The 114,268-nt window shown below is 45.5% G+C and overlaps 3 protein-coding genes across 7 annotated transcripts; 1 reads left to right on the forward strand and 2 right to left on the reverse strand.

Annotated features, from left to right (window-relative positions):
* The first annotated feature begins 29,245 nt into the window (after positions 1 to 29,245).
* On the forward strand, positions 29,246 to 38,364 carry PPP1R1A (protein phosphatase 1 regulatory inhibitor subunit 1A). The gene is made up of 7 exons (XM_024575760.4): positions 29,246 to 29,509; positions 33,078 to 33,138; positions 34,143 to 34,180; positions 34,507 to 34,570; positions 36,659 to 36,814; positions 37,618 to 37,724; positions 38,231 to 38,364. Exons 1-7 carry the CDS (start codon positions 29,426 to 29,428, stop codon positions 38,234 to 38,236), a joined length of 516 nt encoding a protein of 171 aa, XP_024431528.2. The 5' UTR covers positions 29,246 to 29,425; the 3' UTR covers positions 38,237 to 38,364.
* Positions 38,365 to 38,675: 311 nt separating this feature from the next.
* On the reverse strand, positions 38,676 to 66,143 carry PDE1B (phosphodiesterase 1B). Of its 5 annotated transcripts, none has more exons than XM_071221024.1 (16): positions 65,977 to 66,143; positions 65,767 to 65,889; positions 49,541 to 49,654; positions 48,462 to 48,644; positions 48,242 to 48,308; positions 47,768 to 47,884; positions 45,412 to 45,552; positions 44,922 to 45,022; positions 44,699 to 44,824; positions 44,473 to 44,574; positions 43,356 to 43,476; positions 42,948 to 43,029; positions 42,489 to 42,597; positions 41,849 to 41,885; positions 41,252 to 41,368; positions 38,676 to 40,721 (listed from the first exon to the last, which is right to left on the reverse strand). In XM_071221024.1, exons 2-16 carry the CDS (start codon positions 65,874 to 65,876, stop codon positions 40,539 to 40,541), a joined length of 1,710 nt encoding a protein of 569 aa, XP_071077125.1. In that variant the 5' UTR covers positions 65,877 to 65,889; positions 65,977 to 66,143; the 3' UTR covers positions 38,676 to 40,538. The 5 variants fall into 5 exon arrangements, with proteins under 5 accessions (XP_071077125.1, XP_024431381.2, XP_071077127.1 ...); XM_024575613.4 differs by having other exon boundaries at positions 41,849 to 41,979; XM_071221026.1 differs by lacking the exons at positions 65,767 to 65,889; positions 65,977 to 66,143 and adding exons at positions 53,343 to 53,447; positions 54,169 to 54,306.
* Positions 66,144 to 70,580: 4,437 nt separating this feature from the next.
* NCKAP1L (NCK associated protein 1 like) lies at positions 70,581 to 111,676 on the reverse strand. Its single transcript, XM_024575578.4, has 31 exons — positions 111,529 to 111,676; positions 110,366 to 110,476; positions 109,585 to 109,677; positions 105,315 to 105,371; positions 104,552 to 104,694; positions 103,208 to 103,298; positions 102,980 to 103,117; positions 101,707 to 101,755; positions 101,453 to 101,609; positions 97,161 to 97,217; positions 96,780 to 96,876; positions 96,150 to 96,259; positions 95,845 to 95,977; positions 95,004 to 95,085; positions 94,749 to 94,807; positions 94,383 to 94,528; positions 93,256 to 93,388; positions 92,617 to 92,736; positions 90,341 to 90,486; positions 89,894 to 90,025; positions 86,943 to 87,161; positions 85,339 to 85,469; positions 82,294 to 82,391; positions 82,069 to 82,162; positions 81,834 to 81,916; positions 81,440 to 81,520; positions 78,887 to 78,980; positions 77,863 to 77,979; positions 77,206 to 77,315; positions 75,891 to 75,980; positions 70,581 to 72,078 (listed from the first exon to the last, which is right to left on the reverse strand). Exons 1-31 carry the CDS (start codon positions 111,628 to 111,630, stop codon positions 71,947 to 71,949), a joined length of 3,405 nt encoding a protein of 1,134 aa, XP_024431346.2. The 5' UTR covers positions 111,631 to 111,676; the 3' UTR covers positions 70,581 to 71,946.
* Positions 111,677 to 114,268: the final 2,592 nt, after the last annotated feature.

The following is a 114,268-nucleotide window of genomic DNA, read 5'->3' on the forward strand; positions in this document are numbered from 1 at the left end:
TTGTGCTACATCTCTACCAGGTAGATAACTCTTCAGAAGTAAGTCCACCCTGGCTGGTGTGGCTCAGTGGATTGAGTGCTAGCCTGTGAACCAAGGGTCACTGGTTCAATTCCCAGTCAGGGCACATGCCTGGGTTGCAGGTCAGGTCCCCAGAAGGGGGCGTGTGAGAGGCAACCACACATTGATGTTTCTCTCCCTCTCCTTCTCCCACCCTTCCCTTCTGTCTAAAAATAAATAAATAAAATCAAAAAAAAAAAAAAAAAAAAAAAACAAGCTAGTCCATCTCGGTATCCTTATTACTCAGTGGAAATAGAGGCTTAAAAAATGGCCTGTGCATTGATATTGAACAATGGAGATTCATGTAGGCACTGTTCACTCAGGCCTGTCTGTAATTGCTCAGAAGACTTCTCCCACCCTCCCCACAGACAGAACCCACTCAGGCTCTGCTGATACCTGCCTGCCAGCACCCCAACACACCCCAGGTTCTTCCCCCACAAAGGAGGGAAAACTTTAGCGATCTCACATTCAAACCTCAGTGCTTTCAAAGCTGCAGTGATCATGACAAAGTCTGATGAGGGGAAACAGCTTTCCCAGGCACTGTGTCAGGGGAAGCCCCAAGCCCAGTGAAATCCCTTTCATCCCCACAGACAATCGCCACAGTCCAAAGGACCTATACCGTCTAAGAAGAAAAAAGGCACACACAGCTCCTCTGTGTGGTAGAGGTCTGTCCACTCCAACATGCTACTTTTGTTGGGAGGGTGGGGAGCAGAGAGTGGTTTCAGTGGAACAAACCACTCGAGACACATGCAGATACATCTATGTCCAGACGGAAGGCCAAACACGGCTTTCTACCTCCCTTCCCACCCCAAATGTCATGAAGTGACACACAATAATTATTCAATTAAAAAAGGATTATTTCTGTGTTTGCAATTGTTTTCCTGATTTTTGAGGTTATCTAAGTTTACTGTTCAGATATGAATGATATTCTAAATCAGCAATTTTCAACTGGTGTGCTACAAAAACCTTTTAAACATACAATACCTGACTATTTAGTAGGGGCGCTGACCTCTTTTCCCTTAGATTGTCAAATTTTTTTTTTTTAAAGACAACCTCCAACACAACAATAGCCGTCCAGTGTGATTGAATCAAAATTATACCAATTTTTTTGTCAGACAGCAAAAAATATGTTTTTTGGTATGCTGCTGAATTTTAGTAATTAGTTTATGTGTGCCATGAACTTACAAAGGTGGAAAATCACTGTTCTAATTAAATCAATACAAATTAATGGGGAAAAACATTCAATGACACAATTCCAAATGTAAGGAAGAGGACTAAAGATACATCTACCTATGTCTTATCTCTGAAACCAGTTGAATTGATTTACCACAAGGAAAATAATACAGATATCTAAATTCCATTTGAATGAAAAAGTACTTACAACCCCAAATAACCCTTTCCAGGAAGAACGTCTGCAACATCCAGTGCAGGGAACCAAATTGAGAGAGGATGTTGACAGTGCCCCGTACTGACGACAGATCATGGGCAGGGCGGCAAAACAACTTCTCTAAAGTGCACGACACAATCAGAGGAACAAAATCAAAGACGCCATGTTTGTAGCTAGATCCACCTTATGTATAATGACTGCTCCTGGAAAAGAGCACTGAACTCATAGAAAAGAAAAACATAATTGAAGACAGTGTTCCTTAAAGACAAAAGAAAATTTTCACCCTGGCCAGTGTGGCTCAGTTGGCTTGAACCCACAGCCTTTTGAACCTCCCAAGGGCTGTGGGTTCAATTCCCGGTCAGAACACATACCTAGATTGCAGGTTCTGGGCTGATGGATGTTTCTCTCCCTTTCTCTCTGTTCCTTCCCCTCCCTCCAAAATCAATAAGTATGTCTTTGGATGAGAATCAAAAACAAAAACAAAAAAAAAATAAAAGAAAAAGAAAAGTTGAATCTTGCTGGGGGAGGGGGGAATAGGCAGTTGTTTAGTAGATGTAGAGTTTCAGTTTTGCGAGATGAAAAAGTTCTGGGGACTGGTTGTGCAGCAACATACATGTACTTAACCCTACTGAACTGCATACTTAGAAGTGATTTAGATGGTGAATTCGATGTTATGTGTACTTTACCACGATTAAAAACTAAAGTTAATAATAATGTGAATCTACATATTGAAAGGAAAAACAGATTTAAAATGACCAATGCTGAGAACGGGCTTGATAAAATTTTTCACCTTCAAGGTAAAGAAAGGTTGATTGGAAAAGGGGAGAAGGGAATTAAGTACAAACTTCCAGTTGTACAATAAGTCACAGCATGTAATGTACAGCATAGGGACCACAGACAGGAATATCAGAAAACTATGGATGCTGATAGACGGGCACTAGATTTATTGTGGCCATCCCTTTGTAAGGCATGTAAATGTTGAATCACTATGTTGTACACCTGGAATTAATATAATATTGTATTTCAGCTATAATTTAAAATAAAATTTTTTTAATGAAAATAATCATTGGACATTCAGGCAAAACTATCATCATTCCTACTGAGGAACTGAGGGGGAAATTATATATATATACATATATATTCAGGCTGGCTTCAAACTTTAACACCAAAGGAGTGGAGAAATCCTTACAAAGTCCTCTGAGAGAAGAAAAATGAGATCCAAGCATTTTGTAATTCCTCAAATTATTTTATCAGGCTAAAGGCAATAGATAAATATTTCCAGCATGCAAGAATTCAAGAAATTTCGTCCTTATGAGCCCTTTAAAAATATATTAAATGATAATCTCTAACCAGCCCAGAGATAAACAGAGAAAATGAGGTAAAGGGACTAGCTGTGAGTGCTAAATTCACTTTATTACAGGACAAAAGCCAAAATCGCTGAGGAGTAATTGTTATCAAGCAGAAGGTAAATGTTATAAATTATGAGAATGTAACCAAAGATCAGAATAGGGATGGTGGGGATAGAGAGAGAGAGGGAGTTAATAAAAGTAGGCTGACTTCAACAACTTTTATAGTTAGAGTATCAAAAAACTGTTTTCTTTTTTAAAGATTTTACATTTTTTGTTTGTGTGTTTGTTTGTTTATTTATTTATTTTAGAGAGAGGGGAAGTGAGGGAGAAAAAGAGGGAGAGAAACATTGATTGGGTGCCTCTCCAGGGACAGGCACGTGTGACAACTGGGAATCAAACCAGCAACCTCTCAGTTGCAGGAGGACGTCCAACCCACTGAGCACACCAGTCAGGGCTCAAAAACTTTTTTCACCTGCTGAGACCAGTAATAAGGGTATAAAGGAAATCACTAGAAGAGTTAATACTTCAATCCATGAAAATCAGATGGTGAAGAGTAGGAGACAAAGGAGAGAACAGAAAAGCTATTTTAATCATTGCTTGTAGAGGGAATCAACTCTAAATAGTGAAGAACTGAGTACATCACTTGAAGTTATGGTTAAACGATAATCAGTAGGACTATTAAAAATTATACATCTTTTATATTATCAGAAGAACCACACACACACACACAAAAAGATACATAGATCTTAGAGCAAAACATAAATAATAAAAAACTGTTAAAATTGAAGGATTGCATTAAGAAGATAAAATTAGTACCAAACACACCTTTCATGTGAATAAATAAAAATAGCACAAATTCATGCATTAAAAGCAAATGTTTTCAGCCCAGGCTGGTGTAGCTCAGTGAACTGAGTGGTGGCCTGTGAACCAAAAGGTTGCTGGTTCAATTCCCAGTCAGGGCACATGCCTGGGTTGCAGGCCAGGTCCCCTGTTGGGGGTGTGAGAGAGGCAACCGATTGATGTATCTCTTACACATTGATGTTTCTCGCCCTCTCTTTCTCCCTCCCTTCCCCTCTCTCTCTAAAAATAATTAAAAATAAATAAAGTCTTTTTTAAAAGTCACAAAAGAAAGTAAACATTCTCAGATTGAGTCACAAAGCAAACAAAACTATAAACAATTAAAAGATATACCAGTAATAACATAACTGCTTCATTTTGTCTTCCTTTCTGTTTGTCTACATTCCTGCTTTCTTCCCTTAATAATTCAGTACAAAAACCAGTAGAAAGAGCCAGCAAGGAAGGCCTCTGCAAGGCCAGGGGGTGGGCACTGCTGGAAAGCTGGAGCACGGTGTTGGATCTGGAAAGAGATGAGGAGGGAGTCTGCCCAGCAGTACAGGAAGTGGGGGCAAGTAGTGGTATGGCATGGGGTGTCAGATTGCAAGCAGGGTGAGAAGGGGGTCTACATGATGTAGGGTGACTGAGCCAGAATTCTGTGGTGCCAAAATTTATATATATAAATACAGGGTATGGCAGAAGTAATGCCTGCATGAATGTGGTTGGTAGGGTAATAATATAGGTGTAATAATTTATAGTTTTAATTTGAACATTTCACCTAAAATGTCACATGCTATCCTTGAGTGTGATATTGTTATGTTACAGAATTACACACTTATGATTTTGTAATTTAAAAAAAGGGTCATTATTTGTGCCAGACCCTGTACATATAGAAATACATCTAGGTGTAAATGTGCATGTATGATTTATTTGTATGAACATAGATACATTCATGCAAACATATATTCCCTGGCTTCAACCAATGGGAGGGCCTGGAAGCAATGACATTCCAACTACAATGAGCAAACCTCCTGTATCTTCATTTCTAAGTACCATTAAAAGAACACAGATCTTTGGAGAAATGGCTAATTCCAGAGCTAGGGCAAAGAACTGCATTTTGAGCTTGGAATTCCTGGTTGTGCTAGAGAATTATAAAGTGCTCAAAGAATGATGGATTCCTGTCAAAAGAATACAAAAGCTAACCAGAAAGCTAGCTTGTCCCAGACTAACCAAGTTCAATAGGAAAGAAAAAAATCACAAAATAGTATAGTAATAATAATAATAATAAATAATGATGGCAACAGGATTGTAATTTATTGACTAACTAAAAAGTCATGAGTCCATGTAAATATATCCCTAAATGAGGAAGTGAGAAAGGCTTTCCTTACGGTAGAATGGCAGCTAACGAATGTAGAAGGAATCATTGAACTAGAAAGTCACTATCTGGCAACAATCACAGGATAAATAATTCATCCAAGAAACATCAATCCATGCTAAAACTAACTGGTAAAAGTTTGATGAGGAACAGGATATTTACACAGTCTCAGAGTAACTTCCTACAATGTGTTTATTAATTACAAAGGGGAAAAAAGAGTAACTCCACAGTGGAGAAACCTGGCAGACATCAGATTAACCAGCGATCAAAGTTAACATCACAAAAATGGGGCAAGTAGAAATTGGGTGCCACCTGATAAAATGTAATGTGAAGAATACAGTGTTGCTTCTTGCTATTCCTGTCAAAAATACAGAACCTGAATCTAATCATAAAGAAACATTAGACAAACCCAAATCAGCAAACGTCCTACACAACTGGCCTGTAATCTTTAAAAGTGGAATTCGTGAGAATCAAGGTGAGTCTGAGGAACTGTGAAAACTAAATGCTAGTCTTGGAATGGCTTCTTTTGTCATAGGGGACATTATTGTGACAATTGACAACATTCAAATGGGGCCTGTGGTTTAAATGGTAATAAGGTATCAATAGTGTATCAAATGTTAATTTTCCGATTTTAGTGTTGGCATTAAGGTTATGATGAAGATGTTCTCCTTTGTAGGAATTACATAAAATTAAATAGAAAAGAAGAGTAACGCAGAAAAATAGGAAGTCAAAGGATGGGCAAAAACACATATGCAAATTTTAGAAAGTAGAATATTGATCTTAATATCAGATAACACTGATTTTAGCACAAACACATTAAATGAGACAAGGAAGACTATACAAGTATAAATAAAGTTTGCAATTCACAACAAAAATTTTAACAGGGACAAATATTTCTTCTCCTTGTAAAAGAGCACCAGAACTTTAGGAAACGCAAGATTAGTAGTTGAATTCGCCTTCCTTCCCTAAAGGCCAGGTAGACCAGAAAACTATGGCTATGGAGTACATGTGTAACTTACTTAAACAGTAAGATAGAGCTAATTCGATACTCTTGGAAAGAGAGAATATTCCTTCACTTCAAAACTGATTAAAAATGCATCAAAATTTTATAATGACAAGCAACCACAATAATAATGGCTAACACTTCCATAAAACTTAAAAATGTGCCAAGCGCTATTCGAAACGCCTTAAAGATTTTAATTTTTGTAGTCGACATAACAGCCCCATGATGAAAATCGAGACACAGAGAAGTTCAATAAAGTCATGTAGCTAAGGATCTGAACTGAGGCAGCCTGGCCCAGAGTCATACTCTTAACCAATGTGTCAATAAACTCTAAAATGTAGAAATAATGCAAATGGACATCCTCTGATCATAAAACAATAAAACTAGAAATTAAGAACAGAACTAGATAACGCCCCCCAAAAATCACATCAATATGGAAATTTGTAACCCTCTTAAATGACTGGATTTAAAGAAGAAATAAAACCAAAATTATTAAATATCTAGAATTTAAACATAATGAAAATACTACATATCAAAATTTGAGATAAAGCTAAAATAGTACACATAGGAAATTTCAGTCTTAAATATTAACATTAGTCAAAATAAAAGTTAATAATAAATCAATTAATCAACCAACTCAAAAACTTAAAGAACAAACTAAATCCAATGAAAGCAGAAAGGTGAACTTAATAAAAGTAAAATCAGAACTTAATTAAATGAAAAAGAGAAAATTATAGAACCTAAACTTCAAAAAATCTTATAGCTGATTATTTAAGAAAAATGTAGATAAATAGATATCTAACTCTTGACAGCAACAACAACGCAAAAAAAAGGTGAGGTTTGGGGGTGAGAGAAACCAAAATAAGAAATAAGAATGGGGACATAACAAAGATAAAAAGGAAACTCAAATAATTAAAAGATTATTTTTGCTTCAATCTGCAAACTAATTGGTTAAACCTGAGTAACGTGGATGATTTTTCTAGAAAAATATACAAGAAACTGACCCCAGAAGAGCTAAACTACATAAACAGATGAATTATTTAAAAAAGAAATAGAAACTATCAAGAGCTTTCACACAAAACAGCACCAGGCCCAGAGGACTTCACAAGTGAAGTCTACTGTCCCTTGAAGGAGCCCAGCTTCATTGATACCGCTCCAGAGCACAGAGAGAGGAGAAAACCTCACAAGCACAAAAACAAAGCCAGCCAAACACTGATTTCAAAACCCAAAAGAGTGCCCATAACATTTTTTTAAAAACAAACCAATCTCTCACTTGAAAACATTGAGACAAAATCCTAAGATATTAGCAATAGAATCTAGCAGTAAGCGCAGTCCACACCAGGAGCAAAAGAATGGCTCAGTAGTAGGAAATATACGAATATAATTATATGTACCAGTCATAGATGAAGTTTAAGCAGATGGTTATATCCAAAAAATTCTGCAAAGGAATATGACAATAATTCAACATTCAGGGTTCTTAAAGATGATTTTATCATTTAAACGATACTGGTAATAAAACCACACTCAGAAGGTTTGCCACAAAAGCTTCCACTTAATTATGGAAGGAGTATTCAAATAGTTCGATCCAGTACTATGTTGAATAGGAGTGGTGAAAGCAGACATCCTTGTCTTGTTCCTGATCTTAGTGGAAAAGCTTTTAGTTTTTGCCCATTGAGTATGATGTTGGCTGTAGGTCTCTCATATATGGCCTTTATCATGTTGAGGAATGCTCCCTCTACTCCCACTTTGCTGAGCGTTTTTATCATAAGTTGGTGCTGTCCCTTATCAAATGCTTTTTCCACATCTATTGATATGATCGTGTGGTTTTGTCTTTCCTTTTGTTTGTGTGATGTATTACATTTATTGATTTGCAAACATTGTACCATCCTTGTATCCCTGGGATGAATCCCATTTGATCATGGTGTATGATCTTTTTAATGTGTTGCTGGATGCGATCTGCCAATATTTTGTTGAGGATTTTAGCGTCTATGTCCCTCAGCAATATTGGCCTAGAGTTTTCTTTCTTTGTTATGTCTTTATCTGGTGTTGGGATTAGGCTGATGCCAGCTTCATAAAAAAAAGTTTGGGAGTCTTCCCTCTTCTTGTATTTTTTTAATAGTCTGAGAAGGATAGGGGTTCCCTCTTCCTTAAATGTTTTGTAAAATTCTCCTGTGAAACCATCCAGTCCAGGGCTTTTGTGTGCAGGGAGTTTTTTGATGACTGCTTCAATTTCATCTGCTGTTATTGGTCTGTTCAGGCTTTCTACTTCTTCTTCATTCAGTTTTGGGAAATTATATTTTTCTAGAAATTTGTCCATTTCACCCTGGTTTTCAAATTTCTTGGCATATAGTTGTTCATATTAATTTCTTACAATCCTTAGTATCTCTGTGGTATCAGCTGTAATCTCTTCATTCTGTAACCTCTTTCATTTCTGATTTTGTTTATTTGGGCCCTCTTTCTTCTTCTTTTTTTTTTTTTTTTGATGTGTCTGCTTAAAGGCTTGTCAATTTTGTTTATCTTTTCAAAGAACCAGCTCCTGGTCTTATTGATCCTTTGAATTGTTGTTTTAGTCTCTATGTTATTTAATTCTGCTCTGATCTTGGCTATTTCCTTCCTTCTACTTGCTCTGGGCTTCGTTTGTTGTTGTTCCTCCAGTTCTTGTAGATATAGGGTTCGGTTATTTATTTGAAATGTTGTTATCTTTTTTAGGTAGGCCTGTGTCGCTATGAACTTCCCTCTCAGGACTGCCTTTGCTGTGTTCCATAAGTTTTGGACTGTTGTGTGTTCATTTTCATTTGTTTCCAGAAACTTTTTGATTTCTTCCTTTATCTTATGCTATTCAATCTCCATGAATTTGAGTGTTTTGAGTTTTTTCCTTGAGGTTGGTTGCCACTTCCAGGCCCTTGTGGTCCAAGAAAATGCCTGATGTGATTTCAATTTTCTTGAATTTGATGAGGCTGGTTTTGTGCCCTATTATGTGGTCTATCAGAAGGAAAGAAGGAGCAGCTGCCCTTAGTGACAGCATCGATAGAACTGGAGAGCATTATGCTAAGTGAAATAAGCCAGGCAGTGAAGGACAAATATCATATGATCTCACCAATCAGTGAAACATAATCAACAAAACAAACAAGCAAGCAAAATACAACCAGAGACATTGAAATGAAGAACAAACTCACAGTAACCAGAGAGGATGGGGGAGAGGATAATGGGGGATAATAGGGGAAGGGCCATCAAGGAATATGTATAAAGGACACATGGACAAAGTCAAGGGGGATAGGTTCGAGGGTGAGAGGCAGTGATGGGTGGGCCAGGGGGATGTGGTGGGGTAAAAATGGAGACAACTCTACTTGAACAACAATAAAAAAATAAAATAAAATTTATGGATAAAAAAATAGTTCAATCTAGGAAAATGTATCAGGAGATAGGTAAAATGAAAATCATTAAACAATTGTCTGAAGGACTAAGGAAAATAAAAAAGAATATCATAGAACTAAACCTATAATACCATAGAAGTAAGATTCTAGACAATATCAGCATGATGGGATGTGGAGAGGGAAACCACAGGGACATAGCAGCATGAAATGCTTGTTTTATTAGAATGAAAATATAGATCTTGAGCATCACATGTCTTCTCACCAACATGTCTGCAATTTTCCCCAATCTCTTTCTCTGCTAGAGTTGAAGGAAGAAGTCAGAGCTTGGAGATATACTACACTTAGGCAGAGAGAAGAGACAGAGAAAGTGAGCACTGGATAGGATATATTAAAATTTTAAATTGGACTTAACTATGGGCTATTCCTGAGATATTATTAAGGAACCAAAAGTGGATGTTGTACATAGCATTTTTAAGGCAGTGATTAAAAAAACTAAAGCCATTTCACATCTGAACTCTATCTAATTCAGACTGTTCATTACATGCTCTTGGTTTCCTATACAAAATTTAAAAGCCCTTCTTCCTTCACTGACAGATCATTTTATTCCCCCTCTGCCCTCTCATCATGGCCGTGTGTTTCAGGAAGCAGACTCCATCCAGGGATGAATCGTAATTTGTCAAAGCCAATCAAAGTGGTCCCATTCTTCTTGCCAAAGACTGGTTCAAGCACTGACATGTGTTGCAGTTCCGGCTAGTGAGACATAAGGAAGATTTTGCCATGGAGACTTCTGAGAAAGGTTTTTCTTCATTAAATTTACTGAGGTGACATTGGTTAATAGGATCACATGGTTTTCAAGTGTACATTACTATGATACATGATCTACATAAAAAAATGACACATGGACATTCAGTCAAGATGGCAGTGTAGGCAAACATGACTCACCTCTTCACACAATCACGTCAAAATTACAACTAAAATATAGAACACCATCACTCAGAACCTCCAGAAATCGAGTTGAATGGGACTGACAACTACGGAATTAAAGAAAGCACATCTATCCAGACTGGTAGGAGGGGTGCAGATGTGGAATAAGCTGGTCCCTCACCCACATGTGGTGAATAAAACTTAGGAGGGAAACTCAGGAGCAAGGAGTCCCAGCCCCACACCAGGCCACCCAGCACAGAGTTCCAGTGCAAGAAAGATAAGTCCCCACAACTTCCAACTGCAAAAACCAGTGGGGATTGAGTTAGTGGAAGAAACTTCTGTAGCCCCAAGCAGTCCCTCTTAAAGAACCCACACACACACTTACGTACTCAGACACACTCCCTCTGAGCTCTAGCGCCAGGGTGGCAGCTTGAAGGGCAGCAGTGGCATACTGGGAGAGGCTGAATTGTCTGGCATCCAGGCAAGCAGATGCCACTGTCCCTTTTCTGAGCCCTCCCCCTGCATGAAACCTCCCCTTTACCCTACCCCGTGAGGGAATTAATGAGCATAGAAGTACCCCTAACACATAGATGTGACCATAATGTTCCATAACCACTACCTGCTAGGGTCTTTTCCTCATTTGGAGTCCTCACTGAAGGTCCACAAGTCACATGATTACTTCCAAATTGAAAATCCCATCATTTTATGTTCACCCCAAGAACAACCTCCATCTCTTCCACTGTGCACTCTACCATTTTTATTTCAGCTCCCAATGCAGGAAGGCTAGATCCCCTGGCCTCCAAGGCGTCCAACCTCCACCCATCCTGATTTGTTGTAGCCCCTTCCCACAGCTTGCAAGCCTCTCACTGGAATAGAACCCCACGGATCAAAGCTGAGGAGTGGTAGTGACACAAAACATCCAAGTGTAGTATTGTGTGTGTGGTTTGAGGGGTGGTTCATGTGGGCTTTAAGAGAAGAGGGGAAAAGCCTGCCTGACATCCCAGGGGTAGGTGAGTGGTCCTGAGGCATCCTGGTAACTGCAAGCTTTCAGTGTAGTTGGCACATCAGCTGTCACACCAATGCCACTCCCAGAGCAGCCAGCCCATGTGGGCAACATTCTCAGGGTCCCATCCCCCAGATGGAGAGTCTTTTCCACAGACTACCCAGGCACAGCCAAGTCTGCCTCAGGCCTTCCTTCAGAGAAACTGGATGTGGCTGGAGTGGACTTCTCAGCACTGGACCCTGAGGAAGCGAACTAGAGACTCACTCAGAAAGAACGGCTAAAGACTGACTTAGAAGCAGGACAGAAAATGCTCTCCCTCCCCACCTGCTCCAGGGTTGAGTGAAGGTAGACTCCTTCTGCCCTTATCTGCCCCTTGCTGACCCCCTCCTGACCCCTTCCACTCCCCAGCTCCAATGTGGACCTGCTCCATCTGGCTCTCTTACCCTCTGAGCTTCCTTATCAATGGCCTTATTTCCCTCTCCATTGTGGTAACAGACTCCCCTACTGACCCTGAGGATGAATACAGCCTGGGAAGTGTTTACAGGCAGAAATACTGATTTTCAAGGATAGTCCATGGATGTGTGGGAAACACACAGCATATGTGAAATGAAGCCCTGCTGGGGAGCCAAGCGTTTATGGTTGCTCTACTGTGGCATGGACTCCGGTGATGCTTGAGTAGGGGATGAGGAGGGCATTATGCAAAGAGCATGGGCCTCAGAGCCAGACAGATACGGGTTCACATCCCAGATGTGCCAGTTGACATCTATGTACTTAAATTTTTTTACTTAACCTCTCTGCACCTCAGTCTTACCAATCTGTCAAAGGCCATCAATAAATACTACCCTGCAGATTATTATGAGCATTAAATCACCAATGTATCTGGCTCAAGGTCAGATCTCATAGAACTTTAGTCTCCTTCTCTTCCTCCTCTCCAACACCCAATGCCCAGGCCAGCAGCCACACACATACACAGACACACACACTCAAAACAATAGACTCTCTGCCTCCCAAATTCCTTACCAGAAAAAGTTTGAGCTTTTGCTTAGAAGCCATTCCATGAGCAGAAGGGAGTGTGATCCTCACAATCTCCACATCAGAATTGTCCTGGATGCTGATTTTAAAATGCAGATCTCTGGGCTGCATTTCAAACCCACTAGATGGAGAAGGAGAGAGTTTCCCTGGCTGATTCTGGTGTGCACGGAAGTTCCAGGCTCACCAGCCTAGATGCTGTTATCCTTCCTGGAATGGCAGTGTCCAAAGAAGTTTCTACCCCCAGCCCAAGGGGATGTCAGATCCTGGAAGAGACATCCTAGGCACCTTCAGACAGCCCTCTGGACCCTTCTTCTCCTTGCTGAGAAGGAGGATGAGGCCCAGGGAGAAGTGGCTGGTCAAAGTGGCTGGTCAAAGGCCACACAGTAAGATAACAGCAGATTGACACTTTGCTGCATGTGTCCTGACTAAAAGCTAATGCTTTTTTTTTGTAAAATAGGCTTTTTCAAGTTTATAAGACTCACTCAGGGTTCATCAAATGACAGAGGGAAGGACAGATGGCCAGGAAAGCATCTCAGTAGCCTCATGGAGTGCTGTTCAGGGAACAGCCATGGCTGTGAGCCCCTCCAGCTGCTCTGGTGACAGTCATCTTGCTATAACTTTAGACCCAGGAGCTACTCCATTCATAGGTATTGACCTCCCTCTGTCCTTTTAGCCTCTTTCTGCTACTGTTTTTATACCTCAGTGAGTTTTTCTTCAGTCTCACATTCATAATTCACTGAAGGGGATCTTGCTGACTTGGTTAGGAACCTTCCAATATAGAGCACCAGAAATGGATGTGTCTCTCATCCAGACTTCCTCAGAAGCCACTGGTCTTCTATGTGCAGCCTGTTGAGGGATGTCTCTGGATAAGACCCAGACTTCCCCACCAAATAGGAATGGCCAGAGTAATGGGGTCATCTGATCCAAAGTCTGGAACTTGCGTGCAAAGGACTGCTGTGACCTCTTTTCTCAGAAGGGAACTGCAGGTGTGGCACTTGCACACCTCTTTAGTCCATCTTTCTCCTACACAGTGGGGAGCTGAGCACACAGGTGGAGGCTGGGCTCTTGGAGGAACAGCTGGTGCAGGGAGGGCAGAGGCTGATCTGGAGCCCTGGGGTAGGATTAGCAAAGACAACACAGAACACCCAGTTAATATGAATCTCGGGTAAACAATAAACAACCTTTTAGTATATATATGTCCCCTATTGCAGACATACTTATACAAGAAAAATTTATTTGCTGCTTATCTGAAATTCACATTTTACTAGGCAACTTAACCCGACAACCCTACCTGGAAGAGCAGGGACCAGGTCTGTTTTGCTCAGTGTTGAAGTTCCAGCAACCATATCATGCTTCTCTACCCACCAGGAGTAAACGTATCCCCCAGGGCCCAGCTTTGAACCAGCAAACTGACTCATTCAATTTACCAGAGCACTTTATAAGTGTTAAGATCTGTGCTAAATAAATTGGGAAACAGTGATAAATAAATTATGGCTCTTGTTCTCAAAATAGTAATTGACCAGTAGGAGCAGTAGATCTACACAGAGAATTACAATAGAGTGTGATAAATGGTAGCCACTAAATGCCATAAGGCCAAGGCCAGGCAATTTTGCATACTATTGTATCCCCAAAACTTGCAAAATGGTAAGCACTTAATAAGTAGTAGTGAAATGTAAAAATGAAAAGATGAAGATGTAAACGATGTATCACGGGACCACAAAGGTGAGGTGACAAACAAAGGGAGATGTGATCATGAAAAGTTGGATTCGCTCCGGGGAGCAGGCAACATCTGATGTGGAACACGGCGGCAGACGGAGAGGGAAGCTCACTCCTGAGAGAGACACAGCATGCATACAGATCTAACACTGCAGTGAGCAGGGAATAATTCACAGAGGAAGGAACGAGGTCTGAGAGATGAAGGGCCTTGAACACATGGCCAAGGAGTTTACAACTTATCCAATAGGTAATGGATGGTCATTACAGACTTTTGAGTAGAGACGTGACATGAATGAACTTCAGGAGATTCATCAGGCAAGGAAGAGGGACTGAAACAACCTAGTCTGGAAATAATGGAGGCCTAAACTTGTGGATTATTAGGGGTATCAGGAAATAAGCCTGGAGGGCTCAGGACTCTCTATGAAGGTCCTCCTCTGTCCTTGCCCTGTTCCTAAGTGCCCTGGGCTGTGGGAGGGGAGGATCCTGCTGAGAGGTGGAAATCTTGGAGGAAGGGGCATAGGCCATGCCTCCCCCCAATCCCGCAATAATTGTCCCTTTCAAACTTACCTAACAACATTGCAGTGTTCACCACTAAACCTCCTGATCTTTTTTCCCCTCATGCTAAACAAGTCACTGACTATTCTAGTTTTCTGCCTCTACGCTCCCTCTAGTGGCCTCACTCGGCTTTACAGTGTTTTAAATCTCTAGATCCCACTCATCCTCCCTGATTCAGAAATGAGTACAATAGTCTGCTCTTTTCTTGTTCTGTCCGTAAAAGCATTTAGGTGTAGAAACATTTCCTTCCTCTTAATATATCTCAAGCGTGGCCTCTAAGAAGTCAACGTTTCTCCCATGAAAATCATCTCTTTCCCCAGCTCAATCAACAGAACTTCCTTTTTCTTTCTTTCCCTCTTTTGCTCACTTTTCTCACTACAAAAGTAAGACTTGCATCTCACATGGACCCCGTGTCTCCTTGACTCCCTGAATACATCTGATATCTTGAGGCAGAGTGTTCCAGGTACAAGACATGTTTGTGTCTCTTTTATCCTTCAAGTTTGTAATAATTCCACTTCACTTTCACCACACGGGCCTTTCCTCCTAGAAGGGGTCCTGTCCTTTTGATCTGTATGAAGTCCACCACAGAGGGCATCAGAACTCCACCACCCCTGTCAGAGCTTTAATAAATGTACAACCTGGAGCCAACTTGAGACTGTGTGGTAGGAAATAATAATTCTTGAAGCCTGTGCACAAGCCATAAATAAACTCCTTCCATCACTCCTTCTGCAGCCCTAAATGCAGTTCAAAACAAAGTAGACAGTCAGGATCTGGAACAGCCAACCTAGCATCACTTACTAAAGATTAGCACAAATATTCTGAATCCAAAATTTAGTATTTTTTTATTCTTTACCCCATGGAATTGAAGTAACTTCATTCCAGCTTCAATTGCACCTATGATGCTGCAGATTAGAATTCTCTTGCAAACCTTTTAAAATCCTGTTAAATGCCTGTTAAAATCCATGGTACTGGAGTCCCCCCAGGCCAGTCCTTGATTTTAGCAGCAAGGCTCCAGGGAGGCCCACCAGCACATCATCCCTTCCCCCCCACTGAATCCAGCCAAAGGAGAAGACACCCCGAGCACAGGGCAAAAGGGGAGACCAGAGCATTAATTTTATTAATGGCCAAGCAAGTGCCAGACAACTCACAACACTCTGACCTCTCTGGCAAACTCGGCTGGAGAATGCAATCAAGACACAAATCCAAAGGAGCTTCCTCTGCTTCCTCCCTGCGAGAGCCACTAAACAGAGGGACATAGCAAACATCCCCCAGGGGAGCGGTGGGGCTGTGGGCAGGAAGCCCTGTCCAAGTGTGTGCATTTGCATCAGCAAGGACAGCAGAAAAAGAGACAATGCTAGTCTGTTAAATTCCCATTAGGGCATTAACTGCACTCCCGGTGAAACATGTCCAGTACTCCTTGTCTCTCCAGTTGCCATAGCATCTCACCCTGCAGGAGGGACCAGTCACCCAGAAGAGAAGAGCCTCTCACCTTGTATTAGTTTTCCAATTACAATTTCTAATTACAAATTACCCCAAATGTACTGGCTCAAAACAAACAAATGCATTATCTTATAATCCTGGAGGTCAGAGTCAAGACGGCTCTCACTAGGCTAAAATCAAGGTGTCAGCAAGGCCACAATCCTTTCTGGAGGCTCGAGGGGATAATTCATTTCTGTGCCCTTGCCTGCTTCTAGAGGCCACCCACATGCCTTGGCTCATGGCCACATTCTTCCATTTTAAAGCCAGCAACGTCCAGCCAAGTTATTCTCCCTTTGCCATCAATCTGGTTCTCTCTTCTGAATACCTTTTCCACATTTAAGGACCCTTGGGATTACATTGGATCCACCTGGGTAATCTAGGATAGTCTCCCTGTTTTAAAGCCAGCTGATTAGCAACTTTAATTCCATCTGCAACCTTATTTCCCCTTTGCCAGGTAATCTAATCTATTCATGAGTTCTGGAGAACATGGACATCTTTGGGGGCCATTATTCTGCTACCACACATCTCCTGCTCCCATGGGATCAGTCACCACCCACACCCCCTTAGTCCTTGGTACCACAGGAATTAGTTGCCAGAGGCCCCAAACTATCCAGCTAGGTACTGAGGTCTATAATCTGTCTCAACTGCTCTTAGAGAAAGGTGGGCAACCAAGTTCCTCTTGTCACTCCAGTTCTGTTTTCCTCAATCATTGCCAGGACCAAGCCAAAGCCTCCAGGACTCTGTTAAAGAGATTCCCAACTTCCTGCAGCTCTGTCCATCCCTAACCCAACCCAGTCCTCTGCCCAGCCTCTCTCTCCCAAGCCTTCTCACTGTGCCCTCTAGCATTCCTGATCTGTGATCAGCAAACTCTCTCACATTGCCAGTATCTTGTTTTGAATGTTCTCCCTATTGCCTATTCTTAAATGGTATTCTTAAATTTCTTAAGAACTTCACAGCCTCTATAGGGCTCTCAAGTGGAAACTCCTTTCTCCCTTACTATCAATTACCTCAGAGCCAGAAACTTGGAGGAGGAATCCTACTTGTTCCCCATTGCTGCATCTACACCACTGCCCCTCCTTCCGACTTCAAAAGCTCCCCTCCTTTGAAGCTCAGAAGGGAGGCTGTCCCTCCTCCCAGTGCCCCTCCCCCATTCACTCATGACCTCGGCTCCTGGCCTCCCTCTCCCTGCTTGCTCCTGTCATCATTCTTTTTTTGTTTGGTTGGTTTTTTGTTTTTTTTTTTCTGTAAAAATCTATATTGAAGAGTTATGTTTATTTTTGATTATTGCTATTAATTGTTAAAATTAATGAACTTAGTGAGAACCGGCACTGTTATTAAGAACGAGTTGACAACGCTTTCACTCAGTAGATGTGAACATTTATGTTCCTGAATCGGTAATTAGCTGAGCGATTTCTTTCTTTCTTTCTTTCTTTTTTAATTCTACCGACAAGGTTTTTTGTTTTGTTTTGTTTTGTAGTTTTTGTTATATTTTTATTTTTATTCAGTTACAATTGTCTGCATTTTCTCCCCTTCCCTCCACCCCACCCCAGCCAATCCCATCTACACAGATGACGTTTCCTACCCTCTGGCTTCTTGGTCCTTGACCTTCGTACCTCAGTCTTTGTTTTACACTTTGTTGCAGTAACCTCCCAAATCTTCAGTTCAAGAATCTCATCCTCTGTCTACAACCTCCTGACCTTCCATCACCTTTACTTTAAAAGTCCAGTTGTAACAACTCTTTGACCTTATCCAGACTTCCAATCTACTGATTCTGCCATTTTTTCCATGAAGCTAGTGATTGCATTTCCTAGGCTTTCTTGCAGAAACATGGGGCCGGGTGACTAGGTTGTGGTCAGTAGGATGTGAGCAAATGTGACAAGGGCAAATTCTCGGTGGTGTTCTTCACAGAAAAGGAGTATGTTCTGCACTTCTCTTTTCTCCCTTCCCCACTGACCGGAATGACAGGAAGAGCCGGGAGCTGGAGCACCATCCTAGGCCACTGAACAGAACCACATACTGAAAAAGAAAGAGTGACAAGATAAAAAAACCCCGGGTCTTGAATGTTGTGGGGCCTCCATATTGCCCCCGTCTAACTTCTGCTCATGTCCTAGTATGATGGCCTTGCTGCCGCACCTGAATTTGCATCTTAATATACGTATCTATATCATCTTCTCATCTCATTAAATATAACTTCCGTACACTCGATTATTCAAGCCAAAGCCCTATGAGTGCATCTTGATTCCTGCCTTTCCCTCAACCCCCACATCAACATGTCTTAGACTCTGTGTCCGAACTGCATCTTGACTTCATCCCTCCCCATCTGCACTGCCATCAGCCCAGTTCCACCACGAGGACTTACCCCTCAGACTCTGCAAGGGCTTTCTGACTCACCGCTCTGCCTCCACTCTGACCCCTTCCAACTGACCCTCCATTCAGCATTTGAACAAAACGATCTTTTGAAAGTATATAGTAAATTATGTGAGTCAGTGTGCTGCTCCTTAAAACCATTAGGTGTTTTCCAATTGCGCTTCAAATGAAATCCAAACTCTTTACCAGGGCCTGTAGGCCCTGCACAGTCTGGCTCCCTCCTATCCCTTCAGCCCCACCCCCCTCTCCAAACCTCATCTTATTCCACTCTCCTGCTCGATACAGCACGGGCATGCTGGCATCCTGCACGGTCCCGGGACACACAGCATCTTCCCCAGCTCAGGGTTTTCACCCTTGCTGCTCCCCCTGCTTTGAACCCTGTCCTTCTTGCTCTTTGCATAGCTGACTCCTCCTTCTCCTTCAGGTCTCAGCTCATGTGTCTCTTCTCAGAGAGCGTTTCCCTGGTTACCCGTCTGCCCTCCCACCTGTCACTTCTGTCACCTCACCTGGTTACTCTCACTGCATTTACCATGCTTTGAAATTATCTTGTTTATATACTTGTTTAGGTGTTTATATACTTTCTGCCTCACAAAAATGTAAGCTGCATGAAACCAGGGAACTTAGTGATCATTATTATTCACCATTTTCTTTCTAATACCTTGAACAGTAATTATTAGGCAAACAATTAGAGTTCAATGAATGAGTCTGAATTGAATTCATGAGTAAATTGAATGAATGAATGAATGAATGAAAGGAATGGTAAAATTAGCTACTCCTTTCCTAGGAAGGAGCAGGTAAGGGACAGAGAAACTAGGGGGTTCACACTGACACTCATGGCGTGGTGAAGAAGGGAGCAGAGCCCTCTCCTCTAAGAGAAAGGGGCACAGGCCAGGGCCTCCCTCCCTCGAAGTGTTTGGAAAGAAAAGATTCTGGGAAGGACTGAGAAGCCTTTACTCAAAGTCCCAGTGCTCTTCCCCAGCCTCTACAGAATTAATGCAGAGGTGAGGAGAAGACCACATTCCCAGAGAACACAGTACAGTATCAGAGGCCCAGACACTGCAGTGGGGAGCTCTGAGGTTACGTCTCAGGAAGGGCTCCTCAACCCATGGACAAGCAGGAGGACCCCAGAATGGGGACTTTCTTTTATTGGGTGTGAGGGAAAGGGCTTAAAGAATACCCCTCACCAGTCCCAAACTTCCTACAGAGGATATGGAGGTTATCACACGGAGGCAGGAGGAGGGACAGGATAGCTTCCTCAGAGCCTCCTGCACACTCTGCCCTCACCCAAAGAGACTGGATAGCGAAAGCCATGGGTGATTTGGCCCTGGACCAGGAGAGACACTGATTCTTTTTCTTTTCTGTCTTTTTTAAATTTTATTTTTATTGTTGACACTATTAGAGATGTCCCCATTTTCTCCCCCTTTCCCACCCCACGCAGCCTCTCTCCTCTGGTCAACACCACCTTGTTGTCTGGTGACACCGATTCTTTCCACTGCCAGCACCCTCTGCCCCGGGGCCCCTCTTCTCCAAGGGCAATCACAGAATCTCCCATTCATAGACTCCAACGCCAGCTTCAGAACAACCCAAAGGATCCCAAAGTGTGACTTAGGAAGGGCCCTCAAAGGTCCAGCTTGGGGGCCAATGCGAGCATCCTCCAGAGAGCTTCCCGGGCACTTCCAGTGACAGAGATCTATGAACACACAATGCAGCCCCTTCCAGGCTTCGGGGGCTCTGGTTGTAAGAGCATTCTGCCCCCCAGCCAGACCAAACCTATCTCCCTCTCACTTGCCTCACTAGTTCAGCCTGGTGGAGCAGAACAGATACGTTGGTGGTTTCCATGTGACAACCTTTGAAACATCTGAAGGCAATTATCATTCTAATAATAAATCGTACCACTTAACAAATGCTTACCAGACACTGTGCTAATCATTTTATGTATATTGTCTCATTCAATACTTGCAACATCTCTAGCATGTAGGAATTATTATTCCCAATCTGTAGATTGGGAAATAAGCTTGAGAATAAAGCAATCAGCCTAGGCTCACTCGGGTATTGGAAGAATCAGGATTTGTTCCAAGGTCGGTCTGACTCCATGCCCTCCCATCCCCTGTTATGTCAAGGTCACCCCACCCCTGATGGAGTCTTCTTCAATGCTAAATAACATCAAAGCCTTCCAGCGTTTCCTCCCTGGGAAGCTCAAGGCTCCCATCTCCCCATTTTCTCCAATAACTTCTAATTTCAGTAAAATCTTCAGTCATCCAGCCTCAGCCCCTCTTCCTGGAGACCGAGGAGTTGAAAAGGAAGCTCTGCTTCTGCTAATAGCAGGAAACAGAGTCTTCCCAAAGTTCCCCCACTAGGCCCCAGGCCCCCCTGACAACCCACCACTTTCTGCTACTCTCCACCTTCCTCGTCATCTGTCAACTTTCTTGTTCCCCGGGAATTGTCAATCTACCTCCCCCTTATTCTCACACCTCTTCTTCCCCAAAATCCTACTCATCCTTTAAAAAAACTCACCAATTCTCCATCCTCCAGGAAGCCTTCTCCAGTTCCTGCTCCTTCCTCACTCTTCCCAAAGCCCTTATTTCTTTCTTTTTCAGCTTTATCAAGATATAGTTGACATATAACATTGTATAAGTTTAAGGTGTGCAACATGATGATTGGATATATGCATGTATTGTGAAATGATTAACAAAATTAGTTTAGTTAGTACATCCATCACCTCACAGTTACAAATTTGGGGGTGGGGGGATGAGAACCTTTAAGATCAACTCTCTTAGAAACTTTCAAATATACAAGATAACCTTGTTGACTATAGTCACGGGCTGTACATTAGGTCCCCAGGACTTATTGCACTTTTGACTGCAAGTTTGTATCTTTTGAACACCTTCACCCATTGCCCCCACCCTGCACCCCTGGCAACCATCAGCCTGCTTTCTGTTTCTAATACAAAGGGTTCAGTACAAAGCCCTTAGTTCTGCCTCTTCCACAGCTGTTGCTATTTTGCATTCATTGTGTCTGTTCACACACCTCCCTCCCTGGCTGCGCTTGTCCAGCACAGAAAGTGTAGCTTTAATTGCCAGGCCCATTACAATGTAGGTGTTTAGTACAATAAGTGGCTGTTACTGTCAAATGCAGACTGACATTTTTGATACTGCAAATGGAAGAACAGTGGTTAGACTGCAGAAAGTCAGAAAGCAGGGCCAACATTAGAGAGCCAGGTGATATAACAGGAGAGCTGAGGCCCTCCCCGTGGCCCAGCACCTGGGCACCAGCTGGTCTCTGCATAATTTAGTTCCAATGAGTCCAAGGAAGGAAACCATTCGAAGCAGGATCTGCTGCCCTCTGGTGACCATTCCGCCTCAGGGCCCTTTGCTTGGTGTCCTGACAGAGAAGTCGACCATATGGATTTAGAGCCTGATGCCCCTCTTTCCTGGCACAGTTTTAACTGTCCCAGATGCTTACATAGCAGAATACTAAAATTAGAATTTCAACTAAGCACCAAGGTACGACAGATGAAATTTCAAAGTAAGGTGCCAAATCATCCTATGAAGCATTTCTAAGGAAATTCTTAACAACTAGTTTCTAACCCCCTCAGCCAGATTGAGGATATAAAAAAGGCAGCATAGTATGGAGAGAAGGGAGACTTTATGAGGAGGAAATGTATGGATGCAGCTGTGCTGTGAGCCCCATCCCCTTTCTCCCAAGAAAGGGGAGAGGGCACGACCCCCTTATAGCAAACCTACTGGATGCTTGTATGGGCCCTTAGAGTCAGGGGCAGAGTGGCCTGGAGCCTGGGTGCCACCCTAAGTTTAGAAGGAGGGAGAAGGACCAAGGAAGGGCTGTGTGGGCAGGCTGGCAGAGCCGGTACTCTGGAACGCCCTGGGCTGCCAGCATTTGCCTGGCAACGAAAGAACTAGCTATATGTCCTGGGAGAGAAACGAGTGTGTCCCCATGTATCCATGGTGGGTGTTTTGCAGTCGGGCTATCTCAAGACAAAGGGACCCCAGCAGCCGAAGGAGGAGGCTCGGGTTTCTGGGACAAGGAAACACAGGTGAATGGGGCTAACAGCAAAGCTCTGAGGGTCCAGGAAGGGGCCTGTGAGAGAGTAGTCACCAGAGGACATCAGAGAGGAAGGAAGGAGGATACTGCTAGTTGAGGGAGTAGGAGGCTGAGTGCCAACCGATGTAAAAACTCACCAACGCCTCCTGTCTGCTCTACACCACCCAGTCAATCTCCCCCGCAACATGCCTCCCTCAGAAGCAGCACCTAAGGGGAGTGGGTGAAGGTTAGGGCTGGGGAGCAGGGGGGAGGGAGGACACCACGCCCCTTTCCACAGCTCCAACTGCAGCAGGAGCCCGCAGGCTGTGGGAGAGTGACATTGAATAGTTTGTTTTGATTCATGTATTGACCTGGTCATTCTAATTACTGAGTTGAGTCGGTCTTTCACCTGACAGTGAGCTGAATAGTTAAAAGGTTTTCCTGGATTTTTACCCAGAAGCAAGGGAAAAAATTACCCCTGATCGATGGCCCAACAAAATATAAAGGATTGTCTCATAACACCAAAAGTCATATAACCAAAATGCAACCTAATTTTTTTATTATATGGCAAATTGTGGTTGTCATATAGTATATAATATACAATATAAAACATATACAATAGTAGATGCAATATATAATATAGTGCAGGTTATACTTCCCCTCCAACTGAACTAAATAAATCACAAGGACCCAGGATTTCCCTTTCCAAGTTCCCTCGGCCTTCTTTCCCCCAACCTAGAACACCCTTGGTCCCATTCCTTCGTCTCTTTACCATCAGTAGCCTCTCTTTAGAGGCCTCCAGAGACCCAGCCCCACCCACCCAGGGTCCTGAGCACTGCCTCCACTTCTTGGGGGAGGGGAGACACACCCCTGGCCTCACGGGCCAGCCCCTGTGCTCACCCTCTCCCAGCCCTCTCAGGCACTCTCACTGTCTGTAGTGGGTCCAATGGTCTCTCCAGACAATTCATGTCCGCCCAGGACCTCAAAACATGACCTTATTTGGAAATAGGGTCTTCGTCAATGTACTTAATTAAGCATCTTGCGCTGAAATTATCCTGGATTTAGGGTGGGTCCTAAATCCAATGACCGACATCTTATCAGAAGAGGAGAGGACACCTGTGAAGGCAGAGGCAGAGACCGGAGTTATTGGGCCACAAACCAAAGAACACTGGGGGCCACCGGGGCTGAGAGAGGCAAAGCAGATTCCCTCCCTAGAGCCTTCAGAAAGAGCACGGCCCTGCTGACACCTTAACCTCAGACTCCTAGCCTCCAGAACCGTGAGAGATAGCAAAGCTCTGTGGGGCCAGAAAGGTGCCCGGGAGATAATAAATTCCTGTTACTGAAGCCACCCAGTTGAGACACTTCATTACAGCAGCCAGAGGAAACTGATACACCTTCTCACCCCCGTCCTTCCAGCCCCAGCAGCAGTCAGTGGCTGACCCCTGGCAAGAGGAACACCAAGGTTTGGGCTGGGGCCCAGCGCCCTCTGCCAAGCCTGGGAGGAGGGTGGGCTGTAACTTTGAAATGACCCCCCTCCACCCACACTCCCCTGCTAAGCAGCCTGGGGAGAAAACCTGGCATCTGCTCCCCCAGCTGCCTACCATCAACAACACGTCCAGAGCTCAGGGGGGCCCTTTGCTCCTACTCCCGGTAACCTACCCTCATCCTGTCCTGTGGCTAGGGAATTTTCCATCCCACCCCCAAGTCAAAGTCATTACATTTAATCATTAACAGGGCGGGTGTTAATTAGCAGGGCAGGGTGATCATCCATGTTGATGAGGATACAGCTGGACATCGAGAACAGCTGCTCAGACAAGGGTGGGGAGGAGCAGAATCTGGCTGAGAAGGGGCAGGGGTGTCTGCCCCCAATTCTGAAAGCTTTGAAATCCCCATTTCTTCATCCCTGATTTTTCCAGAGTCAAAAGAAACATTTGTTAAGATTAATTCTTCCCTATTGATGTCCGTTTTTCAAGTGTTTAATGGGTGCTAGGCCCTGAGCTAGAACCTAGGTTCTTTATGGACATTACCTCATCCCACCCCTCACTGTAATGATAGATAGGCCTGTCATTTACAGGTGAGGAAACTGAGGCTCAGAGAGGTTAAGTGACATCCCCAAGGTCACAGAGCTACTCAGTCGCAGAGTTGGGATTTGAACCCAGGCAGACGGCTCCAGAGCCTGGGTATTTAATCACCCTCCTGGAAGGAGCTAGATGTGGGGGGCAGTGCGCATCTGACCTGTCAGAGGTCCTTCCTTCCTCCTTCTCTGATGTGCCTCATTCTTATAGTACTTCTACTTTTTAAATAATTTATAATTACCTAGACATCGTTTATAATTACTTAATCACCCTATTCCACACTGACCCCTGCTAGGCTATAAGATGCTAGTGGACAGAGGCTGTACCTGTTCTGTGTGCCACTGTATCCCCAATGCTTAACCTGATGCCTGGCACGTGTGACTACCCCATAAGTACTGGTTGGAAGAGTAAATTCAACCTCTTAAAGCGTTGGAGGTGGAAGGAGCTAGCTAGAGGCTGCCAGGGATTGGGTGCCCTAGACCCGTGATGATCGTAAGGTTAAAAACGCATCTCAAGAGGTCATCTGGCCCATGCATCTGCTTCAGTTCAGCCATTGCCCTGCCTTAGGCACCAAATCTGGTGGGAAAGTGTTAACATGGGTTCTAGTCCTTGGGAGAGCTGCTTTCTCTCTCTTCAACTCAGTTTCCCCTCTTGAAGGGGGTGGATTGACTGATTTTTATGTCTCTTCCAACTCTACCAGTTTATGGTTCAAAAAGAGGCGAAGCACTTTGGAAATGAGCATCCCCCCTGTTTGAATCACCAGCTCTGGACCCATTCCCGAGAGTGCCAGATGCAGGGGCGTGCGCACCCAAGCCTGGCAGGATTGCCACGATGGGCTTTTTCATAGGCAAACCAGGCCGTTCACGGTTGGAGGAGGCTGGGCCTTCCAAGTCAGCCCCTGAGAGGCCAGACATCTACTCTAACGGTGCTGCCAGGGCTCACAAGACTTTCTGGAAACTTCTCTTGCAGGGAGAACTTCTAGATGGGCTTTGGAGCCCCAGGGGACATAGACCCTCACCACAGGGTACCCACACCTCCCACACCTGTGTTCCAGATCAAGTTCCACTCCTCACCCGGCCTCCTTCCTTCTTCACTCAGCATGACCCCTACAGATTCTCACTCATTTCCAGAAGAACCAAGCCACTCTGAAGGACAAGTTTCACTTCCCCATGAGGGCTCTCAGAGCAAATGCCACAAGCTCTGCGATGACTCCAAACGAGTTTCCAGGAATGTTGGGTACACTGCAGCAAACTGGTATGAGCATATGGCTTCCCAGGGGGACCACTTGGATGGGCCACTGCTTCTTTGGGTGTGTAAAATCAGTCTTTAGCCTCCCCTCCTTGGAGCTGTGTATGCAGAAAAATGTGCATGCGTGTTGTAGTCAACAAGCAGGAGTTCACCCCTGCCACGTGGGCCAGGCAGGTAGAAATGCAAAGGTAGAGATAAGGGACCAGTCCCCTGGGGTTCTCAGACTTCCTGCCTATGTCGCTGGAGCATCCCAACTCAGAATGACAATATATTAGAACAGGAAGAAACCTATGCAGTCACCTCCCCTCTTTTTACAGATGAGGAAACTGAGACCAGTGTGTGTGCGTTGGGGATGAGAGGGAGTGATTGCCTCAGAGGGGCCCAGACAGTCGGTAGCAGAGGGAGAAATTGAACTCTGGCCTCCCAAATCCCAATCCAGGCAGTGCATCCCAGCATCACCTCTCTACAGGACTTTGCCCTTGAAAAGCAAAAGAAAGATCATACCACCTGCCCTCCTTCCTGGTCGGTTGTAAAGATTAGTGATAACGCAAGAGAAGGCAGGAGAAGGTTCGTAGGGGTGAAGAGGATAGATAAATAAAAGTGGAGAGTGCTGAGAGCAACAGAGAGTCCAGCTCTGAGAGTAGGGGCAGGTGGGAGCCCTTAAGTGACTGCATCACTAAGTCACATTTCTGTAACCTTAAATATTTCATCAACCCAGAAGTGTGCCATGTGGAACAGCTACTGCTCCTCCAGCAGGGGCTGTGACTGCCCTTGCACTGGTGAGCACACCTTGTACAGACAAAAGCAGGCTGGGGGAGGGGCCTGGGACAGGTGGGCTCCAATTCTCACTTGGTCTAGGGATGGCTCCGACAAGAGGCATGAGGTGCTCCGCCCCCCAGCCCTGTCGGTGAGCCACCCACACCTTTTTCCACCCACAAGCCCAACAGACACTCAATCACTCACCCAGCTCTGGGCATAAAAAAGTCAAAACGTCACCCTCACACCTTCACATGACAGCTCACGTGGAGACCCCGGCACCAAAGGCTGCAAGCCAGTCATACACCACCTCCCCGCTACCCATAAACACTTCGCCCCCCACCCCCAGCCTCCTCCAGAAGCCAGCACCAGGAGCTGTCTCTCCTCCCTCGCCCTGCTCTCTCCTCCTCTGCTTCCACCCCAGCACCAGCTGCTCCCAGACCCCTCTTTGCACGCAGGCCCCTATCAGCCATCTTTCCAAGGCCTGAGCTCTCTGGAACCCTCTTCTGACCTACAGCTTTCAGGCCAAAGGGTCTGAGACTCCGGGCTTGAGAAAACAACATGAAGAGTGGTGTGAGACTTTGGGAGGAATTTCCATGACCAGACAGAATTTGAGAGGAAAAAGGGACTATGACAGAGGCCTAGGCAAACTGGATGACAGGGGTAGGGGGCGGGGGGAGGTAGATGGTCTTATGAGAGACTGGTGAGGTCATTCTCCTAATTCTGCTGCCCCTTGAGGAGATAACAAGACAAGGAAAGCAGTACTTATCCACTCATTGAGGTCTCTTTGTGTCAGATACCTTACCTTATACCATACTCAACCCATCAGGTAGGGACTCTTCTGCCCATCGCACAAGTGAGGAAACCGAGACTCAGTAAAGAGAGTCTGAGACCCCAGAGATAGGGGTGTGGGAATTCTGGCTTTACGTTCCAGGGCCCTGATGGAAAGGGGTGGGAGAGAGACAAGTCGGCTATTTAAAGGGCACTTTGGACCCTGCTCTGTGTATGTGTGTTTAGGAGGTGGGTGAGTGGAGGGGTCAGAGCAAATACCTGGGCCCTGTTGGGCCCTTGTATCCCCCACCCCATCCTTTTCTTGGCATCTGGCCCTCACACCCTTCCCTCTGCTGTCACATCTAGGGGGTGGGTAGCAAATGACCAGAAGAAGGGCTAAGAACCCTGATCAGCTGTTTCCCAAGCTGGCCCTGCCACATCAAAGAGAGAGCAAGGGAACCCTGCAAATACAGCCTGGGTGCAGGGGGCCCTGGAGTCCAAATGACATCCAAGCACGGCCAGTTAACAGCAAATGGAGGTCTGGCCAGCCCACTGGGTCCCTATAACTCCAGCATTGCCCTGAGAAAACTGAGATGGGCCTGGCATGTGTAAAGTGATATGGCTGGTGGGGGCAGAGCAGAGGAGGTTATTTTGGGAGGTAACAGGGGAAGGGACCATGTGAAATCCAGGCCAAGGAAGGGCTGCCTGGGAGAGGAGGCAACTGAGGGTTGAGGCTGACCCTTTACAGGAGAGGATGACCAGAGAAGCAGGCATTGGGCTGTATGGAACTTTCCAGGTGCTCGGTTTAAAGCAAAAGAAACAGATATCTGGCCCAGGTCCCTACTGGGCCCCTCCCTCAGAACTCCCTGTCCTTTGTCCCCTCTCCCCGCAGTCCTCTTCCCCCTAGAATGTCCAGCCTGCCCCTCCCCAGGGCCTCAGCACCTCTCTATCTATCCAATGGCCCCCCAGCCCCTGCCACAGTGCCCACAGCTCCTATGAATATTCTATCTCCTTTACTTTCTAGTATTGATTGACATCTTGGTCCTACACCAAAGCAGTAAGTTCTTCTCACAGTCTAACTTCCATTCCTTCAGTTACAGTAGATCATTTCATTATTCTGCCAGTAGTGACAGTGGAAACCCAGGCCATCTGTAAAAAAAAAAGCCACCCCACCAAAGGAGTTCTTCTCTTCATTCCCTAGCATCCTCTTCTTTCACCTGCCTTCCCATCCCATAATTTAGCAAGCAGAAAAAGAAATCTATTTCACAAGCATTATTGGCTCACCATCCCCATTACGCCTTCTGCTGAGTCCCAGATGGTCCTCTCTCTCTGAGTCCTCCGCCCACCGCCAGCAGCACTTTAAGAAGAGGCTTTGGCCTCAGGAGTCCCTCTAAGGTCTTCGGTTCCTCTCCCTGCCGCCCAAGGAACAGCGATCTGGTGCCCAGACCTCACAGCTCCCCTCCAAGTTGCCATCTCCGCTCTCGTGTGTTCTTCTCAAGGGAAAGTCCTTCTTCCTGTCTAGCCTTAATCCTTCCTGCTGCATGCCTAAATCCCCTTTCCTTCTTTTCTCTATGAGACAACTCCCTTTAATATCATAAATTAAATCTTCCTTTCACGTTTGTTGCCTCCCTTCTTGCCGTGCCCCTCCACACTCCCAGCCCTTAAAACCTGTCCAGGCTTGGAGAAGTTCTTGGTAGCCGCTCCCCCACACCCCTCCCTGCCCTGAACTCCGAGGACACCTGCATGCCCGCGGAGCTGTCCACCGCGACCGGCCCCGGCCACACCCCGATGCCCGCCAGCGGGGTGCAGACCCGGGCAGCGGGCGGCGCAGCCACGACGGGGTTAAGGCTCAGGGCTGGGGGAGGGAGGGGGGCCTGAGGGGCGGGTGGGGAGCCAATAGGCGGCCTCAGAGTCCCGGGGGCCGCGAGCTGGGAGCGCGGAGCCGGGAGCCCGGAGCTCAGCGCGCTGGGCTGGGGCCGGGGACCGAACGGAGCGGAGCGGAGAGGCAGCGCGGCCGCCCCAGCCCCGAGTCCCGCCGCCTTCCCGCCAGCTGCAGCGCGGGCCAGCGGCCGCCGCCCAGCTATGGAGCCGGACAACAGCCCCCGGAAAATCCAGTTCACTGTCCCGCTGCTCGAGCCGCACCTTGACCCTGAGGCGGCGGAGCAGGTGCGGAGCAGGGCGGGGCGGCGGGTGACTTGCGGGGCCAAGGACGAGGGATCCCTGGACTGTAGGATCCGAGATCCCCGCTTGGTCCTCCCCTAGCAGTGCGCCACTGAAGGCGGACGCGCCCAGTTTGGGGGTCTGCTATTCCCTCCCCCACCGTCGGAGCCACATGCCCCTGTCTGTGCTTCTCCGACACGGACGGAAGGACGAGCGCCTCCACTCGAAGCTTGTCCCCGCGAGAGTCGCTCCCTGCCTCCCAGCCCTGGGGGAGGGGGCTGCCTAAGGACACGACCCCTCCCTCCTTCGCCACTCCTGCATCCTCCATCCAAATCCCCGACAGAGTTTCAGCGCTTCGTGGGGGAGCAGAAGGGTACTCGCAGCAGCGCGGGAGGGGTGAGCCGAGAGGGCAGGAAATGGAGGGATCCTGGTGGAAAGAAGAGAAATCGCCCTCCTGGGCCTCTCCTAACCAGGGGCGACCCTGCTGGATCCCAGAGAGTGAGGACAAGCAGGGGCTGGGGAATACTGCGAGGCCTGGCTGGGGCTTTGGGAGGAGAGGTGGTCCAGCCAGTCTGCAGGCTGAGGCTCCCCTTTCTGCAAGTCTGGACACGTGGGTCCTTTTTCCCAACTACTGCCTTTTGGAGCAGGGAGTGGGGGTGGCATAAAGAGGATGACACTGGGAAGGCACAGGCGGGGGCTGTAAGGGGCTGGGGTTCAAGTTGAGCAATCGTCAGGGGAGAAGCCCTGTGTTGGCCTTGGCTCAAGGGGTGGGAGTCCAGGGCTGGGGGCCCAGCCTCCTGGCCTAGACTATTTTTAGCTCAGAGCAGCCTGGCAGAGGTGGCAGCAGCGTGTGAGAGTGTGTGAGCAAGTGTGTGTCTCAGGGAGAGTGAGTGTGAGTGGAGAGGGTGACCACCTTGGTCACTACTACAGCCTGTTTGCCAAATATTTGCTGGTTTCCCCATCTCCTTTGTGTCTCCGTCTCTTTGCCTAGATATCCCTCTTCCTAAAGAATATCCATTCCCACAAGGTCAGTTCTTTACTTCCCCCAACTGGCTGCCAGGGCTCTGCTGGGCCTCCCCACCTGAAAAAACACTGTGGCCTCTCAGGAAGGGCTGAGACAATGTTCTTTCTGTTGATCCAACTGTTTGATAGAATCAGGTCTAGATGGGAAGGGAAAGAGAAGGTGCACACTCTCTCTCCCTGTAACTTCAGCTTCCCATGTGGGTAGGGGTTAGGTACCTGCCTCTCCATCCTCTCCCTGGCCTGGGAGAACCACATCTCCAGACCTCCGAGGTGGGATGGTAGAGGGATTGTGGTGAGACTTCAGAGCTCCTGAGGATGAGGAGAGTGGAGAATAAAGAGCACGGGGAGACATCCCTGGGCTCAGGAGAAATGCCTGCAGGCAGGGGACTGGCAAAGGTAACCTCAGACCCAGGAAAAGGGCCCAAGAGTGTGGGCTGCGAAGGCTAGGGATGAGGTTTCAAGCAGAACTGCCTTCCATTGGCACAAACAGGTCTCACTACCTGACACCTGCATCTGTTTGGTGTTAGAGGAGGCAGGTGTAGGTGTGTGCTGGGGGAGGGCAGCTGGTTCAGGGTCTGGGGCAGAGGAGAGGGATGAGGCAGTGCTAAGGAGCCAGAGGGACAAAGAGAACTGGGACTTGAGCCTGCTTTTCTCTAATCTTCAGAAATCCATCTACCAAGCCTGAAATTTTAGCTGCAGTCTAACCTCAGCCCCTCCTGCTGTTACCCAAGTGTGCAGGCAAAAAGCTCCAGTGTGGCAGGAGCTAACAACCCAGACTGACATGAGAGGGCAAAAACCGGTCAGAAGATCCGATCTGGGGAGCACGGAGTGTCAGGAGGTCGGGGTGGGGGGGTCACAACTACCAGGTCCTTGGCATGATTGGTTTGGAAATAAATAAGATGCAAAGGCCCCAGGTGTCCTTGAGAGCTAGGATTTGGGATAAGTGCAAGAAAGAAAAGAGAGCATCTACTCATTTCCTAGTAGTTCAGGTGCCTGGGCCGTGCTTCAGGAAGTCTTACTTTGTTCCCTCACAATTCTCAAGGACACTGAGTGCTTAGAAATCTTGTCCAAGCCTAGGAGATTGGCTAAGGAAGGGACCTGGGCAAGATCACAGAGCCCTGCTGTCCTTTCAAAGGCCCTTTCTGTCACACTTGGAGTCTCCTTCTCAGGCTCCCAAATCCCACTAATCTGTACCCCACCCTCTCCCTGTCTCTTCCACAGCCAGTCCCCACCCCCAGGGCAGGAAAGAAACAGAGAGGAGTTCCCTCCTAAGAGGATGGCCCCCACCCACACACGTGGAGCGCCCATGCTCCCCTGCTGGCACCTGGCACATTTGCACCAGGAATAGCCAGAGACAGACACGGCTAGTGTTTGTGCAGTGCATGTGTGTACGTGTGCACACATACACAGGACTGTTAGTGCCAGGGACTTTGATATGTCACTAAAAACAGATGCCACTGGATTCTCCTGATAAAACATTGCCCTACCTCAACAAACCCCCATCCTATGCAACCCGTTCTTCTTTGAGGAGAATCCTCCTCTGGCTGACACCCCCTCTTGCTATGGCTGGTACCCATTTCCCAGGCATAGAGAAGGGCAGGCATCTTACCACCCTCACCCCCTGTGGTAATAATGCCCCCTGCAGCCCCTTTCAAGTCCCATTAGCCTTCCCTCCCTTCTGCTGCCCTGGAGGGAGCTGCTGAGACTCCAACCCATCTTTCCCCTTACTTCGGAGCCCCTAAACCCTCCAAATAAAGAGCAAAAACTACATGTCCCAAGAGTCTTTGGACCAACTTCAACAACAATCAACTTTATTGGCAGCATGACAAAAGAACAGCAACAGGAAAAGGGTCTCAGAAGCCCAGCAAGTAGCTCTCATATGTTAATTTCTTAAAAGGGGACCCAAAGCCCAGGATAAGATTTTTCTGCTTAGCTTCAAGCGCTGACCAGGCTCCAGCTCATTCACGTTTACCATGACAAGGATTTCCACAGACCATATTTCCTGACAAATCAGAAAGGCAATGTGTCTACGGTTAGGAAGGACATTAGAGAGTGAGGGGCACAGGCCAGGGGAGTGAACATTCAGACCTACCGTCTCTGTGCTGTCTTCCCAGGCTGGGTGGAGGATGGAGGGGTACTCTGCAAGTGCCTGCCCACAAAGGGTTAATGTTTGTTTGGGGGGTGGGCTGGGAGACTGAAGGAAGAGCCTGGTGCCCTCTCAGGTTATTTCTGACCATTGATCCAGGATGGACGGAAGGACAGCGGGCCAGAGATCGATGTGCTAGAGCATATATAGCTGCTGAGTTGGAGACCTGGGGCCAGGACTTGGGGAGAGATGCAGAGACAGAAAGGGGGTAGGAGATGCAGAAAGTGGGGGAGGGCTTTTGGGTCCCAAGCAGAGAGGGGTGGGCCCAAGAAAGTCCACCCTGGGCTAGCGGATTCAGTGTAACATGACATTTTTTGAAGTGTAACTGGCTGACCTGGATTATACTGCTGAGTGGTGTCAGGTGGGGCTTTGATGCTTCCACATGTACTTGACCTCTTTCCTCAGATTCGGAGGCGTCGCCCCACCCCTGCCACCCTCGTGCTGACCAGTGACCAGTCATCCCCAGGTAACCTTTGGGATGGCCTGCTGAGGGGAGTGGGGGCTACTGAGGACGGCTGGGTCTGGTGAGAGAAGGTGCACTTGGTAGAAGAAGCGCAGATCTAAGAGGTCAGAGATCTCAACCCTGGAGGCAGAAAAGTGGTGGCTAGATTAGCAGGAGGATTTCCTTTGCTCTGGGAAGAAGAGCAGTGCTGGGAAGGGGAGGGAGACCGCCCGGTTCCTAAGCCCCCCAGGAACTGGGGTGGTCAAGTGAGTGCTGGTTGCTTCGCAACAGCCTTCCAGGTTTCTCCCGGATGCTGCAGCCCCCACCCCCAGAGGCAGTGACAGCTGTGGGGGAGGGACAGCCTCCATCAGCTATCTTCACAGCCCCCAGAGGGGGATGGGAAGGTTAGAAAAAGCTCAGGGAGCAGCTGGCATTCTGGTGACCAGTGTCCCCATCAAGGTCTGGGGAGGACCAAGGTCTCAGAGAATGTCATGGGGAGCGTGACGGGAGAGTGGAAGCAAGGTGGTCATGCTAATAAGCTAGATGGGAGTTCAGGATGCCCGTATCTCCAGCTTTCCTCCAACTACTGAAAACGATTGTACCTTTCTGGCCCCTGCACAGGATAAATTTGGTATTGTTTTTCCAATGTTCCCTCCTTGCAGGGTTCAGATCTGGACCTGGGGTGGGGGAATTGGATGGAAGGAGAAAGAGATATGGATACTTCAGAGGGAAGTGCAAAGGGACCACAGATCCTGGAACCTCCAGGTCTGAGGCAAGGATGTAGACACAGACAAACCTGCAGAGCCAAGGGCCAAATTAGATGCAGGGGTAAAGCCAGCCAGGAGAACAGGAGGAAGCTGGAAGGAGTAGGTCTGGGGCAGCCACCAGGGCTAACTTCCTAGAGGCAGGTGTGAGGGACAGGTCAGGAAGGAGCTGATTGCAGAGGCTCCTCCCCTTGGAATTCAGCTTTGTGGGGACCCTCTGGGTTCCCTATCCTCATCACTTTCTCCTTTCCTTGTTCCCCTCAGAGATAGATGAAGACCGGATCCCCAACCCCCTACTCAAGGTGAGCTGGCCCCTCCCACTCATCCCAGCCCAGGGAATCCACAGACTCATTGGGGGATTAGTCCTCAGAACCCTCCATCTGCAGAACCTTTGACTCCCTCTTCCCTGCACCCTCAAACATGCATGAGTGGACATACATGCATGTTTCCCCCAACATTCCCCACACTCATTCTCCTTGCTCACCATTGCAGGGGGGTTGGAGAAGCAGAAATATTCTTCCCCTGCTTTCCAAACTCCACGCCTACCCCCGACTGCAATCCAAAAGCATGACAAGGCAGAGGAGGCAGGTGAGAGGGCTAGCACCCACTTGTGTTCTGTCCTTCACAGTCCACTTTGGCCATGTCTCCACGGCAACGGAAGAAAGTGACGAGGACCACTCCTACAATGAAAGGTTTGGAAGATCCTTCCCATCTCTTCCCCTCTATGCCTGAGGTTGAGCATTTGACCTAATGACCCCTTTGGAAGGAACCCTTGGGAAGTCGTTGTCTGTCTGTATTACAGTGGGATTGTTGCTGGACAAACTGGAGCTGGATTCCAGCTCTGCCTCCTGACTAGCTGGGCAGCCTTGGGGAACCTGCTTAGCCTACAAAGCCCCAAATACTACCCCACTATGGCAGTTAAGTTAAAGAACATATATGAACTCACCCATTATAGTGTGTAGCACAGAAAAAGTATTCAAATTTTTTTTCAATTACAGTTGACATGCAATATTGGCTTCAGGTGTACAGCATAGTGGTTAAACATTTCTGTAATTTACAAAGCGATCCCCTTGATAAGCCCAGTACCCCTGGCACCACAATATTATTTAGTTATCACAATATTATTGACTGTATTCCCTATGCTGCACTTCACATCCTGGGGACTGTTTTGTAACTACCAGTTTGTACTTCTTGATCTTCACCTTTTTCACCCATCCCTCAACCCCCCTCCCATCTGGCAACCATCAGTGTGTTCTCTATAAGTCTATTTCTATTTTGTTTGTTTATTTGTTCTTTAGATTCTGCATATAAGTGAAATCATGTGGTATTTGTCTTTATCTGTCTGACTTACTTCACCTAGCATAATACCCTTTAGGTCCATCCATGTTGTCACAAATGGTAAGATTTCATTCTTTTTCGTGGCCAAGCAATATTCCATTGTGTATTTGTACCACATCTTCTTTATCCAATCATCTATTGCTGGGCACTTAAGTTACATCCATATCTTGGTGATTGTAAATAATGCTGCAATGAACAAAGGGGTATGTATCTCTTTTCAAATTAGTGTTTTGGATTTCTTCAGATAAAGAGCCAGAAGTGAAATCTCTGGATCATAAGCCAGTTTCATTTTTAATTCTTTGAAGACCTTCCATACCGTTTCCCACAGTGGCTACACCACTCCGCATTCCCACCAACAGTGCACAAAGGTTCCCTTTTACCCACATCCTTGCCAACACTCACTGTTGATTTATTGATGGCAGCCATTCTGACAGGTGCGAGGTGATATCTCATTGTGGTATTAATTTACATTTCTCGGATGATTAGTGACATTGAGCATCTTTTCATGTGTCTGTTGGCCACCTGCATGTCCTCTTTGGAGAAGTGTCTATTCAGGTCCTCTGCCCATTTTTTAATTGGATTGTTTGAGGAGGGTGTTTAGTTGTATGAGCTCTTTATAAATTTTGGTTATTAACCCTTTATTGGATGTATTATTGGTGACTATCTTCCTCTATCCAGTAGGTTGTCTTTTCATTCTGTTGATGTTTTCCTTTGCTGTGCAAAAACTTTTGAGTTTGATGTAGTCCCATTTGTTTATTTTTTCTTTTGTTTCTCTTGCCCAAGGAGATATTATTAAGAGCAATATCCGAGAGTGTACTGCCTTTGTTGTCTTCTAGTTTTATGGTTTTGGGTCTTACATTTAAGTCCGTAATCCATTTGAGTTTATTCTTGTGTGTGGTGTAAGAAGGTGGTCTAGTGTCCTTTTGTTTTGTGTACATCTGTCCAGTTTCCCCAACATCATTTGTGAAATAGACTGTCTTTCCCCACTGTATGTTCTTGCCTCCTTTGTCATATATTATTTGGCCATATAGATGTGGGTTTATTTCTGGGCTCTCCATTTTGTTCCATTGGTCTGTGTGTCTGCTTTTATGGCAGCACCATGCTGTTTTGATTTCCAATATTTCCTGACTCTAACCTGAGTCTTTTCTCCTGCCCCCAAAGGAGACCAAGTATCCCAGCAAGTTAGGATGATCTTTTGTTCTAAAAGGCTCTTCCCTGCACCTTTTTTTTACCTTTGAAGGAAATATGTTTTATTGTCTAGCTTTAGTCCCTCCTAATTGCCTAGCAAATGTCCCTCCTTGTTGAAGTCTCAGGGGATGGGAAAGTCAAACCACACTGGCAGTGTGTGATGGCCATTTGCTGGGGCTGTGGAAGTTGAGGGTCCACAGAGGATGCTCTGGGCAACCATGTCCACTGTTCCCTCCCTTTCTCTGTGCCCCCAGAGCTCCAGATGATGGTTGAACATCACCTGGGGCAACAGCAGCAGGGAGAGGAGCCTGAGGGAGCCGCTGAGAGCACAGGGACCCAGGAGACCTGCCCATCTGGGATCACAGACACAGAAGCGGAGTCCAGGCTGGGCGCCTCTGAGAAAGCACAAAGTACGTTCAGGCTGGGGAGGGGCCAGCCCAGGAGAAGGCAAGCCCTACTATTGTGGGGAGGGGTCTAGTAGCAGCCAGGAACTGTCTTCAGAATATGGATATATCTGCATGGATTGCATATATTGGCATCTCTTCACCTTTCCTTACTGAATGACCCCAACCCCTCCCAACTGGGCTTCAGAGCTCCCTGATGGGAACAGCACTCACAGGCTGGAAGCCCCGCTCTGCCCCTTTCCCAGCCCAGAGGCCTTGAGCAACTTACTGAACCTCACTCTATAAAATCATAATGACGGTGCCTATTTCATTGGGTTGTTTGTGAAAATTAAATGAGACTGCGCAATAGCTGACACATACAAAGCATGTAATAAATGGAAACTGCTGGGGTGCTGTTAATACACGTCCACAGTCCCTTGTCCCAATTATTCCAGAAGTCAGAATTTTTCCAATTTTATGAAGATGATACAGTATGTATAGTGTATATTACATCATGCCCCCGCAGAGCACCCTGTAATCAAACACATTAATATTTCTACAGTGAAATGAATTGTCCCACTAAGTGGGATAAATAGACTATAAATAGCTTCCTATCAGTTCAGGTTAGATTTAGCCACATGTTGAGATTGTACCCAAATTTTAAAATCAGAGAAAACCCTGTTGGTCTTGCCCCATTGCCCCAGATAGGTCTTGGCTCCTCTCAGGGGTCATTGGAGTATGGGATGGGGATGAGCAGACGCACTGCCCTCTCTACAAGCCCTCATGAATATCCCCTCTCCCTCCCACCCACCCCCATTTTCCCTCCTTAGAGCCTGCAGAATCCACCCCAAAAACACGGAAGAGGGACAGTGAGAAACCCAGCACAGAGGAACCCTCAACCCATATACCACCATTGGATTCCCAGGGAGCCAAGTCGGTAAGCCACCAGGGCTGCACTGCAGGTCTGCTGGGGAGCAGGCTGTGTGGATAAAGGCGAGGGCTAAGATCTGGAGTCAGGGAAAGGAGAACAAAATACCAGCCTTGGTCACTGAAGAGCTATTCTCTATTGCAAGAGGATGTAAAAAAGAGAAGCTACAGCAGGAGGGACTGAGGTTAGACTCTGTGTTAGGACTTCTGGCTCCTGGAATAGACCATGGGTTTTCTGATAAAGGGCATTTGCAACCCATAGGAATCCTCACCTGTCCAGGCAAGAGTAAGCAGCGGTTTTGTCTGGAGTAGAAGCATTGATAAAACAACCTTACGAGCTTTGATTTTACAGTCTTCCCTTCCTGTGTAGACTGGACAAGGGGTGGGAACTGGTGTCAGACAACAGAAGTCAGATGCTTGACTAACAGGCTAGTTGGGCAGACCAGCAAGGGAGGGGACAACAGGCCCTCTGGCCTCTCACTCACCCTCTCTTTTCTGTCTCCTTTCCCACAACAGGTCTGAGAGTGAAGGGGATATCCTGGATTCAAGACTGCAGTTGGAAGTGTGTGGACACTGGATTTGTTTCTTATTTCTCCACTTTTAGGGGAAAATCTCTTGTTTTTAAAAAGTGATAAATTTGGTGTTAGGTCCTTGGCATTTTCCTTCTTTCCCGACTTGGAGAATTATTTCTCCCTCCTTTCTTGTCCTGCCCTCTCTACAGCCCTGTACCCTTCTGCCTAGCTGCCTCTGGAAGGGAGAAAATAGGGAAGCTGCACAGACTTGAGAACAGGGTTCTTCTACAACCCTGCCCTTACTTGCTGCAGAAAGGGAGATGGGAGTCAGATAGATGGAAGGACTAACTTCCAAGGTACCAAGAAGAAAGAATGGCCCCAGGTTCTCTTTTCCTGTTGAAGAAGATATCACCACCTGGCAGGGCTGCCCTGCAGCTGTGAAACCCAGAGCTGTAAGGCTGGTCCAACTGTGACTTTGCTCTGAGCACCATCTGCTGGACAAAAAGGGGAACTGCACCCTGGCACAGCCCATGGGAAGGAGGGGGTGTTGTGTTTTGGGGATGCCTCTTTGTCTGCCCTCCAAGCTTCAGTGATTCCCAGACTTCAGGATGTGTTCTCTCCTCCGCTTGTGAAGAGACTGCCACCCCTATTCCAACCCATTAGCAAAGATGTATTGAGAACATGGTAGCTATTAACTAAGAGGCCCCTACTGGGAACTGGGAAGGTCACCTCTCCCCCTTGTCCTAGAGAAGGGGCCAGGGTAAAAGACAGAAGCTGAGCATAGGTGAAAGAACTTCCTCAAACACCATAGCCAGGCTTCTCCTGCCCACTGCTTTTGATTTTTCCAGGTGGTGACAGGGAGAGGGAAGGAAGGAAGGAAGGAGGAAGCAGTTTCCCCCCCCCTCTTTACTTAAGCATTTTGATGGAGAAAAGAAAGGACCTCAGAAGTTTAAGGTCCCACATCTGCCCTCCCTACTGTATGCCCTCAGGCAAGACCTCACCTCTGGACCTAAGCTTGTCCACTATCTATATAACAGGGAGAACACTGACCACACCAGGGTTTTATCGAGCTTAAAAGAGACAGTGTATGTGAAGATACGCGGTGGACTTCCAACCAGTGGACACTAAACACAGCCATGCATGGTCTCCCTTCTTTATTGATCTCTGACTGTAGCAGGGTTCTGGGAGACCAAGGGCAGGGGTAAGTCACATGCATCTCTGCCCCACTCAGGGTAGAGTAGGAGGGACAGGTAGCAGGTCTAAGAGACCATGGATATGGACTTCACACGAACAGGACCCACTGTACAAATGCATGGTTAGTATTTACAAGAAAGGAGAAGGGAAGTCACCTGGTCTTGGGCCTTTCCTGGGACAAGGTGGGGTGAGAGGAGCCTGAGGAGAGGAAGGGGCAGGGGTCCTGGCTGGGCTTTTCAAATGACATGACAGCAGCAGCCCTGAGCCCCTCCCCATCTGCCTTCTACCAGCCACTCCCCACTTGTCCTACAGGAGGGACCTCTTAGTACCTGCAGCTGGGCCAGTGATGGAGGGTGAGAGAGGGGAGGGATCCTCCCCCACCACTCACCCTTGACCCTGACCCAGCCACTCTCTCCTGCCTGTGCTCATAAGATGCATCCTGAAGGTGCTTTGTTGGGGAGCCTCAAAGCACTTTACAGACATTGGTCGGATGGGAGCCTCCCAGCCCCAGGGGAGAGGAAGAAGTCAAAGGGCTCAGGCATCAGCCATGGCATATGGCAAGCCCCAGGGGCCTAGACCAGTCCCAAGCTCTTGAGCACCCCAGGAAAGACCTCCTCTCAGCCCCTGGTCCTTGTCTCCAGCTGCCATTACAGAATGGGAGAGAGGCAAGACTGCAAGGAGTCGAGCTGGGGATGGGGCTGAAGCAGCACAGGTCTAGGGTAAAGAGGCTATCCCCTTCATTCCCAGACCCTAGAAAGATACCATGCCCTGAAGGAGCCCACTTCCCTCCCCATACATAGGGCTCTAAAAACCCCCAGCTTTCTATCCTATTCCAGCCCTTCCCAGGGGAGGAAAAGGGGGACCCAGACCTTCCAGCTAAGATCTGGGGTGGGGGGCTGAGGGAACCCCCAAAATGTATTGCTTAGAAACTTGGAGGCAAAAAGGATGGGGGAGGGCCCAGGGGCTGGCATCTCTGACCCTCCCCCCGGGCCCTGGGAAGCCTCTAGGAAGCTCCCCTTTCCCACACAGCCATCTGGCCACAGGGGGAGTCCAGAGGCAGGGACATGGGCACAGTGACCATCTGGAGCCTGAAGTGCCCCAGTCTTGCTGCCGGGAGATTAAAGTGCGACCCAGTGGGTATCGGGTGGGGAGGGGCCCTTCCCCCAACCCCACAATCTCTGGCATTTGGCCTTCGGGTGGGTTGTCTGTTCCTCGACCTCCATGCTCCCTTGGAGCAGATGGGGGAGCAAGTCCCAATGGATGGTGCTGATGACATCAAACATTTTGGACTCAATGAGGACCTGGGGAAAGAAAGAGGGGTCTCAGTGCTTTGATCCTTGTCTTTATCTCCAGCCTGACTTACCTCATCCAAATCCCACCCAGGTCCCTATTCATGCCACATACAGGTGTGCAAAAAAAAAAAACCCTGCAAAAGGCTGCCCAGCCAAGGTGTAGGCAGGAGCTGCAATCGAAGTCATGCCAACTGACCTAACAGAGCCTCGTACCCTGGCTAGTTCCTTTTCCCAAATCCTCACAAAGATGCTACACAGGATGGCTGTACCCTTGCTCAGGACCCACCTTGCTCTTACGAGCCACCTGCTTTCCAACTGCAGGGGCTGGCACAGAGGGCTGGAAGTATTTCCCTGCTTCCCACTCATGCCCTGACTCAGTTCTATGTGTTCACTCCTCTACTTCGTTGCCTGGAAGGAGGTCGGGAGAACCTCACATCCATTGAACTCCAGAGACTCTTCAAAATGCCATGTTGGGCACCCAGGTCTCCCTACTTCCCCCCAATATCAAGACCCTCCCCACTCCACCATGACAGGCTCACCTGGGCCAGCCCCAGGCTAGTCCAGATTCCCATTCTGATTGTGTTCATCTTCAGCCGGGGAGGGCGGAGCCTCCTCACAGGGAGACAGCTCATCAATGGACATCTGGTTGGTGATGCCTGCAGAGGGGTATGAAGGAAGTTGGGACCAGACCAAAAAGTAGTTTTCCACACAACCCAAGGAATGTGTGGAAAAAAGGGATTCTCATGCATCCTCCTACTTTCAAGCTGAGCTATATTCAACCCCTGCCCACTTGGGGAGAGCCTCTCCAGCCTTGCTAAAATTCACAATCCTCAACTCCCACACGAAAGAAGAGATCTCCCAGCCAGAGCCACCAACTGACCCAAATCTACAGGAGCACCCTTTACAGACCATAATGTGCATAGCTCCCCTGAGCTGTGAAACATGGCTGTCCCTGTTCTTTCTCCAGTCCTCATTCTAGAACAGTCCAAGCCAATCAGCTAGTCAGTCTTTCCTGTGATCTAACTTTAGATCCTCCTGTGATCAGCTCCATTCCCAACTCTAGGAGTCCAAGGGCTGCTCCAGGAGCTACTACTTCCTTAGCCTCCCAAGGCTTCATCCCCCACAATGGTACCCACCACTCGCTGCCTGCTCCTTCCATTTCTGCTTGTTCTCCTGAATGTATTTGATCCAGGTAGAGCGGAAGCTGATCACATCAGGGTTGGGGTCTCCTGCTTCCACATCCAGAGAAGGCTGGCGCCACTGGAAGCTAGAAGCAGCACCCCCCCCACACACACACACACAACTCCAGAGGTGAGACCCAGCCCACTCCAGAACCGCCTTCACAGCCCTCAGAGTGGAGGGGATGGAAGAGCAGGAGGGGGCTTAGGGAGCCTCTTCCTTCTCTTTTCCCTCTGCTAGGTACCCTCCAAGTCCCTATCCCTCTCCTCTCAGATTTCACCCCTCCCTCTCCAGACCTTCCCTCTTACTAGAAGGAAAATAAAAACAAGATTAGCGGAAAGGCAATAAAGGCAGAGCTAATGGAAGAGACAAAAATATGGTGAAGGGAAACACAGGTGCAAGTCACATGCTTCTGGTCCCTTGATCCCTTTCTTCCTCCCCGTGTGTGACACGCAGCAGAGGGGCTCCCATGTTTGGGGTGGCCCGCTTCTCCACCCTCCCCCATGGCTGTACCTCCTCCTTGTGAGTCTGCCCTCTCTCTGAGTCCAACTTTCCTTCCCCAGAACCAGGAGACACGGCTATGCCAGTCATCCTCACCTGGGCTGATTTTTAGACTTGGAGTCCTCATCCGCCAGGGGCTGGACACTCTTCTCAGCCACATCAGTCAGCACAGAGAACGTGGGCTCCACGATGAAGTCGATAAAACCTGCAGTGAAGAGGGTAACACCATGAATATGTCTTACCTGGAGGGCCGAATAGTGGATATGGCTGGCATGGCACTGACCCTTGTCTGCGTATGAAGCAGAGTAACCAGCAGCTGAATAGTTCCCAATGGAGGCAGCCTTTGCAGTGATGTCTTTGTGACCCCAGAGAACTCCTCCTCACCATGCGCCCCCCTGGACTTCCACCCCAGGGCCCCATGCTCTAGCACAGCAGCCTAGCCTCTACAGGAAGAATAGTTCTGAAGGCTGGAGACTTGGGGAAGTCCTGACCTGGGCCTGGACAGCATTTTCTTCTCTTCCCAATCCTCTCCTCCCTGCAGGAAAGGATACTCACCAATCTGGGACTGTGCCACGAGAGTAGAAGTGCGGTCACACAGTGGAGAAAAGGGCAGACCTAGCTCTGCCTCCTTGTCACCCTGGGGGAGAAGACAGGTGGGGAAGCTGGAGAGGATACCTCAGAATACCAGATCCAGGGCAAAGCTGGGGGTGGTAGAGGGTTGTTGTGAGAGAAAAGGAATTTCTTTGCCTGACACCTGGAAATGAGTGATATGCAAATAAGATGCCCCTGTCGTCAACTACTGTTCAGCTTTTAGGCTGATGACACTTTAGCCCATAGGTTTGGGGGTCAAGTGAGAAGCTGCAGGGAACTGAATGAAGATCTGGAGTAGAAATATGGAAAACTTGGGAAACTAAGGGGAGAGAAGGCCCCCTGGGTAGGGGCTGGGCAAAGATGCCATGGTACCTGGCGGAAGAATTCCTCCATGAGAGCCTTGGTCCAGCGGCTATGAACTGACCACTGCTTGGTTGGGTGGCTGATATCTGCAGCATGGAGCAGCAGAGACAGGGCCTTGGACTTGTCAATCCTGGTCAAGGCAGATTGCAAGAGAAGGGAGACTGATCTTTAAGGAAAGGAAACCTGGACCATTTCTAATTTCCCATCACATGCCCTCTCTCAGATCCCTCTCAGGTAACTTCAAACACCCTCTGGGGCTACACACACATGCACTCACATATGTACAGCAAGCAGCCCAGGCTCTAGAATCAGAGGTCTGGGCTCAATCCCCACTATCCCTATCACACCCTAGTTGTGTGACACAAAGCAAGTTACTTAAATTTGCCATATTTCATTTTCCTCAATCCTAAGTGGAAATAATAGCAGAGTCTGCCATGTAGAATTGTTCTGAAAATTAAATGACATACCACACTGAAGTACTTAGAAGAGCGTCTGACACATAATAAGTGCTCAGTAGATGTTATCTATAATTATTATCATAATTATTATTTTCTGGCAATGATATGCTCTGACACTGCACACTCTCTCACACATAGACACATTAACACACACCTTCAGGACACACACATGGTCCGTTCTCTCTTACACACATTTAGATACTCCCACTTTTAAGCAATATTAGATATAATTATGGCATTTGTTCTGTGCTTTTGTCTTTAACCTCACATGACTCTCTCAACAGCCTTCTTAGAGTACGAACTGGTGGCAAGATGTTGAGGAAGGAGGCACACCATTTTCACATTTCACAGAGAAGGGGATGGTTCCAGAGGGGTTGAATGATTTTCCCAACATTCCATAGTGAACCTGTCCTGAAGCTGAGAGGGCAATGCCTACTGCAGACTCCCAGCCCACAGTGCTCCCCAGCAGCCCAGCTGCCTGGGCTGTACACAAACCCAGGGCCACGCACACACATGTCACACACACAGATACACTCAGCTATCTGGAGCCAGGAGGGCTTGTACATCCAGATAGAGACTTGGTACACCAACTACCCATGTGTGTGCCCCCCCCAATTTACACAACCCTCACTCTGGCCTAGCCCCAGCCACACCCCACCAGATGCCACCTCTCTAGCTGCTGCAAGGCTGTCTTCATGGATTTCACTTGCTGGAAATGGCAGGACATGTCTGTGGCCAACACCATCTCAATGACCAGGGCCCGTAACTCTCTGAATAAATGGAAGCAGAAAGTGGTCAGCCCCACGGCACTGCTGGCAGGAAGTCCAGGAGGTAGAAAGAGAGGGTTGGGGGGAGAGGTTCTCTTAGGGATGCCCACTCCTGGCTTCTGCTCACACAAACTCATCCCTGGTGAGGTTGATGAAAATGTTCATCTCGTCATCCTGCATAATTCGGAAAACAGCGCTGATGTGGTGATTCTCCAGCACTGAGCGGTCATTGTACAGGATGGCACATTCTGACCTGCAAAGCCAAAGGTCATTGTGCTCAGCATCCTGTAAGTGGAAATTCTGGCAACCTCCCCACATCCACTCCTGCCCTGCCACAGCCCGCCCCTCACTTGGTCTGGATGTGGAAGCTGTTGGTAGTGCCCGTGTGCTCATAGTCGTGGATGGCTGCTGCAAAGATGATGGCCAAGGTCTCGATCTCTGACAGGCAGTGCTGGGAGAAAGAGACAAAGGATGAGAGGGGGCCAACACCCTGTGGGTCACTGCCCAAAGACCTCCACATACAGGCTAGGCCACTCAGGGCCTCCCTTCCATTCTTCGAGGCCAGCTCTTGGGCTAATGCAAGGTTTCTCAGCTCCCAGGTTGGCCAAAGACCCTCCTCCATCCCCGCCTGCAACATTCCCACTGCATCCTGGCACACATCCCGTGAAATTATGGTACACCCAGGAATTCTCTAGAGTAAGTCCAGTTTGACTGAAGACTGTGGGATGCCAAAGGAGAGGAACCAAAGAGAGAAGAATGGAAATTGGAGGATAGCCTAGATGTCCTAGTTATGCAGCCATAAACCCTGAATCACAGAAGAGTTATCTCCAGGGCACCTACCACCATCCCTGTGCGAAGCAAGAAGCAATGAACTGTCTGGGTAACGTCAGCTGCGTGGATCTGGTTGTGGTAAGGGTTCTTGTACTTCCCATAGCCTGTCTCCAAAGCATCCAGGAAAGTCATCAAAAACACCGTGGGAATCTGCAGTAGGAGGGAGGAAATAGAGCTACACGGAGTCTCTGCAGGAATGGCAGGAGGCCCAGGCCTGAGCTCAGCAATGCCATCTTTCTTTAGAAGGCAGCATGGCATAAGGAGAGAGCACTGGCTCAGCAGTCAGGTGAACCTAGGCTCACATCCTGGTTCTACCACCTGCTGGCTGTGTGACCTTGGGCAAGTCACATGCCTCCCTGTGCCTCAGATACTTAATTGCAGAATAAAGATACCACCTCCTACCTTGAATTTAATGAGATAAGTACAAGGCACTTAGTAAGTGCTCTCTAAAGAGCAACTATAATTATTATTATTTTCCTAGAGATTTTTAAGAAAAGGAAAGACAGTTTTCCTCCTACCTTCTAACCACCCTACCCCAACCCAATCCAACATCACGGAGAAGGGCTCAGAAGCTTGGAAAACCTAAGATGATGTAGGGAGGACCCTTCCTTCTCTGGGAAGCCTCCTCCCCACCCCACCACACACACACACACACACAAGCACCAGGAGCCAGTGCTCTGTCTAGCTGCTCAATTTTGTCTCTGTCCTGCATATGCTCTTAGGGTATGTGTGCCTCCTTCAAAGGCTCAAGGCTCCTGGAGGGCAGGGCTGGTGTCTGCACCTGTCCCTGGATCTCCTGAGGCTGGGAGGAGAGTAGGTTCAGGACCCAGAGAAGCTTCCGTAGAGATGAGCGATAGTGATGAGACACAGAAGATGTGCCACTCATCAGTCAGACCCTAACATCCCCCACCCCCACCCCTGGAGGGCTGTGCCCCAAATTCAGGGAATTTTAGAGGACTGTTTCCATGACAACTGCCCTCACTTTTGTGTTGCCATGGCATCCCTAGAGGGGAGGGGAGGGGAGGGGAGGGGAGGGGAGGGGAGGGGAGGGGAGGGGAGGGGAGGGGAGGGGAGGGGAGGGACAGAGCAGGAGAGGAGAAGGAGAGGAACTTGGTGCCCAGGAAGGGAATGTGGAGTTTGAGAAGGATGGCTCCAACTGGGGGCTCTACCATGAGTGAACACTAAAGCAATAAACACTCTCTCTTTCTGTCTTGGAGCAAGGTGGACTGGGGCTGGGCCAATCCTAACCTGATGCAATTACTCCTAGGGTCCTCCCCAAACCAGTCCTTCCAGGTAAGAAGTGGAGTTTAAGAGAAGCCGGTGCCTGGAGTAGGTCTGAGAACCAGTTTGAAGAAACATGAGCTGGGGAAAGTCTTAGGAAAAAGAGGACCCTGTTGTTTTCTGTCCAGAGAAAATCCCAACTGAGCATCTTGGGAAAGATGTGGAAACCCCCTTGGGAGTTATTGTAAAAGGAGGAGTCAGGGCAGAGGAAAGGCTTACATGCATCAATGGTCTGTTACAGTGAAACGGAGATACAGGAGGCGGGGGGGGGCCCTTCAACTGGACTCCTTTGATGCCCCCCCAGCTGCCATGGACCCCTCAGGACACACAGTTCCCTCTGCTCTAACATCTAATGCCCACCCACCCCTACCTAAGTCCCCACTGCAACTCTTCAACCTCCCTCACCCTCTACTTCCAACTGTGGTTTTTCCACATGGAAATGTTTTTCCAGCCTTAATTTCCAAAAGACATTCCCTCCTAGCACAGGATCTGGAGAGGACTTTAAACCTATATTCTTCCTGGCCAGCCAAGCTGAAGAGCAAATGGAGTTCACATACCCTTCCTCCCCTTGTACAGTCCTCCTACCCAGCCCTGCCAAGAGCTGATCCTGTCCATAAATTTCCTTAGACAGACACTAGCACTGTGGGGGAGGGGTGATGGCCAATTTTATTCCCTTCTCCCCCATCCCAAACACACAGAGAGACTCTGGTCCCAAAGGGCTGACAGCATCTGGACTCTAGGCCTCCAGTGTCCACAGGCAGGAGACAGGACAGCTGAAATGGGGAGGTGAACATCGAACCAGCCTGCTGAGGTCGAGTTAGGGGAAAAAGTAAAGGGGAAGAGAACAGAATCCTAGACTAGATGGTTGCAGACCTAGAATCTTTGCCTAGGAAGCAAATTCAGATCAGAGGCTGGGACTGCAGCAAGTGAAAGGAAGGCTAGACTGGGGTGGCCATGAGGAAACTACCCTGATGGTGAGACTAAGGGAGGGAGCCTGTGGAATCTACTTGTTGGAAATCTTCTAGAACAGGAGTGTTGGGAGTGGAGAATCATGTCCAAAGGCAGGGATAGGATGCTGCCCAACCTTAAAGCGGCTGATGAGGTTATGCCGAGTCAGTAACTCAAAAACAATCGTCCTCAGAGCATGGTCATCTGCTACCCGGTTCAAGGAAAAGACATCAAAGCACCAGAGGTCCAGGTTCTGTAAAGAAACAACAGTCTAGGCAGAGAGATTCCCAAGGGGAGCATCCCAGCAGCAGCAAGGGTTGCAGTTAGACTTCAAGGAGGACTTCCCAATGATTAAAGAGTCTTGGGAAGCTGGTAAACAAAGAGGTGGTGAAGTGGACTTCCTTTTTCCTGGATATTGCTCAGTATCAGACAGACAAAAAGGCAGCAGTTTGCCTCTGGAGTGGGCAAAAGTTGTTTTGAGGAACATGAGAACAGCGGTTAACAGGGAAGGCAAAAATCACCCCATAAACAGGGTCCAAAAGTCTCAATGGCTATTTTCACCCCCAACCTTTTCTTTCCCCGCCCCCCCCCCCATAAACCCAGGAATCACCTTGAGGCAGTTGAGGACCGCAGTGGAATAGGTGGGACCCACAGAGGTGTATGTTCTCCGGAACATCCTAAGGGAAAATAGTAAAAAGAAGCCCAGGTAGGGAGGTCTGCAGAGTGGACATGTAGGGCCAATACCACTGGTGGGGCCTGGAAGACCAGGGTAGCTGGGGAACAGGGATGGGAGTAGAGGCAGAGGGAGGCTGAGCGTGGGAGAGCCTCACCGTTCCACGAAGATCCCAGCCTGCACAGCGTGCACGATGCTGCGGAACTTGGGCTTCTCCTCTGCTCGGCGGCCTTTGGCTCGGGCCTGCTGGGTGAAGGTGGAGGCCAGCCAGTCCCGCACCTCTGAAGGCACAGCGTCTGACCGAAGCTCCTGAAGTTCGTCCTCTGTGTCCAAGATTTGCCTGAGGCCCCAGAAGGGGTGGTACAGAGGAAAGACATCAAGTGCTTCCACAACCTCCAGCCCCTGGGCCCAGGCACCCCCCACACCTCAGTAACTCTCCGGCCAGCTCTCTCCCTTCTCGGTCCCTCCCGAGCCTTTCTCTCTCCCTGTCTTTTTATTTCCGTTCCTCTGTCTCATGTCCCCCATCATAAAACAGGTCACTACATGAGGTAGTGAGCACCCAACCCTGGAAGTGTTCAAGCAAACACTGGAACACTACCTGTCAGGGATGCTAGAGACCAGCAGCAGCATCCAGCAGAGAAAAAATGCAAGCCACATATAAGTAACTTTAAATTTTCCAGCAGCCACATTAAAAAGGGAAAAAGAAATGGGTGAAATTCATTTCAATGATAAATTTTCTTTAACCTAATCCACCCAAAATATTATTTCAATGTGGAATTGATATAAAATGTATCTATGAGATATTTTATATTCTTTTTTTCTAAGGCTTGGAAATCCAGCAAAAATATATAAATACCTACACATCTCCATTCTCAGTTGCCACCTTCCAAGCCCTGACAGCCACATGACACCAGTGGCCCCTGCAGGGCAGTGCAGGTCTGCAGCGACCCCACATCGGGAGGAAGGTCGGGACTAGGTGAGCTTTAAGGTAACGGTCTTCTCTCTCTTTCTTGACACCTGTGTTTGCCTTTGTCTTTACAACTGTGTCTGTCCCTCTACCTCTTTGTCTCTGCGGATGCCCATCCCACTCCTTCCTGTTCTGGCCCGTCGCGGGTCTCAGTCTCTGACTTTCTGTGTGACTCCCAGTCCCTGGGTTACTGGGTCTGTCTGGCATCTTTCTCCTCTGTGCGTAGGTCTCTCCCCGCTGTCCAGCGTTGCCGCTGTCACCACTCTTACCGAGTCTCGTCTATATAGACGGCCTCCAGCAGGGAAGCTGTGTACTCCAGGTTTTTCTTCAGCTCCTCAATGTTGACCTCCCCATTCTCCAACTGCTTCACCATGTAGCGTAGCCTGGGAAAAGGTGCGGGGGACAGAGACGTCTGGTTTGGGCACTGCGACCCTGTCACAAGGACAGGATACCTTCTCACAGAGTGCGTTTTAAAGAAATAGCTTCAGTCTTCCATAAATCATTAATCACTCTAACAGTAAGACTAACAGCAGTCAATGTTTTTCACCTCAGGCTACTGTCACTGCTTATATTAAATTTATCTACCCCCTGGCCAAGTTTAACCCCAGGCTTTTCCTAACTCCACTGTCCCCACCCACCACTGACCTCTTGACTCTCCCCTTTAGTTAGTGTTTCCTGAACATTCTTGTTTAGACTGCCTGGGGCTCAGCAGAATTAGGCAGGTACAGGCCCCTGGGGTGATGTTTTGGGGATGGTCTGCTTCATAGTCTGAATAACCAAGAGCGGAAACTGCTTATTTCCCCCATGAGAGAGGACTCTGGCATCAACAGCAGTCAAAATCAGTACCCAAGATTCTTTCATTATGTCTCTCAGTCATGGTGGGGAGGGAGGTGCAGGTCCACAGCCCCTCTGTCCCTGGCAGAGATGGCAAAGACACAGAACAAAGAGCAATCTGAATGCTTTCGCCTGGCCTCACTCCATCCAGGCAGAGCTAATGGATTATGATTCCAGAATCCATCAACCAGGACAAAGCAGGATTAACCCCTGCCTGCCCAGTACTAGAGAGAACCTCTGGCAAAGGGTGACTGTACCCATCCCCTACCTCAGCCCTGCAGCAGCTTTCCCCCAGAGCCGGCGGGGGGGGGGGGGGGGGGGGGGGCAGGACAAGGGTCTCACTTATTGAATGTGTTGCCTGAAAAGACAATCCCCCATAGTTTGCACTCATGAATTCTGGGGGTTGGTGATTAACTGGGAGGCTTCTTAGAAGTCTGGTGAGTCCAGCCCAGGCAGTCAAAAAGCAAAGCATTCTGACTTTAGATGGCGATTTTAAAGAAAACAATTAACATTCCCCTCTAACTCTTTCCCCTAGCCATGCCCCCCCCACCACACCTAGATGGGGGTCAGGTGGTGGCCATCACAATTCCCCACTGAGAGGGGCTGCAGAAACCCAAGGTCACCCTCTGAGTCAGGGAGGAGAAGAGAATGAGTCAGGAACCAGAGGCTGAAATTAGCATCAGTTCCCAGGGATGCCAGGGGAGAAGAACAATGGCATTCCTGAACAGAAGCAGCTCTAGAATCCCAGGGTCCCAGCAGCTTTGGAATAGGGGTACCCAAAATAGCCAGCTCCAGGAAGCATCACAGGCCAACTCTCACCTCAGGGACCAGCAGTCCTGGCCAAAGACATGTCTGAATACACATGGAGCAGAAGGCAAAGGGGGGAAGTAGGAGGGTGACACTGCAGCCTCCTTAGTGGGCTATCTTCAAACCCCACTTCCAGCCTTCCTGCTGCACCCACTCCATGTGCAGACAGTGGGATCAGTAAAGCTCAGAGGCGGCTGGGCCTTCAGTAGGTAGATAGGGAGAATAGAGGCTAGACAACAGAAAAGGCTTTTCCAGCCAATGAACTAGAAAGGAGGGTCTGAGCCAGTATCTCCCAGAGTGCCGCACCAGCCCTGGCAGAACAAAGAGGTGCATTCTGCCTTTGGAGCCCAGGCTCTAACCAGGCTTCCCTCTCCTGGTCAGTCCCCACGGCCAGGGGCCATCAAATCCAGAGACACATAACCTAGGAAGAAAGACATCATGTCCCACATACTCCCAGACTCCTGTATTAGCCCTAATCTTCCACTTTGGTCAGCCGTTTTTACAACCAAAAACTCTGCCTCTAGGGGTCAATGCCCTGTATCAAAGTTTTTTTCCTCGACCAACTTCTTGAAGCACACATCCCAGCTCTCTAAGTGAACAGTCAAGCCCACGGGTGCTCATTTGCATGTATTCGCATAATCACTAACAATGCTGCCAGCTCTACATTTTTAAAGTGCTTTCTCCTGCATGATCTCACTTTATTCTCACAATGGGCCTGGGAGGAGGGAGGGAGGCGGGAAGGAATTGCTATCCCTATTTCCAAAGCACAAACCAAGGCTCCAGGTCTGGGAGGCAGCAATTTTGGATTCAAACCTATCACTTCCTGGCCTTGAGCCCTTGAGCAAGTCACTACTTTTTTTTTTTTTTTAAGATTTTGTTTACATTTTTTTTAGAGAGAGGGGTAGGAAGGGAGAAACATCTATTGGTTGCCTCTCGCACACCTCCCACCGGGGATCCAGGTCTGCAACCCAGTCAGGTGCCCTGGTGGGGAATTAAACCAGCAACCTTTTGGTTTGAGGGTTGATGCCCAACCCATTGCGCCACACTAGTCAGGGCAAGTCACTAATTCCTAATCAGTATCTACCAAAATGTGGCCTATAGACTAACTACTGGCATCAGAATCACCTGGGATACTTGTGAAAAATTTAGATTCTAGGTCTCACTACATACTTATGAACCAGAATATCTGAAGGTATGGTCCAGGGATCTGCATTTAACAAACATCCTAGATGATTTTCACGCACATTAATATTTGAGTCCCTTTTAGAGCCTCAATTCCTTCATCTGTAAAATAGAGAGGATGATAAAAGAAAAAAAAACACCTGTGAAGGGCTGTTACTAAGAGGATTCAGTGAAATAATGTATGCAAAAGGCCTGGCACATATAATGGTTCTGTATAAATGTGATCTGAATTGGAATTAACTGACCAGCATCATGCTGGCCCTCCTCAGCTCATAGCTCACTCCCTTCAAATCCAGCGGCACCTGCCTTCTCTATCCCAAGTCCAGAAGAATGAGTCTAGCCCGGATGGAGACTGGTAATTAGGAAGTCCTCTAACAGAGGAAACAGGGAAATGAAAATTGTCCTTATCTCTCCTTTACAATTGCAGACCTCATTGGAGATTCACAATCACCTGCTGAGGGAGGCGGAGTGACTTGTTCAAGGTCACACAACTTGTCAATGTCAGCCAGATCAGCAAGCCTACAACTCACTACTGGAGCTTTAACTGTGCCCCAAACACCAAAGGTGTCGGACAAAGGGAGCTCAGTCATGGAATTAGCGTGGAGAGAGGCAAATTGCACTTCACCACAGCTTCTTCAATCTCAGTCGTCCACCCATCATGAAGTGTTGGTGTCCACTGATGCGTCATAGCCTGTGACTGTCTTGATAGCACTGACAGTGACTTGTTTATCCTGGTTGCTGTGTGCAAAGCACACGGTACATGCTCAGTAAATGTTCATTAAACAAATAAATGGCAAAGAAAGCAGGTTAATTAGGTGAGGAGCTATCTGCAAAAGCTCACAATTGAGAACTCTGAGCCAGGGGTTCTCTCTAATGGAGAGCCTGGGGAGAAGAGTGAGACCATGGGCTGGCTTTCAACACAACGCTCCCTCCAAGTTCCTCCTGCTTCCATCTCTAGATCTTGTCCAGGAGCTCTTTAATAGCTCCTGTGGAAATCTGAACCCAACACAATCCAGACACCACAAGGAGAGAGGGAAAGATTAAAGAATATATTTATTCTTTATTGAGATTGACAAATGGGGGGGTCCAAGGGAACCTGGCCTCAGGCAGCTGGAAGGATCCAAGTGCTGAACTTCACCTTCCTGAAGTTATATACCCCCACGTGCCACTTACTGGTCTAGCAAGAGCCTCTCTGATTCTAAAATCTTCAGAATTAAGATCTCCCCTGACCCCACCCAAAGTCCTCACCTCAACATTCTTCTGCAGGAAATCCTACTCCCTATTCCCACATCAATTTTAATCCAATCCCTCTGATTCCATCCTCAGAAAGTCAGGCGGGAATGGTCCCTTAACCTGCAAAACAGGATAAGGAAAACTGGATGCTTCCCCCTCACCTCCTTCCACATCCACCCCTAGCCCTGTTTCACCACCATCACTTGTTTCTCCGTTAACTTCAGTCCCAGCCCCATGGGCAATGCCTCAGATCTTGACCTTGGAAGGCCCCTGTGACTTCCAGCTCTGGGCAGCCAGCTAGAAGAGAAGGATCCAGGCAGTAATAATCCCAATACCCCAGAAAGAGCTCAGCTTCCTCAGTCCCCACCAGGTTTGGGGGTTTTTTTGGATTACCATATGGCTGATGATCTAGCCTTTTCCAAATACCCCTGCCACTACTTCCAAAACCCACACTTCCAAAAAGATCACTGTAAGTAGAGGGCTCAGCACAGGGCAGCCTTAAACCAAGGGGCTGAGAGTTGTGAGAAGAATCCTATTTCCCTTTTGGGTTCTTAAGACCAGATGAGATTTCAGAGGAATGTGAGGTCCTGGGGGTCAGGAAGGAGAGAAAAGGGGGAAACTCTGCTACGTCATCTACTGTAGTCAAGAAGAAGTGATAAAAAGGAAAGGGAGATGAATAAGAAAGAGAATAAGGTGAAGGGCAAGATGGAAGGTTAAGGTGGAGAAGTACACACACATTCAACCACAAGATGTGATCCCTCCCCTCCACCAAATTACACTGGTGGACACACAGTAACCCCTCATCCTCTTTCCCTCTCCCTTCCTCATCCCTGGTGCCTACCGAAGGATGGGGCCCTGGAGGTGGCTCCTCAGCACAGGAACAGGGTTTGCCATGGGAATCCACGTTTCCTAATTCCAGGCATCAATATTCTGCCCCCAGGGCCTCAGGGCACCAGACAGGAATGAATCCCTCTTGGGCCTCTGACTTAGTCCTCTGGGTCTCAGCAGAATTGAGTGACCCACCAGAGGGAACTTTGGGTAGGAGAACAGGAGGAGCCTGGCTGGAAGAAGAAGGGAGTGATGAGGAAGAGACCTAGCCCACAGCAACTGGGTGAGAGGCCAAGGGAAAAGTTTCACATCTGAATCAGACTGAAAACAAGAATCTGTTCTCAGAAGAATCCCAGAAAGGACAGAAATAGCACAGGCCAGCCCCCTGCTCTGAGGAGGTGGGGCTCCTCTTTGAGGAGAAGGGGTTAGTAGAAGGCTTAAGGGTGCAGGGACAGGGAATCATCTTGAATCTGTCCTAATGAGAAAGTCTGTAGTGGGAGGGGAAGAGACCCTGCAAAAGCCCACAGGAGGGGTCAAAATTCAGCTCCCTCCCAGGGTCTTTTTCTGTGGCCATTCTTCGAATTGATCTTTAACCCATCTGAAAAAAAAAAAAAACGGAAGCAAGACAGGAAGAGAATTAGAAACTGCAGGGGAGAGGCTTGCTGAAGCAAGGGATCAGCGGATCCTTACCCAGTGACCCTTTCAACCAGGAAGGAAGACCCCATAACCTACCCCCACCCCCACGCAGTGAAGGAAAATCAGGGCGACTTGCTCACAGAAACCAAGAGGCTGGGCAATTTACGTTAATACTCCCAGTCCCAGTTTTCTCATCTGTAAAACAGGGATTGGGGGATAACTCTGAACTAACTGGAGAGGGAGAAGAGAGGTGACTGGATGACCAGTGAGACCTGGGAACTGGGACCCCCTCTTCCGCCTCCAGACTTTGCTCTTGCTCAAGTTGGGGAAGAGAACCTGGCCTCTGCAGGGTGAAGTGGATATGTGCACACAGCCCCAGCCCGCCTCTGGATTGGCTAAGAGATGACGTCACACTACAAGTACATTGGGGCTGCGATTGGTCAGCTGAGGGGCTGGGCGGGGCTAAGGGTGAGAGCTGGAGGTGAATCCCAGCACAGTCAGGGAAGAGTTCTGCGCTACAACAATCTCCTTCCTTAATCTAGGGTCTAGGACTAGGGTAACGTGGAAATGAGGAGAGGGAACTACTTGGGGTAAATATTACAGGAAAAAGGGAAAAGAGAACAGGCCAAGAGCTAGGATTTTGTGACAGGAAGTCTTCCCCCGACACCTCCCAAAAGCAGGGAGAAATTAAAATACCTTCTCACTGTGCCAAAGCCTTGAAGGTTTATAAACAAATGAAGTTTGGGAACCTGCTGTTTCTCAGCCCCACTGAGTACTGGGACAAGTGAAAGTGGGCCTCAACCGCAAGGAGAGAAATAGAGGTTAAACATCTACAAGTTGTTTGCTAGTGAACTCCTGGTAGCTATGAGGTGGGGCTGCTTCAGAGTTTGGAAAAACTGAAACCCACAACCTCTGTGTCCATCTCATTCTCTCTGTGCCCCTCAACACACACGCACGCGCACACAAGCTGGTTAGTGTTTTGGGGAGGAAAGGACTAGGCCCAGAGTCAGAGACCCAGAACTGTCACCCAGGAAATGAGGGACAAGTCATTTGGCCTGTTCTGTGGACATGCTTGCTTGGAGGGATAGGGATGGAGGTGGGAATGGGGGCAGCTGCACACCACCCGGTGCAGCAACAAACACCAGGCCAAGCCAGCTCACCTCCCTCCCCTGACTCCAGGCCCTCACTCCAGTATAGGCACTAACCTCAACCCTCCTACTAAAAGGTAGAGATTTCTTAGACTAGCAAAACTTTAGAGGGGATATCCATCCCTCTACTCTCTTGCCCAGTAGAACCAAAGCTGGTTGGACAAATGACTTTACCAGCTCACCCCCACATACATACATGCTGCATCACTCATCCCAGCCTATTATTACTGTTGTTGTTATTAATTGTTCCTGATAAGGATATCAGTAAACTACCATCTCTTTCTTGCAAAAAAATATTTTTTTTTCACACATATCCACTCACCCACACATACACATACACACTACACTCTACCTCTGTCCAAGCTAAGGAGACTGTCCCCGGGCATAGATGTGATGACTCCAACAAAGATGGATTTTTGTTTAGCCCTTAAAGTTAGTTTTTAAAATAGCAAGGAGCCCAGTGATAATGCCTCCCTCCTGGCCCATCCCCAGCTGTCCCCACTTGCACTGGAGGATAGGATTTGGGATGGGATGAACAAAGGATAGGAGACACTGCTTCTGGTCAGACAAGAGGGGTGTCGGTGAGGGCTGGGGGAGTTGGAGAGGTGGGGGTCGGGTGGGGGTGGCAGTTATAGGGGAGGGGTTAACTGGCTGACCTAAAGGCTCCAGAATCTGAGAAATTGAAAGAACCAAGGAAATTATCTGAATCCAATAGAAAGAGGACATGAATTAAAATCAGGAGCCTTTTGCCTACATTTTATCACTATGTGTGACCTTGAGCAAGACACTTTGAGCTCCAGCTTCCTGCTCTGTAAAATGGGTAAGTAAAACATGCTTCACAGAATTCTCACAAGGATCAAATGAGCTCATACAAGAGCACCTTGGGAAGTATAAAATGATGCATGAATACAAAAGGTTATTTAGTCCAATCCTTTATTTAGTTAGTTCAGCAAATGTTTATTAAGAGTCCTCCATGACCAAAGTCCCCTCGGCCCACTCCTGTACCCAGAACCCCTGATGTGTAAAAGCTCTGCTACTACCACTCCAAATGTCTGGGACTTCTCCCTGGCTCCTTATTCCACAGGGCCCAGGAGGCAGTGGAAGCAGAAGCTGGGAAATATGCAGAGCATGGAGCTCCAGAAGCCAAGAACAACCAGATCTCTACCTTATCCAAGCACTGGCTCTCCCCTCGCTCCCCTGGCTTCCCATTGCTGTATAAGCAGCCCCAATTCTTGCAGCTGGCTGGGCACATTGGCGGGGGTGGCTCCAGAAATAAAAATAGCCCCCTAGTGGCAGAGCTGGGGTGCCATCCTGGGAGGTGGCAGGCTTCAGGTTGACATGGCAGCAGTCTCTAGGCACTGGCCCGAGGAGCTGGGTGGAGGGAGGGTGGGAGGAGAATGGGGTAGAGCCTATGGAAGACTGGGGATTAGTGGGGGAAGGACAGAAACCAGGTGAGTGGAGGGAGGTGAGGGAGAGGAGCAGGAGTTACTAAGGGTCATGGAGGGAAGGAAGGGAAATTTGAGAGGTGCTGTAGAAAAGAGTCTGAGAAACACTGAAGAGGGAAAAGAGTCAGCTCACCCTCTGCCTGTGTCTGAAGGCAAGGCCCCCTCTGCCTCCTGACCAGCAGCCCTTTCTAACAGGTGTTCCTGGCAACAGCCCAGCATAGCTCAGGTCAAATGAGGAAGAGGGCAAGCTAAGCAGCTTGAGCCTTGGTCCAGACCAATAAGGATCCAATATCCCAGCTCCCAGACCAGCACACAAATGAGTCTCTTCTCCCTCAGGCTTCAGCCCTTGAGAGTGGGAGGAACTGGGTGGGGTGGGCAAGAAAATCAGAGGAAAGCAAATCAGAGAGGAGGCTCCCAGGACCCAGTCCAAAAGAACTCTTTCTCTGGTTTAGTTGTCCATCCCTCTTCTTTTCTGCACTATTTAATTCTGCTCATTAACAACCTCTAGAGAACCTCCCCATCAGCCCTCCAGACCACATCCCAACAGATGCCCAGCTTCCAGGGACCTAACAGATGTTAAAGGCAGCCTGGGCTGGAAATGTGAGTTGGAAACTTGGCAAGGGACTAACTGCAGGTGTGGTAGGAACAGCACTAAACTGTGCATCAGTGGCATTTGGGTCTGATCCCAGCCCTGCCCCTCACCTTACCAACTATCTCTGGGCATCAGTTTCCTCCTCTGTAACAGTGTCTGGGTTGGAGACACTAGGAAAGTAGGATGCCTGGGTCTCAATTCATCCTGGTTCAAGTTCATCAATGCTTCTCCCAACTCATCCATAACCTGATTCTTAAAGGACAGTGGCTTTTTTTTATCATAGAAAGATCACATTCTAACCTCCATGACCTTTCCAGGAAGTTCTCTTGCATATCTATCTTTAATCCATCTTGCTGCAATCAAAACAACAGCAAGTTTTCTTGGCATTTCAAAGAAAAACAGAAAGGAAGAGAACAGGCAGGACAAAGAAGTTTAGGGAGGTGAGTCTGGTGCAATTTGATTCATTTTATTTCTTTCAGATTGGAATTTCTAAAGCAACTGCTTGAGAGAGAAACAACCTGGACAACACGTTGGCACGAGTGCTCACTCTGTCCAGTCCCCAGTAAGTTTCCAAACAGGGTGGACATAGAGGAAAAAACTAGGGAGATGGTGACAGGTTAGATACACAAGAGTTGATTAAAAAAGGGGATCAAGGAAGCCAAGGAATAGGAATGAAAGGAGAAGCTTCTCTAGCCCCCAGGTCCTGCCTGCCAGAGAATCACTAAGCCCTCTAGAAGCCAAGCTCCCTTCCCAACCTAAATGGTGCCAACACCAGCTGGCAACCTAATCATCCCACTGCAGCCACCATAATTATTTGCAAATCTAACATTTCATTGCAGCTGCAGAACCAACTGACCTGGGATCCTGGCTGTTACCCAACAGCACCACCTGAAGCCCCCCTTTCCAGCTCTTCTCCCAACCTATGTCCCAAGGCCTCCCCCTGCATATGCCCTGGCCCTTTGCCCACCAAGCTTGCTTCTCCACCAAAACCCCAGTCTCTCTCCCTCAGTAGATTTCTCCCAGGCTGTGATGCCAAAGTAGAAGGCTAACCTGGTGTTTTCTTCCCAGACAGGGATAAGCTCCATAGATGTAGCAGGAGCTGAGGGAAGAGGAGAAGCTGTAGGACTGGACTAGGGGAAGAGGTAGGTGCAGGGGGTGGGGGGGCTGCTGTTAGAGACAGAGGGGCAAGAGCACTGGCATTAGGCACCTTCCTGTATAGAATGGATAACATCTCAGTTTTCTCCTTTTCCCCCCTCAGTAGCCTTTCTTCCCCCTCAGTTCCAATCTTTGCCCCACTCAGTATTCCCAGGATCCTCTCCCACTTCTCTCGGACTATTATGTTTTACTCCCTCAGGGAACAATCTCATTATCTAACAACTTCCAGTTTCCCAGCTGTCTCACCTGCACCCCACCTGATGCCCTGGTTTTGTCCCTCTTTCTCTGCTGCTGTCCTGAAGAGAGTTGGAAAATAGCTCAACTTCGGTACCTGAGAAAAATCAGCCCCCTGAGATCCAAAGGCAATTACTTGGCTTCCTCCCCAGAGGCGCTGGGAGGATGAGGTCACTGAGAAGGCAAAAGAAAGGACTTGCAGAATACAGGGGTTGAGGCTGGACTGCTAAGGTGGCCCCAAAGGGTGCCTGCAGCAAACTTACCCTTCACCATCACCACAACACCACCTGGTGAGGGGGGAGCCCCAGGGGTTTTCTGAGTCCTAGCCAAGGTGAGGGAGGAGCAGGAGCACAAAAGCTGAGAGTGAGAGGCTAAGTCTTAGGGAATAGGAAGAGAGAAGGTGAGACCAGAGAGAGAACAAAATGGAGCCTAGCAGAGAAAAAGGGACCAGAGAAAGATGTGGAACAAAGCAGGGATAGACAGAGGAAAGGATGCAGGAAGAATCAAAGAGAACGAAAACAGAGGGAGCAGAGAAGGTAGAAACAAATCCTCGATGACTCCTTTAAAGATTCAAGAGAGGAAAGGCTTCTTGGCTCCTCCATCGCAGACTGATGAGTGGCCCAAAAGAGAGGGAAAGACAGAAGAAAAGAACTCACTTCGTTGAACTCACTGGGCAGTGGGCAGGTGGAAAGGATCTGGAGACATGCAGGCTGCTCTTCTACTGACTCTCTCACCTGGCCTTCCAGTCCCATAGCATCCCCAACCTACTTCACCCCTCTTCTGGCAAAGGTGATAAATGCAACCTCAAGTGTTGGATCTCCTCTCAGTTTTTCCAACCAGCTTCCTGGGGCTCCTGAGCAGGCAGAGTGGTGTTGGGTTGTGAGGGACTTTAGTGATTCTCTAAAACAGAATGTGGCATACCTGGTCATATCATACCCAGGCCTAGCAACTGAGGGTAAATGCCAGAGGACAACTCCTCCAGTGCTCACAGAACTCACCAGTAGCAGTCCTTGGGCTCCCCACACCCACCATGTCTTACAACTGCAATTGCTCCATCCATTTCTAGTTTTTCCACTGGGAAAAGAGGTGATAAGAAGTTAGTCACTCTCTTTCTTTTGACCTCAGTGGCCCACACTCTTTCTAGGGTAGCCTTTCTCCAACCCCACCCAGCCTTCTATCCTCTAAGCTCAGATATCTGCCTCACTGGCTCCAGACAACCATTCATCAACATGACTCTTCCAAATTATATCCCAGACACCAGGACTCAAACCTCCTAAGTAATTCATATCCCCGCCTCTTGAATCTTTATTTTTTCCCTATTGAAGCCAATGGTTTTTGTTCCTTTTCCCCTGCTTCTTAGCAAAGCACGCTCTCCCATGCTAAAAGAACTCCAAACTGTATCATTTAAAAGCCACTTTCGTATGGTTGATAACAAATAAAGAACTGAGATTCAGAGAGGTCGTGTGACTTCAAGATCATGCAGCATGGAAACATGAATTCTGACTCAAGTCTCTCAATATTCAAAATGATCTATGACCACTACCATGCCTCCCTGCTTCCCTCCAGCCACCTACTCTGACCAGAAGTTTGTGGAGTTCTTTCTTTGGTCTCAATTTGATTTCCCCTATTTTTGAACCTCCTCTCAGCTTACTGCAGAAATTTTCCACCCTCTACCATCCGTGATGCCTCATTCAAGGCAAAGCTGATGGGGAAAATAGAGAAATGGAAGCCATCTGATAGGAGAGGGGCATATAAACCCAAGGAGGAGAGAGTCTCTTTGCTGTGAAGAGAAATAAAGAAAGAAGGGCTGATCAGGGAAGGAAGGCACTAAAAATTATCCCTGCCAAGGCCTGGGAGAAATGATGCTCCTTTTTCTCCCAAGGTCCAGGGAGCTCTGCAATCTTCACAGCAGCTTCACAGCCATATGCAGAGAAAGGATGGCAGCACAGTTTCCAAAACTGGTAATAGCCACAGAAGATCACTCATGGGAATACACAAAATAAAGACAAATGGTGGGATAAATCAGTGAGACACCCAGTCCAGTCCCTCAGTTTCCTCCTCCTAACGATTTGATCTCCCCAGAACTGTTAAAAAAAATCTGAGTGTCACAAACACATACACAAGATCACACATACATATTATCCCATTGCCTACACATACACTCATACATCTCATTCATAGATGGAACAATTTCGAATATTCAGCAATACGAATTCAGCATACCTTCCCCACATATTTATTATCAGTCTGCCAGTCACAAACACAAAAACAAAGAGGCATCGTCATAGAGTTCTGACTCCACACACTGTCCCTGGCATGTACATCAACCTTTCCCCAAACACATATGTATACATGTCAGGCATTCACAATCATTCTGATACATCTCGTTCATACAGCCAGATAATGTCGTTTATGTATCCTCTCTGTAACTCCTTCAGTCCCGGGCTCGGTTCCAGGTACTCAAACCCCACACCTCGTAAACATCACCTTCTCAAAAACAACAACAACGTCTCCCTTCCTTCCACCCCCATTTCCTATTCTCCCCTCTGCACACAGGAACACACGCACCACAGAATCAAGAGACAGGACAGGGCTCCATGACGTATACACATATAATCATTAATTCATTTGTTCATTCTTCTATTTATTGAGTGCCTATTATGTTTTAGTTTCCACACTAGCCTCTGACAAAACAAAGATAGGCAAAAATAATCCCCAACTGATCCTTGCTCCAGCTCAGCTGTAATGACCTTGAACCACAGCTTAGGACATTGAGCATAGACCTTGAAAGTCCTGAGTGTATACCATGTGAAGAAAGAAGAAGGGAAAGGGATTTTTGTCTGTACTATTCCAAAGGAAGAGGAAAGTTCTGTCTGTAAAATTCCAGGACACACTGGAGCAAAGAGAAGAGAGTGATGCTGGTGGTGCTTGTACTGTCCTGGGAAAGAGAGGGAAAAAAGTATATATTTATAAAAAGTATATATATATACTTTTTTCCCTCTCTTTCCCAGAATAGTACAAGCATACATACACATGCATACAGGTTTTTGTGTGTAACCTCCAAAGGAAAAGATTAAGCAGAAACCAGAGTGGTAGATGGTAGAATTTTACCACTTGGGAGGGTGTAGTAAAATGAGGACCAGGGTGTTTCCTCCACTTGATGGAATTGAACCAATTAAAATCTCGTTAGGAGCAGAGACTATGTTCATCTTGTCCAGCACTATATCCCCAGCATCCAGCACATCACATGGCCCACTGGAGACAATTAATAGTTGTTGAATAAACAAATGAGTTAAGGATAGCAAACTAATCTCTGCTCATGGTTTTTCTTGATTCCCAAAAGACAAGGGAAACCCCTTCTATTCCTAATGACCCCCCACACACACACACTCCTGAAAGCTCTCTGGTCTCAGAGAAGTGGGGACAGACAAGTGCACTCCTTCATCTAATGTGAAAGGTGATGAAAGTCATCCTGGTCAACCCTTCATCTCCAGACTGCCTGCCCCAGCCTCTCTCCTATCTCAGCTTGAGTCTGCTTAGTTTGGAAAATTTTCCTACTAGGTAGAGGTGAAATCCCACAGTTAGAGACTCTCCAGCTCATATGCTCCTGAATTTGTCTTTGGCAAAGTGCTAGTGTAAGAAACAGAATTCCTGAATGCCCTTCCCAAAAGGAAATTGCCCTGTACAATTATATTATATGGCTTTTTAATCAGAGGCAAAAACACCAGGCCTGGCCTCCCTAAAGAGAGTCTAGATGTCCTAGATTAGAAATGAAGAATATGGGGGTGGGGGTTGTTAAGTAGGGGAACCAAGGCTTTTATACACTTATAAATATATATATTTATATATTATATATATATATTGTTTTCCATCTGCCTTCATTTCTGTTCAGTACTCAGTACTGAGATAATTATGTTCACTCCCCCCCACCACCATTTCTAGCCTAAACAACCCCTTCCCACTCAAACCCATTTGGGAACAGGTGGTGATTGGGGTTGGGAGGAGTGTTCTATTTCCATTTAAAAGAGAGAATGCCTTTTCTGTTCACCTCCTTCAGACACTACTCGATCCTGAGTTCCCCTCTTCTACCCAGCAAAAGTCCTAACTCCTTTTATCTCTCTTCATCTGATTGGCAAAGCCTCCCAATATTCAAACAGGGCCAAACCCAGTAAGCCATCAACTTGAGATCTTCCTTGATACAAAGATCTTTCTCTGCTTTGGGAAAGTGAGATTTGGGATCTATCTTGGTGATTAACAATGAGGAGATGGTACTTTTCTGGTTAAGTTACTGCACACAAGTAGCGCTTTTAAGGTTCAGATTGGTAAAGTGAGTGAAGACCAGAATAATCTAATCAATATGATTAGTGATCCTTGTTCACTATCATTTCCTGCAAGGACTTGTCAACTAACAAATTATAGGGGCAGCCGCCTCTGCTCCCTTCCTTCCCCAGGTTTCAGTGCCTCCTCTGGGGATCCTCTTCTCTCTCCATTTAGAATCTCTCACACCAAAGGGAGAAATAACAATTTGCTCCTAGGAAAGACTAGAGTAGCCAAAGAACACATATGCATGACCCATGGACGTGGACAATGGTGTGGAGGGTGGAGGGGGCAAACGAAGAAAAATTGGGACAACTGTAATAGCATAATCAATAAAAGATAATTAAAAAAAGAAAAAGAAAGGTATGGGAGGTGGTAAAACCTGCTCTTTTGCGGGACCTGTTACCTGGAATAGAGGCAGGGGAAATATACGAAGACCACTAAAGCTAAGGAGGAGTTATCCCAGGATCCCTTTTATTCTCCCACTTATAAATCCTGAGGCCCCTTCTCTGCCTTTCAATCACTTTCTTACCTGCCCCTCTTCCCAGTTTAGTTACCATTAACAGAGCATCAGTTTTCTATCAAGAATCAACCAGTGCTCCTCCCAACAAAAATCAATTCAATCCGGTTTTCCAGTTCTTCATCCCAGAACTCATTCCAAGGCTGCGCTTCATAGATCCCACAAACTGCATTGGCTGGAGGCAGCAAAGGGGGTGAACTGCGAAGCACATTTGGATTCCAAGCCTTGTTACCACTATGCCTCAGTTCTCCCTCAGGCCTCTCTAAGCAGCTGGTACGTAAATCAGACCCACCAACCCAGTAAAAAGGCATCATCTTATCGCTGCAAGTGAAGTATTTTTTAGAACAGCACAATCACAAGCATCTATCTTCCTCTTACCTCATACCTCTCTCTCTCCCTCTCTCTCTCTCTCTCTGCCCCCCCCATCCTTCTCTGCCCAGAGCCCAGAAACAGAAAGCTTTGGTGCTCACTCTTGGGGATACTGGGGAGGAACTGGGTGTAGGGGCTATGTTTCCTGTACTTCCTCAGTAAACATCTACAGCATCTTTGCTGTGTCCATGGGGAGTCATTTCAGGAACAGGAGCACCTTCCCTTGTTCTCTGCTTAAGAATCAACAGACTGCAGAGATTCCCCACTGGCAGCTGACTGGGAGATAAACATGGTGCATAGCTTGTATTTGACCAGATCCTCTCCTCTGACGATCAGGAAGAAAAGTTCCTTTCTTCCCTCAGAACTGTAGTATGGGATGCCTGAGTCCTTCCTTTCCTCATTTATTCCTCCCAACATGCCCTCATCCTGCAACAATAAGAAAAGATGCCTAAATGTGCTTGGAGATCCTTGGAAGAACCTATAGCAACAAAAAGGCTATGACGGTTACCTTGCCCCTGTCGATCTTTCTTTACCACTCAGTTTCCAGGAAGGGGCTCTACCCCCTTCCGCCAGATCCCAGGTAGGGGTTTCACCACTTCTCCAGATCCCAGGAGGGTGCCCCATCATTAATAGGCAGAGTGGGGCTCCAGGCCCCAAGAGAGATGAGCCGCTCAGGTATGGGACTCCCCCCCACCCCCATCCCATGCAGGATGCAGGAGGCAAAAACTACCAATCCCAGCAGAGGTATATATAACCCACAGGTTGGCACAAGTATCCGCAAGCACTACATCTGCAGCTGTGTTCAATCATTCTACTAACATCTCTGTGACCCACAGACACTCAGGCACACACATGGATATGTGTGAGTCAGCCTGGCACCTCCTGAATGCTGCCCATCTGCAGCCCTGCCACACTGCACCGCACATTCCGCGCCGCCTCTCCACGCTGTGTGTCACCGGGGGTCCACAGGCACATCGTTAGCTTTGCAACTCCTAAACCCGCTCTAGACGGCCGCTTGCTCCGCACATGCCTTGCACATGTGGCCTGGCCACCCGTGTCAGAGCAGCTTATTTGCTCTCACCTGCCAACATGTGTGCCAGAGAAAATCCACCAGCCCGACTCCAGCCTTCACCGCCCTCCCCCCTTTTCAGGCTCCCTAAGATCCCTTCCCCCCACTCCAGGCCCGGGGACTCACAGCGACCGAAGCTTAATCCACATTTTCTTGCTGGGGGCTGACTTCAGCTCCAGGGGTGACGGACAATCCGACTCCAGCATCTCTGGAGGGCTGTGAGGGGACAGCTCCATGCTCAGCCTCTATCTGTGGAACAGAGGGAGGAGACAGCACCACGGCTCAGACTTAGCCCCTAACCGAAAGACCCTCACCCCCATTGCAGCCCCTTCCCACCTGCGGCTGGCGCGGACCAGCCAGGCCGACGTCTCTAGGCTTGGCCCGAGCTGGCAGAGCTGCAGTTCCTGTGGCTCCTCCTCTCCCGCTGCCCAGCCGAGCTCTGGGCTCCCAGTCCGAGCTCTCCGCGCCGCCGCTGCCGCCGCGCTGCCAGAGCCGCCTCCTGTCTCTCCTCCTCCTCCTCGGCCGGTTCCCCCTCCCTCTGCTCCCCCTCCCTCCTCCTCTGCCTGCCGGCTCGTCTCTCACTCCTGGCAGCCACTCCGCCCCCTCCCAGAGGAACGATTGGAAGCCGGGGGCACACCCAGACCGAAGCGCCCAAAAGCGGGCACAGGCACCCAGGCTCCCGGGATGAGTGGCTGTGTGTGCCCAGCGCGGTGGATGTGAGTGCGTGTTTACAAAGTGCAGCGCAGGCGGTGGCGACGGCAGGACTTCGGTGTGGGTGTTGCGTGGGTTCTCTTGGTGTGTGTTTTTAAGTTTCTTTGTACGTGCGAGTGGTCTCCTATATTCACATCTGCCTAGCGTCCCGTGTGAGAGAGAGGGGTAGCGGGAGTTCACCTCTCTCTGCCTGGGGGCCTTGGCACTCTGGCTCAGTGAAGCCACCAGCCATCAGAACCCAGCCTCACACCAGAACCTCGCACTTGCACTTCTGCCTTTGAAGGGAAAAGTTCAGGGTCTGCTCTGAGTTTCCATGGTATCCCATGCCTTTCCTCCGTTCCAGTTCCGTTAGCGTGTTCTTCTGACGGTGTGCCCATCAGTGTGGCCTTCCCCCTGCTGTCGCTAACTTCCCTTCTGGAGGGGGAAGTTTCTCCCAAGGTTAAAGCTTTCCAGAGAGACTCCACCAGTGCAGGCAGCGCCACGTCTTCTTCTGATTAAATATAACTCCGCGTGAGAGCTGGGAAATTATTCCCAATATCTCAACCCCTCCTGTAGCCTTTCCAGATTATTTCTTCTTTTCTGTCTACAGGGAAAGAAATCTAGTGCCTGAGGGCCCAGCACAAAACAGCCTAGCTGCTTAAAATATTTGTAGAATGACCTGGAATTTGAACTCAAGACTTTGTAACAGGACAAAGCCTCTTCCATCAAACTTTAAGTCCAACTTCGGATTCTGGAAGGAACCGCCTCAGCATTCCTTAGAATTGTTCTCTTTAATGACCATCTGCTTTGGCAGTGGGGGAAATCCTATGTAGATAGAAAGTGGAGGTGTATTCACTAACTAATCCAGGATCCCAGAAGGTGAGTTTTAATTTTAAGAACACAGCAGGTTGGAAGGAGGCTCCCTCCTTCCCAGGCAATGGAGTAGAAAAGAACAGATGTGAAGTGGCAGCGTGAGGACTCCCAACATTGAAGAGTTGCCTTTGAGGTAATTAAGTTAGGCCAGGCCTTCAGATCTGGTAGGACAGAGAATTATCAGGAGAACCAGCTCCCAGTGGGCAGCCTCCACAAAGGCAGAAGAAGACGGCAGAGGCAGAAATGGAGGAAAACATTAAAAAGAATACCCATGGTCATGAACTATAGGGGGGGGATGTAGGAGGGAGGGGGTGGCAGGATGGAATGGAGTGAAGGGGGGAAATGGGACAACTATAATAGCATATCAATAGATATATTTAAAAATACATATACTGGCACTTCCCCTCTCTGCCCATCTAACTTCAGCATACATCCCCCTTCCCTCTCCTTGCCAGGAACAGTCTCAGCCAAGACAGACCTGTACCCGAGACCCCCAGTCAGACTCCTACACAATCTCTCAAAATTTGAGAGCAATTGACTTCCTTATCAATTGAAAAAAATGGGCTGGAAGCTACAAAAGAATTGCAAATTAGGATTAGAGCTAAAGAGCTCTAATTAGAAAATTAGGACTAGAGTTAAGGAGATTCCCAAATTATGCAGGTATTTCAACTAGAAGAAGTGAAAAGGGGGAAGAGGTCGTGATGTACTTCCAGGGGAATCTCTCAACATTTCCTGTGCACACAGTGGTATATCCCGCCCCTGCTCTCCCAGGCCCCCATCTCCTAACCCATTTTAAGAAAAGAAAATTTCATACCCCCTCCAAAAGTTATTTGTAAAAGAAACTTTAGACTCCATCTAACCCCCTTCATTTAACACATGGGAAAACTAAGAAACACAGAAAAAGTATGTGGTCCCACAGAGTAAGCAGCAAACCCTAGGCCAAGTCTCCCAACTTTTTCTAGTGCTTTTCCTCTCTGTGGCTCTCCTCTCTCTCTAGTCAGCAGTCCTGGTGTTTACCCTCAACCTCATTCCTCCTGTTGCAATCCCATCCCATTTCTGTCTTACCCTCCTTCTAGACAGGATGTATCTGTTTCATTCATAGGCTCAAAAGACCCACTATTCTTTTCTCCCCGTCTTCCTCCTGTCCCCTGCTCCCACTTTTCCCAGGCTCCTTCTGCCCAACCTCAGTTCTCTCCATTTCAGCTTCCAAACTGTCCCTGTCTCTTGGAGACCATGCCTCCTCACTCCCCTAACCCCACAATCCCTTCCAACAAGCTTTGGGTTTGATAGAGACCAAAAATGACATTTTGGCACTGGTGACGGATGGATGTGATCTGCCTCCCACAGGAATGCTATTTAAAGGGGCGGCCTCACAATCCTCTCCTCCCAAAGTGACAAGAGAAAAGCCTGCTCCTCAATCTCTCCAGAGCTGCAAACTCAGCTCAAGTTAACTTGTGGCTTCCTCAACCTGCAACGTGGCCCGCTGCTCCTGCTTCCTATTCAGGTGGGAGGGAGAGTACTTGACAACTCATTGAGGTGTGGGGGCTGAGGGGGGGTTCATCTTCATCTCTTTTGATGACAGGTACTTAGGAGGAGCAGGAGGCCCTGTGGGGAGGAGGACTGGAAGAACAGTCTTCCCCCCAAACCCCGTGAGTGCATTTCAGCCATGTGCCACCCTCTTCTCAAAGTGAAACTTTGTTGGAAAAGGACTGATATAGGTATGAGGACCAAAGGTTAAAAAAGTCTTGTCCCTACCAGGGGGACCTCCTTCTCCTGGATTAAAGCTCAAACTGCAGCTGTTTTCTTACCCCCTAGACAAAGTTCCAAAGGGTAAGACCCCTCCCCTCATCTGGGCCCCAGGCCTACTGCATTTAGAGGCTTCCCTCACCTGCCCACTGAACTGAACACCATAGTGTCTTTACTGCCCAAAGGAATGGGAGCTCCTCTGTAAGCATCTCCCCGCAGGCCTGGTGGGGGGGATAATTCCATCTCATTGCTGCAAACAAGTTAATGGAGATTGTAATGAAAACACTGCGCTAATGAAAATGCTGAGGCTAGAACCTACTCTGCCTGTAAGACAAAGCAATCAAGGTCAGAATTTCTCTCTGATACTCATTCCTCAGTTCCTTTGAGGCCAGAACAAAGCAAGCTGGGGATCTGAGAGCAGAAAGCAGTTCATAGTTGATTTTGTCCTAGGCTGCAAGGGGTCTCTGACAATTTAGGCAATTTAGGAAGCAAATTACCTGAAGTGCTGGTGGGCCCTGTTACCCCAAGACATTCATCTTTTGTTTCAGGTGGTTAAGGTCATCATGTCCTTACCTTCTCTTATTTTTGCTTGTTCTAGCGTCTCTGGGTGCTAACAACTAAGTCTTTGCAGATGAAGAGGCAGTCTGTTCAGGGAGGAAGGTCTAGGACTAAATACCATGCTCGGATCTCAGCTCTAGATGTACTGCTAAACATGTGACCTTCATTAAGTCACTTAACATCTCTGACTCTGTTTACTGGCCTGAAATAAGGAAGCCTCTTCTGGCTACCTTGCAGAAATAGAAGGATAAAAGAACACTTTGATAAATATATGTTGTAGATAAATGTATGTGTAATTGTATATTTATAAAAAGACATTATCACAAATGACAACATTTTAAAAAAGGGTAACAGATTTGTGTTGCCAGGGGTTGGGAACGGGAAGAGGGTTGCGGGAGAGAAGTGGGTGTGGTTAGAAAAGAGCAACATGAGGATCCTTGTGGTGTTGGAACTGTTCTGTACCTTGACCAAGGGTGGTGGACATACAAACCTACACGTGGCACAGCTTACAGAACTAAATATATACATACAGAGAAATGAGTGTAAGTAAAACTGGGGAAATCTGAATAGGGTCAGTGGATTGTATCAATGTCAATATCCTGGTTATAACAGTACACTATCGTTTTCGCAAGATATTACCATGAGGGAAACTGGTAAAGATGCACAGGATCTCTCTGCGTTAGTTTGTTGGATTAACATCTCAATAAAATTGTGGTTAAAAAATAAAGTTGCTATGTCTACTCTCTATTCCCCTGCAGCAGCTTGTCTTCCATACTCTGGGAGGCTCCTTTTAAGCATTTCCACATGTGGATGAAAAAGGGGTCTCCAGCTCCTCAAGACGATGATCCCGGCAGAGATATGTGTTTAAGAGTAGTTGTTCAGATACTCCTGAGCCTTCTTGTCCTCATCAACTTTGCCCTCAGTCTCAGTAGGCCTGACCCTGAGTCACTCCTTAGAACATACTGTCCTTTCCACAGCAAGGAAGGACAAGTTGCTGAGGCATGAAGCAGGATCCTCTGTTGCTTCTATGCTAAAGAGCAGACAATTGTTGCTGGGAAAAACTTGTGTATTGATTATGGATGCCAAGTTGTAAAAGTATGGACTAAGCCTGGGTCTCAAGAAATAAAAACCAAACACACATACAAAATCCAAAAACAGTTATTAAGTAGCTTTAATAAAGCCTGAATGGTTTTGCTGAAAATCAATAATTACTTCGTTTTATCGTGGAAGTATGAACATGACCCTGATTAATCAACTAGTTAACTCTATTTGCCCATTCCAACCACTCTAAACCTGTGACTTACATGATCTGTTGCTGCAGCTTCCCTGGCAGTGGGTGCACAGAAGTGATGGATGAAGGCCACTGTTTCCTGCCACGGAATTAACTAAACCCAGTTTAGTGCTATCTTGGACGCCCCAGGCTTTGTGACACTTGAAATTCTAATTAGCGCAGAAAAGGGATAAGTTGAAAGAACGTGTACTCCCTCAAGTATACCCACTCTCAGGGCCCTACAACCTAATGAGGTCTATAAAATTTAAGATCTAGAAGAGAAATCCCTGCCTGGAGCAAGAGCTGCACCCAGGATGACAAGGGGATTGGGGTTAAATCAGTCCTTCCAGATAGGAGGAGGAGTACCCCAAATGGTCCGGGAAGGAAACCACATGACTCTGGTCTAATTAGTTGTCTTGTGATCTGGAAATACATAGACTGACCCTCTGCTCTGGATTGTGCTGATGTCAGAGAAAAAGCAGGAAGGGTGAAAGTTAAGCAGATGAGAGGACTTACTTGTTACCCCCAAGGTGGTGGGGCAGGTGAAAGGGTTTGGAGCAGTGAAAATCTCTCAAGAGTACTTCCTCATTGCCCCTATATACAATAGAGCTGGAGGCAGAAGAAGAGACCTATGACTCCTAAAAGTGCCCCCACAAAGGAAAAAAAAGGGGTTCCTTTGCTACAACTTTGCAGGCTGAATGTTTGCTGAATACATTTGGGGAAAAAAAAGAGAGGAGATAATTGTCCTAATAAATGTGCAGGAGACAATAGCAGCTCCAATGGGAGGATTATAAGCTCATTATGGTTTAATATGATGATTGATCATCTCTGGCTGCCAGCATTATCCTAGGATAGTGAGGAAGGTCAGAGAGGTCCATGCCAGTCAGAGCTCAAGCTCTAGTCACCAGAAGATAGGAAACATATTTGTACATCACTCAGATTTTTCATTATAAAAATTCACAGACTTGGCCCCAAGCCCCCAACTTTTCCTATCAACTGTCCTCCCTCCCCCCAGCATGCCCCACTTCTCTATGATTTCTCAGTCCTGGACTGTTCGTCCACATGCCTGTTCCTCTGCTCTGGCTCCAGACCCCACCCCATTCCCACCCCTTGAGAAAATGACCACAGCTTCCAGGATGGCATGGGTTTAGGCAGTCCCAAAGGGCCCTTCAGTGAGTACTGGCCGGCACTCGGTTCAGGTGGAAGGCCCGAGATACCTCCCGATAGGCATTTCGAAGCAGGACATAAGGGAAACAGGACTCCAACATGTCTAGGGTCAGGAAGGAGGACTCCTCCACCACCTGGAAGAGAAGGTGCCAAGAGATGAGAACCTCAGGTAGGGCATACCTCCATGACACCCTGATCCTCCTCATTCAGTCCCATGGGCCCTCTGAGGCCCTCAGAGTTACAAGTAAACAGGGTTCCTAATCACATTCCCTTTCCTCCCCCACTTGGTTTACCTCTAGGAAAGCAATGTGGCTTCCTCACCTCCCTTAATAATGGTCTCTGTCCCCCTCCTCAGGGTTATGTGAAGGGCTCAGAAGTGGAAGGTAGGAAAGAATCACTTCCCTTGTAGCAGACAAACTCCCATTCTCTCCCACTCTGGATGCTAAAGCATATACGTGGGTGGGCAGCACAAATTCAGGTAAGGATGAATAAAGTGATAATGACAAAGCTTGGCAGAGAAAGAAACCATTGCCACTGCAGACCGAGAAAGAGAGGCCTGGAATCCACATGGGTGCCCTTGTGCTGGGCCTCAATGTCCTCCCTCCCTCAGTACAGTGCTTGTGGAACAGTAAGGATGCCGAATAAAGGAGCAGGCATGATTAATTAGTTTAATTAGAAGCCTGTGCACTGTGGTAATCCCAGCAGCCCCACAGCCCAGCAGAAAGATAGATCAAGATGCCTGGAGAAGACTGGGTGGGGGGCATATTAGCAAAGAGCAGCACAACCTGGCATGAGGCTGGAGGGTCCCCATCTCTGAAGAGTGAACAGGGTGTATTTCCTTCAGTACCCCTCTCATTAAGAGGTTTGGGACTACAAGACACAGTCTGGAGAGAAGTGTCCCATATCCTCTGGCAATCCACACAGATGGGCCCTCCCCAATATGTCTGGTGTTTCAAGCCCTGAAAATTCACTCAGAAAAGAGAACCTACCATATCTACTCTAACATGTTTCTCTTTCTGAAGTCCTTTCAGGTTTTAAAATTTGTAACATTCAGCTAGTCTCAAACACATGCACACACAATACGCGCAACAGTGCCAGAAGAGCAGACACTGCAGGCTGAAGGGAAGGAAATCTGCCGTTAAAACTGTAGCTCTGATCTTAGGTTGGATAATGGAAAGAATTTTTTGATAGGCAAGACTTTCAAACCTTAAGCCAGGACAGAGATAAGATCTCTTTTCCAGGATACGGGCCCCCAGGTATAGGGGAATGAGTGACAGCTTTAAGAAGGGTTCACAGGCCCCAGACTTCCTATTCTTTGCTCCATTAAGCACAGAAAATAACACGGCTCCTAACTGGAAGAGATTCTTAGTAGTGGAAACAGCCCTAGAGTGAAAGCCAAATCTGCCCCATATTATTTGGGGGGAGACCTTGAATGTCATCTTTCCCTCCCTGTCCTCAGTTTCCTCACCTCTGAACTGTAAGGACTGGACTAACTCCCAGGATCTGGCCTCATTCCGACATACAAGATTCCATGATTCTTTCCCCTGTGAAATGGAGGGAACCAGCTGGCAATACTGGGGTAGACACACTGCCCAGGCTCCACAGCCAAGACAGAAAGACCCCAGGGACAAAAGTGCCTGGCTAGGATTTGGGGCTTTATGAGTGGCCTCTTAGAATACAGCTCTTTCCCCTTCGGTCATTTCCAATTTCTCTGAGGAAACATTTGCATTTAAATTGCTTTGCAGCAGCAAGTCCCTCTGTCATTCCCTCCTGTGAAGACTGCCTGGTCCTAGCTGTGTTCCAGCCACTCTGCAGGCCTCACTGCAATGCCACAAGGGGCAGCCACCTCCTCACACTTTGAGGTTAGTAGGAGAAGGGGGGAGCAAAGCAGAAGGAGGAGGTCAGGCAATACAGAAACACCTCCAACCTTACAGAGGTGAAAACTGCCCAAGGAAATGAAGAGGCAAGCTTACCCATCCAGAAACTAAAATGAACTGGAGGGAGAGGGAACTACTAACATTTCTTAAGCATCTATTATGTAGTATTACTTTCACATATCTTATCTCATGAATCCTAACCACTCTATCATAAGCATTGTTGTCCATTGTTATGGATAAACAATCAGAGTCTCACAAAGGTTAATTAGCTTGCCCAAGGTCATGATGCTCCAAAAATTGTGCTCTCTAGCACACCACTGGTCTTTGCCCTCATTTGCCTCCTCTGCTCTCTCACCCCTCGCCTCACACACCCCACACACATACCCTTCAGTCCTTTCTCTTCTCTTCTCTATCATAACCCTTAATCAGCCCAACCTGGGCTTTTTTCTAGCAAGAGAAGCAGAGACACAGATCCCACTCAGTGCCTGTGTATTTAAAGGAAACCAGGGGCACTCCCACGTATGCCTTCCCCTAACATTTGTGGTCCTGGGCTAAGAGGCCAAATGGAAGCCCACATACCATATGACAAAATAAATCAAATAAACTATTATATTTTATATTTCAACCTTCACAATATACTTTTATAATGATATGGAAGGCCAGGTTTGATTTAAGAATCCTTAGACTCCTCAGAGATCTGCACCTGAACGGAGAAGGAACCAGCCCCAGTTTGAAAGGTTTTGTATGCACACATAGACTTCTATCTGCACAGCTAAGCTCTAGCCATACATTCCTTGGGTACTAGGGACACCAGCAGCAGTCTGCCTCAGTAGGACAGACTTAGGGAAGAAGCTCTGCACAGCCCCAAAAGTGGGCTGGAGCTGCTTAACAAAGAGTTCTGAAGTCCCAGAAATCTTTAGTGTGGACTTCAAGGTGGAACACAGCCTCCAGGTGGGCATATCCTCTCCCACTGGCCCAAGGGGGACCTCTTAAGCACACGGCCCAGGGCAGGAGCCCCTCCTGTTCATATCTAAGTACCATACTAAGCTGGAGAATCAGACTTTTAGAGCAAAACAGTAAGTGTGTTGAGGAGAGAAAATAGGGTCATGAGGAAAAGTTTTTTTTTTTAATTAACTGAGTCAGAGTTACCAGAACTTTCTGCCAAAGTAGGGGAAAGTCCACAGCTTGGGAAGAAAGGAGATGAGACAGCAGGAGATGCCTGATGCATGGTTCACCTGGCTCCTTGCCTTACAGCTTTTCATCTAAAATCCCTTCCACCTCTGCCCTGCCTGGTATGGCTCAGTGGATTGAGCACCAGCCTGTGAACTGAAAGGTCATTGGTTTGATTCCCAGTCAGGGAACATGCCTGGGATGAGGGCCAGATGCCCAGTTGGGGGCCTGTGAGAGGCAACCAATTCAATGTATCTCCTTCTGCCCCCTCCCCCAAGCTCTGTGCTATTCAGCACCCTCTTCATAGTACTCTTAAGGACAAGAAATACAGTCCTGAGGAAGTAGTCACATAAAACCAAACATGCACTAAACAGGTAGTTATGGATGAGGGACACAACTGCTCTACCAGGTCAGACTGGAGAATATTGCAGGAAAAGGGACCCAGTCCATTAATGGCCAGGCTTGGCCCTGTCCTGCAGAGAAGTTCTTAAAGACTCTACCTTGAGATTACAGGACAAGTCCAGAATGTTAACCAGAATATGAAGACTAGACCCAGAGATCAGGCAGAATTAAGTTGTAGTTAATGCTTTTGAGTGATGACAATACCATGGACCAAAAGACCTTAAAGAGAGTCTCCCTGCCCTGGCTGGGTGGCTCAGTTGGTTGGAGCATTGTCTCATACCCCAAAAGGTTGAAGGTTCGATTCCCAATAGGGGTGAATACGAGAGGCAACCAATTGATGTTTCTCTCTTACATTGATGTCTCTCTCCCTCTCTCTCTCCCTTCTTCTCACTCTAAAATCAATAAACATACCCTTGGGTAAGGATTTAAAAAATGGGGGAGTTTCCCTCTGGCTCTTCCTCTCTCTTTCCCCATAGCAAATTAAATAAGATACATACCAAGCGCATGAGCAGAGAAATGGATTCCCGATTTCTGGTTTTAATCTTGTCAGTCTCCTGGCCCAGCTGCAGGAGGCTGACAGAAGACACCTGTAAGGGAAGAGTTTGTAAGGGAAGCAGATTTTTATGGAGGTCAGAGCAGGACAGCCTCAGGCTACAGGAAGTTAAAAGATCAAGGAGGAAAGTTAAAAAGGGCTGGGATGTTTCTGGAAACTGAAGGCAGAAAAAGTGGCAAATTCCCTAGGTTTCAGAGACTCACATTGCATGTGAACCAGAGAGTTTGGAAAACAGGAAGTTGCCTAGGGTGCTGGGGGAGATGTTGCAAGAGCGAGGAAAGAACCTAGGACAAAGGCAGGTGGTACTGCAAACCAGGAGATTCATCTCTTTTCCTAGGCAGCCTTCAGACACCACACTTCACCAGGCTGTTTACAGCTGACTCCCCACCCAACGAGAAACAGAGCTGGGCCTGATTCACACACAGTGCTCTTGGTATCTTCCTCCTTTTTTTCAAATTTCTTTCAAACAATTTGGACATAGCCTACAGTAGAATTAGCTCCCTGGTTGTAGGTACCAGTCTCTAGAAATCTAGACCAGTGGTTCTCAAAGTGATATCCCAGGATGAGCAACATCAACATAACCTGGGAACTTGCAAATGAGAATTTTCCAGCCCAGCTTCTAATCTACTAATTCAGAAATTCTCTAGGTGGTTCTGATTTATGCTAAAATTTGAGAATTTGAAAAGTTTGGCTTTTTGTCAGTATTGTAGTTGGAAAGGGCCTTATGGATTATAAAACTCAGTGTCTCTCCAACTTTATTGTGCTTCAGCTCTCCTGCAGATCTGACTAAAAACAGAGGCCTGGACTCACCCTTGGATATTCTAATTCAGTAGAACTGGTATAGGATTGGGAATGTGTATTTGAACAAGCCCCTTAGGATTCTAATGCACACCAAGATAGTGAATCATGCATTCGGTTTAACTGCCCTATTTAATAAATGGAAAGACTGAGGCCCCAAAAGTTTGGCTCTTCAGAGGTCATACAAATTCTTAGTAGCAGATCCAGAACTGGAACTCAGATTTTCTGACTCAGTCCAATGCTCTTTCCAAGTATTTGGGCAGAGGCTGAAATACTAGCTGTTAGGGAACTTAGAAGAAACTCCTGCCTTTCACAAAGTGGCCCCTCACTACTTACTTGATGAATTAGATGGGAGGTGAGACTGCAAGGCCTGTTCAACCATGACTGTCTACAGATTTAAGTCAAACCATTTGTCACCAAACTTTGCAACCTTCCATTTCTTACCACCTAGACCCACTTACCACCAGAAATTCCTTGAGGTGAGTCTCAATGTTCTTGTTGTAGAGTGTGAAGAGGGCAGCAGACACCTGGATGATGGCTTTGGTCAAGCAGTGAATATTGTTGTTGTAACCTAGGTTATTATTGACAGGGAGAGAGAGGGAGAGAAACAAAAAGAAATGGCCAAGTGAGTCACTCCAGCCCTGACCAGTGTAGTTCAGTTGGTTGAGCATCATCCTGCAAAGTGAATGGTCACTGGTTCAATTCCAGGTCAGGGCACATGCCTGGGTTGCAGGCCAGTGTGCAAGAGGCAACCAGTTGATGTTTCTCTCCCCCTCTTACTCCCTCCATACCCATCTCTCTAAAAATAAATACATAAAATATAGTTTTTAAAAGAGTAAGTCACTCCAGGCTGGTCTCAGCTGGGAAGTTTTCATTTTTCAGTCTGGACTACCCCTATTTAACAACTACAGGAGGCAATTGGGGACTAGGAGAAGGTATTCCTATGAAATTTCAGTGGAATTGAATTTTATGGATAGCCTTCTCAAGTGCTTTTTGAGAACTTTACACCTGAGTAAAAAGCCTCTATTTTCTAGGTAGGCAACTGTCTCTACCTCATCTCCTTAACCCAGGACAATAACCTAAATAGCACTGTTTCCTCAGACCTACTCCTTACTTACCATCCTTCTCAATGCTATAGAAGGAAGAAGGATCTGAGGCAAGGAGGGGGAGGGAAACTGCAAGAAAGATCAAGAGTAGGCAGGCCACCTTATATTCTTCCTCAGGGGATGAAGTATCTGGAAAGAAGGAAAAGAGGAGAAGTAAAGTCAGCCAACAGGAATCATCCTCTACAAGGGTCCTATTTCACAGAATTACTGAGGATCATATGAAAAAATATCTATGAATTCACTTTATAAAGCACTATAGGCAAGTCATTATTTCTGAAGGGGTCAGGACTAGCCTCCACTTAAGTGAGGGGCCTGAGCCCTTGGAGGCCTCCTCTGGTGACTGAGCAGAGCTCTTAGCACAGGACTCTGCTGACAAGCAGTCTGAGGACACTGTCACCTGTGATGGGGTGGAGAGGCAGGAAGGAAAGGATCTCACCAAAACCAAGAGAAAAGAGGGAAGACCAGTCTGTCAATTTTGAAAGGGCTTAATACCAGCCCCTTGGTTCCATCCTATTCTGAGTGTGTATAAGTATGCACATGCTAATCAGAGGAAATGCGTAATGGAAAATATGAGAGACAAGTGTGAGACCTGGGGAAGAAGTGAAGAGTGTCATGGTGATTACATGGCGGGGGAGGGGGGAGGTGAAGCACTAAATGACCCTGGGGAACTCAGATGCTATACCACACAACTCAGCATGAAATCATATACTAGTGTGTACTGTTCTCTCATTTGCATTCATTTTACTTCCCCACCCAGATTGTAAATTCCTTTGAGCACTTGCTGAGCAACAGACTCTCACTTAATACTTTTTAGCTGATTGACAGGTCAACTGATTGGATTCTGACTAGAAATCTAAATTTCCTGTGTAAGAATTGATATTTTGTGGGGGTTAGGGACCACACTTTAAGTCTTTCCTTAGCTCCCAGCTTAAAGCTTCTGAATTCACACCCCCAAACAAAAGGCTTCTTTGACTTTGGCATTTTCCACCCAGAAATATGGCCCAAGCCCTCCCTCTCCTCCTTTCCCCAATTTTACCAGTTTTCAGATTAGCAATGGCGGCCACCAGGGCTGGGTCAATGTCACAGCCCACTCCTGCAGCAGATGCCAGCTCAAAGATACTCAGGGTCACCTGGTAGAGAAGAAACCAACATTCTGAAGATGACTCGCAGGAGAGAAGTGCTTTGCAAAGGCTATAGGACATCAGGATTCCTAGATCACAGATTTTAAACTTTTGGTGTACTACCACCTTTTCTAGGTATTCCTTTCATAGCTCTCCCTTATCTACAGGGGGGGAAAAAATGAAATACTTTAGCTTGGTCTTCCCATACACCATAGTACAAATTTACTTTCTCAACCTTATTTCCCCAAATACTTATTACAGTCAATGCAGCCAGGGTAATTTATTCACTCTTCAAACTACAGTTCGTTTGCTTATTTCCATACTTTGGTTCATGTGTTTCCCTCTTCTACAGTGTCCTTTCCCCTCCTCTACCTAAATCGAGGTGAAACCCAGTCCTTGAGGCTTAACTCATATCTCAAATTCCCTGTGAAGCCCTGATTATGTCAGCCCAAGCCCCTGTCTCCCTCCTTAAATTGGTACCACAGACTTAGCACTGGTCACATACAACATCTGGTAATTTTGGTTATCTTTTCAGATATGAGGTGAGACATATATGGCTTATCTCACCAACTAGATTATAATTTAAATTTTTAAAAAATTCATGATATGGAGAAGAGAGAGAAAGGCTTTAGAGTGAGAAGATCTAGGTTCAAATTCTATACCACCAAGTACTAAATGTGTGACCTTGGCTAAAATTTACTTAACCTTTTCGTGCCTTGGTGTTCTCAACTGTAAAACTGGGATAATAGTACTTACCTCACAGAATTGTTGTGAAGATTAAATTGGACCACAAGTATAAAGCATCTAACCTAGGGACTAATGGAGTAACTAATAGACAAATAAACACAGATTCCTTTCCCTTCTGCCTTTATCTCAAAGCTAGGAACTTTGCATTTCTTTTTATCTTCTCTAGTGTTTAACACAATGCTAAGCACATAGAAGGCACTTGATTAATATTTACTGATGGATACCTGATCCCTCATTGTTCTTAGAATCAGGTTCCCAGGATGTAGCCCCCAAGGCCCCTACTCCCACACCAAGTACTTATCCGCATTTTGAGGTAAAAAGGAACTTTAAAATATTCTGAAAGAACACAGATAATTATTTCAATAGTAAACAACTAAGCATTGTATGCAAAGACCCCACAAACATAACATAAGCAAAGTGTGTATATGTACTTGACACAGAAGGCAAACCTTAGCCACATTCTGCTTTGTCCTTCGTTTAAATTCCCTACTTACTAGATGACCCTGCTCATGGCAACCATGGCCTAGGAGATCAGGGACCTGGTCCGTGACTTGTGGTTTTCTGGATGAAGAAAGGGATGATTGAAGGGGTCTTATTTTTCTCTTCTTCTAATCTTTTTACCCCTCTGAGGCAGTAACAGAATCTCTGATGGACAGGGCATCCCCCTCTCCACCTCCACCTGCTTATTTTCACAAGCAGGCAGAGCCTAAAGCTCGGGGCTGTCTAGGAGATATCAGCTAGACAAGCTCATGACAGGCTAGGGCATTCGACCTCAACATCAGCAGCTGCCAGAAATCCAGGCTCACCGTAAAACTGTAAAATCAAAGGCCAGTCAAAAGGGGCAGCTATCCAGTGAAACATCGCCCGCTCATGGCCCCCATGAGCATTTGACCCTCATCTGATTTTACACAGACAGAGAGGGATAGTTCCCAACTCTTGATCCAGACATAAGGATGTTTTTCTTAACATCTAACTTTAATTCTTCCTGCTAACCAGTTTCCTCTTATCACAGTCCTCCCTTCGTTGAAAGAATCGACAAGAGATTTAGCCTGTGCTTTTGAAGGCCCTTGTTCCCAGCCTTCAGCTGTATTTCCTGCATAACATATTTGTTTACTCCAGATAACTCAAAAGACAAGATAATGTGAAGTAGGGGAGAAGAAGAGGAAGAGATGTTTAACTTGGGGTGACTACAGAAGCCCCTCTTTCTTTCACCATCTCTATAGTGAATGAGGCCTGAGGCAGGAGACACAGAGAGAGGAATCAGGTGTCAGAACTGCGGGAAAGAAGAGGCCAGAAAAGGAAATGAAACTGACAGGCAGGGTGGGTGGGAATAGAAGGAACAAATCTTTTTAAAAAGTACCTAAGCTCCTGACTAAAGAGAGAACTTGTGTATACATATTAAGTGAAAACTTACAGATACTGTCCTAAAGCTTACTCCCCTCCTTCCTGTAATGTTGCCCCAGCCCAGGCAGGCTCTCCCAGGCTCCCACTCCTCTCCACCCCTCCATGTCTCCCCAACTCTGCCCTCTCTCTCCAAGAATATTTGTCTGACCAATGCCCCTCTCCCTCTTCATAAAATTTCCCCCAGTGTTTTCCTATTCTAATCCTGGCTCTTCTCCCCACAGTATTCTTCAGAGCCCTCTCTCCCTTTCAAGATCCTAGCCACATCCTTTTTCAACGACAAATCTCCTAATTGGACTCCATTTTGTACTCCCCTTTACCTTGATGTCTGTGTCTGGAGTGACGAACTCCTTCAGGCATTCGATGGGACCCATAAGAAATGGGCAGTGGGAGGAGAAAACCTGGAGGAAAGAGAAAATAAATGAATCCACAGAACAGTTGACCAATGCCTTCAAAAAAAGGTGAAAACAAACCAAAAAAAAAAAAAAAAAAGGGGCCTCAGCTTAAATAAGAACACTAGCTTAAATAAATTCCCCTTCCCTCTCTTCACACGCCTAGGTTCCCTCAGCTCACTGATCCCTAGAGATATCTAGGACCTCTATCAAATTAAGCTCCTTTCTCCTCAGTCACTAACCCTTTTCCACAAGTTCTCATACAAGCCGTACCCACAGAGGTACCTATGATTCTGTGGCAGCCCTCTCTCCCCTCACTCACCTCCCTAAGTCCCTCTTGAGCCATGGCCCTAAAACCAAGAATAACTCCAATGATGGTCATGCGCTTCAGCACATTGTCAGCCCCTGAGGAGAAAGAAGAGTGTTAGAGAAGAGAACATAGGAGAAAAGTGGTGGTGCTGCTTCTTCAGACCCAGGCTAGCCCCAGATCACCCCAAACCCCTATCATCCATAGTGCTTTTCCCACAATTCCTTCTCCCTTTAGGGGAGATGCTCACCCGTCAGCTGGGGCAGCAGAGAAGCCATCAAGTCTGCCTTGCTGAAGTTAGATCGGATCTGAACAAGCACATCCATGTTCTCCACCACCAATTTCTACAGCCAGGACACAGAAACATTCAGCAGGAAAAGATAAGCCCCATGGTACACCTCCCCCCCCAGCCTCCTACTCCTAACCCCCTTCCCCTGAGGCTAAACTTTTCACCCAGAGCTTGCTTCCACAGTACCTTCAGCTCCACAATCTGAGAGGTCACGTGCCACATCAGGTTTTCACTCAGGAACTTCATGCCGTAGGGGCCCAAGAGTTCAGCCAAGGCTCGCATCTCTGGAATAGAGTTACAGAGGTCCCATCTGAGTCTCAGAGGGTACTGGAGCATTTGCATAACAGCTATAGGGTAATTTGAACATTTAAGATGTTTTTCAGCAAGGAAAGGAAGTGGGAAGTTGAGGAGCAAAAGTGACCTAATATCCTGCATTCAGGTGATAGGTCTGGCCTGCCCATGGGACAATTTACCCTCTCCCCACTGGTACTCGCACCAAGACTTACCACAAATGGTAACTATTTACTTTACATTCTTGTAAGAGTCTACACTTTCCCAAGTCCTTTTATGTGGTAGCTGGGTTTCACTCTTGCTGGACCAGCTGTTGTAGCTTTCCTAGCTGTAAGACCTTAAATAAGTCACTGACCATCTCTGAGCCTTAGTTTACTTTTCTATAAAATGAAGAAATAAATATGTGCCCTGAATACCTCACAGAGTTGATATGAGAATAAACAAGATACATTTTAAAAACCTTAGAACACCATAAAAATATATCCATAAATAAGGGATTCATATGTAATTTAAAAGACAAGGGTGGGTTAAGTGCTTGTTCAGTCACTTAACCAAGTCAAGAGCTGGTACCAGAAACCTAGCACAATGCCTGACTGCTCCTTCCTGTGTCCCAGCAGATACCACAACTAGTTCCTTATCTGGCTTTTTCTATGTTCCTCCCTCAGCTTCCCTTATTTAACACCTTACTGTCCAAGTTTTCCTCTCCTTAAGCTACATTTTCTTTTTTCATAATGAACATATATCCCCAGAGTTCCGATTGTTTTTTCTTCTAAATTCTTCTTTCCTCTAGTCTACCCCAGTGCTTCATCCCTCCCTACCCAGCCTGTGTCTGGCCTTGTGTGAATCAAATAAAGCTGCCTAAGGAAATCCCATGTTCAACAATGACAAATTCAGACAGGGAGAAGCTCTAGCTATGACCGTTGGGTATGGGCTATCCCAGAAAGAAAAGCATAAAATACCAGGAGTAACAACAACAAGAGACCAGTAGGAAAAAGGCAAGTTTTATATAGTTAATGTAAGTCCAGAGGGAAGAGAAAACCAAGACCCCATGCTTCAGTCTTTGAAAGCAGGGCCAGTTGACCTATACCTCCACTAATGGCTGAGGATGGGAAATGGTCACAGCAGCTGACACAGAGCCTTGTCCAGAGCAAGTACATTTTTAGAGTCACCTATTTACAGTAGGAAGATTAAGCTGACACCTGGAAAAGGATTTCCTAACCAGTCAATTTAGATAACGCCAAAATGGCTAACAAAAGGGGAAAGGGGCTGAATTTCCTTCTCTGGAGTAGATGGAGAGGAGACGCACTGATCTGTCAGACCTCCTTACTCTAGTCTTCTCTACTCCAGGCTAGTAACCCTAGGGCTTCCTCCTCTTTCCATCTATCTATTTTTGGAGTAGTATTGTCCTATTACCATGGTAACCCAGGGAAATTGGGGTGGGGGTGGTAGAAGGGGGAATCAGCATTACCTCCTGCTGCTTGTCAGTTGTCAGCAAGACCTAAAGCTGATTTTAGATGCTGCCTACAGTTTGTGGGTGGATTGATGAGAAGGGGACATCTGAAACCTCCAGCAGACTCTTCAATAGGGTCAGCTTAGTGATGAAGTGAGAAATAGCACAGGAAGAAGACAGAGCTGGAAAACAGAACTGCGTACTCTGACTTTCATAACACCTCCAAGGAAGGGGAAGAATGGAGCGGGCAGGTCACTGAAACATCTCCTACCTGTCCCAGACACCATGTAGGAGCCATGATTTATATGGAGGTGACAGGAAGGAGGAAGCAGTAGGAGAGTTCATCAATCAAGTCAGTCAGTGAAACAAATCTATGAAAAAGGATCTGTATGGTTTAAAGCTCTCTTTAAAAAGAGAGTGGCTTCCCACCCTGACTGGTGTGGCTCAGTGGATTGAGCACCAGCCTGCAAACCAAAGAGTCACTGGTTCAATTCCTAGTCAGGGCACATGCCTGGGTTGCAGGCCAGGTGTCTGGTATAGGGCAAACCAAAGGCAACCACACGTTGATGTTTCTCTCCCTCTCTTTTTCCTTCACTTCCCTTCTCTCTAAAAATAAATAAATAAAATATTTTTAAAAATTAAAAATATACAAAAGAGAATGACTTCCCAATTCACTTACTACACACTTATTACCTGACCCTCCTTGAAACAAAAAAGCACTTCTGTATACTGGGAAGCAGCACTACATAGTGATTAAGCACCTGGGTTCTGAAATTTGACTGCCTTGAGTTGAAATCCCAGTTTTACCATTTATGAATGTGTGACTTCAGGCAAACTCCTTCAACTCTCTGTGTCTCAGTGTACTCATCCGTAAAATGGGGATGATGAGAGTATCTACCTGAAGGCTCTTGTGAGGATTAAATGAGTTTATACATGAGAACACTGATAACTTAGCCCACAATAAATGCCATCTATTATTTCATCATCATTATTAAACAGCAGTAATCTAAGCACTGGTTAAGGCTCTAAAATGTATCCCTAAGAAAGAGGATACCATAACATCAGACGAGTGTTTAATAATTCCAAGCATGAGAATGTTCTCCTTACACTTATCTTTTACCCTTCATCTTATGTCCTACTGTTTTATTCTTGGTAGAGATGGAAAGTAATCATTTAATATCCTTTGAACAATAGATCCTTTCAGGGACTTGAGTGCTCCTACCCAAATCCTAACACCCCTCATTTTCCCTCTCCACCTTCAATCCGCAGGCCACTCCAATTCTGAGTCTTGCTTAGAATCTTTTTCTTTCTCTTTTCTTTCTTTTTTTTTTTTTCTTTTTGGTCCCTAAAGTGGAATCTAGCAGAGATGTAAGGATAGTGTAATGAGCTTCTGGGAAGGTAAGAGAATTTAGATGGGGTCCATAGGCTGAGATACTTTATTGAAGGGAAGGACTCAGCTCCTTGGTGAGGTGACCAGGCCCTGGGCTCACCGGAGATGTCAGAGAACTCGTCTGCGCTGAAGTGTTGCTCTTCCTCCCTGGGGAGGCTGACGAAGGCCTGCATGGCTGGGGAGAAGATGATGGTCCCACTGCTCGCCTGTCTAAGCAGACTTTCTAGGTACCTACAGAGTTGGCCAAGAAAGCACAGAAAATTAGTGTTCGATCCCTTCTCCCTGTCATTTCTTCCTACCACTACCACTGGGCCCAGAAAGAGAAACCCCACAAAGGCTGGGGTGGGGAGAAGAGACTCAAAAAATACGGTAAAATACCCTAGTTAACACCCCAAACATTGGCTCAAAAACAGCTGGCAGTAATATAATCCCGCTTTGCCTCTAATCTGCAAGGCTGTCAAATGTAATGGTGTGCACTCCCCTCCCTCAGCCCCTGCTCTTTCCCAACTACTGCTCTTGGCTTTTCTCAGTCAGGTAAGGCAAGCCCAAGGTGACAAAAAAAAAAGTTCTTACTGATTGAGCCCCTCTGAAATATACTTAGCCTTAACCTCTCCAATAAGAACGTTGGACTAAAGACTTAGAATCTTGGAAGCGGGTCTCAAGTCAAACTTCTTGGACAGGGAGAACCCCCAGGAACAGTAGCCATCCAGTCTCAAAATATTCCCTCCTGACCTCTGGGCAAGCTGAGAAGCCCTCCAGCCAGTGTCAGCAGAGGAGGCCTTGGCCAACCCGTGCCACTCACCCAGGCACTAGGTCTGGGCTTAGATTTTACAGGAGTCTCCAGCTAACCACTAAAGGTGATTTTTTTTTCTTTTAATTTGAGCTAGTTGTTCAAAAGTTTGAAACTGAGAGATGTTACATTAAAACTACAGATTTAGTAGGGCGGCGAGCAGGAGGAGCTAAGTGAATGCTGCCCCTTTAAAGAGGCATGCCCTCCCCTATTCCCACCTAGCCCACAACACCCAGGTCCCTTACCTCTCGGGTCCCTGTTGGTATTTTTATTTGCAAACTTCAGGTATTTGTATTTGCAAACTTTGTCTTTCCCCGCTACCCAGGGGGTTCTTTGCAGCTGGGTTCCTGCTGAGCTGACACTGGACTAAGAGTGCCACCCAGTGGCTTGGGGAAGTAGAAATCTGGCTCTTTTACATCCTTAAATTGTAAAAGAAATATTGCTCCTACTTGCTCTGGTTTGGGGGAGGTGGCCCCCTTCCTATTAAGAATAATCTGCTAGAGAAATGGTCGTGTCTGGAGTTGAAGAGATAGTGTTCCAGAGAGATAATGTTAGAATGGTTTTCAGAGGAAGAAACTAGGTGAAAAGAGAAACAAGGGAACTTCAAAAAGTGGAAGAGAGATCACTTGAAATTAAAACAGAATCCAGAAAAGGAAGGTTGAGAACTAGAACTTAAGAGGAAAAATGTCAAGCTGTTACAGAGTAGGTCAGTGGATGTTACAGGGAAGATTAGAAAGAAACCTCAAGGTGGACAGAAGGTGCCCCAGCTTATTGCTCCAGTCCTCAGGCAGAAACAAGCCTTCATTTGAGGGACTGTAACCCGGGGAGCTAAAATGCCTGGGCCCGGATCCTGCTGTGTTAAGGAAAAAATGCTAACAAAGAGGTAAGGCAGACTGAAGATAAGCAACACTGACCAATTTGTGTAGAGAGTGGTGATGGTCTGTTCCCCGCTTGAGTCCAGTGGCTGTGTCTGCTGCAGAAGGGCGTTGCGGATGACCCTGGAAACATCTGCACCCAAAAACTGGGCCAGTGACTGTATGAAATTGATGTATGCTTTGACTCCAGCCAATAGCTCAGACGGTCTTGCAATCTCCTGGGTTGTGGCATTGTAGCCAGCCAGCCACACAATGGCTCTGGGTGACAAAAATCATAATTAAAAACCATAATGGTAAACGTAGTCACAGTTCTCACATTTACACTGTGTTCCAGATGCTGTGCTATGATTTTACTACATGCATTATTTCATTTAAACCTCATAGCAACCCAAAAACATAGGTACAATTATTATCCCCATTTTACAGATGAAGAAACTGAGACACAGAGAGAGTAAGTCACTTATTTTCTGTGAAGACCGCACAGCTGGCAATTGGCAGAGCTGGGGCTTAAATCCAATAACACTGATTCCTAACCACTGTGCTCTTCTGCCTCCTCTGGAGAAATTAGATCAGGTGGTAAAAGACCTGGGCTCCCAAATATCATCTAATTCTACCTGAGGGTTCATACCACCCGCATTCTCAGGGACAGTATTTTGTCTTTTCTCCTTGGAAAGAATTAGTTCCAACCATGGTCAGAAATAGGAAACCACACCTAGAAATCCTTGGAAGTGCAGTACAATGCCTGGCGGCCAGGGGATGCCAGAGCTGGAGGAGGAGCACACTTGCCTGGCATGCAGCTGTAGCCATCCCTAGAGAACATGGGAGGACCGTCCACACTGTATAGCAGGTTCTCAAATAACATCTTTTTATTAATGTTGATCTTTTCATTTAACATTGATGTGATGCCATAGGAACTTAACTCTTTTTTCATATGGTAAAATTGGTTTTCTTATATGTTGTTTCACTTGAAGTCACAGACCCTATCAACTATGTTAAGTGAGGACTTACTGTATTATTTTGGAGGCACACAGAAACACCCCTTCCCACTGTAGCCCCATCTCCTTCCAAAATATCTTCCCCATGAGGCTTTTTTCCTTGTTGAAAGGGTAAGGGGAAACATCCCATTTTGCCAAAGCCTACGTCAGTCATTTGCACCTCAATAGGAATGAATTAATCAGATTCTTCCTAAAGCCACAGATGTTTGGGGAGCTTTTTGGTTTTGTTTTAGGAAATATGTTTATGGCAGGGGAGACAAAGGGAACAGAAGGGCCTCCTCCCCATAGAAAAAGGAAGAGAGAAGAGAAACCACCTGAGGAAAAATAATACAAAAGGGGCAGACTCAGGCCAAACCTAGCCTATTTTAGAATTTTCATTGATGCCAAATCTCTAGGCCGACATTGGGGCTTTAGGAATAATGATGCCTGTGAATAAAGTCTTAGAGATATTCGAAGAAAACTAGAACATCACACCCATGCTGCTCCAAGGCCTAGAAAACACTGCCAGCTTCTGAAGGTTTATAACATGGACAATTATCAACTTGTCATCTCCTTGAGGGTATCTATGGACCCAAGATACTTCTTTCCATTAGCTAGTGTATAGAATGAAAACAAACTAAATTTACTGTCACAAAGCAAAAACCTAGTTGAAAAATAAGCGTGCATCTCCTACAATGAAAACACAGACTCCTGACCACTCTCCCTGCTTCTGTCCCTGCCCTCTCAGTGCATCCAGAGTGAGCCTATTGAAATATGGAGTGAAATCTTGTACTGCTCTGCTCAAACCCTGCGAGACTCCCTATCTAACTCAGAGTAAAAGCCAAAGTCCTCACAACGACACATGAGCATCTGGACAGCATGTCACTCCTGCAACTTCTCTAACCTCATGTCCTACCAGTCTCCCCCTCATTCATTCTACTCCAGCTTCACTGGTCTCCTCCACGTTCCCTGAACATACCAGGCAAGTTTCCACCTCAGAACCTTTGCACTTGCTGTTTCCTCTGTTTAGACTGTTCTTTCAGTCACATGATTGGCTTCCTCACTTCCTTCAGGAATTTACTGAAATGTCACTTTCTCAAGCAGGCCTTACCTGGCCTCTCTATGTAAAACTGCAACACACCAACACACACACACATTTCCTATCTCCCTTTCCTGCTTTTTTTTTTTTTTGATTAGCACTTATCACTATCTAATCTAGCATATATTCTACTTTATTTTGTTCATCTAGATTCCTCACTAGAAGGTAACTTTTGGAGGCAGTGGACTTTATGTTTTGTATACTGATGTATTAACAGCTTCTACTAGAACACTGCTACACACACAGCTTGTTCAATAAATATTTATTGAATGAATTAGTGGATATATTACATATTCCCAAATAAAACATAGAAGACTAGGGATTATTCACAATAATTCTTCCCCTCGTGCCCCTAATTTCTGACTATAGTGCCCCTTCCAATATAAGGAATGTTCCTCCTACTTTAGGGACAATGGAATGAGGGGCAAAATGGAGGGAAGAGAATCTATTTTACGGAGGCCTATCATACATATGTATGTCAGGAACTTTGCACTCATTTTAATCTTTAATTATCTACCAATTCTCAATTACACATAATTCCTAATTATCTCTCTTTAAGGTAAATATTATTATCCTTATTGCACAGGGTAGGAAACTAAGGCCCAAACAAGTTGAATAACGTACTCAAGTGCCTTAGTGAATGGCCAGGATCTCAGCACGGTTCTGCTGACTGCAAAGGCTCCACTCATTCTACTAAACCAATGGTGATGAACTCTGGTTGTTCATCAAAACCACCTGTAGAGGTTTGGGGTTCTTTTTTGTTTATTTGTTTTTAATAGAGATGCTTGGGAACCTATGCCAGGTTGACGGCACCAGGTTCTCCAGGGTGCAGCATGACTGCCAAGATGAATCTAATGGAAACCAACTTTGACAGTGACCACGCTATACAAACATAGGAGACAAAGAAAGAGTGATACCTGTTGAGTCTGGACTCCAGATGGCTGCTGAGATACTCAGAAGGGAAGATAGTGTGTTCAAATACAGAGAAGCTGAATACATGATTCATTGTCAGTGCCAATTCTGTCAAGTTTACATGTAGCTTGTCCATGCTGCATAAAATTGAGAAAGTAAAATGAGCCTTGATTATGGGTCTGGCAGTGCCTGCTATTATCTGGGAGGGATGTGTTGGCCATGACCTTCAGACCCCTTTCATCTTCTAGGAACACTCAGCCTAAAACAGTGTACGTTGAGACTGTATGCAAAGTATACAAAGGCAAAGCAGAAAATTCACATTTAAGTGCTTTTCCATATCTGTCATTCGCCACCACCACTTCTGCATTCTTTTGCTATATCACATTCCCTCTTCCCCATTCTCCTTCCTTTGATGTAGTGCCCAGCTGGCCCTCTAGGGCCCAGATTCTCACTTGGTGACAATGCTGCGATTCTTCCGGTGACTTTCAGCTCCTGGCTTGTCCCGCTCAGGTTCTCCTTTTTTAGGAGTCTGCCTCTGCTTCACAGTTTTCTTGTTCTTGGCCTTGCTGATAGTAGTGGCACAGTGCTTAGGCAGAAGCTTTAGAAACAAACACCCGTGAATGGAGAAATGAGATTAGTTCCTAAAACTGCCAAGTAGCCCCTATTAACAGTTATAAAAAGGTTCCTCCATGATTGCCTGTCCTTTTGTCTTTCTGCCTTTCTCTCTCTTACCTTCCAGTATCTCTTTCTCTAATGGGGGCCTATTTGCAAAGTGCTCACCTCTTTTGGTTTTTGTTAAATATCTCCCTGTGTTTAGGCTCAAAGTCTCAATATGGCAGTGTCTTTGGGGGATCAGATCATCAATTTCCCACCCACATCCTGAAAGAGAGTCTTTCCTAATGGGAAAATTCAAGTAAAAAGGATACAGTCTAAGAGCTCCACTCAACTGCACTACTAAGGTCTTCCAACCTGAAAGACAGTTGTTTTTTGCTGGTATGGAACCACCATTTCACCTGCTACATTCCTTCATATTCTGTCTGTGGAGACAGTTACCACACTACCACAGCCACCAAAGACTCAAAGCTCACAACATGGCCAGCTCTCTCTACTCCTTTTCTTTCATCTGCTTTTTTGAAATAAGATATCATGTTTTCTTGCTAGCTAGTTTACATCAATTCTGCATCTCTTCTCTTCCCCCCAGATGCCCCAGTTAGCCATACAGAAAATCTAAGGTAGACCTTACATATTTCAGGTATGTCCTTCAAGGTAATCACCTCAAAATTCTCTCCTTTTAGTAAAATGCTGTTGAGCATGTATAGAGAGCATATCTGGAAACTCCTCGTTTGGAATTACTCTCAGAGCAGCATAAAAGCCATAGAAAACTGATTTTGTTACTTTATAATCACACTTTGTTTTTTTAAGTCCAAACTCTTACTGTTTCCAAAAAATCAGGTCTACCTTGATGGACAAAGATGTTTCAACCTTGAAATTATGAGAAAGTGTCTGTGGTCAAAACTGTCTGAGAGTAATGCCGGAAAATGTAATTCCATTAGTAATGGCAACATCACAAATTATTTATTCAAAATGATAACTTTGAAAGGGCCAATATTCATTTGATTGCAAAAGTTCCGGTGTGTGCGAAAACAATTGCTCACATGTTTTAGTCATCTGTGATTCACAACTGAGCAAAACTGTGTCCCTTGCATGTAGTAGATATTCAAACTGAATGATGAATATATCCACATATGTACTTTCTTGCATTAATTATTTAACTATCTTTCAAACATGTGTTTTTACTCCTTTTTTCCTTAAACTGGGACACTCCCCTAGGGCAGGGACTGTGTACCTTCCTTCCAGGACCCCATCCCAAAACCTTAGTACCCAGTAAATACCAAATAATCTAACAGCTAACCTCTATTGAGAGTTGTATAACAAATATGTAACATACTTTATTTCATTTAATCTTTATGATACCTCTATGAAGAAACTATTTTTAGCCCCATTTTACAAATAAGAAAATGGAAAGGTTACTTAATAATATAATTGTGCATATGTACACACACAACCAGGCTCCCCTTCTACCAAAGTTGCTTCAAAGCCTGACTCAAACCCAGGAAGGGGTGAGTAGTCTGGGCAACCTGAAAGACTCCAGGGCAACAGCAGAACAAGTCCCTCATTTTCAAATTTTCTGAAATTTAGGTTGAGCTAATCATGCCAGGTGCTATGAGTCAGTCAAGGGAGGGCTGAGGAGGGGAAAACAAGCAGACAAAAACAAGAAAGCAGCCCTGAGGATAAACACAGAGGAGGTGTCTAAAAATGTTCAGACAGCCACAGATTAGGGTGCGGACAGAAAGAAAGGTGAGACAAGACTGGTGATCTGGGGGCCACTGTCCAAGTATATGTGCACAGGCCAGGAAGAAGAGAAGTAAATGAGAAAGTTGACTCATCTCTCAGAATTCTTCAAATGACAACACAGAATTTGTTGGAGTGCAGCTGTTCAAATAAGTATTTTTAGACACCTCTACCTAGTCCCTAAGGGAGTAAAGACTTAAGGGACTATAGTAAGCAAAGAATCCTCCCATAAACTCAAGTACACCAAAGCTCTAGCCCTACTTATGAGAAAGTGTCTAAAGAACTTGAAAGTTGAAAGGAAAACAAAGGTAGGTAGAGGAAAAGGCACAGAGGGGTGGCAAAGGGGAAAGTCCAGCAGAGAGAGGACTGAGCCTACCTGCTCACTCAGGTTTCGCTGCTCAGCACAGATCTCCAGGACACAGTTACTGGTCTGTTTGGCCAACTCTTCCAGGAAGGAGTTGCAATGATGAAGGCCATGGTTCTTCAGGTGGGGGTACTTTGGGAAAGAAGAACCACAGAAAAAATTATCATCACCAAGACAGCCACTTCTTCCTCATAATACCATTCTGCATCTCTAGCCTGAACTATCCACCTACAGAAAAAGAACCCGAGACCCAGAGAGAGGACATAGTCCACATAATGCTGTGACACTGAGGGACTCATATCACATACCTATGTGTGTGCCCTTCTTGGGACCAAAATCAACCCTTGGAATTGTATCTTTGTTTTTTAATTTTTTTAAAAGATTTTATTTATTTTTAGAGAGACGGGAAGGAAGGGAGAAAGAGAGGGAGAGAAACATCAGTGGGTGGTTGCCTCTCGCACACCTCCTACTGGGGGCCTGGCCCACAACCCAGGCATGTGCCCTGACTGGGAATCGAACCAGCAACCGTTATGGTTTGCAGGCCAGCACTCAATCCACGGAGCCACACCAGCCAGGGCTGGAATTGTGTCTTGAAGGAATATGAATGAGAGGTGATTAGAGGTGACAGGATTTGGAGTTCAGGGTACCTACCTCCTCTGGGCACATCTCATGAATGCAGTGAACAAAATGAGAACAAATCAGGGGGAAGGCAATGGCATAACGCAACATCGAGGGTTCCTCCAGGGTCATAGTGAACATCTTCTCAAAAGTACGGAGATGAAAACTGCAGGGTAAAGGGAAGGATACTTAAAACCAGGGTTTAGGATCCGGTCACTTTGAGGTGGAGAAAATACTCATTCTTTCAACAAATATTTGTTGATATTCACCACTCCCTTCATAATTTTCCTACCCTTAAGGTAGATAGGAAGTCAAGAAATTTAATTCTTTCAGACTTTTATATTTCTTCCTTTTCACTGTTTTGTGATTTGCTATTTGGAGGACAAAACAAAAATTTGCCTCCCTCAGAACCACTGCATGATTTGGGCCATTCCTCTTAATTTAGAAGTATTTCAGTACTACTAATCCACATTGCTCCCAAAATTGGACACTCAGGCTCCAGAAAATTTTCTCAGATTATTTCCATGAGACTGCTCTTTCCTCAACCCTACATCCTCTCAACATCATGCACTCTTTCTACATCCTCTTACATTTGCAAGAATTATGTTGCTGTCCCTTTCACACATGGGTGTTTTCTCTCCCCTTCTACACTAAATGCAGAAAGCAGAGACAACATTCTGTGTCATTTGTTATTAACAACAGTGGTTACATAATAAATGCTGAATGATACTACAGAACACAAACTAATTTTTATTCTCTAAAGGCCCTATTCTCCAGCCCTCTAGATTATTTTCAGTTCTCCCCACTAAACCCACAAGTTTTGCATATCTTTTCTAAATCACAATGTCCAAAGAATAAAAAAAGGTTCCAAAGATAACAGTAAGGAAAAAGGTATATTAATGAATTATCCCAGATAAGGGAAGGCTGTGTAAAATCCAAATGGTTTTCCTAAAGAAAGCAACAAACAAAAGGGAATCAACTTCACATTCCTATCACTTAGTAGAAGCTGAAATGAATAAGCTGTGGAGTTTGAGCATCTGCCTTTAAGGAGATCTCAAAGAAAACAAGAACTTTCCATCAGTCTGGGCCAACTGCAGTCATCCACAGATGCCGTGCAAGAGATCAGGTAGACTGATGAAGAGCTCTGAATCAGGACATACCAGAAAGTAGACAAGTCAGAAGTTTCCACCAGCATTTTCTCTACTGAGTCCAGCATTCGGGAGTGAAAGACAATGAGGTTCATCACCTTGGCTAAGTCAGGGTTCTCATGCAGGTGCAGGGGAGCCTTAGCCACACTGGTATATGCCTGTGGTTGGAGTTGGGAAAAGGGCAGAGAAAAGCAAGATAAATGAAAAATAAAACCAGCCACAGGGCTAAAGTTTGGCTGTGGTTTTTCCTGTCCAAATAACACTTTTCAATGTTGAATCATGCCATATAACATAGTTTAGGAGATTAAAAATAAAAAGAAGGGATTGTGGAGGAGGAAGAACTGGAGAATGGGGAACCATTAATAAGAACAGACTTACCTGTAGACGGAACCAGTCCAGCCTCAATCCAGAGAATTCAAATTTCTCTCCATTATCAACTGCAAGAAAAGCAGAAGATTAAAAGGAAATAATAAAGCAGCATTCTATATCCAACTACATAGAATGGTAGATACTCTTCAGGTCATCTTGTCCCATTTCCTGGCTCAAGAGATCAATATTTCTAGAGAAAAAAAAAAAAAAAAAACTATGTTCACCCTCACATATACCCTGCCTCCTCTACTTCCCTTCAGTTACCTTGTTTGAGATTCAGAGAGGAGAGAGCACTGACGAATGAGGACATGATAATGGACTCTTCCTCAGGACACACGGACAGGTTCTAAGAAAGAAACTGGAGTTACTATCAAGTGGGCATAGGTTTTCCCATGCATTTCTTTACACATTTACTATGTATATGTTAAATGCAAAATATTTTGGCAGATTTTAAACTTTAAATAGTGCACCATTTATTCAACAATTGTCTCTCAGCTCATGCCCATCCTTCTGCACTCTGCTGTGTGGTGCTGGGGCAGGGACTCTGCAGACCACATCTGCTTCACCCTCTGGTTCCCTGTTGGGTTCTACAAAGAGAAGCACTCAAGAGAGTGGATGGTGGGAGGAAGAAGACGTATGCTTCTTGTTCATCCCTGTTCCTATGACCCTTAGCTTGGCAACTCTTTATCTTCCCGGCCGCAGCAGTTTCTTCCATTAGTGTAGCAGCTGAATGCAGTTTGCAGGTTTTACCCTCCCAGAACCAGCTCTATTGCATGCGGACCACAAGGTTTAGTCAGTGTGTGAAAGTAGAAAGAATTGCTAATGCCACAAACAGATAGAAAGAGCCAAGCAAAAGATGGAGGAAACTTCCTGGGTTCCCTGCCATGCTAACACCTAATTTCTCTTTATTTTTCTCTCCTATTTCTCTGTAGCTTCACCCTAGGGCAGAGGGGAGGACTGCTGAGATGATTAGTCTTTTTTTTTTCTTTTAACAAATGTAGAGGGGGAAAGCAAGCTTTTTGAGATTTAGACAGAGTATTCCCCAGGGGAAATGACCAGGGATCACCCTAAAATTTCCAAAGTATAATCAATCAACTAAACATACTTGAATGATGTCACTGAGCACAAGAGCATCAAATCTGGCCAAGTACTGAAGGTGGTATTGCTGTATCACTTTGATGTGTCTTCGGACCAGAGCCCTGATCTCCTCCAACAAGAAAAGCAGTTCTGCAATGCTCCTACAAAGTTGATGATGAGAACAGAGAGATGTATGAAACTAGAAATATGAACTGAGACAAAGACAATGATAACAGGGCAGAAATTGAGACCTCCTAAGCTCACTTGATGCCTCCCTGCCCCTTTTTCCAGTCCATTTAAGGTCAAGATTTTTTAACCATGTCGAGTACTAACGAGTCAGTGTAGTCCTCAGGTGTCTTTGTCTTGGTGACATTTTCTGAGTGGCGAACCAGCCAGGTGACCTCATCACGAATGAAGGAGAGGGCCATGAAAGCATACAGAGCCTAAGGAGAGGACAGGGACTATGAGAATTTTCAGCTTTAAAAATGGATTTCAAAGCACAGACAAAGCTATCATGATAATATGTATATGGATATAATTGTGTAGCCAACAATAGTGCCCAATAAACACAGAGACCCACAAAAAAACTGTGTGACACAAAATCAGACATGTTCATATGTTGACATTAGCTCACAGTCAATCCTCTTTCCTCCCTATCAAATTAAGTTTTAGAAATATTTACTAGGCATCTATGTGATTTTTAAAAAGCAAGCTATCTTCAATTAGTTTACACTCAAGGAGAGGATAAGTACACAAATAGCTAAAATACATGATATACTATGATAGTGCCCAAAAAAGAGATACAAGAAGTTTGGGATACTGCAATAAGATTCAAGGGAATTAGTATATACATATACAAATAGATATCAGAAGACTCAGAAATGCAAAACCCTGCGAATGCCAAGTCACTCCCCAAATAGAGTCTTTCATCATCATCCTCCTCCCATCATTTCTTTCTCTTACCTTGGGACCCAACAGTCCTGGTTCATCAGTTAACACAGTCTCTAGCTCCTTCACTGCCATCCGCAGGAATTGGCGTCTCTGACAGTGGAACTGGCCACTAAGGGAAAAAAAGTGAAAACAAGAACATGGCCTCTCCCACCCTTAAAAGTCCTCCAAAGGCAGCACAGAAAAGAGCTGCATTTAGGAAGGGGTGTCAGGCAGAGGAAGGTTCAATGCAATAGTTAGACTTTGTAAGAAAATACAAGAATCTGGAGAGCAGCAGCAAGTTCTTGGGTTGAGACAGTAAGGCTGTACAGAAACCAGGGGTGGCTTAGGTGAGAACAAGGTTTAGGAGAGATTCCTATTCCACCCTTTGTTGGAGAACCCATTCCCCACCTTTACCTGTTTGCAACTGCATGTTCCTTGCTTTCCTTTATGTCTGCCACTCGCTTGCCATACCTGAGGATTGACATAAGCACAGTAGGTTGGGCCATACCACTGGTTAAAGGCCTTGTCCCACCCTCCAAGTCCTCAGAGATTCCAAACTACAGTCTAGGGGGCATGGACAGCCCTCATTATCAGGGTTTTTCAAAACCCTACTTTTACCCTGGCCTATTAATAAGAGACTCATAGAGCTTAGAGATCATTCAGTTTTCTTCATTATTTTACAAATGAAGAAAATACCTAGGGGGAAATAACTTGGGGTCAAATAGGGTTTTAATGGCAAAGCTAGGAGGAGACTTCTTGTCCTGTGCTCCTGCCTTGACAACTTCAAGCCAAAGTACTCTTCCAGATTTGAGGGAGATAAAAACAGCAGTATATAAAAAAAAAACCAGCAGTATATAAATAAATATGACACAAACCCTGCTCTCAAGTAAAAGAATTACTTCAGCTCTACCTTGGGTCCCCTTCCCAACCCCCACCTCTTAGAATTTAACTTTATCAGTTATCCCTTTGTCATTTAAATCTCTCCCTCTCCACTGGTTTATCTTCTTCTCCCAACAAGTAAGTTCAAAGCCTCCCTTACTCTAAAAAGATCCTTGCTTGACCAAGACAATCTACTAAACTTTGGCCATTCTCCTACACCACCAAACTCCTCCAAAGAGACACCTATGCTCTTTTTACTTCATCTTTCACTGATCCTTGAATCTCACAGGCCTTTGACACTAAACAAATTGCTCTCTCGAAGGTGAATGGGAACTTTGGAATCACCAAATTAAATGGCCTTTCCATTGTTTGTGGTCTGTCTATAGTACTTAACTTTCCTCACAATATCTCTTTCTTCCTATCAGTAAGCCACGCTCAAAAATCCCACACTAGCTTAAGCTCTTAGCTCTCTTTGTTCCTTACATCTGTCTTCTCTTGTCCTGCATCACTGTTGCCACCTCATTAGTCAGACTTCACAATCTTTCATTTCCCTTCTCCAAACCACTCCCTTATCGATTGCCAGTCGGAGACATTTAGAGTTGGAAAGTATCTTAATTAAATCAGGATTCAACTCCACTGGCAAATAATTATTTCAACCTCTACATGGTACAATGGAAAGAGACAGGATTAAGATCTGAAATATCTGGAATTATTTCCTAATTCCAACTCTTAAATGAGTGACATTTAGACTGAGTTTCCATTTTGTCATTTATTTTAAAAGACATTAATACTTGACCTGATTATAAGTGTCATGAAGATCAAATTATATCACTTATGTCAAAGACTCCTTAAACTATAAATCTCATATATTACTTATTGTACTTAGTGAAGAGGAACTGAACACTCTTCAAACATCCCTTCAATTCCTCAGAACTGGTAATCTTTAGAAAGTTTTTCTTTGTATCTTGACCTATCTAGGTGTATAAATACAGACAGATCTATATAGATATAGATCCAAATCTACTTTCTATAACTTCAAATTATTAACCTTATACTAACTGTCTCTTAATTCTGGCAACGATTTCTTTTATGATAATATCCAGTTGTTGAGAGTATAAAGAATAAGTGTTCAAATAGACTGTAAATAATATATGTTTAGAGAGCAATTTAGTAAGCTATTCAAATTTGAAATATGTCTTTACTCCAGAAATTCCAGTTCTGAGAATTTACCCTTTGAACATAGAAATGTTCAAAGACATATGTCTAGGGACGTTCATTACAGCATTGTTTGTAATTTTTTTAAGAGTAGAAACATTTCAAATGTCCATCAATAAGGGACTGGGTAAATAAATTATGTTACAAGCACAAAATGAAATATTATTCTGCCCTGGATGGTGTGGCTCAGTGGATTGAGTGCCAGCTTGAGAATTGAGAGGTCACCAGTTTCATTCCCAGTCAGGGCACATGCCTGGGTCGTGGCCCAGGTCCCCAGTTGGGGGCATGTGAGAGGCAACCAATTAATGTTCCCCCCCCTCCCTTCCCCACTCTCTAAAAAGAAATAAAATCTTTTTTTAAATGGAATATTATTCAACTGTTAAAAAGAATAAGATAAGTCTCTAAAGACTATGCAAAGATACCCAAAATATACTAAGTCCTGGCTGGCGTGGCTCAGTGGATTGAGTGCCAGCCTGTGAACCAAAGGGTCGTTGGTTTGATTCCCAGTCAGGGCACATGTCTGGATTGTGGGCCTGGTCCCTGGTAGGGGGCGTGCAAGAGGGAACCACACATTGATGTTTCTTTCCTTCTCTTTCGCTCTCCCTTCCCCTCTCTAAAAATAAATAAACAAAATCTTTAAAAAACCCAAAATACACTAAGTAAAAAAAGAAAGTAAACTGCAGAACATCATGCAGAACAATGTAGATCCACTGGGTTTTTTTTAATTCTTACATAAAGTTGAAAATACATGTACACTTTTACATGTGTATATACAAACACAAGCATCTGGAGGACATACACCAAACTATTCTGAGAGGGAGATTGTAGTCAACTTCTATTTTGTATTCTTTACATTTCTGGATATTAGTTTTGTAACTATAAAATATAATAAAGGTATTTGACCCCTTCCTTAATCCCACACCTCTTTCTCATTATAGCTCTCCCTCTGTTCTTCCCCTCACAGTCAAACTTCTTGAAGGAGTTATTTATTAAATTCCTTAACTCTCATTTGCTCCTAAACCTATTACAACCCAATTGTCAACCTCACCATTCAACTGAAGTTGTTCATAACAAGGGTGCTAAGATCATTTTTACATACAGCCAAACCCGACAAACATTTTTCAGTCCTCACATTACTTGACCTCTCAACACCATCTAATACAGATAAGCAGTCCTTCTGTCTTGTAAGCTGTCTTCCCTTGACTTCTGCTCTCCCTCTTCTTCTCAACACCCCTCACTGATTCCTCTGCCTCTGCCGGCCCTTAAATATCAATATTCCTAGAGGTTCTCTCCAAGTCTCTTCTCACTCTAATGCTCCCCTCGAGTAATCTCACCTACTCCTATACCTTTGATTACCATTTCACCAATCTTTGTCTGAATCCAGATCTCACTCCTAAACTCCAGAGCCACAAAGTAAAAGGTCTAACATGCATCTATATTCAGTGTCCTACAGACACTTCAGATTCAATCTGCTCAAAACTGAATTCACAATCTTTCCCCCACAAACTTGCTTCTATCCCCATGTTCTCTATCTTAAGGAATAGCAAGAATCCATACCAGAAAGCTTGACATACCAGAACTCCTTGAGTTCTTCTAATTTACTTAATTAATCTCTCTCTCTACTTTCTCCCTCTACTTGTCTTCACTGGAGCCAGGGTGATTTTTTTTCTAAAGTGCAAATACAATGTGATCATGTCACTCCCCTGTTTAAAATCACTCAGTGACCTCCTATCCTTTTTAGAATATTTTAAAACTCTATGACAGGACATACAAAGGCCAGAAATTACCTCTCTAAATCTGTCTCTTGACATCCACACCTTTGTAACACAGCTGCCCATGCACTGAGAGCTACATGCATTTCTTAGCATTGGACATGCTCTCTCTTGCCTCAAAATTTTGATAGTTTCTTTGCCTCGGATATCTTCCCTAACTTTAAACACATGTACATACAGACACACACACACATTTCATGGGTTTAACTCTTTTCAGGTCTATCTGTCTCCAGGTTTTTCTGGATCCTCCAAAGACAGTTTAAGTGTCGTTCTAAATGCTTCCATAGCACTTTGTGTTTTATACATCATAATCCCCTACTATATCACAACAGTTTGTCTATTTTCCACCAAATTGTAAAGCCTTGAGAGCAGAGATTCTTTTTCCATTTAATAAGCACATATATGGCACTTACAATGTACCAGGCAATTTTCTATTTGGTATAAAGAGTAATTATTTCAGTCCTTGTAACAACCCTATGAGATAGGCCACAGGGAAGTACTATTATTATCCCCATTTTACAGATGAGGACACTGAGGTATGGCATGGAGAAGTTAGGTAACTTGCCAAGATCACTCAGCCTGTAAGTCATAGAGCTAACATTCAAACCCAGCTAGTCTGTTTTTCAAGTCCATGCTCTTAACCTCTATTCTATCTTATTAATTAATGTATCCGTAAGTAAAGTGAAGTGCCTGGTGAATAGTAAATATTCAATAAGTATTTCTTCAACAATTAGAATTAATCTTTACCACCCATACTCAGGACACTCATGGAGACTGAAAAAGCATGTGAAGAGGGGATAAAAATCCCAAAAGAAGATGAGTTTGGTTCTCATGTCTCACCCTTTAAAACTGCTAAACAGGTCCTCAGTGACTTTGTGCACCTGCAGCACATCGTCCCGAATGAGGGTGATGTACAGGGAGCCCTGCAGACACTGCTTCCACAGCTTCTGGCACTGGTTATTGGAGTTGAGGCACCCATGACAGAGAAGAAACCCAACTGCAGGTGGGTAAAACATTACAGAGGAAGATTTCAGAAACTGCTATCCATGTAACGTGCTGCTATATCTCTGCCCACCTAATCCCACCAAACGTACTGATAATCCAGCGCTCCATCACTTCCACAGACAGGTATTCACAGGCCATCTGTGGAAAGAGAGGCAGAGCTGGTCATGCAGTTATTTTACTTGATCTTCCCCCAAAGGCTAATGCAGTCAGCTAGAATGTGAATACCAAAACCAACATTAATTTTACCAGGCTGGGTTACACTACTCTGATAAGCCAATAGCTAGGAAACCTGCCAACAATAGAGGTGAGGCACTGGAAGTGAAGTAAGGGAAAGAAAAGGGAAAAGAGCATGGGAGGAACTCAGAACAAACAAAAGGTTTAACATAACTTTCCTTCAACAGTTCAAATACTTTAATAACAGGAGAGCAAGACTCAAAACCTTCTTATGATGTCCTGGCTGGTGTGGCTTAGTGGACTGAGCACCAGCCTGCGAACCAAAGAGTCACTAGTTCAGTTCCCAGTAGGGCACACGCCTGGGTTGTGGGCCAGTTCAGGTCCCCAGTAGGGGGCACGCGTGAGGCAACCACACATTGATGTTTCTCTCCTTCTCTTTCTTCCTCTCTTCCCTTCTGTCTAAAAATAAATTAATTAAATCTTTAAAAGAAAAAAAGACCTCATAATTTCTCCCTCCTTCAGATTCTTTTGCCACTGAAAGTATAAATCACTCATTTGGCACTTGTCATACATCTTGTGCTGTCAGCTGTATTACTACGACTACATGGTATATCTTACCTACGAGACTCTAAGTTTTTGAAGCTAAGGCCCACAGTAGTCAAATGAAAATATTTATTAATTAATTGATGCCTATGCTCAAGTTCCTACTGGGCTGACTGGATGCCTAATGACTAAGTTTTATTCATTCCATGAATATTTACTACATTCCTTCAATGGGCAGACATACACTAATCCTGGTCTAAACAAAAGATCCAACCCAACCACAGTGGGGTTTTTTTTCCAAATCCTCACCTGAGGATATGTTCATTAATTTGAGAGAGAGAAAAGGGAGAGAGAGAGAAAGAGAAAGAAACATCAATCAGTTGCCTTCTGTACCTGCATAGGTATGTGCCCTAACCCGGGATTGAACCCACAACCTTTTGGTACACAGGATGAAACACCAACCAAATTACCCACCCAGCCAGGACCTAACCACAAAGTTTCTAGCTACAAGAGGTAATCAACTTATAGACATGTACTAGAAGAGAGCTAAAGCACTCTTAGGGCTGCTATTTCCTGAAACACCCTCTACAGAGATTGTCTTGGCAGAGAGACTGTCTCCACTGCCAAGAGGAAACAAGAACTTACTGTGTCCGAAGTAGCAGGGTTAATCATGGCAGGGGGGATGCTGATTAGGCTTAGAAGCTGGGCACTGCGCCATTGCTCAGCCCCCTGGTTCCTTCTGACAAAGAGGAAATGCAAAGAGAGGAGAGCTCCACTCACAGCCTGTGGGCGAAAACAAATAAATCCTTAATGTCAATGATGGGGAAAATGTACTTCTACCTGAGGAACTCACTACTCAGTCAGGGAACTTGCCTTTGTGTGAGGCCCAAACTCCTCTGTCAGCTTCTTCAGAGGATGGTCATACTCCAAGACCATCTGACTCAGACGGGGATAACTGGGGTCACTGGAAGAAGGCAGAGGAAAGAGGATCACAGGCCTCCCTAAACCATGATGTAAACTCTCATGTTTGATATAGGATAAAGATGTGTGCATAGGCTGCCTGGCATTCTCTATCCCCTCCAAAGATATACACAATAAACCAGGGGTGCCAAACTCATTTTCACAGGGGGCCACATCAGCCTTGCAGTTGCCTTCAAAGGACTGAATGCAATTTCAACTCCTTAACAGTTAAGGAGTAGTTACATTTATACATGATTCTAAAATGATTCTGGCCCTTTGAAGGCAACCACGAGGCTGATGTGGCCGCCGGTGAAAATGAGTCTGACACCCCTGTACTAAACTGTGAATTACATGTAATGATAATCCATTCCAAACCCAGGTATATTAAGTTATGATTAGGTAGGACCACATAATTTTTATTGTATTTTTTCCATTACAAATTATCCCCTTTAACCCCCCTCCCCACCTCCTCCACCACCCTGCAGAACTACATAATTTTGATCAGGTCCATGAAAATGTCTTCCATATAAGCACCCAAAATAGGGTTGGACACATAATAGGTACTCTATAAATTCATGTTGATGAGTTGTAAATCAAGTAATATGCCTAGACCCAAATCTGTATACAACCCAAAAGAATGGAGATATATATAGATATATATATTTCATTCAAAACTAATGGGTAAGGCATGCACATATAGAGAAAGTATATTCACAGAGACACATGGAAATACAGAAATACACACCATGCATAGAACAATGTGCCACATCCTACTCTGATCCCTCTGGCCTTCATTTTTTCATCCCTTCAGTACTTTTATTTATATTGATGGAAGAGCACAGAATTCCAGATAATCCAAAATCCATTTATATTTGGCTTCAAATGGATCATCATACATTATTTACCCCTAATGGCTTTACCTTGCTATTATTCCTACCAATACTAAAAAAATTTTTTTCTTTGCCTTTTGCAATAATCTGAAAAGCAGAGGGGAAGCCAGCCCAGGATTAAAAAGTAATCCGAGACAACGCCAACTGGATAACCCATTAGCACATATTCAAAATTAACTATATGTAAAAGTGCATTTGGTGTGTGCACTTACAAGTATTCTAAATTGCTTTCTTTTTTTTGCCTGTGTTGCCATGTAGATTACAAGTTCTCATATGAGAAAGCATGGCATCTGTTTGTTTTGTGTCCACCCCCCACCTCATAGAACCATGTATAAGGTCCTTCATCTCCTATATCCCCTGAACTCACGTGTGCCCGTGCAGCATCTCATGGGCACAGTTGTACACGCCAATTAGTACCCGTCGGTCCTCAATTCTTGACAGAAGTAAGATAACTGAGGTGTAAGTCACGATCAAGTCCAGGTAACTTCGAGTGAAGTCAAAGTTGAGACTCTAAAAGAAAAATACATAGGAACCCAAGAAGAGCAAGGCCAATTAATCCCTACTCCCCCAACCATTCCAGACATTGCCAAATAAGCTCTGAAAGGGTCTATTTAGAAGGAGGAACTCATGGGACTGAAAATTCAGGAGAAAATTAGAACAAACATCAGAGGCCAAAAGTGAGATCAAGATACAAGAAGGCAAGGAAATAAGGTAGCATTTAGGGGCTGGAGGAAGTGGAATAAGAACATTTTTGTGAAATGTTTGTATTAAATAAATCACATTGCTGATCTGCTTCACATGTAACTTCATTGTAAACACACTGTAACTTTAGCACTTTTTATGAAAGAATATAGTCCTGGAATAAGTCACCATTCATTCATTATATACAGGTATGGGCAAAAGTAGGTTTGTAGTTGCAATACAAATAAATAATATAAAATTAATAATAATAATATAAGAATAAGCTATCATGTACTCACAACTGTAAACCTACTTTTGTATATATGTTACAATATATTATATATCAGATAGTCCTGGAGGAATAGCTATTCCCCTGGTCCCATCCCACCCCACACAGTCCCAACTGAGACATTTTTCTGTGGATAGCAGAGAATTGCAAAGAATCTTACAATATCAAAATGGCACTGGCAGGCATCAATGGTGTTGAGAAGTTCATATACATGATCCTGGGGGTAAAATTGGAGAAAAGAATAAATAAAGAATAAAGAGAAGATGGCTTGTACTACCAGAATTTGAAGAATTCTCTACCTTGTATGTCCTAGGAAGCCACTGAGTAACACAGGAGAAGCATTGCTGAACAGAGGGTGTCCCTTCCCAGTAAGTTGTCAGTGGATCCCTGTCGAGCTGACCCTGCCCATGTTTCCACAGGCACAAGTCACTACCAAATTAGATGCACTATCCCTGATCTTATCATCCCAGTGATCCCTTTCTTAAAAAAAAAAAAAAAAAAAAAAAAGTTACAAAACACAGATCATTTGATAGGTTGTTTCTAAAATGTCAAATATCAGACCCATTTTTACTGATGAATCCCAAAGTCAGTCTGTTTTTAGATTCCATCTCCTGTTCTCAGAAGTTAATCATTAACAAATGGGAATACAACCCAACTTTCTTTGCGTTTCTATTTATTGACATCTTACTATGTGCTAAGTACTAACTAACCAGTTTAACAACCTGGTGTGTCCTTTCTTAATTTTCTTCCTATTTGTATAATTCTATTTAGAGAGAGAGAAAAAAAGCTAGAGATAGGTATTTTTGGTCATCATCTGTGTTGCAAAATTGATACACTATTACACCCTTCTTATCATCTTGCTTTTCTCATCAACCTCACCTGATGAAAGTCCTCAAAGTTTCTGGGTAGAGCCCTAGTGCATTTCATTCATATGGTCACATAGTAACCCGTGGCATGGCCAGTTCACTCAGCCTCTTTCCCACTGAAGGCATATGCTTTGTTCCCTATTCCTGGCCTATCCACTGTATTTTGCTACTTTCAGTTCTACAAAAATGAAACTACCAGATCAAAAAGTAAATATATATTTGTTTATTTTTAAAATGTTATCAAAAGATTTGAACAGGTACTTAAAAAAAACATATATATATATGTACACACACACACACACAAATGCCCAAAAAGCACATGAAAAGATACTCAATGATATTAGCCATCAGGGAAACACCAATTAAAACCACAATAAGGTACAACTACATACCCACGAGGATGGCTAAAATTTAAGTCTGATAACAGCTAACACTGATGAGGATGTGGAGTAACTAGTGGAGAACACGAATATATTGCTGATGGGAGGAGAAAATGGAACAATCGTTTTGGGGAAAAGTTTGGCAGTTTTTTATAAAATTAAACATATACATACCATATGATTTAGAAATTCAACTTTTAGATTATTTACCTAAAAGGAATGAAACTATGCCCTGGCTGGTGTAGCTCAGTTGAATTGAGCACTGGCCTGCAAACCGAAGGGTCACCGGTTTGATTCCCAGTCAGGGCACATGCCTGGGTTGTGGGCCAGGTCCGGTCCCAGTACGGGGCATGTGAGAGGCAACCACACATTGATGTTTCTCTCCCTCACTTTATCCTTCCCTTCCCCTCTGTCTAAGATAAAATAAATAAAATCTTTAAAGAAAAGAGTAATGAAACTATGTTGTTTCTCCACAACAATTTGTACTCAAATTTTATAGTCACTTGCACATAATGGCCAAAAAAGGATACAATTCAAATATCCATCAGCAAATAAATAAATAAACAAATTGCATCCACACAATGGAACAGTTCTCATCAAAAATAGGAAATGAGTTGCAAATACATGAAACAACATAGATAAATCTCAAAAATGTTATACTGAGTGAAAGAAGCCAGACACAAAAGAATACATGCAACTTTCTCTCTCTTTCTCTCTCTTTCTCTTCCTCTCTCTCTCTCTCTCTCTCTCTCTCACTCTCTCTCACTCTCTCTCACTCTCTTTTTCTCTCTCTCTTTCTCCCCACCCCCCACTGCCCATTGCCAACCCTACCTCTATCTCAAAAAAAAAAAAAAAAAATCGATAAACATATCTCAGGTAAGGATTTTTTTTAAAAAGGGTACATGCTGTGTAGATTCTAATTATATGAACCCCTAGAAAACAAATATCTAATCTGGAAAGTAGATCAGTAGCTGCCTGGGGCCAGGAGTTGGGGTGGGGAGGTAGGGATTGACTGGGAAAACAAAGGTACAGGAGATATGTCAGGTTTAGGACGCTTTGTGCAGCAACCAGAAAGTGTCCTAAAATCTCCTTTGCATTCCAACTTTCCTAGTAGGAGACTTTTTCTTATATGCTCCCAGCATTAGCTCCACTACCTCCTCCACTGTCTACCTTCTTCCTAATCACTACTCTCAGTTCCAAGATTAATAACCTCTGACCTGACCCTCCTTCAGACCTTACAGGTTTCCGTGTCCCCACTTCTCTCTTTATTGTATAATCGGATCAATGGCCTGAACTAGCTCCCTGGGGTAGATGCAGGGCACCCAAGGCAGGGTCCCATTCTGTGGTATTTTCTGAAGAAATACTATAATACCACAGCAAACTTCGATTGCTCAAATGGCTAAAATTTGTGTTATTTCTTGAATGCAATAAAAATACATGTTCATTGCAGAAAATATAGACAAGCATAATTTTAATTTCTTTTCGAAACCACTCACAATCTCAACAATCAGAAGTTCTAATCTTCAGTATATGCCTGTTTATCTATGTGAATACCTATTTTAGGAACATCTTATATCTTAAGCTGTACTACAATTTGCTTTTACACCAAAGAACATGTAAAGAACATTTTGCCATGCCGATTAATATAAATATGTATTTTCTTTAACAGCTTCACAACATTCATTGATAGACATATACTCAGAACTTTTAACCCAACTTCTATTTATTAGATATACTCAATTCTCAAGTTGTCACATCAGAACTACTGCAGCAGGGTACATTCTTGTACGTATATATTTGTGCTTCTATTAAGACAAATTTTAGAAGTAGAACTACTACATTATAAAAGCATGTATGTTAAGACTTTTGAAACACATTATCAATTTGCCTTTCAAAAATATTATACTAAATAATTTTTAGTTTTTTTACATTTACAAAAATAATATATTCTCATTGTTTAAAGTTCAAATAAAATATTATTCAAGTAGTACTCCTACCAAACACTGTTAACAATCAGACAAATCCAAATGAAGGGATAGTCTCAAAAATAACAAGTCTGGACTCTTCAAAAATGTCAGTGTCATGAAAGACCAAAAAAAAAAAAAAGGCTGGGAACTGTTCTAGATTAAAGACTAAAGAGACAGCACAAATAAATTCAATGTATGATCCTTGAAACAAGCTAGAGAAATGTGAATATGGGCCATATATTAACTAATAATATTGTAGAAATTTTACAGTTCCTGAGTATGACAATTGTACTGGGGTTATGTAAAAAATATATATATTCTTATTCTTAGCATCTGTATGCTAAAGAATTTAGGGAGGGAAATGTCATGATGTCTGCAACTAACTCAAATGGTTCAGAAAAAATTGAAGATAAGTAAACATGGCAAAATACTAACAATTAAAAAATCCAGGAGAAAAGTAGAACAACATTCATTGTACTACTCTTGGAATTTTTTGGTATGTTTGTAATAGCATATTGGGGAATAGTACTTTAAAGTTTTTAACTTAAATAATACAAAAATATATAACTTAATAAATTATTATTTTTTATTTTAATTTATAATATTCCAAAACTTTTCTATGTATATACTAACACTATGTATAGTTTATAAGCTTAGGTATCTTTTGAAATAAAAATATAATTGTATCATATAGTATTCTGCAACTTGCTTTCATTGAACAATACAACTTAGATACCTTTCAATATCGGTACATCTTATTTTTTAAAAAAAAAAAGCTGGTGAGGGAGGCATAAGAGCACTAAATGGTAATGGAAAAAATATAATGAAGATTATATATGTAATAAATAAATACAGTATTAAGCAACACAAATGAGTATTTATTAAAGGAGGAATAGCCTAAATGTCCCATTCCCTTCCCAAAGGCAGCAGCAACCTTCCATCTTCCTATTTTCTACTCAAGCTCCAGCTGCCAGCTGCCTCTGCCACCTCCCCCAATAACTCCCAAGGCTGGATAAGTGAGAAGGATCCAGGCCAGAGGTGCCTCTTTTCACTCAGACTTAGATGCACTCCCCTGACTTTCTCTCAATCCTCTTTACTACCCAAAGATAAGCCATCCCTAGCACCACCACCAAGTGACCCACTCCCCTCATGAATAAATAAATAAATGCCCCAGAAGGATGATGCCCACACTTGGACCTGACCTAGAGAGAGCTCACCCGAAATTCCATGACATCCACAAACGACTGATAGTAGTTGGTAAGGAATCTAATAATCTCAGCTTTTTCCCGATGTACTGGTCCTAAATGTTGCTGAAATAAACACAAAACAAAATTTGAAATAAAAAATAAAAAGGCAAGTGATCAAAGTAACCCAAGAAGAATAAAAGTTACACCTAAAACATTCTTGAAGGCAGTTGAAATACACTGACAGAGAAGTCGGGAAGTGTCCAATGCTCTGAGGGTCTTTAAACAGAGGATATTCTCTGTCTGAGAGGTAGGATGTTTGTATGTGATTCTGACTAGATATAGAATGCTAAATGAGGGGAAATTTCAAGGTCCCTAGATATTCATCAAAGTTGAAAGAAGCAGAATGAGAAGATGCTACAGGTGAGATGGTAAGAAATCTGGTGCTAACATTCCATAAGGGAGAAGTAAGGGATATCCCACCAGATACATAATTCTAAGACAACTAGCAAGGAAATACTGAATGGGAAACAGGAACAGCAATAAAATATATGCACCTGCTGGGTTGATAGAGCTGTCTTCCTCTACCAAAAAAAAAAAAAAGTGTCCTCATGAATTTTGCAATGGAGAAAGGGGCAATTCTTTGCTCCAGCTTATACTGGGAAAATTCCATCTTTCTCAGAATTCTCAAGCCTATAACAACCTGAAGCCCTGTGATTGAACCTAGGAAAACAAAAAGAAGGCTACACCATCTCCTGCCATCCAAGCATAGAGTTATGTCAGAGAAAGGGGAGAAGAGAGATTGCATTCTCACCGTGCTGTTTCGGACATCAATGTTGGGAAATTTCTTGTTGATGTACTTAAGAGATGATTCCATGGACTTTTCCAGTAAGAAAGGTGGCTTGGATTTGGGGTCTGAACATGTCTGCACAAAAAAAACCACACTATATTTCAACACTTTCTCCTGCCCCTCATAAACATACCTCTTCCTGCATCATTCATTCTCACAAAATGTCTCTTAGGGAAAGGGAATCTGGGAATTCATTATAAAAGCGCAAGAGTAGGTCAGGAACAAGTTCAAGGACATCAAGCCAATTATCAGAAGAGCTAAGTAATCTGGGCACCTTGTGTTGCCATGTAAAGTTTACTGTCTGCTTGGCCCCAGCACAAAGAGGAAGCTCTCCCCACCCTTCAGCTGAAGCCGGAAGGAGTGAAAAAAGCAGCTGCTCAGGAGTTAGACGCTGTAGGAGACTCAGTGTCACAATTACATCCATTACATAAGTAAACCATCCCAAAGCGCTATTAAAGGAAACATAGGGACAGAGAGACCATATTCCTGGTGATTTGTTTTATTTTTTTTTAGTGCTCAAAATTTCCCTCCCCAGACCCATTATTTTCTCTTCCAGAAGCTCCCTATTCCCACCCTGTCTTTATCTTTTGCTTCCCTTGCTAACAGCCTCTCTCAATTCCACAGTTCCTATTCTAAACACACAACCACCACAGCATGAAATACCTCAGACTCTAAGTATCTCAGAAAGCACCTACACTTTTTGTTTTATGTAAATATCACACCTATTATTTTTTTCCTGTTTGAGACATACGTTCATGGATGTTTTTGCTCAAACCCAACTTTGGATATTTTCAGAGTGTGGGGGATAAGCAATAATCAATATGACCCAGAATTCTAGACCCCAGACTGTTATCCAAGTGACTCAGAACACTATTATTTACCACCCCACCCCTACGGGATACCCAGAAGAAAGCAGACACTCTCATTGGGGTGAGAATCATACCCAGAAAGGGAAAGCTCTGACAAAAAGCCTCCCTTCCTGCTTCACCTATATAATCCAAGTGACTGAAGGACAGTTAAGCCAGCAGGAAAGGGGAGAAAATCCAATCTGCTGGACCTGCTGGCCTCAGGGTTCCCTGCCCTACTACTGTTAGAATAACTAGTACTAATCCAGGTGCCCAGCTTACCTTCTTGATGTTATACATACGAATGAGAACCCCCTGACCTCTGTCATTCAGGATGGTGAGCTTTTCTGCTAATTTATGCTGATAGGCAGAGGTCAAAGACATGATGGCCACCAAGGGAGCGAAACATCCAGACAGCAACGCCTGATCTCCCCAACACTTTCAGCTTGGGTAGTGACACCCTCTGGGCGGAAGGACCCAGCCTGATTGGTGCGCTGGTCTTCCTGTAACCTCCACAATTGGCTCATGGGTAAAAGCAGCCAGTACAGCTCACAGGCCCTCAGAATCCTCCTGTGCTTCCTCTTGCACATTCAGCAGGGGAGACTTCCTCTTTCTAGCCATGCAGCTAAGACTGTGAAATGGGTGAAGGCAGGAGAAAGAGATAGGCTTTGAAAGCTCTTTATAGCCTGGCTGGGGTGGCTCAGTGGATTAAGCACCAGCTTGTGAAAGCTCTTTATAGTTGGCATCAACCTTTTGGTCTTACCCCTCCAGTAGTGTCCTATATAAAGCTCTATACCAAACAAACAAATATTGACCACTCCACTCCCTTGCACCTTTATACAGGGTCCGGCAGAAGTAACACTTGCGTGAGTGTGGTTGGTGGGGCACGGGAATGTCTCGCACAAGACAGACAGCAGTTTGAACATTTCACCTACACTGTCATATGCTGTGCTTGAGTGTGGTATTGTTATGTTACAGAATCACATGCTTATGATTCTGTAATAAAAAGGGGCATTATTTGTGCCAGACCCTATACTTTTCTACTTTTATACCCTCATCAAGAATACCCATGTTACTCTCTCCTGAGCCCTAGGCCCATCCATTTTTTAGGGCCTAAATTAAGTCCCAAATCCTCTTATTTATTCCATCTACTGTCAAATATTATGCATACTATATATATAACATTGTATTTCTTGTTATATTTTTAACTGTATGTATTATCTCCCCCAACTACATCATAAACTTAATGATAAGAATTGTTTCTAATACTTCTTTATACCCCTCCAATGCTCTAGTACAGTGATTCTCAAAATGTGGTTACATAACATCACCTGGAAACTTACTAGACTTAGAAATTCTGAGGCCCCACCCAGACCTACTAAATCCGAAATTCTGGGGTAGGGTTCAGCACTGTGGTTTAAAAAGCCCTCCACGTGATTCCAATGCACTCGAGTTTGAGAAACACTGCTCTAATACAATGGTTCCTACAGGTACTTATAAAATGGGGTTCAATACCTATCTCCAGAGATTCAGAATTGGTAGGTCTGCAGTGGCCCGAGAAGCCAGCATTTATAAAAACCATAGGAGGTTTTGGTGCAAATGTTCCATCAGACACATACTGAGAAATGCTGATACCACCTCCTGGACACAGTAGCCACTCAATAAATAAGCTGATTTATTTGTCGAATTATTAAGACTAAAATGGAAAATAGGCCCCATGAAGAAGAACCAAATTAACTGAGATTAACAAGGAGAAATTAATAATAGACTTTAAATTTTAGAAGACTGGGTGAATTTTAGCACTAAAATATTCTTGCCATTACACCTGGCTGGTGTGTGGTGTGGCTCAGTGGATTGAGCTCCAGTCTGGGAACCAGGGCTTCACCACTTCGGTTCCTGGTCAGAGCACATGTCTGGGTTGCGGGCCGAGTCCCCAGGTGGGGGTGCACAGGAGGCAACCACACATTGATGTTTCTTCTCTCCCTCTCTTCCTCTCTTCCTCTGTCTAGAAATGAATGAATAAAATCTTTTAAAAACATAAAAAATGAATAAAATAAAATATTCTTGCCATTCCAACCAAGCTATAACTCTCTAATTCAAGAAAACCAACTCACTTTCACTTTCAAGTGTGTTTCAAGGCAGAAGGTCCTTGGGAAAATTCTAAATCAAACAGAATTGTCTTCATATTTACCTCCTTTCTAATACCTTTTTCCCCCTTTTCAGCCATTGCCACTTTCCATACCCAGGTCTCTCACATTATCCCAATATATCCTGGGACTGAGGGAGAGGGGAGCTGATTACATTATTATTTAAGGAACTTAAAATATTTGCTCCCAAGAGAATGTATTTTTTAAAGAAACAAGAAGCCAGGCTGGTATGACTCAGTTGATTGGAGCATTGTCCCATGCACCAAAAAGTTGCAGGTTCAATATTTGGCATAGGTTATGAGTTTGGTCCCTGTTGGGGCGCGTGTGGGAGGCAACCAACCAATGTTTCTCTCATATTCTATGTCTGTCTGTCTGTCTCTCTCTCTCTCCCTCCCTTCCCTTCTTCTCACTTTCTGGAATCAATACACATATATACAGACTCCTGGCCAAGATGGAGGCATAGGTAGACACATTGTGCCTCCTCAAACAACCAAAAGAAGGACAACAACAATTTAAAAACAAAAAACAACCAGAACTGACAGAAAATCAAACTCTATGAAGTCCAACAACCAAGGAATTAAAGAAGACACATTCATCCAAACCGGTAGGAGGGGCGGAGACAGGCAGCCAGGCAGAGACAACTCACAGCAAGGTGGTGGCTAGAGGACCGGAGTGGGCAAGGCTGCAGCTGGCGGGCAAGGCAGCAGCTGGCAGACCGGAGGAGGCAGCCGCTGATGGAGCCGGTGGTCCTACATTCAAGCACAGATAAACCAGGAGGAAGGGCGGGGGAGCAAGACAGACTGCGAAACCCAGGGCTCCAGCGTGGGGAAATAAAGCCTCAAACCACTGACTGAAAACACCTGTGGAGGTAGTGG

This window comes from Desmodus rotundus, chromosome 3 (assembly GCF_022682495.2).
Source record: "Desmodus rotundus isolate HL8 chromosome 3, HLdesRot8A.1, whole genome shotgun sequence".
Lineage (NCBI taxonomy): Eukaryota > Metazoa > Chordata > Mammalia > Chiroptera > Phyllostomidae > Desmodus > Desmodus rotundus.

What these genes read in the sequence shown, in the direction of transcription:
- PDE1B (XM_071221024.1), bottom strand. Translation starts at nt 65,876, where the DNA reads ATGGAGCTGTCCCCTCACAGCCCTCCAGAGATGCTGGAGTCGGATTGT. An exon ending in CGGTCCTCAACTGCCTCAAG is followed by an intron (nt 47,885 to 48,241) that starts GTGATTCCTGGG and finishes GTTTCTTTACAG; the next exon opens with AACCTGGACCTCTGGTGCTT. An exon ending in CGTGGCACAGTCCCAGATTG is followed by an intron (nt 42,598 to 42,947) that starts GTGAGTATCCTT and finishes TCTTCACTGCAG; the next exon opens with GTTTTATCGACTTCATCGTG.
- PPP1R1A (XM_024575760.4), top strand. Translation starts at nt 29,426, where the DNA reads ATGGAGCCGGACAACAGCCCCCGGAAAATCCAGTTCACTGTCCCGCTG. An exon ending in ACCCTGAGGCGGCGGAGCAG is followed by an intron (nt 29,510 to 33,077) that starts GTGCGGAGCAGG and finishes CTCTTTCCTCAG; the next exon opens with ATTCGGAGGCGTCGCCCCAC. An exon ending in CAGTGACCAGTCATCCCCAG is followed by an intron (nt 33,139 to 34,142) that starts GTAACCTTTGGG and finishes TGTTCCCCTCAG; the next exon opens with AGATAGATGAAGACCGGATC.
- NCKAP1L (XM_024575578.4), bottom strand. Translation starts at nt 111,630, where the DNA reads ATGTCTTTGACCTCTGCCTATCAGCATAAATTAGCAGAAAAGCTCACC. An exon ending in ACCCTGCTACTTCGGACACA is followed by an intron (nt 101,756 to 102,979) that starts GTAAGTTCTTGT and finishes CTCTTTCCACAG; the next exon opens with ATGGCCTGTGAATACCTGTC. An exon ending in CTCAAGAGGGACTTAGGGAG is followed by an intron (nt 81,521 to 81,833) that starts GTGAGTGAGGGG and finishes TCTTTCCTCCAG; the next exon opens with GTTTTCTCCTCCCACTGCCC.